The following is a 131,415-nucleotide window of genomic DNA, read 5'->3' on the forward strand; positions in this document are numbered from 1 at the left end:
AGCCCTTGGACTCACTGGGAATGCAGTACAACATGGACTTTATATCTGATAACATAAACCAGAATGAGGCAATCTGGGACCCAACAGAAGTTTTGAAGTTTTGCTGAGAAGATGAATTTGATTTGAGGAAAGCCAAGTTAATCTAGGCATACTCGCCTGAACCATAGGCTTCTGCAAACCACTTCTAGCTTTACTCTTTGCCTATGAAAACATTTAACACTGTAGCTACCTGTTCTTCAAAGCAGTCAAGGTTTGTTTTAAACCCTAAATTGTGTGGGTACTTGCATGTGTTCATGCGTGCATGTGTGTGTATATGTGTGTATCCACGGGCACTCGTTGATAGCTCAGCAAATAAGCCACTTGCAGAGAAAATTACTTTCTTGGATAGGCTTAAATGACCACACTTCAGTTAATTAGAATGGTGGGCAGGAATGAAGTGCTCGTAATGATTGGATTGTATACTTACCTATATTAAAGATGTCCAATGAAACGCTGTAACGTCAGACACTAACAGCCACCTGTTCCTTTTTAAACTCTCTTCTTGGGATTCATGCTATTTCTTTCTACTCATTCCTTCCCCTTGTATTGCTCATCTTCTGTCCATTACTTGTTTCTTACTCTTCACCGTCCTTTCAGTATTTGCCATACTGCTTTCTTCAGTAACTTTTCTCTGTATTCAAGTAATCAAGCATTCACATGCCTTCAACAACCAGCTCTGCAGGAATAGCCCTGTCTCTTAAGAATAGCCATCATGGTGGCTATACTGAAGAAGGAACAATGGAGGCGGAGAGACCATTTACTCCTAAAATCTTTTTCACCAGCTTTGCACCCCAGATCCAGAATCCCCTTTTCCAACCCCAAGTTGAAAATACAACCCTGAAAAACCCACCCACACATAAAATACTCAAACATGTTCAAACTATATCTTTTCTTTTTCACAGTTTTCTTGAATTGTGTTCTCTAGAAGAGTGAACAGTTTGTGCTTTTAAGCTCTAAGCTGTGCCTCCAACCCTGAGCTTCAGGGGTCCTGCTGTATTCTGCATCCAAGCCCTTTACAGTTGCTGATGACTGATCTACTCATGGTATTTTCTCACTACCCGACTCAGTTGTTTGTCTTGTGAGATAGGCTCTCACATAATCCAGGATAGCCTGGAAATCATTAAGTAGTCACTGGTGACCTTGAACTCCTAATCTTCCTACCAAAGCCTCCCAAGTGCCCAGACCACAGGTTCGAACCACTATTCCTGCTGCTTTTCTCTCTCTCATTTTAAAAGCATTTGTCTTTTGTAGGAGGGCATCCAAGTCTTGACACAAATATGTATGTCAGAGGACAACTCTGTAGAGTTAGCACTTTCCTTTCTACCCTTATGTGGGGTCCAGGATTGAACTCAGGCTGGCAGTCTTGTGTGGCAAGTGCCTTTATCCACCCTCCCACCAGTCCTCTCCTTCCCACCCTTCAGCCTCCCCTCCCCCCTCTTCCCCACATCTCTACCTCCCCTCCTCCCCACTCCTCTTTCCTTCCCTCCTCCCTACCTCCTCACCCCAGCTGTTTCCATGCTCTTAATGGTGTCTTTGAAGTCAAAATTTTTAAATTTTACCAATTTGGCCTTCTATTGATTATGTCAACATCTTATTTATGAACTAATTCTCTAACTCCCCAATATTTTTTCCCCTGATGTTTCTGCTAAGTTTTATACTTGAATATATGATCTACTCTTAGTTCCCAAATTCATCTTATATAGAGATGGCCAGGTGCTCCAGTACCACTAGTTTTAAAGTCCATCTTTCTCCACCTCAATGCCGCTGCACCATTGTAAAAAGCCAAATGTCCATATATGTACTGGTTTATTCCAAAACTCTCTGCTCTGTTCTCTTAATATAATTATCTCACCGTTTTGACAAATATAGCAGCAAGCGCCATATTTATATAGTTATATTTAACCATTAATAATAATGGTTAGAATCAGGTAGCAGAGCCTTCTAATTTACCTCCATTTAAAAGGGATCTTAAATTTGTTTTCTTTTGAGCTGTTCTATTATTCTGGGTATTTTTGGAAGTCTCATATGTTAGGATCACCTGGTTGGTCTCTCAACCACAGAAATGTCACTGAGAGCCAGGTGTGGCTCACAGCTAATTGCAGCACTCAGGAGGCAGAGACAGGAAAATCATAAAAGAGCTCCACTGCATAGCAAGAGTGAGGCCAGTGCAGACATGAGATGCCGTCTCTTCCTAAAAAAGGAAACAAAACGCCAAAAGACATATCTACTGGGCTTTTTATTGAGAGATTAAGTTGAATCTACAGATCAGTCTGGGGAGAAGTGGCGACCATGCTGAGTCTTCAAGGCCAGGCACAAGGCTATTTGTTCATTAGTAAAGCCTTCTTTAATTTCTGTGGACAATATCTTGCAATTCTGTCATTCCCTTATCTAAATGTGAAAGACAAGAGGCTAGAGAGATGGCTCAGCAGCTAAAGGCTGCTTGCTGCTTTCCCAGAGGAGTGGAGTTTCACTCCCAATGGCTCAAAACTGGCTGGAACTCCAGCTCCAGGGAATCAAACATCTTCTGGCCTCTGTGGGGACATGCACATGTGACATATACACAGAGAAACACACACACAAATAAAAAGAAAATAAATCTTGTAAAAATTTCTGAAGGCCACTGCAGCCAGCCTGCTGGCTCCCTTCAGCTCTTCCCTAAGGCTGCCCATCTTTTCAAATTCAGCAGCCCTCAAAGGGAGAATCCAATGGAGATGAAAGAGAAGGAGGCACTAGAGAAACTAATAAATGCACAGATCTAAACAGTGGGCATGTTTAAGGGATATAGGGCCCACTCACCTTCAAGAGAAAGACAGTAAGGATCAGAGAGAGAGCAAGGTAACAGTCCAGGTCACCCGGGAGGCTGACAGTGTGTTGGCTAGCTTCCTTTCTGCTTTTAGACATGACTCAGTAGGAAGCACATTTTATAATACGGCACTTTATGATATGTATATAGTAAGCAGTCATAGCTGTGAATTCTCTACATGTTAGTCCTTACAAAGGTCCCAGGAAAAGACACTTTATCTCCATTTGATAGATGAATAAACTAAGTACATAATAGTTTATCCAGAAATAAGTAAACAAAACAACTTGAATATAGGCCATGTAGCTCAGATTCCTGTCAGGAGCAGTCTTTGTGGAGCTGCAATCAGAGCCAGCCAAGCGGCCCCAAGTCTGTACCTGAGTGGGGGAGTGTGGATGAGGAAAAAGCTAGCTATAGACAATAAAGAAAGACAGAAACAGAATAAAGGTCAGGAGGGCAGTTCAGTCAATACTGAAATGCCACGAGTTTATTTTTCACCACTCTTATATACCTTAACCAAAAAGGGAAACACAATATCATGTGTATGGAACAAACAGACTTCTTCCTCACTTATTCTAAGGGTTCAGTAACCACACCTTAGCTCCAACTTCTTGTTCCCTAGCCTTGAGGTCAGGAGTAGTCACACCTCAGATTCAGGTCTGTTGTTATTTAGACTAAGACAGCCAAATGCATCCTTCTGTAGCCACACCTTTGACCTTTAGATCTTATGACTTGCTGATAGCCAAGATGTAGTGCAGCCATCTTTATGGGCACCCACAGTTTCCTAACTCATTCCATATGCTATGCTCAATTTGCATAGTAACATGTTCACAGTGATATATTTGCATCTATGCAAATTAATATACAGTGCTCCATAAAATACCAATCCTTTGTATAAGGGACTCTTGTTATTTTCTACTTCAATTTAAAGTCTTGACTGCAATTACCCATTACTACCTGTCATTTTAAAAAACTGAAAAGCATCACTAAACTCCCTAGGTCAGATTTCCTTTGGGGGGGGGCTTTGTTTTTAGAAAAGGAGGAAATCAACATCAAGGACAGGTATAAACTAGTCCTTAAATAAGAGGAAGAAAGCTTCCACTTTCTATTTCATGAGAAGACAATTATCCCACCACTCAGGGATGTTAAAAGAGATGGAGAAGATCCTGTCGTACTAATAGCAATTTAGATTGGAGAAACAGCCACTTGAACCCCAAGCCCTCATAATTGTACAACTACCACATTCAAAAGGACACATCCAAACTATTTTTAAATTAGACAGCATGTAAGAAATTAAATGCAGCATATCTGTCATGCTAATAAAAACTCTCTATTGTTTCTTTTTAATTTTTACTCTGTATCAATATTGTTCTAAACACTTTACATATATTTTAATTCATTTACTATGTTTCACAATTATATTAAATAGGGGCTGTTATCAAGTTCAATTTACAGGTGAGAATATGCTTAAGACTTGCCTACAATTACATGGGTAATGTCATACCTACATTGCCCGAATCCAGCAAGAGTCTGTTCTCTCGACTATCCTACTCAGTGTTCAAACCACAGTGCCAGTTACTATATGGCAACCTCCAAAACTAAGTACTTGGTAAACTTCAGCAATAACTGATTAAGTAGTTCTAGGTCTTCTAAAAGTATAAGAATGGAGGTAGCTCAATGCTCAATCTAAGCATTGTCAGTAACAGGCAACATTATTTCTCAGGAAAAGTGGATTCTTATCTATTATTATCAAAAAGTTTGAGTACATATGCATATATTTGTATATGATTATATGTGCACATTGCACATGTAGTCAGAAGAAAAAAAATCTCAGTTTCTATGTAGTTTAAAATTTCAACCCTACGCTTTTCTTCTGGTACCTCAGTATTAAAGGTCAAAATGAACTGAATGAAATCTTTGAATGGGGAGAATTTAAAACTACAAGTGGGAAGTAGTCTGCTCATGTCATAATCTGCATATCAGATATTTACATTATGATTCATAACAGTAGCAAAATTAGTTATGAAGTAGTAACAAAATAACCTTATGGTTGGGGTCAGCACAACACAAGAAACTGTATTAAAGGACTACAGCTTTAGGAAGGTTGAGAATGACCGCTCTGGACAGAGGTGAAATGGGCCTCTGGCTTGGCTTTGGGGGTTATCTTGATTGCATCAACTGAGGTAGAAAGACCCTCCCATTGTGGGTGGTACCATTATCTGAACTAAGATCCCGGGCTGCATAAACTGGAGAATATGAAGTGAGCACATTCATCACTTTTCTTTATTTATCTATTTTAATGTGTTATTGTTATGTGTGTGTGTCATATGTGTGTGAATGCAGGTATCCACATGTGCCCGCACACATATGGGGGTCAGAGGACAATTGTCAGAGGTCTAGACTTTCCTTTCACCATGGTTTCCAGGGATCAAACTCAGATCATCAGGCCTGTACAGCAAGCACTTTAACCAATGAGCTGCCTCAATGGCTCACTCTCTGATTCTTAATTATAGCAATGACTTCACTCTCTTGTTGCCTTGACCTCCCATGCTCTACCATGACCAACAGAACTTAAAACTATGAGGTGACACAACCCTTCCTTCCTTCCTTCCTTCCTTCCTTGTTCTGCTTTTGTCAAGGTGCAGATCGTAACAGAAAAGACACTAACCCAACTTAATGCAAATTAAAATTCTTTCTTTAAATGTTTATTTCCATCTTCAGTTACCCAGAAGCTCTGAGTTCCTCCAGCAAGCATATATTATAGAGTATCCACTATTGCAAGTAAAATGGTTTTGGAGTCAGGGGACAAGGGTTATACCCCAGCAGCTCAATAAATGTTACCCATGTCCGTTTGCCCCTCTCTTCTCCCTTTGTCTTTTCTCATTCCTGTACACACCACTGCAGCTGCCTTGCATGGTTCATTACTATTTGTGAACACACCAAGAAGCACTCCCTTAACTATTCCTCCTTTGAGGAACTGTGCTCAAATATCTGCACAAAGGGCTTGCCCTCAATTCTTCTGTATAAAATTACATTCACACACATTCTCCATATTCCCTACCTCCTTCACCTGCTTTTCTGTCTCTGTCTCCCCTTGTTTGTTTGCTTGTTTATTCGACCTGTATGTATTCTCAGTGTTGTCTTAGAACATGGCATTACAAAGTCTGTTGAGCTAGGCATGGTGGTACATGCCTTTAATCACCAGCACGGGAAACCAAGGCAGACTGATCTCTGAGTCTGAGGCCAGCCTGGTCTACAGAGCAAGTTCCAATCTATAGGCTAGCCGGGGTCAGGGCTACACAGAAAGACTCAGTCTCAAAAAAAAAAAAAAAAAAAAAAAAAAAAAAAAGTTTGTTGAATAAACACAATGAATTAATTAGTACTCCATTCACACCTTCCCATCTAGTTTGTAGAATCACAAAATTCAAATGACCACACAAAAGCTTTTTGTGGAGTGCTACATAAATCAAATATCATTTGTACTTTTAAAAAATATTTATATGAAGATGTATTATTTTCACAAAGACAAATAATGTCAACTCAAGAGAAATACCTATATTTTTCATATTGTATTCCTAGCAGAGGAACACTAAGACATGAGAAGCCCATAAAATACCAGAACTCAGAAGATAAAGGAAGGAGTCGGAATTTGAGTCATCTTGGCCTTCACTGTGAGAACCTATCTCAACAAAATAAAAAATAAGGAAATGAAAAATCAGTCACAATACCCCACCAAACTAAATATTTTAGAACACTTTCAAATTTCAAATATCAAGAATTAACTAGAGCCAGGCCTATTGGCCCATGCCTTTAGTCCCAGCACTCAGGAAGCAAAGCAGGTGGATCTTTGAGTTCACGGCCAGGCCAGTCTACAGAGCAAGTTCCAGGACCACACAGACAAGCCCTGTCTCAAAATAAAAAAACAAAAAAAAATTTTTTTTTAAATTAAAGAATAAAAGAATTAGCTATTTTTTTTTTCAGGACTTCAAGTTATTAATGTTTCAAATTTTTTTTTTGTCCTACTATAAAACAAATGCACAATAAAACTCATCCTTGAATTAGTAATTTCTTGCCAGGTGGTGGAGTCACACACCTTTAATCCCAGCACTTGGGAGGCAGAGGTAGGCAGATCTCTGTGAGTTTGAGGCCAGCCTAGTCTACAAAGTGAGTTCCAGGACAGCCAGGTCTATTACACAGAGAAACCCTGTCTTAAAAAAAAAAACAAAATAATAATGATGATGATAATGATAATAATTTCTTAGGATGGTAGAGAAGGCTCAATGGGTAAAGGCACTTCTCACAGAAGCATAGTGGCCTAAAGTCTAGGAACTCATGGTAAGGAGGGAGGAAGGGACTGACTTCACAAAATTGTCCTATGACCTGTATATTTGTGCTATGGTTTCTGCACACAAGCATTCACATACAAAAATTAGATAGTTTTTTTTTTTTTTTTTTTTTTTTTTTTGCCACGGCCTGCAGGATGAGTTGACGGGGGACCCTGAGGGAGGGAGAATGAGGAGACAAGAGACTCGAGAGATGGAGACAATACAGTATTCTGATCAAGTCTCATTTATTGAATTATCCACAGGGTTTTTAGTAGTGGATAAATGAGGGAATGGGCCAAAGGGAGGATGTGAGGGTGGCAGAATGTCCTTAAAAGCAGGATGCAGGTGTTCTGCTATAACTTGCTATACGATAAGCCTGCAGCTGGGACTCTTTCAGGGGCAGGCTTTGTCCTGTGCTTAACAGGAGAACAGTCATAGGGGAATGGAAAATTACCAGTATGTTAGTATCTAAGAGAGTAGTAGGAAAGATGGCTGTTAGGATGCTAACTTTGATCTGGGATTCTCCACAATTTTCTAATTAGCAATTTCTCATATCCCTCCCATCAAGGTTTGGAGATCTATCCAGAGGAGGGGCAAAAAGATGGTAAGAGTCTATGACACTTAACATAACAGTGGACTCTTACCATGACAGAGATGACATTAGGAAACACTCTTACTATGACAAAGAAGACATCAAGGAAACAGTGTTTTCCAGACACAACAGTGTTGTAGAATTTAATTTTAACAGGACAAAGATGTGTTACATTTGTTTGTGCCGTACTCTTCTAATTATGAAAAGCTGTTTTTACCTGGCTTGCCTAAGGCACCTGACTGGTCCAATAAAGAGCTGAATGGCCAATAGCTGGGTAGAGGAAGGATAGGTTAGCTGTTGGGCAGAGAGACTAAATAGAAGGGGAAATCTAAACTCGAGAGAGAAAGAAGGAAGGAGGAGAGATGGAGGGACATGACCAGGTTCAGAAACCAGGCAGCCATAAGCCAGCCAGACATAGAGATAGCAAGAGAGTAGAAAAGGCAAAAAGCCCTGAGGCAAAACATATATAAAGAGAAACAGGTTAATTTAAGTTAAATGAGCTAGCCAGAACCGTGCCTAAGCTAGGCCAAACATTCAAAACTATTAAGTCTCTGTGTCATGATTTGGGAGCTGGTTGGTGGCCTAAAAGAAAAAGCCTGGCACCCAACAGGGTACATGCACATACAAACTCACAGAGAGGCATAAGATTACACATGCTCAAGCCAGACAATTGCCCAGCATGAAGCTAACAACGGCCCAGCCCTAGCTAAGAAGCTGCTCCCCACTGACAGCTGCTGGGAGAGGGAAAATCCATTTTCTACAGTGGAGCGACATGGCCTGGAGCAGCTGAACAACACAAATCAGATCCCATGGTTTTGGATTTTGTTTGGTTGGCTGGTTGTATGGCTTGTTTTGTTTTTTTATGAACATGAAGTTAAGTGGGGAAGATCTGGGAGAAGTTGGGGGAGAGAAAAGAATCTAACTGAAATATATCATAGCAGGCACTAGAGAGATGGGTCAGTGGTTAAGAACACTGAGTGCTCTTTCAGAGGACCCAATTCATTTCCCAACATACATATATATGACAGCCAACAACCACCTGTAACTCCAGTCCCAGGGTATCTGACACCCTCTTCTGACCTCCTCAAGCATCAGACATGCACACAGTGCACAGACATACATGCAGACAAAACACTTATACACATAATTACACACACACACACACACACACACACACACACGTACATGTTATATAAACATTTATAAATTCTCAAAGAAAAAATTTAAAACTTTAATTCCTCGTTAAGATAGAAGTTATTTACCTGATTGGTATGTTTGAAGAGCCAAACCCCATGTTAATCTAATTCTTGTACTGGCAAATCATTTCTATCACTACTTGTCTTTAAGATTTACAGAAGTGGTGAACGTTCTGAACAGCATCATTTTCTCTTAGGTGACTTAACTTTAAACCTCACCTCTTGGTTTACTTCATCCAGACTTGTGCCAAGTACTGAGATGATCTAAGGAGCCTGCCTGCCTTTTTGTAGGACATGTTTCATTTCCTCTGAGGTTTGAGATCTCTGTCTGAGAGAAGAGTGTTGACAATGAGACTCAAGCCCTTGCAGTTGTTCCCAGTTCCTCTAGCTGCCGAAACCTATCTCAGAGTGAAAGGTTAAGGACAACTGAATGACATCTTTCAAGGGAAATATTTAAATGAGCAAATAAGTAGTAGTTAGTCTTGTCTATAAAGGCCTTGTCCTTACCCAAGAGGTTTTCATAAATACAACTCCCAAAGACAGCATGCAAGTTGAAAATCTGCTATTCTCAGTGCACATTTATAAAGCAAATATTACTATTCTCAGGGAGCAAAATTTGACTTCTTAGGCCAGTCTACAAAAGAACCTGTCAAAGTCTTACTGTGTAGCTCTAGCTGACTCCTGGGTGCTGGGACTAAGAGGATGTGCCACCATGCCTGATCCAATTGAGTCTTTTTCCCCAGTGTCTAGTATATAATGGACCCTCAGGGACTGGTATACACATGTTGGCTTTCTTCACATGCAAGTTGAGATCCACGAGTCTACATAAAAAGAATGCAATACTAAATATCAGTGCAGCTAGGCCAAGTACTCAACTTGATATTAATTGATTGGCAGTCTATGTTAAAAAATTTAAAGGTTGGGGATGGAGAGATGGCTCAGGGGCTAAGAGCTCTTGCTGCTCTTCCAGAGGACAGGGTTCAATTCTCAACACCAACATGGCTTCTGGAGTCTGTCCAGGGGATTCGACACCCTCACACATACATACATGAGGGCAGGCACGAATACACATAAAAATGAATAAACCATTAAAAAGAATTTAAAGGTGTTTTTTTTCTTTCATAATCACTCCATAGGCATTGTGAAATAGATGCACATTTACTAAACTGAAAATTAATCCTCTTGTGGGATAGGACCATACACAATGTTTAAATCATTTCAACCCATTCACTTTATTTTATTCCAGGGAAATTTTATTTTTAAAACTTGAGATTTAGGGCTAGGAGGTAGGTTCTGCCAGTCGCATGCTTGCTTCCCAAGCAGGAGGATCTGAGCCTGGCTCAGATACCCATGTGCTGGGCACCTGTACTCGCAACACTAGAGAGGCACACTCTCTGGGAAGCACTGGCCAGTAAGTCTGCTGATTGATGAGCTCCAGGCTCAGTAAGAGATCCTGTTCTAAAAACTAAGAGGAGAAGCAAACAAAGATACCCAACTGGATCCCACAGACATACCCAGAAAACATACACACATACTACACACACACACACACACACACACACACACACACACACACACACACACAAAGTTGACACTGCAGGGGAATATGGTGGTACATGCCTGTAATCTCGGCACTTAACTATGTAATGAGTTCAAGTTTTCAGAGCAACTAAATTCTAAGTCCAATCTTCTCCCTTTTTCTTTTTCAGGTATAATGTGTGTATGTGATGTGTGTGATGTGCATCCTTGTGAGAGCACAAGCACATGCACATGGAAACTCAAGGTTGCTATCAAGAGCCTTCAACTGCTCTCCCACCTTGATCTTTGAGGCCAGTCTCTCCATCAAGTTCAAAGCCCAGATACAGCTAGTCTAGACAGTGAATTTGCAGGGGCAGGAAGCAAAAGGGTTCCCAGTCTCAGCCCACCTGGCATTACATGAGTAAACACTTGAACCATCTCCCTAGCCCCTGCCTGTTTTTTCTTATTAATGTTTGATATATGTGGAATAGCATTTATTTCAGGAAGCCTTTTTTCAATTGTGTGTATGGTTTTTCAACTGACATTCTGATAAGGTGAACACTACCACTTATTTGAAGTAGTCAAGACATGATTTAAACAGTTCTCCCTAATGAATGATTGTAATACTCAAAATCTAAAGATGAGAAAAATGCTGGCACCCTAGATGAAGCTAAGATTGGTCTTAACTTCTGATGTGGGAGTGTCTAATGACAGCAGATGACAAATGGGGTAGGTTTATTTTCAATAAACAGCTAGTTTGGAAAACTAACTGGTGCTTAGTAGCCTAAACAGGACATTGCTGTGTCCTCTTTCCAAAGTTTTAGGTTTCTGATCTCCCAGCTCTATTTCATCTTGGATACCCTCAAAGCACGATTAGGCAATGAGCATTTTATCTGAAGCACAACGGTGACACCTAGTGTGATCACAGATTTCCTTCCCTTCCTGTCTTCTCCCTCCCACTTTCTTCCATCCTCCCTTGCTCTCCCGACCACTCCCCTTTTTCAAAGATCCTTGGGGTGTAGTTTAGTAATAGTAAGCAATTGTGGAGAATGTACTGGGATCACACTTTAAATGTATCAACTTATTTCTAACTCCAATACCACTTTATCACCTCATTCTTTGTCATGAATAATAGGAGTCTGAGAAAGTTTAACCAAACTTTATTTGGGAGGAAACTAGGACTTTGATCTACACAATCATTACTTTTTTAAAATTTATTATTTTACATGTCGATCCCAGTTCCTTCTCCCTCCCTCCCTCTTACCCTCTCTGACCCCTCACATGCCCCCCTGCCCCATGCCCACCCTCCCCTCCCATCCCCCTGCCCCCAATTCCACATGTAGGGCAATGCCATCGAGGTGGGGTCATATAAATCTGTCAAGTCATTTGAAGTAGGGACTAGGACTTCTCAAGTATTGGCTTAGGCAACATTACTGGATAGCTTAGTTTATATTTCTACAGACTTCAAGGTTTCCGATATGGCTTCAGGTAAATATCAAAGACCTGAGGCATATAGCTTTGAGCCATACTCCCTTCCCTCTCTAGACAGAATGTGAACCTTCAGAGTTCCCCAGGCTGTATGCTTCTCCTCCTCTCTCTGAAGGCAGAACAGTGTCCCTGGGAAGGTTCTGGGAACATTGTTATTAATATATGCCAGAAAGTAGTTCTTGGAAGGGTTGGACAGCCATCCCTGCCATTTTCTTGTTTGCTCTTTTAAATGCTTCAGGAGAGTAGAACTCAAGAAAAAGTACAGGGTATATCATGGGTTCTCAATCATGTATGAAGTGCATTGGGATAGGCTGGGAATATGCATTTATGTTATTGCTGTTGCACTCTACTTAAGATATGTGGATGTTTAAGTTCAGCTATTTACTCCCTAATGCTAAAAAGGCTGCTGCCCAATGCCCAAGTGGACTAATTAGCTTCTCTGTGAGAAAACAAGCCCTTCCCTGGGGCTTGGCATGTCTCCTTGTTACACTACCCACTCCACCCAAAGAGCTCTTTCAAGAGGCCCTTATTTCTTTTCTACAAAACACGTATTGAGATAGAAAAGGGGAGAGGAACAAGTTCACACCATGTTCGTAATGTGACCAAGTGGCTAAGATCCTTTGAAGGCCCCTCTGAACATCCTCGGGTGTCCTGTAAATAGATCCTTGTTCTCAAACCTTATGAACCTGTCAAAATCTCTCTAGCTTTTACTGTTCATATATAGTTTGTAGTATAAAATGGAGTCTTAATGATTGAGACTTATCTTAGAGAAATAGTAGAAAGTAATACTCAACAAACATTTGGCATATGCAAATTTCACAGACAGTACACACATTATCTCTTTTCAGAACACAAAGGAAGTGTAACATACTATGAAAAATTCGGAGAAAATACCTTATCCAAGGTGAAGGTTCACATTAATATCCAGCTCTAAACCAATACTCTTTACATCTATGAATCCAAAGTACCCACAGAAACCTTCTTCACTTTTCTTGGTTTGGAGAAGCAATTCTTTTCCAGGGGCCACCAGGACTGGACTACAGTTTGACACTGTTCTCTTAATAACCAAATGCTTAGGAAGACTTAAGTACATCACTATTCAATGAGGCTCAGGTATGACTTCCCCTTAGAATAGTGGTTTTCATCCCGTGGGTTGCAACTCCCCCAAAACATTGACATTACGATTCTTAACAGTAGCAAAATCACAGCTATAAAGTAACAACGAAAATAATTTTACAGTTGGGGTCATCACAACATTAGGAACTATATGAAAGGGCTGCAGAATTAAAAGGTTGAAACACTATCTATACAAAAGTCTCCCCTAAACTCAATATGGAGCATTTTGTGACTCCTCCTGAAAATATGTAATAGGTTAACTCAAATTAAAATGTGACAAATGTTGTTTAATATATGGACTTTTATGGAAAGTAAAGGACATTCAGAGTTTAAATTCTATACTATATCTGAAAAAGTTGGATGAATCAATATTTAGATGTTTCAGAGAGCTGTAAAATAGAGATGACTCAGTAGTTAAGAGTACACACTGCTCTTGCAGAAGATCAGAGCTCGATTCCCAGACCCCACATCAGTTTAGTCATAACTACCTATAACTCCAGCTCCCGAACCTCTGATACCCTCTTCTGGTAGTGGCAGGCATCTGCACACGTGCACATTGCCACAAACACCCATCCACACAAACATGGTGCATACACATTATTTTAGAATAATGTCTTTAAAGAAGAAATACTATAGAGGTCAGACCTGACTTTACATCAGGAATGTCTAAGTCTGTTCCAAGGAAGTAAACTCCATTGTCTGTTACTATCCATGTTAGACACTCCATCCTGCACCCAATTTGCAACTTCTATAGTTCTCAAACCTTAATGTGCAAATTCACACAGGAAGCTTACTGAAAGTTAGGATTTCAGACCAGTACAACCCAGTATCTGTACTTTTTGAGCTTAGAAATATAGCAGGTGTAAGTGCCAAATGGAATTCTGAAAATGGTCCTTGAGTCACATTCTGAAATTCTTGGAATAAAATTCAAGGTAACATTTGCGAAATATTTCTCAAAAGTTAAGAAATATGGCCAAGAAAATGTAATTTTAAAGAAAACTAGGTACATTATTACCCATAAAATGACAGTTTTAGTCACTTTATTCTGTCATTTAAAAGACTTGCCTACATAGCCTGGCATGACACAAGCCTTTCATCCCAGCAATTGGGAGGCAGAGGCAAGTTGATCTCTGTAAGTTTGAGATCAGCCTGGTCTACAGAGTGAGTTACAGGACTGTCAAGGCTATGTAGAGACTCTGTCTCAAAAAAAAAAAAAAAGTAAGGACTTGCCTATTTTTTTTCAAGGCCAAGACAAACAGCAGTTTATTATGTCCTCAAAAACTTCGCACAAATAGTGGCCAAATTAACGTGATTTATGTGAGCAAAACTTAGGACAAATATTCCTTACTCCCTGTCTCATTAACCCTTGGTATAGCCTACCTACCCTCTAACCACTACAAATCAGAACCATGTGTTACATGCTGTCCTGCTCCTACTCAGTATGCTGTCTGTATGCTCCTTAATACATAAAATCTATACATATATATATGCACATTGTATGAATGTGCCATAATTTAGTCTCTTCTCTGTTGTAGGTTTTTACCTTTCCTATGACCAATCCAGCAACAACCTTACAATGTACATTTTCTTGGTCTTATCAAACACGGTATATAATAAACATTATTAAAAATTTCTCTCAAATTGAAATCTTTCACTTTCATCTTGCTGCCTTCAAATAACATGACTCTTCTATTCAGAAAGCCCACTATTTATCTCTTCAAATATTTCACTCAGATATAAAGAGCTCTTAATGGGTCCAAACTACACATTTACTCATGTCAGGTCACATCTGTTCTAACTTTCAAATGGTCTCATATTACCTAAGCATATGATTAAAAAAAAAAAATCCATCTTCTATGTGCCATAACGCCGGCTAAATTATATGCTTTGGTACTTATTTTTCACCTGAAGGCCTTTTGTACAAATTCTTCTAAAACACGACAAACTTCATCGTCCTTTTGTCTGCCTCCTTCACACCTATTCACCTTCCTGCAAGAAAATTAAAAACAACAACAACAACAACAAAAAACCCTGACCTGACAGATTTCACCACCTTCCTTCAATTCACCACACAGGGAAGTCCTTACCTAACAATAAAGACACTAAGTTTTTCTTGCAAGTTTTTAGGTGTCTATGTTAGGTCTACACTTAATTTTAGTACATATGATATCTTGCACTCAAGATAGTTCTTTTCTTCTTTCTTTCATCACATTAATGTTCAACTGATGCAGAAACTGTAAGATAGGCAATGGCTCCAGGGAACATTGGCACATTTGCTGAAAATCTAAAGTGTAAGTCTATTTCTAGACTCACCACTCAGTCCCGTTATAATTTTACAATATATTGACTAGTCTGGAATCAGGTAGAATGCAATCATTTTAATAAATATTGTTTTGACTATCCTGTCATTTTGGTTTCAATGCTGTGGAACTGCCCTGCCAAATTCTATTTTTAATAGAAGGTATGAAGGTGTACACCCTTGTCTAGCGCAATCACAGGATGTTGGTTTTGAGACCCATGACTATAAAAGCAGCTGACCAAGAAATCCATCGTGCTAGGATACTAAGAGTGCATTGATAAATTTGGGTAGAGTTAAAATCTTAGTAATACCGTAATCTAACCCAGTATTTTCATGTGTGTGTGTGCATGTGTGCACACGCATGCGTGTACACGCACGTCTGTCTCAGAATCTCTACGAGTTAAAAACCATCTTTTCAGTGCAGACATTTTGCACTATAGACTTTACCACATTTTGTACAATAAAACATTTCATTTCAAACTGAGTTTGAGCTGTAAACATTTGGTAAACTGTTCATGGTAGTATTTTCCCAAAGATCTCTCCAGACTTTCCAGATGATTCCACTTACAGAGAAAGGCAATTTCCCTCTGACTTTGCAATCTGTATGTATTAACGCCTTACTGCATCATCAAAAACATTAAATACAAAGTGCTAAAGAGACGGTCTTTCCATGTAGCCTAGGCTGATCTTGACTTCAATTTTCTTCCAACAGCTTCACCATTGTTGGAAAGGAAGGTGAGCATCAGACCTGAGCTTATGAATGATTTGAGCAGTTTTCTGTTAAAGACTTGTCCCTTTCAATCTATCTTAACAACTTACTGCAATGAACTATTTACACACACACACACACACACACACACACACACACACACACACACAAATTAACTACCAATCTTAATTACATGTTAATATGGTGAAGTAACTAGTCTGAAAAGGCTGCATACTATACAACTCTGGCTGGCATAGGGCCATTTACTTCTAAACTTATATTGACTTTCTATGTGTGGGATCCTAAACTAAGCACAAAATTACTGACCATGATAAATGGGCACCTTAACAAAACACTGACAGCATAGCCATTATCCCAATATACATATACTGCTGTATGATTAGCTCATGGAGTGAAGGGCAATCAGCAAGGCTCCTCTGCAAAGAAGCAAACTCTCTTTGAAGGACTGCTTTAAAAGTACATCACAGAGTACATCAGTACAGTGAGAGCACATCACGGGCCATCACAGAGTACATCACAGGCAGAGAAAGCCAACTAGTCATCAGTTCCAGAGTTCCAACAAATAACCTTGGTGGTCGGTCAAAAGAAACATTTAAAAAGGACATTGTTATTTAAAGGGTAAGAGGACACAGTTATATCTCCTTGGATACAGAATAAAAGAAACCCGCAAAGAAATACTGTTTTAGGCTCGTAAAATTTGTTTTAGCATACACAAAGCAATCTCACTCAAAATAACTTTAAAATGATTTTATTAGTAATTATAGAAGCATACAACAGTTTACATGTTTATAAACATTTCTACAAAAAATATTCTTTAAAAAGTTTTTGACAAAACATTAAAACATGATTTACTGTAAGGAATGAAACCCTAAAAAAACTTTATTTCCTTGGGAGTCAGACATAGGTGGATCTCTGAGTTCAAGGCCAGCCTGAACTGTAGGGTGACAGCCAGGGCTACACAGAGAAACCAAACTAAATCAACCAAACAAAAAAGAAACCCACATTATTTCTTCTCTACCTTACAATACTCTATTGTATGGAGCTCTTATAAATAACAGTGATATATGGATGAACTTACACTGGAATGATGGGTGGTGCAGCTGCTCTGTCAGGAAAGAGTTGAAGTCATGAATGCTAACTAATAGCATAAAATTCAATTATATACTTGAGTTTTTCTCTCTGCTGTATTTCAAAGAAAGTAAAAGGAGAAACAGAAACAGGAGTGAGAAGAAAGTGGGGGCTGTTTATTTGGGTGGAACAGGAAGCACAAAGCATCCTACATCTCTACTACAGGGGAGAGCGTGCCATAGACCCCCTCCCACACACAAAGCCATGTGGGCATCTGACGTCCTTATTCACCGTGCCTTGTCAAGTTAGCCACTAAGGGTGGACACCAAACAATGAGTAAGTTACCTACTCTCAGAAACTAGACTTGGAGCTTCACAACTAACTTTACAGCTAGCTTTACAAGTAAAGACCCAGCTTCCTCAAGGGGCCTCACCAAGATCATAAAAGCAGATTTCTACGGCTGTCTCCATTGTCTTCGTATTCAAGGGGAAAATACAATAGAGAGGAAGGAGAATGGGAAGAGTTCACTGTTTTTATGTTTATACAGTGTTCTTTATGCTAAAGGAAAAGTCTTGTTTTAATGTTAACAGATAATATAATATTCTTCAAAGCATTTTAACCAGCAATACTACTACTGTTTATTATCTGTATAAATTAACTTAGGGGTGCTAAGATATATGTCTTGATATTTATTGCATTAAATATAAAATCACTCAAGGATGTGCAATTTAATTGATCCCACTTAAGAAACAACTGTTTCTATTAGGCTGACCTGGCCAATGAATATACAACTTGATAGAGGTTCATCACCCCCCCCTTTGGGAATAGTCAATGTCATGGGGAAAGTAAAATGTCTCATCATAGTACTATTCATTTTACACAGAATGACTTAAAAATCACTGTTAAAAAGAAACAGACCCCCTCACTTTCAAAACTCAGTCTGAACTTGTAGACATGTCAGTGGCAAGACAGCCAATAACAAACGGGGACAGGGCAGGGAGATAGAAGGGATGCAAGGAAGAACACGGTAGAGGCTGGGAGCAGAGGAGTTACTTATTTCAAACAGATAACAGCTCTGTGATCATGAAGTACTAAAAATAAAACTTGTTAAGAAAATTTGTTAAGACATATTTGTCTAAACCACTTTATTCTGTTACATACAGTTGGCTCTTCAGTTAAAGTTGAAAAAACATAATTTTACCATATAAAATCTGTTATGTATTGAACCAAGCAAAGTGCCCTTTGAATAAAAAAAATTAGTAATAGTTTAAATATTACATATTTGTCTGTATTTCTAGAACTGAAAATATTAAACATGCATTTAAAAATAGCATAAATTTTGAAAATTAAAAAAATTATAGTTGGGCATTACAGCACATGGCAGTAACTAACAACAGGAAACTAAGGCAGGAGATCACAAGTTTAAGATCAGCTTGAGTTTACAGAGTGAAAATACAGCCTCAAAAAAAAAAAAAAAAAAAAAAAAAAAAAAGCAGTGCAAGAAACCTACTTGTAAATTGGGTAAATACCTCATTACACTAAGTTTCAATTACAGTCGAGCAATGGTGTCCTTTAGATGCAAGTACTAACTCCACACACAATGCCTTCTTTTTCATATCTTAGTACTAACAAGTGCTCCAAACACTTAAAATTCACTTTTCCTAATCAGTAGCCTTCTTATATAACAAATAATAAACATTGTAAAAAAAAAAATCTGCAAAACACTACCATTCACTACTGCCTCAAAGCAAAATAAAAACTACTTTGTAATAAGCCTAAGGAAGCAAAAGAGTCCACAATGAAAACCCTTAACATGCTGAAGGAAGAAATCGAAGGACACACTAGGAGATGGAAAGGCCACAGGTTGTTCACAGGCTGGAAGGATTAATGTGAAAATAACTATACTACCAAAAACAATTTACAGATTCAGTTCAATTTCCATCAAAACTATAATGCTAGTCACAGAAATAGAAACACACATGCACACTCACACTGAATTACAAAGACCCCAGAGAGTAATCCTGAGAGTGATAGCAAAGACCCCAGAGAGTAATCCTGAAAGTGATAGCACATCTCACTTCAAGTATACTGCAAAACCTCAAGTACAGATAGATCAACAAGGCAGCTGCAAAAAGACAGGTAAATGACCAATGGAGTAGACCAGAAGCCTCAGGCACCTGACTTTTACAAAGGCAGCAGCATCTTCAACAATTGGTACCTAAACATTGGATGAAACGTTGGAGGCTGATAGGGAAACCCTGGGAAATGGAAGAACAAGTAAGTGTGCACTGAACAGGAGAATTGCATTTGCTCTGCAAATGATGAAAAGCAGCAACTGGGGTCTCACAACATGAAAAGGCTTCTTTATGGCAAAGGAAACAGTTAATTGAAAGAAGAGAGAGCTTTCCCTACACAACAGGAGAAAATCTTGGCTGGTTATACATTTGACTAAAGACTGACAGAATATTGCAAAGAACTAAAAACCTAAAGAACAAAAATAACACCTCAATCAATAAATGGTAAGTAAATGAGGGTGAGTAGATATCTCAACTAGTAAAGCACTTGCTTTGCAAACAGGTCCCCAGAAGTCACAGTTTAAAAATTAAAAGCCCAGGACAAAGAGAAGCAAAAATACAAATTCCTGGGGCTCACTGGACAGCCTAATTTATATGGCCTAGTGCCAGGCCAGTGAGAGACTCAGTCTTAAACAATGACCCCAAGGTCAGTCACTGGCCATCATGTGCATCTGCACAAAAGAAATGGGCTACTGAGCCGGGTGTGGTGGCACATGCCTTTAATCTTTAATCCCAGTATTCAGGAGGCAGGGATAGGCAGATCTCTTGGGAATCTGAGGCCAGTCCTAGAGAAGGGGGGAAGGATGGGCTATTGAAACAAAACAAACAAAACACAAAAAAAACAACAACAAAAAAATAAAAACAAAAGAATCTCACAAAAATGGGCAATAAAAATATGAAAAGGTCTTCAACCTCACTAGCCATCAAAGAAATAAAAATATAAAAATTAGAATTACATCGAGATTCTACCTCCCCTTTCAGAATGGCAGTCATGAGGAAAACAAGCAACAAGCCTGGAGTGGGATCCATGCCTACAATTAACTTTGGAGGACCTGCTGAAGGTTTAAGGTTACCCTGGTCTACATAGCAACTTCCAGGCCCGTTAGGGATACATATAGCAGGAAACTGTCTAAAAAGGCACAAAACAAAAACAATAACAACAACAAAAACAAAACAAACAAAAAAAAAAAAAAAACCAGAAAGACAAGAAACAAATCAACAACAAAAGTTGGAGAGGATGGGTATAAAAAGGAAGCCTCACATGGTGCATGGGGCAATGTAGTCTAGCCACTAAGGAAATCAGTTAAGTTCTTAAAAAAAACAAAACAAAAATAGATCCACTGTATGACCCAGCTACACCACTTTTGGGCATTTAACCAAAGGGCTCTAAATCTACATATTACAAAGACATTGTCACAGCAATGGTTATTGTAGCACTATTTACAAATGTTAAACTGCTACCTGTCCAAAATGAGTAAAAGAAATGTGGCGTAAAACACAATGGAATTTTTTCAAGTATAAAGAATGATTATCAGAGATAATCCTGCTAAGTGAATTAAGTCAGTCAAAAGAGAACAGAAAATTCTATATTCCCTTCACTTCATTCACAGATTTTAAATAGATGTATATGGCATGAAAGTGGACTCCCCTGTCTGAAGTAAAGGAGGCAGACACATCCCTGAAACACTATTATTTTGGGCTGCTTTTCAGAAGTCATCATCAGAATGGTCACATTTAAAACTTAACATTGTTAAAATTTACCACTTAAAACCTTAGCTTCCTGTTAAAAATTTAAAGGCCATTTCCTATTTTTAATGAACGTGTCTTATTATTTTCTTATAGAAAGAACTTAGTGTTCAGAAAATGGGCTAATTCTATATATAGGTTTTAAAATTCATGTGTGGCTAGGGCTGGAGAGATGGCTCAGTGGTACAGAGCACTGACTGCACTTCAGAGGAACCAGGTTCAATTCCCAGCACCCACATGACAGCTTACAACTGTCATACGCCAAGATCTGACACCCTCACACAGACATACAAGCAGGAAAAATCAGCAATGCAAATAAAATATTAAAAAAAAAATTCACGTGTGGATCTTATCAGATCTTTGGAATAGATCAAGTAGTTGCTTGGATTAAAAAAAAGCAATGACTTTACCAATGTGTCAATAAAGGACTGGGGGGGGTGCTTTTTCTTTTCCTTTCTTTTCTGTTTTTTTTTTTTTTTTTTTTTTTTTTAAATTTTATTTTTAGCAGTATGACATGTTCCAGGAGAAAAGCAGAATTCTTCCTTTAAAACTCATTTGTTGCCAGGTGGTGGAGGCAGATGGATCTCTGTGAGTTGGAGGCCAGTGTGGTCTACAGAGCTGAGTTCCAGGACAGCTAGAACAACACAGATAAACCAGGTCTGGAAAAAACAAAACAAAAACTCATTTGTTTTCTCCCAAGTTGTATTACCTAGCTCATCTTTGATCATTTCTGCCAAATATAACCTCAAAATTAAGAAACATTATGTCATATATTCACAAGTATAGGACAGAATCTCAAAAGGGTCAAAAGGCAAATTAACATCTAATCAATATTTTCTGGTATTTCTGATGAGAGATTGACAGATGAACAAACAACAGGTCTAACATACCAGATAAATTAGTTAAAATGTTATTTATCAATGCTCTTTTATAGCTAAATTTGTGTTCATACTCATCTTAGAGTGGTCTATAGATGGAACTAAATTATTTACTTAAATTTCATCTATATCCTAATCATAAAACAAAATCATAAAACAATATACTATATTGATAATATATATTTAAAACATCATAAATTTTATAGTAAGGACTTAACTATGTGTCTAACACAAGTACAAACTTTCTACATATTCTTTCAATCACTATAAAAATCAGCATTTTAACTTTCAAAAGATACTATCCAAGAACTGTAAATGATTCAGCAAACAGGCCTGTAACTGTAAATGATTCAGGAAACAGGCAAAGGCAGTAGTAATAAAACATTGACAGAATAGTAAATAAAAAACTTAGAATTGACTCTTTTTTGTACCTGAAATATTTCTTTAAAGTTTATTTGTATTTCATGTGCATAAATGTTTGTCTGCACGTCTATATGTGCCCCACATGCATGTCTAGTGTCAATGGAGGCCAGAAGAGGGCTCCAGATTCCCTAGAGCTAGAATTACAGACAGTTGTGAGCTGCCACATAGGTGCTGGAAACTGAGCCAAGTCCTCTCTGACAGCAGCTGGTGATATTATCATTTAAGTCCACATCCTTAAATAGCCTTTAAATTAAATATAGAGCTCACTAAATTTCTAAAATGCATATTCCTTTTCTTTAATAAGCCTACAGAAAGTCTCATTCTCACTAAGATCACAGAATAATCTTTATAAAAACTGTTTAGGTACTAAATTCACCATCACAGTCACCGCTACACAAGGCCAGGCCTTGGCCCCTGGTGGTGCATAAACAGCACTGAGAGATGTGGCAACTGGATCTGACTGCCACATACTGTCTGACTGGGGTCATACCAAGTTCCTTGTTCTACCTTCAATTTTTAATCAACTAAGCCACTTTTGTCCACATTTATATAACCACAATACCCTTTTAAAAGCACAAGTAAAATTTTTACTTTTGAGTTCTAAATTTGAGTCTTTCTCATTATAAAATGAAACTAAAGAAATTAAACTGAATATGTATGAGATAAACTAAGATGTTTTAGATTTTTGTCCAAAATAATTTTTAACATAATCCATATATAATACAAACACTTTAAGTAAGCCCCAGAAAATAAGACTCAGAAATACAAATTCAAAGATAAGAGGCTTGTTTGGGAGATAATCCCAGTAAATGTCCTTAAAGGAGGAGGAAAAAAAAAAAAATAAGAATTCACATTTGTTGTATTAAACAGTTTCTTGTTGCGAACAATGAGGACCAGTCTTCTGGGAACTCTAGGAGGTGGCATGAAACAAGCTTGCAGTCCACCCAGGGAGATCAAAGACTGGACTCATCACCCACCAATTCCCATCCACCTGTGGCTAAGAGCTGCTCATCTGGCATTAATTTCCCAGCACCCTACTGTGCTCAGTAGACAGCTGAGAAATTCCATAGAGTAGCAGGTGCTTGGAGAGCACTTTATAAAGGACCAGAATGGAAGGGTCAGACATCTATTGTCATCTCACTGTCACTAAACTAATACACACAATTTCTATCACTGTCCATTACAGAAAAGTGGCATGTAGCACATGACCACTACAGCACAATTCCAAAATTGTAAAATAATCCCCTAATAAGAAAATATAAATTTCTATACTTAAAGTAGATGAGCCCACAAAAGAAATCTACTTATAACAGGCATCTCTATAAATGATTTTCATTAAATCTGCAAAACCCCTTACCTTTCTAAATGCAATAGCTTACAATAAATAGCCAGTGATAAAACCAAAATATTGAGTGTGGTATAATATTCAAAATACACAGAACTAATGAACCAGAACCAAGTTCTTGTCCTAGCCATGTCCTGGGAAGTGGTACTTGTCGTCTAATTATTTGTTCTGGGAACAAAGCGAATCGACTGCAAAGCTGAAATGGACTCCAGTCCAGTGCTTCTCCAATGTCCTACGACAGACAAAGCCGGTGGCCCTGGGCAAGCCGACAAAGCTATCTTAACTAACTTTCAAAGTTTTCCAATATCTTGAGGTAAGGATAAACACCATGGGATACTGCGTAAAAGCAAAACAAACCAGGAATCACCAACAAATGGTTCTGAATACACCAGGTAAATTAATTACCACTCACTCCACTTGGCATTACATACATTTAACAAAATAAATTCTATCCTCCTTTGATTTAGTTAGAAACTTGATTTCCACATTTAAAATCAAATCATGGAAAAAGCTTCCAATTAAAAGGTTTGTTCTCCATATTGTAGGAAACACTTTATTGTATCCTTTTCTTCTCCATCCTTCAAAATTCAATTTACTAGAACTGAACACAAACTGAATGTCTATTTTATCCTATATTCAAATGAATAAATTCCAAATAAAAAAATTCTCAAAAAGAATTCCATTTATAAAAGTCAAGTTTAAAATACCTTTATTAAAACTGATTTTACAGTTTTTAAGTATTTAATTTTAAAACACAAAATTCAGTCAATATATTCTACTTTGTTTTCACCGTATTTTAGTTTTACTTAAATATATAACATCACACTGAGGAATTCAGAATATTAGTCAGCAAATTTTGAATATTTTCCAGAATTTTATGTTGGTAGATTCAAAGATCAGCACTCATGCCTGTTTATACGGTTGAATATAGTTGGGCTTCAACTGCTTTTTAGTAATGGCATTTATGTGTTCTTTGGTTTCATTATTTGTGATAACAGGGATAATATACATGATCATATCAAACACAAAATTAACTTTGCATTAAGAAAGGTATACTTGAATATAACTTAGCAATAACAACAACAACAAAAAACCTTAATTGTACTATATTATCTATGGCTTTCAAAAGTAGAAGAACTTGTTTTAATTTTCTCATTATTTTATAGGCTCATAGTCAAAACTTTGTGTTGAAATTTAAAACAGTCACCACCACACACACAGGAAGGAAAGGGAAATAGAAACACAATAGACCCTAGATATAAACCAGTCTGAAATCACCAGTGAACCCTTGAATAAATGCTATTGGAGACATTTGACCTCTTAACATAGTTCTAAGAACTCAGGAAGATAAGGCCAGGCAAACAGAATTTATCCACAACAATTTTAAGGAAGCCAAGGTATCAGGTACCAGCATTACTGAAGGGGCCATATATAAAACAGGATGGTCTCTAGTGACAATATGCCATGCAATGTGATCCTATTTGCAGGTATATGCTGGCCAGAATAGGAAATGACAGAAAAATGTATCTGCCTTCTGCTGTTGGATCCCCTAATATTTTGAGAGTGCTAAGTCTAAAAAAAGAACAGCCTCTCAGTCCAGTACACCACCCTCACATTGATATAGCTGTTCTTCAAACTGCCTGTTTGAGAAAGTAGCCATTTAAAAAACAAAACAACAGCTTCAATGTGTATTAGGGACTGGTAGAATTTGCTCTGTATTGACATCTTTACATTAAAGAATTAGCCAAAAGCTCTAAGCATCATTTTAATAATTCACAATCTGTTAAAAGTTAATGTTTAAAATATACACACTATTATTCACAAAACAGTTTCAGTTGGAATCCCTGCTACTTGGAGAATCACTGATCTAGTTTTTATTTGAATATTTCCAGTGATGTGATGAGAACAGAGCCAATTATCATCATCATAAATGTTCACACATCACGTTTAATGTGGTCCAAAACTTAAGCTTCCTACTTCTCTTCTTTTGGAGATAGGGTTTTACTACATTGTTGTCCTTGCTAGCCAAGAATGTGCTACATACACCAAACTGGCTCCTAATTTACAGAGATCCAGTTGCCTCTGCCCTTCATTTGATGTGCTGGAATTAAAGGAAAAAAAAAAAAAGTTTAACTTAGAGCAATACAGAACAATTTTAGTCCTCTTGAGTGGCAGTCACAGAAATATTTGAACCTATTCTTAAACTTAAACTTATTCTTCAAAAATAAATGCTACCTATTCCTTCAACTACATCATGTTCCACACAGGCCTTTCTGTTTCGTCAGATTTAATCCAATGATGTACAATTTCCAGTCTAAACAAGAGGATGTATGTGGTTTATTAAGTATCCTCAGTTATTTTGGCAACCATAAACAACATTTGGAAAATGCCTAGGTCTGCAGGGCTGACAGTACCACCTGACGAGGTGTTCTGTGATCCTTGATGAAATAGTAGTTCAACTAGAATTATTTGAATTAAATTTCTCTCCTTTATTCTGAATTTATTAGAGGTCACTGTTTCAATAAAATAAGAGTGATAGAAAAGGGTAATTTTTCAAGTCTTTACATGGCAAAAGTCAACAACATTTTTAAAGTATCTGTCTGATATACTGGAATACTCATGTGAAACAGTTTACTTGTGACAGGCCTAGGGATGCATACCTGTAATACCAGCTCTAAGGACATTTGGGGACAGACAGCCTTGGCTACACAGCAAGGCAGACAGCAGCAAAACAAACCCAATGTACGTCTGTAAATACAAGGATTTCAAGGTGCTCCTAATTTTCCCTACTTCTCACTTACCTTTGTTAACACTCAATAAGAAATCCAGCCCCTGACACTTCATCAAATTAAAAGAAGGCTCACATGGCAGAGACATATTACTACCTCTTGCAGACTACTGCTAGATTATTAGCCAATTATACCATATAGGATAAGAAATGCTAAATTATGATCTGCAGGCCAATTCCAGCATTCCATCTTAGTATAAATTAAATTTTTATTAAACATATATACATTTGTTTGGTTATATGTTGTCTATGGCTGCTTTTGTATTACAATGGCAGATCAGAGACCACTGTGACACATAAAGTAAAAAATAATTATCTGGTCCCTCACAGAAAACATTTGCCAACCTCTAATCTAGGGAAATGAGCTACATGCTTCCAAAGCAAACTATGACAGCTATAATCAAACCAATAACTAGCGCTCAGGAAATAACACCCAGACTGGAATACACAAATGTAAGCACTGGACTTTCACTGATTCTTTATTCTTTATGTTGGCCTGTTAATTTCCAGGGCAGAGTACTTACTTACCTGCTCAATTAGTTTATCTCTAGAGTAACATTTCTTAAGGACTGACAAGGGGACTCCACGAATACACTTTTCTGTATGATCTAAGGTAAATAAAAGGTTGCTGAAAATAATTCATAAGTTTTTAACAAAGGAACTATATTACAGAACTACATGATAATTTCACATTTTATATTTGAAGTACAAAACTTTTAAAGGCACTTAAAATAGGAAGGCTAAGTTCAATAATTTAGATGTTATCATTGTATTAATGGTCAATTAAATCCCGCTTTCTCTAAAATAACAAGATTTTCACTTTCATTTTCCTATGTAGAATTGAAATAAAAATATCTAAAGCAATCATATACCTATTTAACATGTTACACCAAAATCTATTAAAAACTAAAGCCGCAAAACCCAGCACTTAAAAGGAGAAGGTGCTTAAGAGGCCATCTGCACACTACACAGATAAGGAAGTTTCAGCAGGACAGGGAAAACAGTAACTAATTAGTTACTGGAAGAGAAAGATCTAGAACCGAACACATTATCAGTTCAGAACTGTTTCTACTCAAAAACAGGTAATAAAGGACAAACTGATGTTGGAATATTCTAGTTTTAAACAAGGTAGACACAGTACTACACTCCTACAATCCCAGCACTTTGGAGGCTGAGGAAAGAGGCTCATACATGAGTCTGAGGCCATCCTGGGCTACACAGAGTTCCAGGTCAGTATGATCTACACAGGCAAACCATGTCTCAAAACAAATAAATAAGTAAACAAAAAAGTACAGTATAAAACACTTCTAAGACAGACATCTCTCTTATGTTATTTCTCAACAACCATCCTCATTTTATAGAAAGAAAATAAATGGTTAGAAAGAAAGTATTAAAAAACAAACAAACAACCAATTACTTGTTTAACAATTTGTCAAAAATTAGAAGAAATGATGCTGATGAAGGGCACTGTTAATTTGGTGCAATTAGAAACATAATTTGGCATATTTTAAAGGGCCTAAGAAATTCTTACCATGTAAACCACTTATTTCATTTTCATGATTATATCCTAGAGAATGGGTCTAATATAGAGTTCAGATTTTACATAGAATGTCCATACCATTATAAAATTGTCGAAGAATAGAAACTGCCTAACATTAAAAGAGAGAACTGATTATCTTCATATAGTGTAATACATTAGGCAGCAATTTTTAAATTGCATTTTCAAAGACATAGGTAGTAGATACTTAGGGTAACAGGGCATAATGCAACTGTATGAGCACTATAATCCCAATTCTGTTATCGTGCACGCACAAACACATACACACTCATCAACAACACAAAGACTAAAAGTAAATACAGAAAAACATTTAACAGTGTATCTCTGGGTAGTGAGATTGTAGATAATTTTTTTTCTTCTGACTTTTCAGTATTTTCAAATTTTATACTCAGAAAACATACTTCAAAAATTCACTATTGTCAATTCAGAAATATTTATAATCTGTATTAAATAAAGGATATTTATAGTACTCAAAAGCATATCTAAATAATGGAAAATAAATCATTGATGTATAAGAGTATAATCCCTACATGTATAAGTAGGTAATTTAGAATCTAAAAGGTAGTATTTTCTCTCATTCTTGAGTATATAAAATTGGCATTTATTAAATAAGAAATGCAAATCTCCAAAGAAAATTGGTGCAAGGCATCTAAAAATTGTGCTACTTGGGTATAACACTGAAGATATAAACACTGTCCGATGTGATATAGACACCCAGCGTTATGTTAAAACAGGTATATAATGGAGAACATGCATGATGGCTTAATGAATTACACTTTTTTTTTTTTTTGCCAAAATGACTAGAATAAATCTATGATAAAAGAATACAACACCATACCATTATTTTAGTTGGAAGAGCCGCACCAAAAATCATGCCCCCACCCATAAAAACAAAAACAAATTTTGCAGGACTACCACAATCCAGTAGGCCTTGTTACTGTTATTGTCAATGATTTTTTTTTTTCCTAAAAATTCAAGTAAAAGAATCAAATTGCTTAAAGCAGTAAAAAAAAAAAAAAAACCATGGTGGTGTATAGTCTGCAATGACTTGAAAGACACTAGTAACACTCCTCAATGTTTCTACATTTGCAGACTATCAAACACAGTATCTGAAGTAAAGAACTAAATCTACTTGTTTTTAAAGCATCTTGAATTTATATTCTACTACAATATAATCATGACATGAGGGTATGTCAGACACAAAAAGGAAATGACTTTAATTTTGAAAGTTAACTTTAAAATTATATGACTATAATTTCTGTGATTTAAAAAAAATCACATAAATGTAAAAATATATTCTAATGTTCTTACATAGGAGCTGAGGCTTGCTATTTCAACAAAAAATCTGAAAAGGAATTAATAAAAAAAAAAACAAATTTCCATTTATACCACAAAGCAATAAGTTTAAATCAGACTATTTTGAGTTGTGTAGCCCTTTATTAGCAACTAAAATAGAAGGTATCTGTTGTACAACATGGGTAGTAATTGCCTATAACTGGAGATTTCTTATATTCTAATACAGGTCATTTATAAATGCAATTTCTTTTATTAAAAAGCTTCCACCCTTTTTTGTCTGTGTACATTCTGCAAAACTATTCTGAAAGCGGAATATATGTGCATGAGTCTGCAAAGAGTGCAAATTTCAGATATGCTAAATGCTTTACAAGTCATTTTCAAAAACTGTATGCCAATTGGGCCTTTACATTGTCATCTTTTCTTTTTTAATCAAAATATTCTGATTCCAGCCTTCCTTTCACTGCCCCTATAAAGCATTTTTTAAATGAGTTGAAATTAAGGAGGACTACACCTACTAGAAAAGAAGATAAGAGAGTTCTATTAGTCTGAGGTTTCAGAATCCCCCCACACCAGAACCAACATCTTGGTAAAGGCTAGGCTGAACCCCGGACAGAGTACAGAGTGTGAGTCTGTGCAGGTGGCGTCCCTGAGGGTCGGAGCTTCAGTGGACCGTGAGTGCTCCAGCTGCATAACTCACTGAACTGTCTTGCCAGCTTCTACACTGGCTTGACTGGGCATAATTCAAGAAGGAAAAACTCATGTTCATTCCATTCTTCTGGAGCTCTGTGATAGCCTAATAAAAGAAAAGGTTGATTATGACACACATCATATAAAAAATCAACACTGCAAATGTTGGGAGCTTGACTTTGCACATTTGACAACCAACTTATATGACCCTTTCTTGAATGTCTGCTGCCTCATACTAAATTGAGAAAAACCTCGTTATCTCATTCTCACAAATAATATGTCCCAACCTAGCTTCTAAATAATTGATGTATGCTTTTCTCTATATCTTGGCCACCCGTCTTAACATAATAAAGGCTTTTATTCATCTGACTTAGACTGAGTCTGAAATGTCTATTTAACTCACAGATATAAAAGTATGGTATAATTTTTACTTTAACTATGTACTGGTTTATAATTTCTTTCATACAAAAAACCAAACTAACTCTTGAGTAAATGCAGACTCTAAAAAACTAGTGTGGTATATACTAACCTAAGTTCCAGAAATTAATTTAGGTCCTTGACAGACTTTTTCTTCAATCAATATGAACAACTTCAACAAGATAAAAAAGCTTCCTAAAAGAACAGTTCCTTCAAACTTCTTGTTTCACCTGCTGGCTCCTCCTCTTCTATACCTTTCCAAACAAATTAAATGAGCTTACCGCATGTTCCTAAGAAGACATTTTCTCATTTTCCTTAAAGAGTGTTACATTTTCTTTAAGAGAATTCATATTTATCTTTCTAAAATCAAACTAAACCAAAACTTTTTTCTTGGAATTCTTTTTTTTCCCCCCCTGTTGTTTTGTTTGTTTATTTTGAGACAGCATCTCAACTATGTAGCTTGGCTGTTCTGGAACTCACTACCTATACCAGGCTGGCCTCAAACTTACAGAGATCCATCTGCCTCCTCTGCTTCCCCAATGCTGGAAATTAAAGGCATGTGCCATTATGCCTGGCTTCTCCTGACACTTTGTAAACAAAGTTAAGTTTTACCACTATTGTTTAGGAGAAAAATACACACACAACCTATTTTGCACTGTTAGATCATGAAGAGCATCCATTTAATTTCTCACAGTGTATAGAACAGTCATGTGTATATGCACCCACATGATTGCAGACACACAAACCTGAAACTCAATCTTCTGAAAAAGGAAAGCAAGCATATCAGCATTGACTGAGTCAAGAGAAGACATGACAGTCTTCAAAATAACTCTTAACAGAAATTATTGATCTGTATTCCTGTGATGAATTTACACAAATAAACAAATAATAAAAACCTATAATGCTGTTACTAGAAAAAAATGCACAGAGCCAATGATGTTACAAATGTACTGAAATGGTAACAGTTTAGGTATTTTGAAATAGGATAGCAATCAGATGTCAAGGCTTCTTAAGGATACTCACATTTAATAATACCCCAATGGGGTGTCTTCCACATATAGTATTATGATATTTCTTCAAATAATTACTAAAAGATACAGGATCTAATTGTTCTATAATACTCATACCCTAAAAAAGAAAAGGAAATAAAAGACAAAATTTATTATTTCTTAATTATATTTTAAATTTACTTATAAACTTCTCAATTAAAAATAGACAAAATACATAAAATAACCCTTGGAAATTATCAAAATCATTCATGAAATGTAATCTCATAATAATTAACAGTTTATAGAAAAAGTTCTAGATTATTTTCTAAGTTTAGATGCATATAAATCACCTTTACTAGTGGACATTTACTTCACAACACATATTACAATGTTGTATTTTCCCTACATAAAGGATAGTTACAAAAGCTTTCACACACAAAAAAATCTGAAACTAATTTTGACTGATAGCTGTTTAAAGCTGTAAGTTTGATTTATAGCTGTATAACATTTTAAACAGTCGGTGATTACCTAGGAATCAGATAAAATACAACAATGTAAGAAAATGCTGAACACATTTTATTCAACATTCCTAAAGCGATGGGGACTTTAGTAACAGGTTGGTGTGAATTAAGAAGGAAAGCTTTTCACTCCCTATTTTAAACCAGTGACTTTGAAGTTTGTAATTAGGAAATTTTAGATGACTGCTAAACAAACCACCATGAACAGAACACTTGCTTATACTCAATTTTGCAGTCTCCAAAAGTATTTACATCTTTTAGTTGTTTGACATTTTATTTGTGTATATGCACATATGCACAGGTTAAAAAAAAAAAAAAAAAAACTATAGCCATCCACTTGGCAAGGCATGAGTTAGACCCCAGGGGACAGTTTATGGAGTTGCTCTTTCCTCCCACCATGTGGGCTCCAGGGACTGCACTCAGGTGAGGAGACTTGGTTACAAGCATGTTTACCCACTGAGTCATTTCACCAGCTCATATAACATTTTCAATCCATTAAAACAGAGCAACTTTGTTCACTGAAACAGTAAATCACTGAATCTAATTTGTGCACCCAACCATACATTATTTTATCTAGATCAACCCCTCTCTGTATCTGTATTCAATATAATAGATTAATGTCTTTTGAGAAAAATATAAATGGTCATTTCAGTGGCCTTACCTGAAAAATTCTGTGATTGCTACAGTCTACTCATGCCTTAACAGTCTAAAAGCATAAAGAATACCAGGCAAATGACAAAATAAAGTCACCTGGAAATGGCTTTTGTTAATAAGTGACATAAAGCTTTATAGTAGAAACTTCAAAACCTTAACTGTACACAAAACTTTTTCAAAATACCCACATCTTCCATAATAACTATTCAAGAATAAGACTAAGAATATGAGTGTAGAACCACTGTGCGTATACACTAATAACTAACCAATCTTAACTAGTTTTTAATGCTATATTGATTTTCTCCTGACAAGTGGGGGACTTTTTTGGGTCAACAAAAACATTTGGTACAAGCTTAAAGAAATATTAAAAGTGAAACCTAAAATACACAATATGATGCAAAGAAACTGTAATTCTAAACCAGCAAGTAATAATACTATGATAGAATTCTAACTCTCTTCCAGAAATATGGCTAGTCAAGATATAACTTTCCTATGCATGAAAATGGGCATAAAAAGTCTCAATAATCACTGGTTTTATCACAGTATATCAAGAATTTTACTAGTGATTCTTCACACATTGATGTAACTGCAATCGATACACACATTATGAGAAGTTTAATGCTCCTGAATGAAGGTTTAGACAGCTAGTCATAAATAGAATCCACTTAGCTCTAGGATGAGAAGTTCCAACATACACTTTAGTACCAAAATCTCTGAGCATGTTTGGAACAAGCATCATACTTATATACTGCTATAAATTCTAAGAGAAGAAAATGAATTACATTTAAAGCAAGGAATCTAAATAACTGACCAAGAAATACTTAATGAAGAGATAAAATACTACAAATATAGAAGATACTACTAAATAAGAAGCTCAAAATAAAGATTAAACTGATTAAATTATAAAGATAAACTGGAAAATACAAAATAAAAAATGGAAATAAAGAGATAAAAATGTGTCAAAAATTTAAACTCTTTAAGTGTATTAAGTGCCTGCTAGATAGGAATTAATTCCATTCCATTCAAACCTATGAAAAACATGATGGTTTAATGGCATGTCTTTATAAAGATAGAGGAAATGGGAGCTTTTCTCATGAACCTCTCCAACCCAGAAAATTTATAAAGTACATAAATAAAAGTATGAGGATAAAATTATAAAATGGAACATCCAGTGAGTAATACAGAATACTGACAAACATATCACATATACTTGACAATAAGTATAGAATTAGTGGTACCAAAATTCAAAAAGACAAAAATGCTAATTCAATACTATTATCCAAATTCCAAGATGATGAAAAACCAAAATGCATCCCAAATATGTCTAGGTAACTTACCTATTCTTAACAAGCCTGGAGATGTGATTAGTGAGTTAAAGAGCAGGCAACAGAAAGCTCCCTAGGGCTTGACTATTTACATAAAACCCATATACAATGAAATTAGTCAACACATTTCAGTTTCAGATTAGAAAGCGATAGTAGAAACATCAAAGCCTCAAGAAACATCTATCCCTCAAGAGTATGGAAATACTTCATAATTTAACGTCTTAGCTAGAAATCTACAGAACACATGCTAAGGTCTTAACTTTGGGAGTGTATTATCAAATTTACCATTTTTCTGATTCTCCAAGCAATGGCTAAAAGCCCATGATGTCAAGGGTCAATCTGAAACTGAGCAGGTGATACTGAAAGAGCTGCAAATTCAGAGTTCTGTAAGTACCTCCCCACTTTTAAAGCAAAACAGAAATGTATCTACACTAAACAAAACAGCTATTATTATAAAACAAGAAACAGCCAACACAAGAGTAACATGCATTTTACATGCATTTATAAATAAGAAAAACCATGCCTGTTTAATAATGACCACATAGTTAATGAGAACATAAAGTATCAGAACTGTAATCCATTCATTTGAAGATAGATATATGTTAAAGAAAAGGAAATGTCCTTGTTTCCCGAAGAGGAATCAAGAGAAACTTTAACAGTATAAATAATTGTATGCCAAAAACAAAACAAAACCCTAGCCTAAGGCAGCAGTGTTAAGACCCAAGGCATTAGTAAGCGGCTACTTTACAGAGAAAGAATGCTGTTAAATAATGAAGGAGTTATGGTATAAATTCAAGAGAAAGAAGCATGACTTAGTAAATTGCAACTAACAATTTCTCCTTTCGAAATAGTAGGAAGAAAAGAAAGTAGCTGCTTTTCGAATTAAACAAAGTGATAAATAAATTAATAAAATGAATGGCTGCAATAACATTTTCAGAATCTACCTACCAAATAATTTGCCGATGTCAGTAATGAAACTCCCCCAAATTAGCATAGTAAAAAAGGTATACTCCCAAAAATTTGCATAGCAAAATGACACCACATACTATATATTGAAAATACATGTAAATATGGCTAATATTTCAAGAAATCAAAAATTTACAAGATCAGTGTCTTGAAATACATTCTGCTTGTTGGCATAAATACTGAAATTACAAAATACTATTTATCAAAAAAAGCCAAATAAAATCAGAGTTTCAAAGTTTACAATTCTATACTAGTTATTTTTTATACTATAGCATTTATAAGACACAATTTCCCTATACATATTTATCTTTCTGTCTATTTTCATAATTAGTTTCCCAGACATTCAAAGCTTATAGCTGGGAACATTTTTCAGAAAGAAAAGATATGTTCTTTTGCAACTTAAAAATAGCTTACTTTCTAACATTTTAAGAGCAATAGTAAGATTATTGTCCAATTAAAAAACAAAACCTACTACTGGGCGTTAGTGGAGCACGCCTTTAGTGCCAGCACTTGGGAGGCAGAGGCAGGCAGATCTCTGTGAGCTCTAGGCCAGCCTGGTCTACAGAGCTAATTCCAGGACAGGCTCCAAAGCTACACAGAGATACTCTGTCTCAAAAAACAAAACAAAACAAAAAACCACTTAAGTAACTCAATAATTATACATTTCAAACTCTTATAAACTAAAAGGCTTTCTAGCCTACTAACTTTGAAAATGGATAGCTCTTACAGGTTGAACATGCTCTATTCAATACTTGACAACAGAAGTGTTTCAGATTTGTTTCTGGTAAGTTTTTGTTTTTGTTTTTAGTATTTGTATGTAAATAAAATATTTTGGGCATGGAACCAAAGTCCTACATACAAAATTCATTAATACTTCATATATGCTTTACACATCTCATTGCTTCAGGCAACTTTACATGATTCTGTTAGTGCTCTTTTATCTGCCACCTGTCACATGAGTGCAGGTTTGCAATTTTCATTTGTGACATCAAAAAAGTTTTGGATTTTGGAGCATTTCAGATTAGATTTTCAGACCATCAACTTTTTAGTATATTCAGAAATACTAATGTTTTTATATTCTTAAACAAAAAGCCACTGGAGTTTATTGAGAGCCAACCAGTATTTATTTATATACTCTAAAAATTAGCTTATAAGTCAAACTAACAATATGCTAATAAGTAAGACAAATTTTTGAGATTTCAAAAATTCTACATGTAAATATATTTTGTAAGTGCTCCACAAAAATCAATCCAAGTCAAACATTACTACAAATACCAAGATCAGATACACCAACACACAACAACTATTTGTTTATTTTGAAGTCCAATCCCATGTTTTTTTAAATAAAAGTTTGAAGTAAGGTTTTAGTAATTGGTCATCTAGTGGAAGGAAATCTGAGGCAGACTTAGAAGTCAGCCTGGGCTTACTGGTTCTCTATATACAACCACTCATGTAATAAACATGACTCTCCTTTCTAAACTAAATAGGAAAAATTCTAAGAAGCCAGTCCATGATCTATGTCACCAGACGTAGGGAGTTAACACTAACACAAACGTAGGGAGTTAGTGAGGAAGATGCTGAGACTCTAATGTTATAGAAGGGACAGGGATGGACAGAGTCTATTCTCAAGAGTCTCATGGGTATATTCAGTGTAATGCCAGGTTGTTTAACTATTCCCACCACAGGCCATCTCTTCTTGGCTGCAGCCTTACTATCATTCCCAAACTCACATCTCCCTGAGCTGCAACCAGTAAAGAGTCTATTAGGACCTTTGCCTCCTGTTCAAAAATCTTCATTTGATCCATTTCTTTCCAACCCACTGCCACTATCTCCAAGTTATCATTTCTTCCCTAAAAATGCCATGCCTGACCTTGTAGAATCTGCTTTCTATACAACCAACAGAGAAATCTTCAAAACCATGTAAATTACACCAGTACATAAACTTATACTGTGAATTACAACACAGACATAGATGATTGATAGACATACAGAAAAGAGTCACCAAACCAAAAAAAAAAAAGGAATTAAGTCCCATAGTATTAAAGTAGAAATAAGCTGGGTAAGCTGACATTGCTGTTCACAGGAAGAGGAAGACCACAAGAAAATAGTACAAACATATTTTTGGTTGTCCTCAATACCAAGTAAGGTCTGATAGGATTTAAGGATGCTGATATAGGAAAATTCTATACACAAATAACTGTTTTGACATGTAACTTAGGTAAAACTCTTCATTACTTGTACCATTTCTACCTCATATAACAACAGGAAAACAGTTTTGCATTGTTTTAATAAAGAATGAATTTTCCAGGGATGGAATCATCATCTAAAGTGAGGAAATATTGTAGTTTCTTTTATTTAAAAGTTTTATTTATTTACTAAGAATTATTCACCCTTTGGTGGAAAAAAAAAATCAAGTCACCCAGCAATGCCAAATAGTAATGTGAGCAACAAAAGCATCAGCCATGTAATGTGTAATGCAGAAGTCTGTGTTTACTGCTGTTTTACTGATACTCTATATATACAAGAATCTAACTGCCTCATTGTGCCTTCTAACATAGTTGTGTCTGAACACTAACATTTAAGACATTAATTTATTTTAAGTCACCTTCCTTTTATTTCACTTTCATATTAGTGTGTTCATGTTTTTAATTGTGTATATAGGAAGATTATTATATTCATTCATTTTTAAAATATTTGAGTTTTTATGTTCTAATCACTATTCCAGGCCCTTTGGATACATCAGAGAAAAAAATGTTAAGTATTTGATTGAGAGAAATGTGGCTCTTACAAGTTAACAATGAAACACACTTGGGCAGTCAGGGAACAAATGCTGGAAGGATGAAGTGCAGCATGTAAAGTAAACAAGGTAGGCCAGCAGACCCCACTAGAAGGGTTAGGAGCTAGATAAGAAGCCAGGCATGGTAGGATGCCTTTAATCCCAGTACTGGGGATCAGAAACAGAAGCAAAAGCAGGCTGATCTTCTTGAGTTCAAGGTTAATCAAGGTTAGTCCTAGCTACATAGTTGGACCCTGTTTTTTAAAAGCAAAATCTAAGCAAAAACTTGAGTTATCCACATGAAATAGTTAAGTACAAAAAGAACAAAAGACAGAAGTTGGCAGTGTCAACCAGCAGTCTGTCCACAGCAGACTGAGAGAAGTGGAAAAGAGAAGAGAAAGTAGGCTTGCATATCATGCTGGTCCCTTTAGGTCATTTGATGTAAACACAGGGATTCTACTGAAATGGGACAATATTATAGATTTGGACCAGAAGAATAACACAGTATGATGTGAGTTTGCATGAATCTGTTTGGGGCCAGGAGGTGATGGTGCACCCCTTTAATCCCAGCACTTGGGAGGCAGAGGCAAAGGGATCTCTGTGAGTTCAGGGCCAGTCTGGTCTACAGAGCTAGTTCCAGGACAGCCAGGACTACATAGAGGAACCCTGGGGGGGGGGGGTTAATTTGTTTGGGCTTTACTTTCAGCTTTTTGAGATTGAAAATTAATTATAATAGCAGCCAAGAAAGTATAAGCTACCAACAAATGACTTTTAAAAGTCCATAAAAACAGACTTTTGTCAAGAGAAAATCAGAAGTTTTCATAGTTGCCATGTTGAGTTTGGAAATTGTTTACATGACATTCCAGTGAAAATACTAAGCTGGTAAATAAGAACTTTGAAAGAACTGTCGTGGATCAAGAGATTTTTACTGGTTTTGGTGCTAAAAGTACTGTTTCACAAAATGTTGTTAAACATACACACATTACACACCCTCCCTCCCTCCTGTGCTTTGGAATTTTTTTGGTGCTAAAGCAGCACCAAATGTTGAGGCAGGGTGTTCTGGCATATACCTACTAGGATAAGGTCAGGAGGTTTGCAAGTCTGAGATCAGCTTGGAAATGAACAAACGAAGACAATTCTAATGAAAAGGAAATTTCATGCATACCACTAACAAATAGTTCCTATTTCACACATACACAGTCATTCTTCCTTACAGTTATCTGTGGACAAAAGCACACACTAGAGTTTATGCAAACGAAGCATGTTGCTCTAATGCTGAGCTACCAAACCTCAGTCCCTAAATAGTCATTCCTAAATAAATAGAAGAAATGAAGAAGTGAGCCAGGTGGAGGAATGGGAACAAATGTGTGATAATATTTTGAGAGTCAAATCTCTGAAAAACAACTCTGAAATTTAGTGATTAATGCTACTGTGGATTTTGAAATGATCTCAACTTCCATCCTGATTTAGAAAGCAAAGTTAGGTATGAGTGGAAATAAAGTTTTATATCAGTGTTATATAAGGGTATGAAGTAGAAAAAAGGGGGGGAAGACAAAGTCCTCCTCTGACTATGCTCGGTGGATCAGCTCATTCCAGCCAAGTAACATTCAAACAATGCTCCTTCCTGTCACAGTCAAACGGACAGAGAACATTCTTGCCAACTGGATACCTCTTTGTTCCAACTGAGGTTCTAACTTAATTCTTCTATAACCACTCTTACAAAGTTAACTGGACACTCTCGTCCCTGTTGGTTAAAAAGTTTTCTCCTCCCATCACTCATTCTTAGTTCCCCTAGGCAGGGCTTTTACTGGCTTTTCTCTGACTCCCTCACCACTTACATCAGTGTGTCCTCTGACCTAACTACCCTTTCCTTAGCTCCATTCTCTCTGGACAATGGCACTGACCTCCCTCCTTTCTACCTGCCCTCCACACAGCAATGACTTCAAATATTTGTCTCCAGCCAAGTACTGTAACTCATGCCTAGAACCCCAACACAAGAGGAATGATGAGTTTGAAGACAACCTGGGTCGAATAGAAAGTTTCTAGTCAGACAAAGCTATATAGTAATACCCACCTCTCAAAAAAAAATTTTTAAAGAAAAATTTTTTAATGTTTAACACTTTATGCTCTAAACCAGAAATGCACAATTAAAATATAATGTAAACCGTATGTGTAATTTAAAAAAAATCACTGTTAAAGATAAAATGAAAGTAAAATTAATTGTAAAATATTTAATTCGATCTATTACAGTTTAATTTCATTAAACAATAAAGATCAAAAATCATTGTTGAGGAAGTTTTGTTTCATTCTAAGTGAAATCAATATATATTTTATACTGGCAGTAAATAGAAGTCACATTATTTTAATTTAAAGTATAACTATAAATAATTTAAGAAAAAATAAGAATTGTATTTTTTAATTTTACATTTAGAAAAACAGGGTAAAATAACACTGGAAAGCCCAGTGGCCAAAAAGAAGTAATCTAAATAGCTATAAAAATGAGCAAAAGACAAAAGGGGAGAAAAGCAAATGGTTTGTACTCATCAAGTAATCCAGTTTTCTTAAGGTATTTTCTGTAGTTTCCTTAATAGATATAAGCTAAAGACCACAGACAAGTTCAAACTGAATATGATAAATGAGAAATGAAAATACAAATTAATATATAACAATAGGACTTATAAGAGGTTTTATTGAAATAACCAAAACTCAAATTACAACATTTTTAAGTTATTAATTTCACTATGGTAAATTCACTTTAGGAGTTTTTTGAGAAAAATCTGGAATACACTATTAATTCCTAACTTAATATTTCTGGAGTTTTAAAAACTTAAGAACATTAAAATGATATAGTTGTAAAACTTCCTAAAGTTCAGCAGACAAAATTTAAGTTTGCTAAATTACTAAAAAACTGTCATAGTAAACATGCCATCAGACTTGGGAGTGCAGCTTAGCGGGACAGCAATTGCTCTGAGCTTAAGACACAGCACAGCAAAAACATAAAATAAAAGGGCTATAATGTCATTACTTCCAGAAGAAAAAGGGTGTTAACTGAAAAACTGGAGTTCCAATCAGACACAATTTTAGGTTATATATACTTTATCAAGTAGTTCATAAAATCTTTAGCATTACTCTGTAACGGGTATGGGTTTTTCCGCCCGCCACCTGGTCTGGTCTTGTCCCTCCGCAGCGCCAGCCCCAAATAATGCACAGAGACTCTGTATTTGATATAATCCTGTTGGCCAGTTACTAGCTTCTTATCAGCTAGCTCTATCTTAATTATTAACCCATTTCTATGTATTTCCACGTGGTCTTACCGAGAGCGGAGGAATGGCGGTTCTGTTCTCTCCAGACTCTCCATCTTGACTCCTCCTTACTACTTCCTCTTTCCTCCTTGTCTCCTAGTCCCTCCTATCTTGCTTTCCTATTGGCCAACAGTGCTTTATTCATTAACCAGTATGAGAAGCATATATACATAATGGCATCTCCCATCATTACTCAAGAATAAGTTTGGCCTATTAAGAAACCATATCTAAAAATTGAAACTAAATTATTTAATAAATTTCAAAGAACAGTAACAAAGTTCAGAAAGACTGAAAGTTATTATCTGAGATGGCCAGCAAGGAATTACAGCCATGTATCCCAACAGCATCTACTGCTGCAGCTTAACAGAAGAACTAGCATTAATATGCTGCAGCCCCTTAAACCAAATACTTCTCCAAAATATAAATAAAATCTCTATCTAATTGCCCTTAAATATTCTCACTAATCAAACAGAAGTATGATAAAGGAAAATTCTTAGAGGAATTATTCATTCAAGGACACATTGCAGTTTGTACTTTTAATTCAAAAAAGGGAACAACTGTTAAGCCATTGTATATGTTAACATATTGAGTCTCAATCACTAATCTGGAATAAAGAAAATATTTTAGAGCATTAACCCACACCTGAAAGACTTACCATTTTATCTAGATGTTCAATGGATCTATAAATCTCCCCCTGGGATTCATCATAGTAACTGTAACGGAACCTTTGACCTTGAAACAAATATCATGTACAAAATAAAATAGGGAAAAATTAGAAGCTAAAAAGAAAGCAAGCGCTTACCAAATCATTTCAGTTCTCACAAAAGGCAAAGCTCAGCTTAAGCCTCTGCAAGAATCAATTTCCAAGAGCCCTCAACACAAAGGTAAGAGGCATATTTGGGAAGGTAATAAATAAGGAAATGACACATCACCAGAATTTTAAGATGTTAAAAACTATTTAATACTGCAGAAAGTTTAAAATCACCAGCAATATAAGAATAAGGAAACAAAAGAGCTTTAAAGGTAGAAACATTGTTAAACATTCTATCAATCTATAATTGAGGGTAAACCCAAAGACTATGACTCAAGAAAATCTGACTTAAGTAAACTACCTGTGTAACAACTCAATGAGTTTATCACTGCCACTCTCCCTGACAAAAGCTTGTTCAATTTTTACAGCCATTACTTTTTTAAGCAAAAGGATTGATACATGGGCCTTGTGCAATGTGAACGGAATTCACAAAAGAATGAATAAATCAACTATCTACACTGACATAAAACTTCAGCTAAAAGTAAAAGCACAAAATAGTCAATGTTCAGCTCTTCTTCAAATGAAGAGGTTAAAAAGAAATTTAAAAAAGGGAAAAAAAAAAACCAAATTTTGGAAAATATATTACTTCCTACTGTAGTAATATGAAATCCAAATGTTAGTATCTATAACTAATTATAGACTATTTAACTATGGTGTAATCGTGTATTTGAGATACCTCTCATATAACTTTCAGCAGTATCATTCCTTACTTTTATGTTTCATTTTTATATTCTAATTATTTTATGTGTGTGGGTGTTTTTCCCCACATGTATGTCTGGTACTTGTAGAGAACAGAAGAAAATGTCAGATCTCCTAGAACTGGAGTTACATTTGGGTATCAGCCACCAACTGGGTGCTAAGAATTGAAGCTGGGTCCTCTGGAAGCGTAGCTACTGCTCTTAACAACTGAGCCACTTCAGCCCATATTTTCCTAATTTTTAAAGTTTTGCCAAAATGCATCTCTAATGATGTTCGATATATTCATCCAGTATACATAACTATGCCTTAGGCATCATATCTAGAACCAATAATAAGTCCAACTTCTAGCCTCACAACTGTGAAAGCAGATTTGGTTGGATTATTATATTTTTAAGTTTCCTGTTCATCTTATTGAAAACTGTATCTTACATATAATGATCAGTGCAAAATTATAAAATTCACTTTGATATCCTTTAAAAAACATATCACAGAATGCAGTATTTCATCTGTTGGTGTAATCTCTCAATCTCTCTCATACTTTCCTAAAACACACCATATTCTTTAATTTTCATATTTAACTGTTTATATTATCTTCTAATGCCACTGACTATATGATAACTGTTAACTTCCCACAGAGCTATTACTAAAGATCTCTTATAACTGGTATCCTAGAACTGAACAGGCTGTATATAAGGTAGAGTCTGCTCTCTGTATGTAATGACAAAGATGATGCATGCAGCCAGCCATTGTATGATATCTACTGTAGTCTCTGAACTAGAAGGGTTATTTCTTGGAGACAGCAATGATCACCTATCACTCAATGCCTCTATATTTTAATTTACTTTTATGTAAATGCATGTCCAAGTGGATACACATGCCACAGCGTGCAAGTGAAGGTCAGAGGACCACCTGCAATGCTGGTTCTCTCTATCTACCTTGTGGGCCCCAAGGATCAAATTCAGATTTCAGGTTTGTTGACAAGCACTTCTAGTCATAAGGTCACCTTGCTAGCCCTCAATGCCTTTATATTAAATAATGCATCAAGTTTCTCTTTCAAATTTTTAAGACGCAGTTTTAGCTTTGCTTTTCTTCAGAGAATGTGTATTACACACAGTAATGACTGTCTGACCATGAGGAATGTAAAATTGAACCCATTTTCCACACTTGCCAGATAGTTGTAAGAAGACTAAATAAAGCCAAATCTACATCTCATCTGTCTAATCTACTGACTCAATTTATTGTACTACATTTCTATCTATTTCAAACTTCTTTTGATAAAACTGCCCATCTCTTGTGGAAATTCTGCTTCCTTGCCACTATTCTAAAAATAATATTCTAGAAGAAATCAAAGTACTCTGTCTGGATTCTTTTAAACCCGAACTATTTCAGGTTTATACAACTGTAATCTCTTCCTTGCTCCTATCTGTAAATCTTGGTATCTATAAAAGACTGTTATTCCTGGATGCTTTATGACATTTATTTGCTACTCCAAAGTCCTTGCTCACTTCCAAGTGAGGAGCTATTTTCAAGTATCAACCCTGCCAGGAAAGCGAGAAAGGAGTCTAACAGTATGTTTATGTGATGTCATATCATATAGATGACCTTCCAGCTAACTTTAAAGTCATTTCTGAAGAAAGGCACAGATGTTTGAAATACTTTAAAATACTGAAATCATCAAGTAATTCAATGCAAATAAGAGTATACACAGGAAACCAATTGGAACAAATGTTTAGTATTTTGCTACCTGTTATTTTTTGTGACCAACTCACAGTAACATAAAAGTTAAACACAAAGATGAATAGCTCATATCAATAAAGAAACTAAATTTTCAGTACATGTAGCCACTGAATATTTTCCTCATAAAAATTCATAATATTGTCATGATAATTCTTAAAATTGTACAAGTATTTTCAAATTATTTGAACAACCCATCCTAGTCAATAGAGAGATACAGTATGTAATCTGAAGTAAATAGTTGCTTTCATCTTACTTAGCCTGAATGTGTGTGTGTGTATATATATATATATGTATATATATATGTATGTATGTATGCATGCACATGAGCATATACATGCATGTGCATACACACACAAATATACAAGTCAACTGCTGCTGGGAAACTGAGTCAAGATACTTATTTAAAAGTTAATTTCTCAAGAGTTCATTCATTTGTAAAGGAAATAACAGTACTAGGATAATACACTGATCAGAAATGCACCTTTACTTTTGAATTGTTCATTTAAAGTAAATTCTGATTGCATATATCTCAGGAGAAAATATATTTTATTCTATAAATATTTATATTTCTGACTTTCAGGGCAACTATGAAGCTGACTATAAAACAAATAGCTGTCTCCATAACTGAAGAACAGGAACTGTACATCCTTTTCTAAGTATGAATAAAGCATATCACATAGTAGAGAAAATTACTTACCTGAAACTTATCCTTTCAGAAGGTACACTAGGAAAATGGATTCTTTGAGCCCCTGTTTCAACTTCAAGTATGAGCTTTCTAGCTTTAGGAGCCATGGACACCGCCCTAGGGGCAGGACAAGCTCTGGAACTCCCTAGGGAGTAAGTCAGTGGGTTCTTCAGGTGCCTTCCCTCAGTTCTTTTCAAATTCAAAAGATGAGAGGAAAAATAACCCAAGGAAAAAAAAAATCCTGTAAAGCAGAAACCTTACTCTTTGAGGGAAGGAGGGTAGCTCATTTGTGAATCCATTCCAGAGCACGCTTTCTGAGAAAAAGAAATACAGGTAAGTAATTTTCCCATCTCCAAAGGTGACTGGTGATTAATGAGTGGATTCACAGAGTGTGGAGAGGAAGCTCCAAGGATGTCTGTTTAACACACAACAACCAACTAATGAGGACAAACAACAATGGATGTGTACAAGAACCAACACTATGTTTTAAGTATCTCAAAACAAAAAGAAAAAAATTAAATACCTCAACATTAAGCTATACTGAAACATTGCAGAAATAAGCAATGACCTAACAAATGTTAATCTACAAAACCCCCAAAATATCAATCAATAGGAAAGTCTTTCAGATATATGACCAACAGAAACTGTTCTGTGTATATTTACTCATCACTTCGCTAATGGTGAGCCATTTTTTCAAATGTTTGAACCCATACACAAATCCATTAGGGAGATTAGCAGGCCATTCTACAACAGAGTCCTAAACCTGGAACACCTATAACTGAAATCACAGTCAAAGAAAAAAATGTATTTCACAAAAAATACTATCTGTGTTCTATAAAAAAAGATCATCCTTTCTAACAATTAGATACTATCATCCATTCATCCTGAATTCTGTTACAATTCGAAAGTATCAGCCTCAAACCAATACTGCAAAAGATCAAAAGCCTAAATCTGTTACAAAGATGTACAGAGAGATTTGAGAAAACAAACGTACAGCCTTTGATAAGATACATTTTAGGAATAAGCTAACATACTCAAAACAATGTAAGCATTTAGAAAGTGGAAATATCCTTGCACTAAGAAACTTAACAGGAAAAAGAATATATATGAATCACTTAATGAACAGTACAGAAAATCTGAACAGGCAGATCTCTGTGAGTTCAAGGCCAGCCCGGTCTACAAAGCTAGTTCCAGGGTAGGCTCCAAGCAATAGAGAAAAACCCTATCTCGGAAGGAGGGGTGGGGGGACGAAATCTGAACATAGTATAAATTATATGCCTTTGGGTAAGATCACTTTGAATAAGTAGCTCAAGATGATTAAAAAAAAAAAAGAATTGATATAATTCTAAGCAAATTTTAAATTGCTGAAGAGCCTACAGTAGATTATATTCATATTTTCACAAAATAGTGTCATAAACACTTAGTAAATTTATTGGAACTGATTTGTAAAACCACCATGAAGGCAAATTAATGGAAGATTACTTCACTTCCAATTTTGTAGGTCTAATTTCCCTTAGAACTTTATTATAGCTTGCTAAAAAATTATGCTAATGAAATCTATCCATCTGAACTTGGAAACATAAATTTCTGTTTAGACATAAAACAAACAAGAATAGTATATATGGAGAATACCAGAATTGAAACTTGGGAAACAGAATAAAAATTTACTATTTAGATAACTGAAAGAAGTCCAGACTAGTTCCTCCTACATAGAACCATCCTCCAGGATGTACAATCTGGTAAGCATGCTATGCAGCAATAGAACTTGGTAAGTATATTAAGTATTAATAGAATTTGGTAAATATGTTAAGACAAAAAAAAAAATCAAAAGTAGCTATGGTGAAGGAGGATTATTATTATTTTATACCATAGTGCCAATGCATTTTTCTTATGTCTTAGATGATGACAAGATTCGGAGCACAGATTAGAACATTTTAGGGAACTCCACAGAGGAGACAGAAAGAACAAGATAGCAGAACATAGGTTCCTGCCCCTCACATGACATTTTTCTTTCTTAAAGAATACCAGAATATTTTAGTCTCTACTTTTATCCCTCTGTTATCTGTCTAAAGATAAAAATCTATTAAAGCATGGGAGGGAGAGGGAAACTGTGATTTATAATGTAAAATAAGATTGTTTCTAAATTAAATAAATTAAAAATAATCTATTAAAGCAAAATATATTTTTATAGGAAGAACTGACAACAAGGAGACTACGGCTTCCCAACAAGCATCTGTGTGAGCACGGCTGCCACTATTCCCACAGAGCCAGACAAGACACAAAGAGAACAAACACCAAGAAGAAAAAGGCGTCAGTAACAGCGGCCTAATTCAATTAAAAACAAAGACCCACTTTGTATATCTATCTGAATAACTTGTGAAGTACATCATAATCAATTAAGTAATTTTACTTCAAAAACCACCTACTTGGGATTACGAAGAACCTAAAGTATTGAAATGTTAAAGGCCTATGTACTGAGGAGTTGAATCATTCCTGTAAAATTATTGAGAATTCACCTATTATGATTGTTTTTATATGGTTTTAATTTTTAAAAACATCAACATGTACCCTATCTTTACAAGTAGAAAAAAAAAGAGCATGATACAGTGAGTGATACATGCCTGTGATTCCACTTAGGGGGACCTGAGGCAGAAGGATGCAAATTCAAGGTCAGCCTGAGATGGCAAGATTCAACAAGAGGGGGAGAAAGGAGAAAGAAAAATAAAACGTCAAACTTCATGAAGAGCTAACGCATTGACATGGAACATAAATTTGAAAAAAACATGAAATTTGATTCCTAAGATGGCTTAATTTATAGTTGGCTAATGATTCAGCTTATTAAGCATGATTAAGCATGTAAAAACAGAAAGTGTTTCTTTACAAAGTGACAATTACTATTTCCTGTAATAGCAATTTTCAAATATCATCCATGTCACACCTAACTGTCTGTCATACTGCAGGTCAAATTACCCAGAAAGATTTAGAGTCTCGTGTAAGTAAAGTGACTTAGTGATGATTATGAAAGCTAAATATGGAATTCTGGGAAAGGCTCCATCGCTTAACCACCAAATGTAAACGCAGGCCTGGATGGTCTTCACTGGTAATGTTTACCAGCCTTAGAAAACTTTGGGGGGGGGGGTTCTTTTTTCAATTATCACCTGGAAATCCTATATTACAACTCAGATATTAATTTTTTTAGACACTGAGGAAAAACAGCTTATAACTCTTTACGAATCTTAACTAGCTATAAAAACAAATTTATTTTTCTCTCTCAACTGTAGAATAAGGTATGTTTGCATTAAAAATTCCTTATTAGCCTGACAGTAGTGATAGACTCCTATAAGCCCCGCACTTAGGAGGCAGAGGCAAAGAGGCAGAGGCAGGTGGCTCTCTGTGAGTTTGTGGCCAGCTTGGTCCACAAAGTGAATTCCAGGCCAAAGTTACAAGGAAAGGCCCTGTTTGAAAACAAAAGCCAGGTGTTGGTGACAAATGCCTTTAATCCCAGTGCTCAGAGGCAGAGGAAGGCAGATTCTGAGTCTGAGGCCAGCCTGATCTACAGAGAGTTCCAGAACAGCCAGGGCTACACTGAAAAACCCATTTCAAAAGAGAAAATAATAGTAATAATAATTTATTGGTGAGGTCAGAGGGTCAATGACCCATATACATGTAAAGCAGGAATGTTAACATCTATTTACCAGGCTTGGTAGCTCATACCTGCAATTTCAGCACCTTAGAGACAGATACAGAAGTCTGCAAGTTTGGGTTAGCCTGGGTAATCACACTTGGTGGCTCATGCCTACAACCTCAGCACCTCAAAGGCAGATGCAGGAAGACTGAGTTTGGGTTAGACAGTGACAGCTTGTCATAAAACAAAACACCCCACATTTTATGCAGGTTTCTATGTTGTGGTTGCCTATGTTGCTAACTAGAAAGAGCAATCTGGAGAACAGCATCAAGAGAACAGTATCAAGTGATTCTTAAGAGTCTTCAAAAGGAAAAAATACTTGCTTCAAAATTTTTATTTCCAAAACATGAGCATGTCTTGTTCCTGAGAGAAACTCACAACACTGAGAAAAGCAGCTCTTTTTAATAACAGTACTCTTTACTTTTAAGATCAACTATGACTAAAGTTCTAATCATGAAACAGGAATTCCCTTCTAAGACTCTACCTGAGCCCTAGCATCTAAGTAATATGGTTACATGAATAAACAATTACTTCTGCCAGAAAGAATAATACAAACTAGACAGCTAAATGAGATACTCAAGAGCCCAGAGAAAGTCTTCAGAAGGAAACCCAGCTACCCTCACACCCTAAGGATAGGTTTCTGACCTCAGCACTATATAAACTTTGAACCAGACATTTTTTCATTGGGTGGAGGTAGGGGATTGTTCTGTACACTCTAAGATGTTTAACAACTTCTCTGAACTCTACTTGTTTGATTCCAGAAGTCTCTTCATCCTTCAAATTCCTTCCCAGTGTGACAATGAAATCTAAAGGGTATCCTGGTGTTTTCACACTTTCCCTAGGAGGAAAGTCACACTCAAGGAGAACTAGTGCAAACAGTGCTAAGGGTTCACACATCCTAACAACTGTGCAGTGGAAGACAGTCGAATTGCAAGGATATCTTAATAACTCTCTATTCCGACAAGGATGTAAGAGAGAACCCAAGAAACCAGGTAAAATACTGACTCAATTCCAGCAAGAGAAAGCAAAGGGTTCCCTAGATAACTAAGAAGGTTTTCTGGCATTCTAGTGCTTTACCTTAAAAAGTATGGTCTTGTTTCCTTATAATAAAAGCAGAAGAGATGAACAAATGGGTATGACTTAAAATAGTGAAGAAACGAGTCAAAGAGATAGCCTAAAATGAATGGAACTTAAGAAATATTCTGAGACAATTAAGATAAAGGAAAGCAAATAACATTCAAAGAATGCAAAATCAGTTTACTGGAAGAGGAAATCCGCAATGTATCACTTCATAATGATCTAGTCATTGTAAAATATACTTCCTCTTAATTTACAATAATAACAAAGCCCACTTATGAGTCCTTATTTTTATAAAGTATTACCAGTGAAGATCACAGTGCTAATAGCCTCTATGTTCTAGTAATAGAAGGCAACTCAAAAAACTGACTGAAATTGTGGACAAAAAATATTCACCAAAAAGAGAGAGAGATTAATTACAGAAAAGAAAGTCAGAGAAGGACCAGTACAGCACATAGTGAAGAATTTGTTCTATCTACCAAACCTGACCTCCAAGAACCTACACCTTATGTATGCAACACAAATATGGGGCTAATAGGCTTTCACTCCCACTATCAGAAGAGTTCAAAAGTAAGGATGCCCTCACAGTGTGAATCCAACTGTACCAGTCGCCTTTGGAAATGTGCCTATATCCTCTGCCAATCCTTTTAAATGACCGAAAGGCTGTTTTTATTCACTTTTAAACATAGCTACTACAAATACAACTTTGCAAAGAGTGATAAAGAATTGAGAATCAGAGCTTGAAACGAAAAGAACCCTTTAACCACAAATACATAGCATCCACCATATGTTAAAATCTAGGACTTACCCCAGTGGCAGAAATCAGAAGAGACCACAAAGAGATTACTAGGATCCGCTAGATATTTACTGAAGAGTTTTCCGAATTCCTGTTCTTTTGACTCACTCAGAGCTCCAACCAGTACAGGAATAATGGTAAACTCATCTTTATGGCTTAAAGAAAACAGAAAAAATAAAAATAAAAACAAAAGTCATTTAAGCTGTTTAAAATTTAAAAATTTTTCTAATTGTGTTGGCATTTAAAAGAGGAACATTTATTAACAGTGATAATGATAATAGATATAAAATCATATTGTTGAATCCTGAAAATCTACAAAAGAAATTTTGTAGCTGATTTAAAAACAAGTACAGAATATTAAAAGTATCTATTTAAGTTACCAAAATGTATACTACTTTAAGTAAACAAAGCTATTATACTATTAGGTATAAAATATATTCAAAAATAAGTTCATCATATTATTCCCAACTACTCACACAGGTTATAATCACCTGTCCAGTCCTGCCATTTTCAGAGCACTAAAGTCTTCCTTGTCTACTTTAATTTGATTCTGTAAACATGGGCCATTTCTCACATTTATTCTATAAACCTGCCAAGCACAACCTACAGAACTTGAATTTGGCTCCTGTGAGATTTGTCAACTGCACTCTCACAATTTAACCCTAATAGTCAGATACATGCCAACCTCAATACAACTCAAACTTCAATGACATCCAGGGCAACAAAAGAATTAAAGGATATATTCACTTCTAATATACCCCCAAAAGATACCCCCCCACCAATGTCATTTATGATATACCCAGTTCCATTTGACTGACAAATTTATCGAAAAGAAAAACGGATGAATAACTATGTTTTAAATGGCTATGATTTACTTCACTTTACAAAATATTCAAAATTGTTCATATAATGGAATTTTAATATTTGTCAATGGTCCTAGAGTCAGAGTTTTAGAAGCATAAATTATGTTTGTCTAACTTGTTTTAAATAGGACTTTATGAATTCAGAATTATAACTACTTTTTAATGTTAATTACCTGGCACGGGACAGACAGACTTCATAAAAGGGTTTGTTTTGTTTTAATACTAAGTTTAAGTAATCTCAAAATAAATGTTGGCTTAGCTACATACCACTACTTCAGGGTACCCAAACACCTCCCCTATAACAGCCCCCTTACCCTTGTCAACTGCGCAATTAACAGATCATACAGATCTCCAGCCCCTCTGCAATTCAGGGGCTTCTTGGGCAGAATCTGCATCTATGGTGTAAGAAAAAAAAAAAAGCTGGCAGAGGAAGCTGCCATGGGACATCTCATTTTTTGATTCTTACTAGTTTGCTAAGTAACAGAGCAAACAAGGGCTCTTTTAAAAATCTGGTTAATTATTAATTAAGAGAATTTTGGCTTCTAATAAAACTTTGGTAACTGCCATGAATTATTCTAACCTCAAAAACTACCTCCAAAAAAGAAATACACAAAGATCAAAGAGATTGCAAATAATTATGATATAGTAGGAAGCAGTTGCTGTGCAAATTATAAGGAGCAAAGGAAAGCAAGTGAGATGGGTTTAAGAACCATCCCCACAGCACTCAAAATGAGTACCCATATCTTTAGAGGGAGCATACTACAAGAGCTATTTGATGCAAGTTATCACATGGAGCACACGGTCATAAAGTATCAACTGCAGACAGCTTGCTCTGCAGAAACAATAAATCTATTCTCCAAAGACTCACCAAATTTTGAATAATCTCAATGAGCATATAAATCTATGTCTACAAAGAAAAAGTCCGTCCGCCAAAGAAACCAAGGGAGGGAATCATAGCTCTCCATTTCAGCCTCCTTTGCCATTTTTTAAAATTTTCTTTTCTGTCTCCATGAGCATGAATTGGGGGGAGGAGCAATTTGACTTTGAAACCTATGTACTAGGACTAGAGAGATGGCTCAACTGGTTGCTATTCCAGAGGAACTAGGTTCAATTCCCAACACCCATATGACAGCTCCCAACTTCAAAATCTGTAACTTCAAAATCTGACACCCTCATACAGGCATACATGCAGGCAAAACACCAATGCACATAAAATAAAAATAAATTATAAAAATAAAAAAATAAGTACTTTCAGATTTTAAAATACAAGTTTGAATCTAGGTTTTCCAAGAAAGTACAGAAAAAATTATAAAAGTGGATAAAGCTTTTAAACAATGATTTTTGTGCACACAAGTTGCCTAAAGAAAAGGAAAAAAAACAAAAAGTCTCTTCATGAAAGTTAACTTCCTGTTAGGAAGAGACACAGAGCCAGAGACACAGAAGACCAACCACAGCAGAACACTGTAGGTTGCCAAGTGAGAAACAGAGAATCCTACATGTTCCTTAGCCTGAAGTCAACGGAGCACACCAAAAGCCTCCGATTAGCCACAAACTTAACAGGGAGATCCTAGCAATGGGAGGACCACACACTTGACAAGTCATCAAGTCATCTTTAAATCCTAAGGGATGGGATTTTCACCCTCCAAGTAACACTGGCTGACTCAAAAGATCCCATGGTCACCAAGAGCCTTCCTAGTATGAGACAAGAAACTGGACAATTGAAGTTAATCACACAAGCCATGCTGCAAGGCTCGGGGAGTGGCTCAGGTATAAATTGCTCAGACAGGAAGACATAAGAAACCCCAAGAGAAAGTCAGAGGTGAACTAGAAATATACTGGGCTTGTAAGACTAGGTTCTCCAAAGTACACAACACTCCCTGGTAAACTGTGACAGCATTCTAGGCTCAGGATGTTTAGGTACAACCTAAATACTAGGCTAAAATCACTGGTGAAGTCCCTGAAAGCCAAGTGAAAACATAAGAATATTAATTTCTTAAAAGCTAAGAAATCTGACCAAAGGAAGTACATAGTGGGAAAACATCCTAGAGCTGGGACACATATAAAACGCTAAATATAAATAATAAAGCCTGGAGGGAAAAAATGAAAACCAGAATTACTACTAGACTTTATAAAATGTACAGTTCAAGGAAAAAAAATATAATCCACGTAAGAAAAGAGAAAAGCAAACTATGACACTCTAGTATAACACTCAATAAATGTTAGTAGATTTCAAAATTGTTATGAGAAATATACTCAGAGAATTAAAGGTTACCTAAAACACCACTTTAAAAATGTGCATGAGTGTGTGTTTGACAAATAAACCAATAAGGAATATCCTAACTGAATTAAAGAGCAGAATGAACATTTTAATAAGAATGAAGGTTTACAATTAAAAATGGAATCAAGAGGCCAGGTATGGTAGTGCCCCAACATGAGGAGGCTAAGAGAAGAGGATCAAAAGCCAAGACTAAGACTAGCCCAGGCCACATAAAAGACTTGTCCTCAACTAAGGGGTTAAGGAAAATACCAAAGAAATATGAAGAAAATTAGAGAATGTAAGACAATATGAAGCATCCAAACTAGCATTAGTCCCAAACAGACAAAAGAAAAAACAGTTGCTAAAAATGTCCTAAATCTCATGGAAAATGTTAACCAAACAAATCCAATGAAGCAGAATTTTAAAAATACCCTCACCTACTCGTCCAACTAAAGATGAGTTCCCCCCACCTGCAAGAAATTTACAACTTCTGCCTCACACCAGTCACAAAATCTAACACTGAATCCAAGAATTTAAAGAGCTAAAACGTAATTCAACTAATACATTGGATCAGGGAACATCTTTTTTTTCTTTTTGTTTGTTCTTCAAGAAACATGGTTTCTCAGTGTGGCCCTGGCTGTCCTGAACTCATAGAGCTCCACACCTACTTCTCCATCCCAAGTGATGAGATTAAAGGTATGGGCCACCACCGCCCTACTGCAAACTCTTTTTAAAGGGTTCACAAAACATTTAGGTTTTCTGGGTCACACATTATCCACAACAAAAACATTCAGTATTAATTACAGAAGGACAGTGACCAAAGACAATATATTAGTACCTGGGTGTGGCTAGTTTCCAATAAAATCCTACTTACAAAACAATGTATGTTGCCACAAGGACTTGTACAAGAAATGTTTATAACATCATACATAATAACCATAAATAACAGCCTTCATTATTTAAAAGGACCATGCAAAAATAGGGTTTTACAAGTATCTCCAAAAAGTTATCAAATCCTAACCATGAAGAACTTTTAAAATTGGAAAGAGTCAATCAAAGCAGAGGGATAAGGAGCTGGGAACACTCTCCAACTTTTCCTTGTCTAAAACATGGAATAGTAAAACTAAGACATGCTTAAGGAACCTGAATAATTGCTAACTTTTGTGTTTTGGGTTTGTTTGGAGACAAGTGCTGCTATGTCTTTGTCTTTCTAATATTAGGATATCAAGCACACACCACCCCATGCCCAGCTATAAATGGTTTTTTAAAGTATTTATTTATTCTTATTTTATGTGCATGATGGGTGTTTTGCCTGCATGAATGTCTGTATAGCTTGAACACATGCCCATGGAAGCCAGAATATGATGTTGGATCTCTAAACACTGGAGTCACAGACAGTTGTTTAGGCCCATATGGGTGCTGGGAGCTGAACCCACATCTTTTGTAAGAGCAACAAGTGCTCTTAACTGTAAGCCAATTCTCCAGCCCCAAAACACTACTGTTTTTCAATCAATACTTCCTTTTCTTTTTCTTTCTTTCTTTCTTTCTTTTTTTCTTTTTTCTTTTTTTTTTTTTTTTTCTCTTTTTTCTTTTTTCTTTTTTGGTTTGTTGAGATAGGGTTTCTCTGTGGCTTTGGAGACTGTCCTGGAACTCTCTGTAAACCAGGCCTCAAACACCCAGAGATCCAACTCCCTCTGCCTCCCAAGTGCTGGGACTAAAGACATGCGCCACCACCTCCCCGCTCTCTCAATCAAATACTTTCAATGCTATTTTTCTTACTATTTCTACACATTTTTTTAAATTAAAAATTTTAAGGTGTAAAAACCAAAATTTTAAAAAATAGTAAATATTGAAAAAAGTAGATCAAACTGTAAACTACAAACAAACAAACCACCAGCACCAACAAAACCACTCCCATAGGAATTATGATTTAATAATCTGTTCATTTTTTTCAAGATATAATTCTTACATATCCTACTTCTCAAAGTCAAATGTGTTTGGTAGTGAAATTTACTATGAATTGCACTACGAAAGAATGGGGAAAGGGAACAAAACAAAGCATATAACTTTATAACCATTAAAAACTGCAGGCTGAAGTTAAAGTGGACAAAAGTTATCCTGGGTTTGTTTGGTGACTATAATTTCAGGTCTTGTTACATTGTGTACATTCAAAAGGAAGATAATACATAATAATCATTTCCACTTAACTAATTTTTATTTCTAGCAGGTAAATTAAGAATCTGCAATACTGCCTTGGGAACAAGATCCAACACAAAACATTCCTTCTTTCACTGATGGATAATCTGACAATAAAATCATTCCTGGTTTTTGTCACAGCAATTACCAGTTTCTCAAAACATACTGTGAGCAGAATAGTGGCATAACACAAAATGTAAGTAACAATGCATGGTCATCTCCTCTTCCTGTACCTGGACATGCAAAAGGCTCTCCTAATACTCCACACTAAAACTGAAGAGGAAAATTGAAATCTCTAATGAAGCTGCTGTGTGTATTTATGAATATTAATGAATAAAAACTGCTTGGATGGAAATGCTGGCTGGGAAGTGGTCGTGGTGCACACCTTTGATTCCAGTATTCATGAGGCAGAGACAGGCAGATACTCCAAGTCCCAGGACAGTTAGGGCCATACAGAGAAACTTGTCTCAAAACACAAATAAAAGAAATAAATTCTATGTATATAAACTTATATTCACATGTTAATGTATTCTTAACAGTTTTCTCTAGTGATAAATGGGACCAGAGAGACTTCCACTGTTCATTTTATACAATTTCAAGTCATATATTTGTATTTTTTAAACAGAGGAATAAACTGAGTCATTTCATATTTTTCTTCTTTATAGTGTTTCTTTCTGGTCAGTGTAGGGTAGAGACTTGAACATAGCAGGCAGGCACAGACATTCAATGTCTCAAAAGGCTCCAGGAAGGGCTACGGAGACAGCTCGGTCAGTAGAGTACTTGATACAAAGCACAAAGACCTGAGTTTTATATATCAAGTAAAAAGCTAGACATGTGACACACATCTGCAACCTTGGTTCTGGGAAGACAAAGAGGACAAAATCCCTGGAGCTCACTGGCCAGCTAGTGTAGTCACACAGTGAATTCAAAAGTAAAATGAAAAACAATCAAGAAAGACATCAGCCTCTATCCTCCATACCACATACAAACACTTGCAGAACACATGTATAGACACACACTAAACATGTAAACAAAAGCTCTAATGAATTATATATATACATATATATACATAGACACACACATATATATACACATACATATATACATATATATACATACACATACATACATATACACACATACACATACATATATGTGTGTATATATACATACACACATACATATACACACACATATATACACACATACACATACATACATGTGTGTATACATATATACACATACATACATATACACACATATATACACACATACACATACATACATGTGTGTATATATACATACACACATACATATACACACATACACATACATACATGTGTGTATATACACAATAATATATACACACACATACACATACATACATATATATGTATGTATACATGTATATATGTATGTATATGTATATATATATATATATATATATTTTTTTTTTTTTTTTTAAATTTAAGATAACAGAGGCCAGCCATTGGTGACTCATGCCTTTGATCCTAGCACTTGGGAGGCATTGGGAGGTGGATGTCTGTGAGTTGCAGGCCAGCCTGGTATACAGAGTTCTAGGACAGCCAAGGCTATGAAAAGAGACCCTGTCTTGAAAAACCAAAACCAAAACAAACTATATGAGACACAGAATTACAAATAACAGAAAAATAAAATAAAATTGTAAGCAATACATAAAAATCATGTAACATTTGTAATAGTAAAAACTGTGGGGGATTGAGAGTTAAATGTTTAAAAGCTGACTTTGGGGCTGGAAAGATGGCTCAGCTGTTAAGAGCACTGGCGGCTCCTCCGGGGGGGCCTGGGTTCAATTCCCAGCACCCACATGGCAGCTCGTAACTATAACTCTAGTTCCAAGGGATCTGGCATCTTTACACAGCCATACATGCAGACAAAACACCAATGCACATAAATAATAAATGAATCTTTAAAAGACTGGTGTAACAAGCAAAGCAGGTGTGCTGGCTCACACCTACAATCCCAGACCTACAATCCCAGCAAGGGGCGGAGGACTTCCAAGTCATCCTTGCTACAAGAGATAAACCATGTCTTACAAAACAAAGACAAACAACAAAACTCACAAGCATTGTGGTCGTCCCTCCTCAGCCTCCCAAATGTTATGATCACAGGCATATGTTGCTGTTACCACAATTGGATACTAGTAACTCTTGTATGACCACATGGAGTAAGAAAAATAACATGAATATACCTCATAATATGAAAGTCATTTTCAAAGAGCATTTGATTCTATATTTAAAAGTTTTAAATCAAATTAGCAGGCACTGCATCATCACCAACAGTCTAAGAGTCTCATGTACCACTGGGCCGTGGCAGCACATGCCCTTAATACCAGCACTCCAGGAGGTGGAGACAGAGGCAGGTGGATCTCGTGAGTTCCAAACCAGCCTGGTCTACAAAGCGAGTCCAGGACAGGCTCCAAAGCAACACAGAGAAACCCTGTCTCAAATAAATAAATAAATAAATAAATAAATAAATAAATAAATAAATAAATAAATAGTCTCATGTACCTTTACAAAATTTCAAAGCAACACAGAGAAGCCCTGTCTCAAATAAATAAATAAATAAATAAATAAATAAATAGATAAGTAAGTAAGTAAGTAAATAGTCTCATGTACCTTTACAAAATTCTGAAGAGTGACTTTCAAAGATATTTCCAAATTTAAAGTTTTACAATTACAGCACAAAGTAATAAAAACCAAGACAAATCAACCCCAACCCACATAAGTGTAGTTGTTTTCCTTTGTACCTTTAAAAGAAAAAAATCATGTCAATTCTTATGTTCAACCTTAATAGACAAATAGTTAAAAATCAATTTTAGACCTTAAAATATAAGTGCAATATCCAATTTTTATTTCATTTTAAGTAAGAAATTTTCAATCTTTTTGCTTTGACAAATTATCCTAGGTTAAAATAATTCCAAAGACATTAAGATCTGTGATTTCTCTGGGATTTCTTATATTAAACAATATACCTTTCCATGGCTTTAGCTGTATAAGGCAAATGCATTTCAATACTGTGTTCATCTTCATCTGTCTGCAGAGACATGCGTTCAAACATTCCTGTCTTCCACAGCTCTCCATAAACTAAAAAGATTTCAAAATATATTAAAAATGAATATTAATGCACACATTTATTTCATGAGCTTCCACCCAACAACACAAAACTATAAGATATGGCTCTAATTTTTATTATAAGTGAAAGATGCAATGGCTAATTTTATTACATAAAATAATGCAAGTAAAGACTTACCATTTGGATAGTAACATAGCACACTGTTCATGAGTTCCTTTTAATATTTCTAAAATAAACTGAGTCTAGGCCATTCTTTGGATTTTAATCTAAATGTTCTAGCACAAACAGTTCATTAGAATCATTATTATAACAGGAAAAATAAATCATCATCTATTCACATATAAGCTTAATAATATCTTTTTTAGGTTTGATTTTATACAAAATTATGTAGTTTTATTATTTCACTTCATGTTTCTACCAAACCAACAACATAAAATTCTCACTTCCAATACTATTTTTCACAAACTTCAAACTTTAACTTATGGCAGAAATCATAAATCCAGCACAGTATCAAGCCAACTTAAAATGATCCAGCTATCTGGATACTTCTGATGAGCTATAACCTAAGAATGTAGAACAAGACATGAAATTTAGTATGCAAAAACACAATAGAAAAATAACTTTAGAGCCAAGTCTGGTGGCAAACACAAACAACCCCAGCTATGCAGAAAGCTGAAGCAGGAAGACCACAAACAAGAGCAACCTGGGTTCCAAAGGAGAATCAAGGTCTGCCTGAGTCACCTAGCAAAAAACTTTCTCCCCCACACCACAAAAAAGAAGAAAGAAAGGGAGGAAGGGAGGGAGGGAGAATAAAGAGAAAGAAACAAAAACCAAAGGGACAAAGGGTAGTTAAGACCTCATTTCTACAAAGTAACAAAATTACCCATGCATTTGCTTGCACCAAACAAGGTTTTTAAAAGTAAAGGGTGGGTGGGGCTTGACAGATGACTCAGTGATTGAAAGCACTGGTTCTTGCAGAGAACCAAGGTTAAATTCCCAACACCAACATAGTATCTCACAACCATGTACAGCTCCTGTTCCAGAGAATCCAAAACTCTCTTCCGACCTCCTCAGTTACTAGGCTGGCACACTGTGCATAGACATTTATGTGAGCAAAACACATATAACCATTAAATAAATCTAAAAATATGAAAAATAAGAAAAAAAGGAAAGTGGGTCCCTTAAGTCATCTCAATCAGGAAGGCAATATTCTATTTTGATTAATAACAAATAGCTGATAATCTTGAGACAACCTTAAATTACAAAAATCAAAGCTTAAATGAGACCTAAAATAACTAACCATTTCTTTTTACATTACTTGTCAGTCCATGTAAATTACTGCAAACTTTAACAAAACAACTGTATCCCTCATATACTTAAAATATAATTTAATGAGCTAAAGGATACACACCCAAGTTCATGAAAGGTGGTTATTTATCCAGAGAGGAAAATTCAGTGTAAACTGTAATATCAACTATGTACTGTTTGGTACTTTTTTAACATTACATATATTGTACAAGAAACAACTAAACAAAAACACAATATTTGGCAGCTGGGAAAATGACTGCTCAGTAGGTCAAATGTTTCTCAAGAAAGCATGAGAACTTGATTCCTAGAATCCACCCAAAAATGCCTGACACGGTGGTGCTCACTTAGGATCCCATAGGAAAGGAAGACAGGCTGAATCCTGGGGCTCATTGGCCAGCCAGCCTAGCCTTCTAGATAAGTTCCAGGCCACTGAGACATGGTCTCAAAAAGGAAAAAAAAAAAAAAAAAAAGTAGACAGCACAGAAAAAGGAGCATACAGAACACAAACACAAAATATGCAATCACTGAACACACACACACACACACACACACACACACACACACACACACACACACACACACACACACACACCCCTACCTCCCTCTGGAACCATAAGAGGAAATCCAAAATAACAAATAACAGACATGGGAGCTAGACAGATGCCATAGCAGGTAAAATGATTACCACACAATCTTGACAGCTGGAATTTGGAGCTGAGAATCCATGTAAAAAGCTGGGCAGGTGGGGCATTCCAACTGTAACCTCAGTGTACAGAGGCAGAATAGAATCCCCAGATACATACGTATACGTATGTATATGCAAGCAAGGTAAGCCAAAATAACAAGTTCTGAATTCAGCCAGAGACACTGCCTCAGTATATCAGGCGGAGTGATCAAGGAAGACAGACCCCTGACATTAACCTCAGGCCTCCACATAGCACACACACAAGCATTATTAGATACACATATGCAAGTACATATGCATGCCTACATACATACACAAAAAATAACACATGCTAAAACAAAATGTATCTAAATTATACCACGTTTCAGAGCTTCAAAACCCATAGAATAATTTTCCATAAAAAACAATGAGAGGAAAAGAAAGTACTATCACCACCATTTAAAGTGAAGAAAGTAATACACTTAAAAACAGTTAACCCTGCAGTCTTCATCAGGTCGTCATGTATACTAATTTCTTGCTTCATGGCACAACACAAAGTATTTCTCTAAATATAAATGTAACCACTATGGTTTGGAGCCAAGTGCCTTTAACAAATTTTTGTTGTTATGAGGAAAATACTTTTTTTGTGTCTGGTTTATACAGATTAGTTACAACAAAAACTTTAATTGAGATGCTATTTATGATATTGTGTCTAATTTTTTTAATGAGTTGCAATCTTTATTAGAGCTTTAGCTATTTAAAAACTACATTATTTCTATATACTTACTCTTTTGGTCAATACGAAGGTCATACAGAGGAGTCCTATATATATCCACACTGGAGAGTGCACATCGAGACAGGGGCACATGATGGGAAGGCCCAAGGATGAAAATTCTCCGGCTGGGAGATACACAACAGAAACACAGAACAAATGCACTTCTACACAAATCTTATTTAAGTAAGAGAAAAAATAACTTTAATTTTTACTTGCTTTTCCATGCTGACTACCTACTTTTACTACATTCTATGTTCTCACCAAAACTCATAGATTGAAGCTCCCATTTCTCACATCTGACTGCCAATTTGGAGATAAATTTTTCAAGAGCTAAAGAAGTTAGAATGGGGCCCTTATCAGTATGACTGATGGACTTCAGAGCCAGGAGTGGTGCCCCATATAATCCCAGAGAGCCCTGAGGCAAGGACTCCTGCAAGTTTGAAGGAAACCTGGGCTACATAGTGAGTTCTAGCCAACCAGGATTACATAGCTGGGTGAAAGATCCTAGGGTGGAAGAGGGGGAACACATGGCACATGACCACAACACATGATTCCAAGAACATGCCTAACAGTCATACATTACAGGAGGCCTAGCAGCCAAGAGACAAGCCTCAAAGAAAGCACTCCTACCTCACAGGCCACAACACCTACTCTCCTAGAGCAGTGAGGAAGTAAGACTTCTGCAAGCAACCACACGTCCTTGGAATTTCACAACAAAAATGATTTGATGGTTTGCTCCTCAGTTTTCATCTGAATTTATGTCCAATAATTGGAAATATCAGCAAGAAATTTTTATAATAAACATGCCCTACATAAATCTACATGTATAACCAGATATGTTTCAAAATGGCCTATCAGTTTAAATGTTTTAGCTATAAAAATTTTTAATTTTGTAATAAAACTAAGTATCTCTACGAATTTCCAACTATCTATGTCAAACAGCATTACAAAGAAGCATTCTGATAAAGCTATTTTGACATTATTTCTATGGTAGCAAAGAAATAAGACATCTTGTTGAAAAGAATTCTATGTAATCAACTTTCTCTACTTTCATTCAAATACAAATCATCCTCAAATAAAAAGAAACTTCATAATATATTATTTGCACTATAGACTAAAGAAAATAACTGGACTAAATCCTAGCTACAATCTTTGTAATACTTTTGTCTCAGCATCAAGAGTAAAAGTAGCTTTACTTTTATTTCATATCAAACATCCAAATTTGTTCCATAATCTAAAACTTTTTTCTAAATTTTCTAAATTTCTAAATTTTCTTTTCTAAATTTCAAATAAACCAATCTCACCATACCATATACAAACATTAATAAGTTACAGATCCAAAAAATGCAAAACTGTGAGAAAAAAGGAAAGAGGAAATGGGCTTATGTACCTAGGAAAAAGATACCTAGTTTTTCCCTGTCAGATATTTGGAGGACAAGGAACGTGTGCTGCAGCAATATACTGTACCAAGTGTGACAGCATTCACCTACATTCCAACACTTAAGGATCTAGGATGACTGGAAATTTAAAGTCAGCTTGATCTACAAAAATCAGACCCTACCTACTGCTAAAAGAAAAACACCACCAGATGTGGTGGACACATCTTAATCTTAGCACACAGAGGGCAAAGCAAAGGAAATTCTGCATGCACAGTGAGACAATGTCCATGATGAACAAAAGAACTAACAAACCAACCAAAATCTATTACTAAGGTCTTTTATAAGACATATCACTTAAAACTGGGCAAGGGAGGGAGGGAGCAGAGATGGGGGGGAGGGAGGGAGGGAAGGAGGGAAGGAAGGAGAGAGGGAAGGATATGGACAAGGAAGTTATGGCTTATTATGGCTCAGAGTACCCAAATTGGAAAAAAAAAAAAAAAATCACACAGGAAACTATTTTATCCTTAGGCCAAGGTGGGAGAGAAATAATGTCTTCTAACCTCTCTCCTCCATCTTATGTATTTTATGTATGAACACTATACCTAGATGCATGACTGCACAACACAACAGGGTAATGATTGTGGTGCTGGGAACTGATCTCAGGACCTTTGAAGAAGCAGCCAGTGATCTTAGCTGCTGAGCCCAAATATTAGTAAATTCTTTTACTAATGCCTAATATGAAGTATGTATAAAATGGTAACTTGGGAATCTTTAGGTCATCTGATTAATGCCAGGGATTGCATGAACTAAGAATCAATGACGTTTGGCCAGGCACAGCAGTACATGTCTGTTGTCTACATCTCAGAAAGCTGAAGCTAAAGCAGGGGACTCAGTTGAGAGCAGGAACATAAGGCTACCCAAAGCAACACAGTAAGACCTCACTTACAGAAGAAAAAGGGAAAGGGAGGGAAAGGGAAAATTCAACACAAAGGGTGTGTTTCTCACTAAAGAATCAGTTTCTATGAAAAAAAAAAAGCGTTTAGAAAATTCTAGGTATATAGTTAAAATATAAGTGATATTTTTAAAATGTCAGTCTCTGGCTTGGTGTGGCAGTGTATAAACCTTTAATCCCAGCACTCAGGAAGCAAGGCAAGTAGATCTTTGTAAGTTCCAGGCCAGAAAAGGCTACACAGAAAAACCTGTCTCAGACACCAACAAGAAGCCAATCTGAAGGCATATATTAATCTAATAAGTAACAATGAGGACTGCTCCAACAATGAAATGACAGTGGTCTTCTGGGAGCCTAACCATCTTCAATTGAGGCCTGGGTGCTTTCTTTGCTTACCTTTTATCAAGCCAGCCTATACAGAGGGGTCCCTACCAATTGGAATTAACCAGATGCTTTCCCAATAAATTCTTTCCAGTTTGGTAAAAAACTCACCCACAATCAGTCTACTGCAGTTCCAGAACTGATTTACAGAAACAAGAAAAACTGCATCATCAGTACAAAATCCTTAAAACAGACATATACAAAACACAGAAGGATAGATAGCTATTACTGAAACAGTGGAAAGAAGGCATATTAATAAGGCTATAGTGACCTCAAAATAGACCTTTGTGTTAGCTAAAGTGCTAACAGAAGATTAGTAAGGCATTGAAGTGATGGGAGATATCATTCTGTAAATATGTTTCTCATACTGGTTAATGAATAAAGCACTGTTGGCCAATAGGAAAGCAAGATAGGCGGGATTAGGAGACAAGGAGGAGAGAGGAAGTAGTAAGGAGGAGTCAACATGGAGAGTCTGGAGAGAGCAGGATGCCAGCCGGCTCTCCGTTAAGATGAGACCACATGGAAATACTTAGATTAATAGAAATAAGTTAATAATTAAGACAGAGCTAACCGATAGGAAAGGTTAAAAAGGGTATTATGGTATAGATATGAATACTTTGTTTTTGAATGGATTTTCATTTATTGATACAAATTTAAGGTCAATTTTCTGATAAGTAAATTTCTTCTCTTGGTTAGGTATTGTGTTTATATAGCTCATTTAGAAATGTAATGTATAATGTAGTACAGATAATAAATAATTACCTATGATAGTCAAAGTTTACTTCCAATATGGCAAGACCAGCCATTTGGACAAGATACTGCTCTTATCTGGACTGTTTGACTTTATGCTGTATAAAATGGACATGCAGAACCCACAGGAAAGTGACTGCTGATATAAGATGGACATTGCTACAGGGTTCCTGCTTCATGGAAGAGTCTGCCAGACAGTCTGCAGGACACAGAGAAAAGTGACTGACAAAATGCCAATACAAGAAGACAGTTTAAAGTTTCCTGCTTTGCTGAAGAGTCTGCCAGACACACTATGGCCTATGGGCTGAAGATAAAAGATTACAGAAGAACTTTGGGTGACTGACCAGGCAGTGAGTTGTCTCTGTCATATCTAGAGTTTATATACTATTCTTCTGTGGTCTTTGAAGGAGTTGAAGACAGATAGTTATGGTTATGGTTTTCCTTAGTTAGGATTAAAGATAAGTTACATATAGGACTTTAGACTCACAAAGATAAAATAGATGGAATATTTTCTTAAATCTTACTAAATGTTAATGGACTAAATATTGTTAACTGTGATTCTTATTTGATAACTGTTGTATGATATATTTTGCTATGTTAAAATTAAAACCCTTTTTTATTTAGACAGAAGAGAGGAGATGACGGGAGATGTCATTCTGTAAATATGTTTCTCATACTGGTTAATGAATAAAACACTGTTGGCCAATAGGAAAGGAAACCAGGAGGGACTAGGAGAGAAGGAGGAAAGGAGAAATAGTAAGGAGGAGTCAGCATGGGGAGACTGGGGAGAGAGGACGCCAACCCAACTCTCCGGTAAGATGAGACCACGTGGAAATACTTAGATTAATAGAAATGGGTTAATACTTAAGACAGAGCTAGCCGATAAGACTAGTAACTGGCCAACAGCGTTATATCAAATACAGCGTCTCAGAGTGTTATTTGGGGCTGGCACGGAGGTGGGACTGGCGGCGGGGGAAAAATGACTCGCAATATTGAAGTTCATGTATTTGCTTCTTGTTTCCTTGCTAGATCCATGAACTGCAGTCACTGCGTTAGTTTGGAGGGAAATAAGGAAGCAAGCCTATGTCCCTTCCCTTTAATTAACTGCAAGGTGTTTTGTCTTTGAAGAAGTAACCTCAGTATTAGTATTCTGGCTGTTACTAGAAACCTTTAATACTAAATATCAGAGTGATGGTAGAGAGTCACATTTTCCTAGAAACATGGTCCACACACTGCAGCTCCTGAGAATTCACCTCTGTGAAATTACTATAATGAATATGGTCTATGAGCACTTGTCCTATTTTTCCAACCACCTATTCCAACTAATGGAACATAAGTAACTTAAAAGGTTGTTTCACAGAGAGGAAAAATATTTTTAACTAAAGACTAAAACTGTCATGGTACTCTTTTTGTTCCTCGAAGCTTTTTGAAAAATACAAATTAATTTAAGTTTCTGCCTAACTGCTGGTAGAATTTCAGATTTTAGTTACTAGTTTTGTTAGCAGCCAGAAAAGCCTGCAACTTTCGACATGAAAAGAAATTTAATGAAATGCCCCATTTTTCAAATTTTCTTATAGTCTAAAATAATCTTTTGAAACACAAATCTAATCATTTCACTTTCTCTTGCCTTTTTTTCTTCCTCGTGGTTTTTTTGGAAGAGTTCCTCTGTCTTAGAACTCATAGACCAGGCTGTCCCTCAAACTCACTGCCTCCCACGTGTTGGGATTAGAGGTGTATACCACCTTACCCTTGCCCTTATTTAAAAGTCCACCCTGAGCTGGGGTATGGTAGTGCACTCTAATCCCAGCACTCACTAGGGAGGCAGAGGAAAGGGTCACTGAGTGTGAGGCTAGCTGTCCTACTTGACAGCCAGAGATACAGAGAGAAACAAAGAACAAACAAACAAAAAAGTCCTTCCTGGCTTTTCATGGTTATAAAATCAAGTAAAACCCTTAAAACTAAGTATGATTTTGTAGGCTGGAGAGATGGCTCAGAGGTTAAGAGCACTAGCTGCTCTTCCAGAGGATCTGGGTTAAATTCCCAGCACCACATGGTAGCTTAAAACTGTCTGTAACTATAGTTCCTGACATCTTTACACAGGTATACACACAATGGCAAAAAGTCAATGCACATAGAAAATAAACAAATATTTTTTTTAAAGTGGGATTTTGTGTGTGTGTTGGGGGAGGGGTGTTATATAGTGTATGTGTATAGCTTTTCTATGGGGGAGTGGGTCTAGAGGCATAGATACAGAATGTAGGTACGTGTGGAAGCCAGAGTTTGACCTCAGGTGTCTTCCACTTTATTTTTTGAGACAAGGTCTCCAGCAGAAACTAGAGTTCACTGTTTAAACTGGACTACCTAACTAATAGTCCAAACTTCCTGTCTCTGCCACTGCAACAAATACTAACCACTGAGCCATCTTCCTGTCCTTAAAATGGGTTTTAAAAGCTCAAATGAACTGCCAACTTCTTGTACACCTTTTGCCTCCCCTTGATAGTTATGATTTTATGAATACACTCATCTTACAGGTCCTGGATTAACTAGCAAGTTCAACTATACATTGTCATTCCCTTTGATTGGCTGGTTTAACTTAAAAACCAATTCCTCAGTGAGGCTTTCCCAATTCCTTTCCCATGCTTGAAATCAAATCACCCTTTCAGGTCTATCTTTCAGCTATCATACTGTGATCCGTACATTCAAGACCCTGTAAAGGCGCATACAATTCAAACTCATCCCCAAACAGTGAAAAGGGTGATCTCAGCCTTCTTCACTACTGATCTGCACCTAAGCTACATAATGAGGGTAAAACTGTAGGCACTATCTTCATGGCTGTCCATTGCTACTCTATTCTGTTTTGTGTTGTTTTAAGGCCAATTCCACCAGAATCTTGACTCTTGAGAATAAAATTAACCCTGCATGACAAAAGATATTCAAACATGGGGACAGATTCATAAAGCACTTCTGCAGACAAACATTATATCTCAGGGAAAATCACCCATGTGTTATGAGCTAAGAACTGAACTAGACACATTTTTCATGGAATACAATTTTCACTTGCAAAAAAATAACCATACAAAAAGGTATCTGGCAGAAATTTTCTCCAAAATAAACAAAATAAGCCTGCCATTTCAAGCAAAGCAATTGACATATCTGTTGTATAGAATAAAACTGAAGCTTTCAAGTGAAAATTAAGTCTAATGCATTTCAGATGGTGGTATGAACAAACCTAATTTTTAAAACTGTATAATGAAACATAAATTTGAAAGATTTCCACTGATCCCCAGGGAAATCTTTTTATTATGTTCTGGGTTAGGATTAAAGAAAACACTTCCAGTTAATGGGAAAGGTGGTGGGACACCTCCTGCTCTGAAACTACGTACCTGTGTGAGAACAGATCATAACCAACTGGATGCACAAACAGACATGAGCACAGAGCTACCTGCTATTAAATCAGACAGTAAGCCAAAGTCTGGCAAGGTGGCACACACCAGTAATCTCAGTACTTCAGAGGCTGAAGCAGAAAAATTGCTGCAAATTCAAGACCAGCTTAGACAACAAAGCCACATTTTTGTCCAATAATAATAATAATAATAATAATAATAATGATGATGAATATTTATATATAATGAACATAAATAACATATTAATATACTTTGTTATATAAGTAATAGAAAACTGTATACATACATATGTCTTGTTTTTCGAGACAGAGTTGTCTATGTAATCCTGGATGTTCTGGAGACCACGCTGCTCTGGAACTCACAGAGACCCTCCTGCCTCTGCCTTCCCAGTGCTAGGATTAAAAGCATGCCTCACCAAGCCTGGTTATATTTTGTAAATGAAATGTAAAAGTAAAGCCTCTTTCCCCAATATCTTCCACTATGCTATGTAGAAATGTGCTTGGTTCTCATTTCATGCTTCATTTAGTTCCTGAACTTGGAGACGATGGATACACTTCTATGGTAGAGGCATTCTTAGCATGTGTAAGGTCCTGGATTTGATTTGCATCACTACACAGAAAAAGTCACTTCCATTAATCCCAATGTTTTTATTATTTTGATAGTTTTAATTTTTTAATCTAATTTCTTTTTCTTAATTTTTATGTGTATGATTATTTTGTCTGCATGTATATATGTTTACCACCTGCATGCATGGTGCCCTTGGAGGTCAGAAGAGGGCATCAAATGCCTTGAGACTGGAGTTATATACAGTTGTGAGCTGCCAAGTGAGAAATGAACCTGTGTCCTCTGGAAAAGTAGCTAGTGCTCTAACTGCTGAGCCATCTTCTAGCCCATACAATTGCTTCTGCACCTGAAAATTTTTATTTTTCACCATGAAAATGATTTCACATTATTTTTAAATTAAATATTATAGTAAAGGGTTTACTTTTAACTCTAGCTCATTAAGATTTTTATTTTTAATTAAGTTTTTTTTCATACAGTATATTCTGATCATGCTCCTTCCTCTCTCCAATCCCTCCCATAAACTTCCTACCTCTCTACCCACCCACCTGTATGTTCTTCCTCTTGAGAAAAAAAAAAAAAAAAAAAAGGAAAAAAGAAAGGTACCAACAAAACACTGAAACAAAAATCAAACATGCAAGTGACTAATAGGATTTTTAAAAATGCCATGGTCATTATTTTTAATATTTTATAAAATTTGTTGAGAATGTCATACATTTTGATTACATTCACAACCCCCATTGCCCTCCCCATTTGTCCATTCTTTATATAAAATAAAATGCACAAACGTCCACTATCTGAGGAGTATTAAGATTATTATAGGTTGTTTGTTATTGGTCTCGGGGAAGAGACGGTCACCCTCAGTGACATGGTCACTATGAAGTTACCACACACCAGCAAGTAAAACTGCACGCAGGCTCACACAAGCACACCAGGTAAACTCAGTCAGTTAATAAAGAGAAGGGGCTTAGTGGGATGGAGGTAAGAGTACAAAAGAGGGAGTGAATATGACCACAAGACCTTATATACATGTATAAAATCATCAAAGAATAAAAATTCTAAAGGAAAACATATAATAGATCATCATCCATAAGTGACTTTTTGAAAAATATTCTTATGAAAATTTTTACTTAATATAGTATACACTTTCTTCTCAACTTCACACAAATTTATATCCTCCTTTTAGTCTATGATGTAATATTCCTAAAATTACTACAATGCCTCATAGTATATTTCATTATTTTATTTAATAATGGTCTCACAATGTAGCTCCAGCTGGCCCCAAACTTGTTATCTCTTAGGTCAGCCTCCTCACTGCTGGGATTACAGGTGTGCATCACCATGCCTGGCAATATTCATTTTCAATATCTATAAAATATTACATTAATTAAGCTGTCATATTTATTTAATTCACTATTCAATACTGGATATTAAAACATAATGCTATTGTTGCGATCTTAATGCACTTACCCTTTACATTTTAGGACTCATTAAGATAGTCTTAGAATTTACTTAAAATTCAAGGCAATAGTTATATATTTTATTATTATTCAGTGTATACTGATCACTAAAATGATCTAACTGATTGCTAAAATGCTAATATACAGTTTAATATCAATTAAACTTGTCTAAATGCTGTCACTTCCTCCTCTCTGCCCTTTACTCTCATGGTTCCCTTCCACTTCCCTTCCTGCTTTCCTTCACTCTGCCTTCCCATTAGTTTGCACTTCCCCCAGCATAGCCTCTACACTTATTTACATATTCCTAAACCAAACTGATTCTGAGGCATGCCTCTAGCATATAACACTATCAATAAAAATTCTACCACAGAAAAGTTCAGAACGAAGACCTATTTAAAATAATCTTGTTTATTGCTGACTTTCAGACCAAGGTCACATTAAAAAAAAATCTAGAATCTTCTCAATTTAATTTCTCTTTACTGTTAAAAGAATTTTTACTTTTAGTAATTACAAAGGAAACTTCATTTTTTCTTTAAATGTTCACATCTAGATTTTTAAATGAAAATTAAAACTCAAATATTTAACTCTGTCATAGTTTCAGAACGAAACATTTGACAACTAAAGACAAGGTAAAAAGTAAATGCTCAGACAAAGAAAAAGTATTCAGGTATTTCCTAACCAACACAAGCTATGACAGAATTCCTGAAAAGTGCAAGAAGAATGAATTATTACTTCTATGACAAAGCAACCATTGTGACATTACCAAGCTGTTCCCAATTAACTGCTTTACTTACGTAATAGCTGGATCCACTTGTTTGTAAGCATGGGCAGCACAAGAGCCACAGTATGTATATCCTGCATGGCTACAAACAAAACAGTTTTTAACTTAATCTCCAGGTTCAAAATCAAGGTAAACCTAAAGAAAATAAAACTTTTAGAAAGAATTGTAAAAACTATGATACATTTAATAGAATTGAGTAGATTAAAAAGCAATGTAAGTAATGATGCAATTTCTATAAGGCAATAGGAAACACTTAATTGTTTCATACTATATTCCAAAATATTTTTAGGTGTCAGTTGTGTAGCTCAATGTTAGAGTACCTACTTAACATGTTTATAACGTCTTGTGTTTAATCACAGCACCAATTTGGGGTGATAAGAAAGGAGATCAAAAAATAGTTTGGTTTTGGGTGGGGAAAGAAGATACCTGGAGATTGTCAAGGCTCACTTTAAGTTTCTAGTTTTTGATACTCTTCTGAAGTGAAATTAGCAGAGTATTATATACCAGCACCAAAGCAAATACCCTGCAATGATGGTCCTCCCCTCTGCCCTTAGCAGTAAAGAAACTGACTTGGCTTCTGTGTATTACACCTCTCATTTCATCTCCATTCTCTTTCTCCTTTCACCCTCTAGCTTCCACATTCAATCAATCCTCCCATCACCTATAGAAGAGCTTTGTTCTCTGACCATTTTTCTTTCTTAAATCATTCCTACTACATGAGTCTAGACTCACTTCTTTAGATAGTGGTACATAAGGGCAAGAGGGACTCTAGCTAGCCCAAGCATAGCAAACATGGCTCTGGCAGGCCTTGCCCTTCTCCCCTATAACCTCTGTCTTCCTAAAAACTGGTAGATTGCATTCCTAAAGCTAGCCACCAAGGTATATTCCATTATTTGGCCACTTCCTCCTCCTGAGGTCCAACTGTCAAAGTATTAAATCCAGCAATCAAAAGCCCCTTTTGGCTACCTTAATTAAGATGCCCAATTAAAATTCAACACTGCATCCTAACACCAGGTTTGCCTTGTGGCTTTATAAACTGCATTTTCCTAGGGAGCACATCTGTCTCCTCTCTACCCAGAGGCCTTTGTTTTCTCACTCCCACATCCCAAGACAAATGCCCCTTCCCCTTCTCCCTAATTCCATTGCCCTTCTCCCTTGTCCTCTGTCTCATGTCTTTGTCTCTTAGTCCCTGCCCTTTGTCCCTCTGGGGCAAATAAAGCTCTTTTGTGCTGAGAACTTGGTCTTGGAGTGTCCTGAGCCAATACCAGTCCTTTCAGGCCTATCACTGTTTACACAGGGTATGTTCATAACTAACTCTGAAAGAAATGAAAACTGTACATTCATATGTACATGAAATAGAAGTATCATAATTTATGAATGATAAAAATATGTAATAATCTATTATAAATACCATATAGCTTACTGATTGTATGATCTATGACATTATTTGCTGAACTCACATAAACAAGCTATGACTACAATAATAACGAATGGAGAACTGGGTGTGATGGCACATGCCATGAATCCAAGCAGAGACAGGCAGATCTTTGGATTAAAGGTCAGCCTGGTTACAAGTGAGTTGCAGGCTATGCAGGACTACACAGTGAGCTCCTGCCTCAAAAACAAAAGACTGGAACAAATCCAATAGTCCCACATACAGTGGTTCATATAAAAGATGAGAAACCAATATATCATAAGAAATGTCTTTGAAGGTGCACACCTTCAATCCCAGCTCTCAAGAGGCAGAGGCAGGCAAATCTCTGTGAGTTCAAGGTCAGTCTGGTATACAGAGCGAGTTCCAGGACAGACTCCAAAAACAATACAGAGAAACCCTGTCTCAAAAAAACAACAAAAAATATCTTCGAGTCCATTTTCACTGTACCACTCACTATTCACTATTATGGAATCAACCTGGGTGTCCAGCAACAGATGAATCTATAAAGAAAACATAATGCACAGAAATATTCTACCTTAAAAGAAAAAAGCCATACTTAGGAGATAGCTCAGCAAGTAAAGCTTAATGTGTCAAACTGTAAGGACTTGAACCCTGAGCCCAAAACCTGTGCAAACCCAGGACAGGAGCACACACAATCCCGGGAGTTCAAAGCAAGTTTGGAGGTGGACACAGGAGAATCCCTGGGAGCTCCAGAAGCAGTTGCTCAAGTATCAGCAGCAGCAAAAAAAGAAAAACCTATCTAAATGGACAGTCAAAGCAGTAGGTCTGTGACTGGCATGAGAGAGTCTCTAGGTTGTGTAAGAAAGCAAACTGGTAAACAGCATTCATGATTCACACTTCAGCTCCTGCCCTGATTTTGCTCAGTAATGGACTCTGATCTGGAAATGCAAGACAAAAGAAACCTTTCCCCACCGCCAAGTTGTTTTTTTTTGGGGGGAGGGAGGGCATTTTTTCTTATTTTACATATTGATCCCAGTTCCCTCTCCCTCCCACCTTCCCATATCCTCCACAAACACCCCCCCCCCATCCCACCCAAGTTGTTTTTGGTCACTGTTTTATCATAGCAACAGAAAAAAAAAAACCAAACTAGGGTACCATCCCACAACATACATGGATTTTTCTAATACCACAGAACTCACATACTATAGAAGCATAGCTATGGGGAAATAATAGAAGGATACCAAGGGTACTGATGCCTCAGTCAAAAAACTATATGATGAATACAGTTAACAGTTGAATATTTTATGTGTTTCAACTTCACTTAAGGATAGACAATAAATATTACCACTACAGATGTCAAATGTTTGAAGCGATGGGTGGACTGAGTGGCTTGGTCATCTCATGTTACATTCAAAACTGTAACATTACTTTGCATTCCACTCACAAATATGTATCATTTGTCAATTTCAAACTTAAAAGGGAATGGAACAATGAAGACATATGCATAAAGTTCAGTTGCTATGAACAATTCTGCTAATTTTGCAGATCAAATAATAGTTTTCCATACTATAAAAACTTTGCTGGTAACTAGAAATGTGGCTTGGTGGTTAAGAGAGCTTGTGCTTCTAAAGGATTGGAGTCTGGCTCCTACACATTGGCTCACAGCTACCTATAACTATACAGTTACAGAATTTCCAACACCCTCTTCTGACCTCCAAGAACATGCACTTGATCACAGTATCACAAAAGGGTTTCTCTATGTAGCCTCAGCTGTCCTGGAACTCACTCTATAGACCAGGTAGGCTGTCCTGGAACGCACAGAGCTCCTCCTGCTCTGCCTCCTGAATGTTGGAATTAAAGGCATGTGCCACTACTACCCAACCCCAACAACACATTTTTTTTTAAAAACATGAAATAAAATAAATTTAAAAAGCTTCAAGGAGGCATTAATTAGTATTGTATAAGGTGAAGAGCAAGAGATTAAGCAAGGATACAGCTCTTTAAGTGGTGGGGTCTGGCATCAACTCATAAATGTATACAATATTTGGCATATAAAGTGCTTATCAGTAAAATACTTACATCCAAACATTAATCTGGGTTCTTTGTGGGGGGGGGGGATGATATAGGTGCATTCTCATGTGGAGGCCAAGGGTTGTCTACCTCAATCACTACCCGTTTTTGATAAAGACAAACTTGTTCTTTTTTTTTTTTTTTAAATGTATATGTGCCTATTTGAGTGTGTGCAGATGCTCATAAAGGCCATAAAAAAGGTATTGAACCCCTCAAATTGAAGTCAGAGGCAAATGTAAGCTGCACAACACAGGTGCTGAGAACCAAACAGACCCTCTGCAAGAAAAGTAAGCAGTCTTAACATGGAGCCATCTCTCTAGCCCAACATCTGGTTTAACTTTTAGTCCAATATACACTCATTTTTATCAATTATAAACATGCTCAAGGTTTGGCAAAAGACCTCTAAAACTTACGGTGCAATAATGGCTCGAGCAGGTCTTTTCGTAGACTGTACTTGTGAAAGCCAACCTTCTAGCTGGGCATTCAGCTGAGGTCCTAGGAGAGGCAAGTGGAAAAAAAGAATCAGTGAAGCAATGTATTACAGATAACCACACATGTTGTAACATCTTCACTGAACCTCCACGGTATTAAAATAACTTACTAGGCAATAAGACCATCAATCCAAATGTTTAAAGTTTCAATTTATCAAGTCATAGGTCACTACTAAACCATATGATAGTGCTGAACACTAACAATGTATAATTTGCTTTTATCCATTTACTTCTTAGAAATACCTTTATATAGATCAACAATTTACTATCTGAGGTGACATGTAAACAAAATACAACAGTGAGTAGAATACTCTTAAGTAAATGGAAAAAGTGTAATTAAGCAAATTTGTTCTTTCACAACACAACCCCTGAATTTACTTGATCAATGAAGTGACATCCACGTAGTTGAAAACTCCCACACCCAATGATAAACCCCATGCATTCCACCCCTTACTCCCCTTATCAAAAACTAATGACTCCATCCCCTCCAAAGTTCAATTTCCAACAATTCTCTTCACTTCCTATCTTTCCAGTTTACTACATCAAGACTTTTTACACGCTCTGCTTCCTCTCTTTGTTCACTTCTTGCAAGGTGAAACAGCCCATCACTATAATCACCTCCTTTTATATGGGAGTAAAAATATAAATAATATAATATAAATGTATCAGTCAACATCACTTAACACAATTCTCTGTTTGCACAGCTGAGTGAAGTTGGAGACAAGTGCTTGCCACATTAGTGTGAGGAAGGACCTGAGCACCAACCCTAGAACCCCTGTGAGAAATCAGCGGTGCAGTGAGTGTTGTAATCCCAATGCTCCCACTGCTGCAAGCAGAGCTCTTTTTTCAGCAAACTGCCCTTGGTCCTCTCAAAGGCATTCCTACCGCACATGAAGACCCATTACAATCTTCTTACTCAAATATTCTGCTCTCACAACTGTTTCTAATCTCACCACTAAAAATCTAAGCATGCCACTGATTAATTTTTCCTTCCACTAAAACCCATTTCTCTGTGCCACCCTGTGACAATTATGAATAGAGATCCTATGTCCTTCCACTATCTATGCATGCTCTTTTGAAGAGCTTTTTCTTTTTTCTTACATCCATTTTCTTCAAGGTGTGTTTTGTTTGCACATATACATACATACATACATACATACATACATACATACATACATACATATCAATCACATGAATGTTTGGGGCCCACAGAGTGAGAAGAATGCATGGATTCCTTCAAACTAGAGCTACAGAAGGTCATGTGCCACCATGTAGATGCTGGGAATCAAACCCCTTAACCACCTCTCCAGTCTTGTTTTAAACATTTGAAAAGATCAGTCTTATATATGCTAGATCTGTATTCTTGATCAGGCAATAGCAACAAAATATTTGGGTTTTCTTGCCACACACAAGTTACTAATACTCACAGAACAATTATCATCATCTTTAAAAGGCAAATCAATTTCAACACCAACCCTATTACACTGCATTATGCTTCTGTTTTAAAGTATCTTGTTAAGAATGTTGGATGTTCTAACATTAAGCCTAGCAAATTTATCAGACATGGTTGGTTTTCCTTTTACAGAATATAGTCCAGAGATAGTCCACACACCAGAATCACCTGACTTGTTCACATCAGAAAAATCTATGGGTGTTGCCAGAGTTAAGTCGTCAGCATGACCTCTGGGGATGGTGCTAAAAAGTGCTAACAAACTCTCCAAGTGACACTTGGACATTTAAATATGAAGCATTCTGCCAACAGGGAGTTTATTTACACATGCTGTAATGATTTCATCTAAAATATCTGGATGGTTTATGGCTACAATTTTTCAGTGTAAATCATAAATTACAGCTCTTTAAATTAACAATAAATTAGCACACAACTTTACCTCCAAACTACATTGAAATCGGAATCTGAAGGGACCTACACTAGTTGTCAAGGTTTACATGTCCACTTTTTCTTTTTCTTTCTTTTTCTTTCTTTCTTTTTTTTCTTTCTGAGACAGGATCTCACTTTATAGCCCTGACTGGCCTATTTAAAAAAAAAAACAAGTAAAATAATAATTAATAATAATTACTAGAAGGAGGAAGAGTGGTCCAGGAATGGAGTGGTGTGAAAATTTCTAGTTCTTGTGAGCACACACCAAGAAAACAAGAGCCTTGTGCCCTCAGCTTCTTCACAGCATGGATCTGGTCTTGGAATGTGCTCTTGTGCTTCTCCCAGGTGTTGCAGAAAGGAGTGAGTTTACTTCAATTACCCATTATCACTTATGGTGTTACTGAATTAAATGTTTAAACTATCCTTTAGATGCACAGCTTGTCCTTGTGATTACACACAGCATTAACACTTGAGAACTTTACTCAGGTGATTTTGTTTCTTAGCCCCAGAGTATAAAATGTCTGATGCTCTGAATAAAGCTGGCTAGTTCATGAGACTCTAGTCTGCCTCATTTATTGGCCCAATTCTCCCAAGTCCCATGGTATCTAGAGTGCCGACAGAAGACTAGATGTAAACAATGATGTTTTAGACATTATACATGCTAAGTCTGTTCTAAAATGAAGACTTTGGGACTGGAGAGATGACTCAGTGGTTAAGAGCACAGGCTGCTCTTCCAGAGGACCTGGGTTTGGTACCCAACACCCACACAGAAGCTAAAAATGGTCTTCTAATACCAGCCCCAAGGGATCCGACACCTCTTCCAGTTTCCATGGCACTGCAATCACATGATCACATGATACACAGGCACACATGTAGGCAAAACATTGAAATCCATAATAAAATAAAAAATAAAATTTAAAAATTAAAATGAAGGTGGAATGTTAGTGGCACATACCTTTAATCCCAGCACTTGGGAGGCAAGAATCTTTGGGAAAGCAGAAGGAATTGAGAATGAATCATAGGCTTGAGAGTCATTTTGAGTGGTAAGGTCAAGAGAGTGGCTAAATTGTGGATGGACAGATGACAGCAGCACAAAGAAAACTGAGCATTATAGCATGTGTCTGCAACCCCAGCACCAAGAGAAAGTCAAACAGAAGAATTATGGATCCAAGTCCAGCTTAGAGTACATAGAGTGATCCTGCTTTGGAAAGGGAATGAGAAGAGGGGGAGGGAAGAAGGGAGTGAAGGAGAAAGGGACATGAAAGCATATAATAAGATCGACACCTGGGCACAGAACCAAGATGTGCCAATGAGGGAGGAAAATGATATAGGAGACTTAGGCAGAAGAAAGTAGGTCCAGAAATCCTTGTTCGAAGTCTTATAAAATTAGCATTTTTATAAAAAGGAAAAAACAAAACAAGTAGGCAAGCCTCAGACAAAGGATGACTAAAACTGCCCAGTGATACAGATGAGAGGCACTCCAGTTTGTTCAAGGATGACATTGACACAACTTTGAGTAGACAATAGTGAGACATGCATGAAATCATGTAGAGAATTACAGGTAATAGCATGCACAATAAAGTCTTCATGAACTAATGAGCCAAAACCCTGGCTAAGCTAGTATAAAAACACCAGCTCTGTACACTGGTGTCCTGTGAGCTGCTGAAATCTACCCTGGGTTTGGCACACTTCCTCCACCATAGTAGTGTAATATACCTTGATTAACTCTCTCTGCTCCAGCTACAAATGTGTGCCTGTGTTCTGTTCCTTGCTCAGGGACAAAAAAACCTGGAACTCCTCTAGAAAAGATATCTGAGATATCAGCTGATAATTAAAAAAAAAAAAAAGCAGCAATTCAAGAGATAAAGGAAAACACAGTACAAGCAGGGCAAATTAAGAGATCTTTAAAAGCATTCAAAACTTTGTAATAAACAGCAACAAAGCCAGATGGGGAGGGGGTCACTCATTACAGACTTTGTGATTACAGAAAATCGGTTAACTTTGCAGTGACTACTTTTAGGGATTAAAACTTCTGTGTACAAGTAGTTACAAATGGGTTGACAGAAAATAGAAAAATGCAAATGAAAACCAAAACCATTCCCAGAAGGAACTGAAAGCAGTTTTTCAACAATATATCTTAAGATACAACTTACCAAGCAGTGTGGTGGCAGCACACACCTTGAATCCCAGAAGGCAAAGGCAGGTGGATCTCTGTGAGTTCGAGGCCAGCCTGGTCTACAGAGTGAATTCCAGGACAGCCAGGGATACACAGAGAAACCCTGTCTCAAAAAAGCAAAAACAAACAAAAACCTCCATGACTGCAACACTTCAGGTAGGATAGATTGGCCTTATGAACATAACCTTGGGCATTAGCAATAACGTTTTCATACCTCACGGTGAAGAAAGCTAACAATAGAATGTAAAAACAAACATTCAGAGATTTAGTGTTTCTAAAACTGTATCCATACAGACAGCAAATAACCGAAATCTAATTTTTTTTTTTTTTTTTTAAACCAAGGTACAGAAAAGTGCTTTTGTGGTTTAAAGTCAAATCTAGGGCTAGAGAGATGGTTCAGCTGTTAAGAGCACCTGAGTTTGGTTCCTAGAACCCACATAGTAGTTCACTCTAGTTCCATGGAATCTGATGCCCTCTGCTGATCTCTGCAGGCATCAAGCTCACAGTTGGCAAAACACTCACACATAAAATAAAAATGAATAAATCAAATTTTAAAAAAGCAAGATTAAATATACAAAATAGTTTTTAATTTCTAACAGAAGCAAGTATCTGGAAAATAAAAATTTTAAAACTCATCTAAATATCCTCAAATAATAAAAATTTTAATTGTAACACACCACAATTATGTATGTGTATGTGGAGGTTTAAGAGACAACTTTGTAGAGTTGGTTTTCTCCTTCCATCTTTATATGGGTTCCAAGGACTGAATTCAGGTCACCAAGCTTATACAGAAAGTGCCTTTACTTGATAAGCCATCTCATCAGTTCCAAAATATAAAATCTTTAAAGATAAATTTTAGATATAATTATTAATCACTACATGTGGGGGTGTGCCAAGATCATTTAATAAAATTCAATACCCATTCCTACTTTGAAGAGAGGGGATGTCTTAAATAAGATACACACATCTATGACAAATATATAGCTACCACCATATTCAACAGTGAAAACCTAAATTCTATTATCCTAAGATCAAACAAGGTTATCTACTCAACACTTCAGCTCATCTACCCTTTTGTAAGCAAATGGATCTTGGATCTATGTTTAGAAATGAAAAAAGTGAATTTCTGAATGCTAAACAGTTTCTATAATTTTCTCTACATAATCACAGTAAGTATGTATTACACCCTAACAAGTCTATAGTTAGCTCTACAAAACTCAAGCCAGTATTTCATGTTAAGGAGAATATAATTACAAACACCACCATTTGGTTTTAGTATCATTTCCATCTATGGATATCAAAGCAACTTTTACACATATTAATTATGGCCTTTCTAAACGATCCTGTTTACTATTAACAGTATACAAGCATGAACATGATTCTACTATACCAAGACTAGACACAACATATAAAGTTAAATTATGAAAGCCCATAATTAACACTATTTTTTATGAAGTTCTGAGAGAGACCTAGCTTTTCTTGAGTACTGAGCAATTAGTAAGACAATACAAAAAAACTTAAAATCATTACAAGTAGGACTGGAGATGGAGCAACTGTTATGAGAACTCGTTTGCTTTTGCAGAGGACCCAGGCAAAACACCATACACATAAAATAAACCTTAAAAAAAAAAAGCACTACTAGTATTACTGTTCTTTATCTTCATACTATTAGTACAACGCTTTCTGATGTTCATTTTCCTACAAATAAACAATTATACTACGGATGGGCAACTGGGACTCCTTAATCAGCAGCTGCTGGATTCTCCCTTTCTGCCCTGACTGTCTTGAAAAAAAGACTATCAGTCTAACAGCCAGCTGGACTACTCTTTTGGCAGCACCAGCCATCCTGAACACTCCATGGATACCTTGACACAGCTATGAAAAGATTGCAGCTGGCTGCCCTGGCTCCTGAAGGCACAGCCCCAGCCAGAACTGTGAAACAGTTTGCACCAAATTTTTCCCTTCACAATCCTGAATGAAATCTCGATGACCTTGAAATCATTTCCACTTTGGCCAGATGGGAAACACTTCCCCCTCACAGAAGGCCTACAATTCAGTGACTATGATGGGTACTAAAAGCTAACAATTAGCTCAAACAAGTGGCTATGAATTGTCCAAAACAAATGGCTATGATCAGTCCAAATACCCCTTCTGGGGCTATTTTAGGCAGGTGAGGACAAGTGAGCTAGCTAGGAGACAGTCTCCTGTGCTGCTTCCCCTGAAACTGAAGCACTGGTTTAATAAAACGCTTCTCTACGTGGTCTTTTCTTGCCTACTTTCAGCAGTGTGTCTGAACTATTCACAAAGAGGGAGGTGGGGGCGGGAGGGGAGCAGCAGAAGGGCAGTGGTGGTGGGGCTGAAACCCTGACAAATGAAGATGCTTAAGCAGCTGAAGAAGCAACTGCACAGTGGCTGTCCCGGAGTTGTGCTCTTGGCCCCAGTCTCCCCCAAACAGCCCAGTTCACCCCACCCTAGTTCATAAGCAAATACTCCCAACTAGCCCAACTTGCATGGGTGGTTTGGTTTTGGGTGTTTGTTTGTTTGTTTTGGGGGGGCAGGGACAACTGAGGAAACAAATGAACAGTTCAAACAGACAGGAAAGGAAGAGAAGTAGAAAGAGACATAGTAACAAGAGAAAGTGGAGCATAAGGATAAAGGGGGGGACTCTAAAGAAGAAAAACTGCAGGTTATCCGTTTTCAGAATTCAGGGTCCAACTGAGGATTGCACCAATGACCACTGAAGGGTAAGGCCTACATGGGAACTGTAAGATTTACAGGCTAAGGCTTCTGATATCCCAAGACTGCACGATAACTGTAACCCTACAGGGTGCCTCTTGCTGCTGCTGCTTCCTTCCTTGCTGCCAAAGCTTGCAGATGAAAACCACCAATGCAAACACAATCTGCTTAGAGACCAGCATCTCAAGAGTTTCCCTTTGCCTATATACTTCTATCTGGATGCAGCAAAATACTGCTCTGCCAGTGACTGGTGACAGTACTTAACCCTGAAAAGGAAGAGTGGTGGTATAGACAACATCCTTGCTCAGCATACACAAGAGCATGGGTTCCCCAGCACCACAAAATTAAACAAATGGGTAACAAGAGTCTTCAAAAAAATACACTAGCCTGACAGCTCAAACTTGTAACAATGGGACTTTGAAAGCTGACAAAGGACGAGTGCCCCAAATTCAAGGTCAGCTTGGGGTATATAATGAGATGAAGACCAGCCCCGGGCATCAGCTAAGACTCAAAACTATGAAGGGGGTGAGAGGCAAAATCTTCTCAACTTAAAAGGGCTGGCTCAATGGTTATTAAGAATGCTTGCTGTCCCAGCATAGGACTGGGTTCTCAGCACCAGGTTAGATGGTTTACAACCACTAAAAACTCAAGCTATAGGGGAACAGGCACCCTATTCTGGCCTCAACAGGTACCAGCATTCACATTCAAATACCCTATGCAGACACGTATTTTTTAAAACCTTCTCAGTTCCCCCAAGACAGCGCCCCTTACCAGCAGGAAGTAGTTTGGAAAGAACGACACACAAATTCCCAAATATTGTGTATAAATGTTTGTTTTCATTTAATTGGACTGTTATATAAAATTAAATAAAATTAAAAAAAAATAAAACCTTCTCAGTTTAAACTTCAATCATCCAGAAAAAAATTCAGAAGAGGACCAATTTTCATAATTCTATTAGGTAAAAAAAATAGGCTAAACATATACTATGAACAAGGCATCAAATACAAAAACAAGCATAGTATTTTTTTTTTCTTTCAACTAATTTAGATCTGACATTCAAGAATGCTAAAAGCATGACAAGAAAAAAAATGCTAAGTGGGAGTGAATAGAATACAAAGGTACAGGGAACAAGAGGCAAAGCACAAGGTCTAGCTAGAGGCTGGTACAACCCAAAAACCACCCAAAAGTACCCAGGACCAGGCCAACAGAGATGACTAGCCTACTAAGACTGGCATTCCCACCATGAGCCTGATGTCATAGCATATCTGGAAAACTACACAGAAGGAGAGAGATGAGGGTAAACCCTGTTCTTGGGAAAATCCCTATCCTTTCCTAGAATTTCACACACCGCCTTCTACTAGCCCCGAGTAAAACACATATCCCCTGTGCATAAGTCTGTCCACAATGAGCTATACCAAATCCCAACTCTCTAGTCAAGGTATCTCACCAGCAAAAGAACAAGAATTTCAGCACAATTAACTGCTTAAGGCCTTTCTCTCTTTTAAGCTACAAAACTTCCACTTTTTAGTAATCTCACCAAATATCCAACTTACAGGTAAATGAATATGCAAACTCTGGTGCTTCCTCAGTGGCTTTTGGTTTCCCTTATGATTTCATTCATAGCATCTCCAGAGCCACCTTTTAAACTCATTTTAAAAAGGAAAAGGAGCTAGGTGGTGGTGGCGCACGCCTTTGATCCCAGCACTTGGGAGGCAGAGGCAGGCAGATCTCTTTGAAGCCAGCCTGGTCTACAGAGTGAGTTCCAGGACAGCCAGGGTTATGCAGAGAAGCCCTGTCTCAAAAAACAAAAGGAAAAAGAGGCCAGTGAGATGGCTCAGTAGGGAAAAGTAATTGTCACCAAATTTGACAACTTGAGTCTAATCCTCAAGTCCCACATGGTTAAAAGAGAGAATCAACTCCTACGAGAAGTCCTGGGATCTCCAAATACACCACTGGGCATGCATGCAACCACACACACACACACACACACATACACACACATACACGCATACACATACCCACATATATACAATTTTAAAGAGGAGGTAGAGAACAGATTATCATTTTTCTCCACTGAAGTTGGGCCCAGGCATTTGGACTCCTTACCAGCTAGGCCCACAACATGTTCAAAACTGACCAGTCTCAGGACTAGAAAATGGCTCAGTGATTCATTTGCTGTTCTTGCAGAGGATCAGGCTTCAGTTCCCAGCACCCATATCAAGTGGCTCACAGACATCTGTAAATCCAGTTCCAAGGGATCTGCTGTTCTCCCCTGGCCCCTTTAGGGACTGCACACGTGTGATGAACTTACATACATGCAAGCAAAATACACATACACAACATTTTTATGATTTAAAAAACAAAAAACTGGACTGAGAGATGGCTCAGAGGTTAAGAGCACTGGCTCCTCTTTTAGAGGACCCGGTTTCAATTCCCAGCACCACGTGGCAGCTCACAATTGTCTGTAACTCTAGTTCCAGGGGATCTGGCATGCTCACACACACATACATGTAAGCAAAGCACCAACACATATAAAATAAACAATAAATAAATTAAAAAAAAAAACTAACCAGTCTCAATAAACGGTACTTCAGTCTCCATCCAGTTCCTTCCTAAGATCCTTAAATGGCCGTTGGGGAGGGCAACATTGGTATTCCTCCTTTGGAACCTCTTCCATTTTGGTTTTTCTCCCTTTTCCTTAATAAATCCATCTGTTCATTCCTTGTCCAAATTCTTCTTGACCATGAGATAATGAGTTTGGAAGCCAATGGCTCAGGGTGGACTGGATGGCCACTGATCACCTAACACCCCAAGTTAAGCTCACCAAGAGCTGAGAAAGGTCTGTCATTCTTTAAAATAAACATAATTGGTATGTCATAACTTTTTGCTATTTTGTCTTAGGAAGCAAAGTCATATTTAGTACATCTTTCTTTCTGAGCACCTCTTTCTTCTTAGCCATCATACATGAGACCATATCATAGCTTTAATATAAATCTCTATTTCATTATGCTGGCTAGTTCTGAAATTCTTTTTAATTGTAGCCAAAATCCAGTTTTGTATAAACTAAGGTCTCAAAGGATTAAGGAACTCCTCAGGCAACAAAGGGTAACAGCATGAGTTATGTCTCTGTCCCTTGTCTTTAAAAAATTAACAAGAACACATGATTTCCTCGAGGTCATGTAGCTGGTAAATGACAACTATGCAATGTCAAGCAATGTCAGTGTGACTCTGAACTGTGGCACACCCATTACTAACAATGACTACCAGACAAGTGACCCGGTTCTAGTCCTTGCCCATTAATCAGATGGGTAATTCTATGCTATAATTTATTAAGAGGCAGAATTGTTTAGGGTGATATTGGGGGAGAGGGGACATGCTGCAAAGTTCAGCTAAGGGAAAACCAAGTCCTTCTGGTCAAGAGGATGAAATCTTTCTAGCCTGAAGGGAGACCTACCATTCCAAGCTATTAAAGATATCTGTGATAATCCAATGAGGTGAGCAATCACCTGACCAAAGAACCAGCTCTCAAGAAGGTGGGACCACACCTAAGAAGGTGGACTCATCTTAAGCCCTGATAAAAAAGATAAGCAGAATAATCACCCTTTAATGAGAAATTGTACTCTTCCTTTCCATAATTCTTACTCTGCATAGTACAGTCCCTGAAAGGTACCTAGACTAGATAGAGGCTTAGCTGGGTTTGTCCATCTTTCTCAACAGAAACATGCAACTCTTCCTTTTTAAAAAGTTTTTATTAGTTCCTTGACAATTTTATATAATGTGTTTGGATCACATTCAGCCCCTCTCCTACAACTCTTCAAACATTCATCTCCCTTACCTATGCCCACAACTATGGTGCGTGCGTGCGTGTGCGCGCGCGTGCGTGCGTGCGTGCGTGCGTGCGTGCGTGTGTGTGTGTGTGTGTATGTGTATGTGTGTGTGTGGACCATGTTTTTGCAGTGCCCACCAGAAGATGTCTGATCCCCTGGAAATGGAGTTACAGACAGTTGTGAGTCGTCATATGGGTGCTGGGAACCAAACATCAGGTGTTCTTAACTGCTGAGACCTTTCCAGACTATACTGTTTTTCTCTTTTGGATGCTGGCCAGACCCCTAGTATGCTTTTTTCCTGGTCCTTTGGGATTCCTTACTCTTTCTCTAACACTCCCTTCCCACCATGTGACTGATCTCCATGAGAGCTTACCTCAAATGGTAGGGCCTTTCCCTTCTCTTTTCCATTCTCCAGACAGTTGCAGAGATGTACAGCTTGCCTGCCCTGATGTTTCTCCTTTTAAACTCTTATTAAAAACTGTCCTTAAGTTTCCATTTGAATTTATGAAGATAGAGCCAGACAGTGGTGGTGAACACCATTAATCAACATTAATCCCAGCACTTGGGAAGCAGAGGCAGGCGGATCTCTGTGAGTTTCAGGCCAGTCTGATGTACAAAGCTATACAGAGAAATCCTGTCTCAAAGACAAAGAATCTAAAGGTAAGACTCTAATTTCCTTGGCATCATTGAGCAATACCTCTGGACCCCTTTGCACTGGGAGTCTGCCCCTCTACAGAGTACCAGATGAAAGCATAAGTATAATAATTACGTATGTACATACATATCTGTTCTAAATAACCAATCCCATGTCACAATTACTAAGAGAGCTGCCTAGGATGAGCTAGTTGGATTTTTACCACATCCTAATCTTATTTATCTTAGGTCAGAATGCCTGTAGGTCATTTCTTCTTCGGGTAGGTTTGTCACAACTATTTAAACTAAAATACCAGAGTGACTGCCAGACCACCTCTAACTTTATTATAACTCAATCTCCATGCTAAACAATGCAGCCACCCACTGTTCTGACAGTTGACAACTGCCAGGGCAACCACTGGAAAAAAAAGCAAGAAGAAAAAGGAGTTGGTACCCCTGGAAATTTTCAAACCATTTCCAGAAAAAAAAAAAAAAAAAAAATATATATATATATATATATATATATATATATATATATATATTCCTGCCATTTATTAACCTATCCCTCCCCTTCATTTTTCACCCAGCATTTATAGCTTCTCAACCCCCCTAGAACATAAAAATTGATTTGCAAATTTATCTCCCACTTTGTGGTCAAGAATAAAAATCTACTTGCCCATGCAATTGGTGCCCAGTTATGTTACTGATGCCACAATTTTGAGAGAGAAATAAAAGGGCTCAGCTTGAAGGCAAAATTGGTAACACATCGTTCCCTCAAGCTATATTAGAAACTAAGAGATAACAATGTGGCAGTAACATAGCAGGAAAAACTAACATAACAACATTACCACTTAATGACTTTCAAAAAAAAAAAAAAAAAAAGCAAAAACACCCTTAACCATTCTGACATAAAGCTTTGAAAATTGTTGGTTTCCAAGTGTTTTATCATGAAAAGACACCCAAGAGATACTTACTGATTTTCAAATTTGACACTTTGATTTTTTTTTTTTTTTTTTAATATTTGATGTTTTGCCACAGAACTAGAGTTCCCATGTTGTTGAGTTTCCATGTGAGTGCTGGGAATTGAACCTGGGTCCTCTGGAACAGCATTCAGAGCTCCTAATTGCTGAGCCATCTCTTCAGCCCAAGACTTTTGTTGTTGTTGTTGTTTTTAAGTAATAAAAATCTTTACTGATTTTCAAAATTATTTGAGACCTGGATTTTTTTTTAAAGTAGTAAAAATGAGAGTTGCTTGGAAAAAATGGTAGATTACATATCTGTGACAGAGAATATACAATATGAGGCCAGTACATTTAACTGGAAGTGACAGCTAATTTTATATATAAATTCTGTCTAGGCCACCCTATATCCAGTATTTGATCAAGCATTATACAGAATCTATCTTTAAAGGTGGTTCTGGCTGAGGTTATCATTGAAAATGCTCTTCCTAAAAAGTGAGTGACCCTCATCCAATTAGCTCTACACAGAACGGTGGTTATCAACCTGTGGATCACAGCCCCTGTGGGGACAAGTATCAGATATCCTGTATATCAGATATTTACATTACAACTCATAACAGTGACAAAATTACAGTTATGAAGTAGCAATGAAATGATCTTATGGTAGGGGGGTCTCCACAACATGAGGAACTGTATTAAATGGTCACAGCATTAGAAAAACTGAGGGACAGTGAAACACAACAAAGCATAAGTGGCAAAAAGCTGGAGCACCAGGTTTTCCTGTCTTCATACTCAACTGAAACCAGGATCTGCCGGCCTGAGTGAACCAGCTTTGGACTAGAACTACACGATGAGCATGGATTCTGACTCAGGCTAAAGCAACCATTGGCTATTCTGGGTATCCAGAATATTCTGGGAGGCAGATAATAGTTCTTTTCCTTTTGTTGATCTGTCTTATACAACTTCAATGTGATAACTTTTTGTTTTATCTTATATTTTATTTTGTTATATTTTAATATTTAAACACCATTCTTCCTCCAGAGGACACAGGTCCAGTTCCCAGCATCCATATTGACAGCTAACCACCTAGAACTCTGCAGGCACACAGTTATGCATACAGAAAACATACACAAGAGCATAAATTTAAAAACCACACAAGGAATTCTTAGTTGTGCCAAAAGAACTCAAACAACTTCAAAGTTTCCAGTTGGTTACAGATGACACAATCATCAATCTTAAATCTGTGAGTTTATAGAACAGGAGGAAAAGTGTTCTCAGTCACACATATTGGAACAAATCTTTAATACCAGGGATTAATTATACCAAGGAGACAGAGGCATGTGGCTCTCTACTAGTTTGAGGCTAGCCTAGTCTACTTAGCAAGTTCCAGGACAGCCAGAGCTATATAAGGAGACCCTCAGAGAGACTGACACATTTATTCAGACTGTCAATAAGGACATTTCTGGAAAAGATTAACATTTAAATTGTTCTCTCTAAATAGGTCTAAATAAAACAAGGTTAAACCTCTTCAAAGTATCTCACAGAGTGACAAATAAATTAAAAACCTACATAGCAAAACAATTAAATAACAAGATACTATTTAGAAAAATCTTCACTAGCTATACTTTTTCACAACTGTTTACTTATAAGGAAAAGCTCATGACACAGCAGGCAAAGAAATTACAACAAAAAGTTTTTAATTTTAAATGTCGACAAATTGATAAGTTTATCTTATTTATATGTTTATTTATTTATAATGTGATTTTAGATTAATTTTAAAGATAATTCAATTTTCCTAAAACTGCCATTCCCTTGTATCAGAAAAGTTACTAGACTCAATTAATCAATTAATAAAAACTATATTAGATACACAAACTTCCTGGCAATATTCCTAATCTCTAACATTTAAACTGCAAGTTGTATATCAGACTTACTGTTAAGTGAATAGGCAGGCTACCAAGCTATATAGAAAGAGAATGATCTCATGTTTATACACAGACAGGAAAAAAATGTTTAAAATTATAGGTAGTTTATTTCAGCTTCGTGTTTTACCTATATTCTATAAATCTATAATGTGAATTACTTTTTATATTTTAATTTTAATATTAATAAATTATAGGCAGTTGCTAAATAGTTAAGAATAGGTCAAATGTGCCCTTTGCCCAGTTTCTCCAGTGGCAACATCTTACATAGGTATACAACAGTAACGGCAGGAAACTGACATTGGCCCATGACTACGGGGATACGTGCCATCTATGCACGTGTCGGTCCAAATGACCACAGAAACTCCTTCATGAAGCCCCTTCAGGTTACACCTACTCTCCCTGCCCCCTTATCACTAATACCTACTAATCAGCTCTGTTCTCAGTCACTGTAACACACAAGTAAAATCATAGAAAACGTGGACCTGTTCATTTTGTTGTTGTTTGTTTTGGGGGGTTTTGTAGGGGGTGGGTTGAGACAGAGTTTCTCTGTGCAGCCCTGGTTGCCCTGGAACTCACTTTGTAAAACAGAGATCCACCTGCCTGTGCCTCCTAAGTGCTGGGATTAAAGGTGTGTGCCACCACTGCCACACACTCACACAACATTTTGTAAAAACACTTGACAATAATTCTTGAAAACATATTCAGGCAAGAGAGTACCCATACCCGAAATCCCAGCAGTGACATAGTTGGGACATTAGGAACATAGTTCAAGGCCAGTCTGAGGTACCTATAAAATTCCAGTCCAACCTTGTCTATAAAGTGAGATATACTGTCTTTCTACCTCTCTCTCTCTCTCTCTCTCTCTCTCTCTCTCTCTCACACACACACACACACACACACACACACACACACACACCTCCAAACTATCTTGGTCATGAACAAAAAAGACTAACAACCAGGTAAGAAGAGATTAAAAGACACATTTTTTTTTTTTTAATGCAATGTGGTATCCCGGGTCAGATTCTAGAACAAAATGACCGAGTATAAAAACTGGTGAGATCTCAACTTAAAATCAAGTTAATAGTACTATATTTTAAGATTTATTATTTTTTATGTATGCCTAGTGTGCATGAACGTCAGAAGAGGGCACCAGATTTCCTGGACTGAAGTTACAAGATGATTGTGAACTCCATGTGGTGCTGGGAATCAAACATGGATCCTCTGGAAGAGCAAGTACTCTCAATCGCTAAGCCAATTTTCCAGCCCCAAAATACAATTTTTTTAAGATTAGAAAATACTTCCCAGCAGTGGTGGCATATGTCTTTAATCCCAGTACTTAGGAGGCAGAGGCAAGTGGATCTCTGAGTTTGAGGCCAGCCTGATCTACAGAGGGAGTTCCAGGTCAGGCTCCAAAGCTACAGAAAAACCCTGTCTCAAAAACACCGGGGGGGGGGGGGGGGAGAATCAGGAAATATTAATAAAAATGACAAGCTCAAAATTAGAATGAGGACAAATATCACCAAACCAACATATCCTGTCAAACCAACATATCCTGTCGAATGCCCAAGCCCTCAAACATACACACACTAAATAAATTTTTAAAAAGTTAACAACAGAAGTTATAATTTATCTGAAATAATACTCAAAATATAACTTTGGACATGCATATAAACAAATAGCAACAGTCTTTATCTTGTTTATTTACATGTTTATTTTTCACCAGAAATTATTATGCCTCTTTTAAGAGAATAAAAGTTTATTCCCAGGCCATTGTGAGTGACCATAGCCTGGGAACAGAGATTTAGGTTATCCATATTCCAGTGTACCAATGTGAAAATCGTTTTATAGTTTTACAAAACACAGAAAGTAGCCGGGCAGTGGTGGTGCACTCCTTTAATCCCAGCACTCAGGAGGCAGACACAGGCAGATCTCTGTGAGTTTGAGACCAGCCTGGTCTACAAGAGCTAGTTTCAGGACAGCCTCCAAATCCATAGAGAAACCCTGTCTCAAAAAAACCAAAAACAAACAAACAAATAAAACACACACACACACACATACACACACACACAAAGTCATTAGTCAAAGCAAGTTTAAAATATATTGTTTAGGTACAAAGGCAGTTACAGCAAGGCAGAGAAAGCTTTTAATAGGCCTAAGATGCTGAGGACATTCTTAGCTTTTGGGTGATGGAAATGAATAGTCTCCTAAATTAATAGATTCTATATAAGACACAAAATGTTAGAAACCAGTATTCTTTATTATTACACTGCTTCCACCACACTCAGAATCACACTTACTCATATATAAATAGAAAGCTTCATATTCTAGAAGTAATTGTTTTGGATGAAAATCCCCAATGCACAAGTAATGTTTGAAATGGTAGCTTAGAAAAACAAAACTATCACTTTATTAGTAAATACAACTGTTGCCAAATACAGCTTCCCAAGTCAAAAAAAAAAAAAAAAAAAGTTCTAAAGAGAATGGTGATATTAAAAAGTGTGATTCTCTGACAACGAACAATGAAATGTGTATCCCTAACCTGGCTTCTTTCCTTTTATATAACTGCCAATGAAGAGGCAGGGGGTTTTTTTGTTTGTTTGTTTGTTTGTTTGTTTTTGGGGGGTGGGGGGAGATGGTTCAAGACAGTTTCTCAGTGTAACGAATATGTCTGTCCTGGAACTAACTCTGTAGACCAGGCTGGCCTCAAACACACAGAGATCAACCTGCTTCTGCCTCCTGAGTGCTGGAATCACAGGCATGCGCCACCACCACCCAGCTCAGAAGTTAGCATCTTTAAAGCTCAGAGGACATCTCATTTTACAAAGCACAACTTTCCTAACTATACTAAATGTCAAATTTTTCATAATACTGAAACATTGCTTGCTGCCTTCACTGGACTCGTATTTGCCCTGATGTTTTCTTGACAACCTTGGAGAACATCTAAACTTCAGATGTCTCATTAGCAGATGCAAAACTGTGGTTGCATTTGCTGCATCCTTCACCATTACACCTTCAACTAAACATTCATACAGGAAATGTCCTCAATAAAACTGTAACTATTACACAATAAATATCAATCCTTGGGTGCCCAACTTTTCATATTCTACACACTGAAATAGGAGATGGCTGGGAGGGAGGGAGGGAGGGAGGAAGGGAGGGAGGGAGGGGGAACTGGGATCGACATGTAAAATAGTAAATTAAAAAAAAAAAATGCTTTGACTCCAAAATTTAAGTTGAAGGACAAGTTACTGGGGAAAAGGATTTCTATTTTTGTTTCCACAGATAATGAAAAGATGTGGATTCCTTCCAGACTAATGTGGTTTGATCACGCCAGACCGCCTGAAACAGAGTACAAGCTGATCCTACATTCAAAACAGCTGGACAAAACAGCCCTACAGACTACAGCTAGGATATCTGAATCTTCTTCGAATCCCCCAAGACAGCGCCCCTTACCAGCAGGAAGTAGTTTGGAAAGAACGACGCCCAAATTCCCAAATATTGTGTATAAATGTTTGTTTTCATTTAATTGGACTTTGTTATATAAAATTAAATAAAAAAATAATCATACTAAAAAAAAATAGGAGATGGCTATGTCAAGGAAGGGCATGACTGAGCTGCAAGAGAACTAACCACTTACAAACACAATACTATTTTTCTTCAGAGAACAACTGACAAATGATGGTTACTTAATCTTGGGTATTTAGCAGACATTTCCTTGAAAATGAACAATGAACTTGTCACATCAAAGGGAAAGCTGACAATATTTATTGCTAAATTATACATTTCAGGCTTTGAATTTTGCAAAACTTGCTTCTACCACTATGGGTTTAACAGCTTCCCAAGTCAAAAAAAAAAAAAAAAAAAAATTTCTAAAGAGAATGGTGATATTAAAAAGTGTGATTCTCTGACAACGAACAATGAAATGTGTATATGTAAATGTGTAAACAATTAGTAGATCTTATAACTCAATGAATATTTTCCAAATGACTAATGCATAGTGTTTAAAAAAAATCCTGGATAGATGAAAGAACAATTAGTAGATCTTATAACTCAATGAATAAATATTTTCCAAATGACTAATGTATAGTGTTTAAAGAAAATCCTGGATAGATGAAAGACTAAATCAAATGGAAGGCACACCAACTGATCTTAATAAAAACTAAGTATTAAAGCTTCACTATTCTGGCTTCAAATTCTATACTGCAAATTAACCTTAAAGTAACCGCCCTTAGGGGTTCACCACCTTGACTGTGTTGACAGTTCCACACTTGTATTAAATGTTGTTTAATAGTATTGGCTGACAGGATGCTAATAATAACATTTTTAAAGGAAAACTGCCATTTGTTGAGTTTCAGGATGGCATCAAAAGGCACGTATAAGTATCTGAATGAAATCTTTGAAAATGCTTTGCCTTTTCAAAACACTTACCTACATGGGGCCAGATACTACTGACATGCCTCAAGAAAAACAATGTATCACCAGAGGGTCAAGACACAAGAATCCAGATGTTTTCCATTGAACAACACATTAATATAAATTAGGGTAAACTCCAATTATCACTGTTTTCAAGATCATTATTTGCATTTAAAATGTCATTTCAATTAACAGGTGTGCTGTCATTTTTTAAATGCATTAAAAGTAAGTATCTTTGCTGGGTGGTGGTGGCAGCGTGCACCTTTCATCCCAGCACTCAGGAGGCAGAGGCAGAAAGATTGCTGAGTTCAAGGCCAGCCTGATCTACAGAGTGAGTTCCAGAATAGCTAGAGATACACAGAGAAACCCTGTCTGGTGGGAGGGAGGGGGAGTAAAATGTCTTTAAGGTTTTTTCAGTTTTACTTTATAATTTGATAGCTAGTGATAAATGTAACTCAAAAAGCCAAAGGGAAAAAAAAAAAAAAAAAACAAAAACAAAAAAACTACTAGTAAAGATCAAATAGCATTTTGTCCAGCAATGCCAAACTAAAACTGTCTTCTCCTAAAGATTCCGAAGAGGAAGATATTCATGAGAGATTCCCTATTTATAATGTAAACAGATCTCAAATTATTAAAATTAGTATTTTACAAAAAGTTATGAAAAAGTTTACCAAAAAAGTTATGAAACAACTGCATGAGCTAGAGAAACAATGTGCTAGAGAGGAGGTATAATGACTTATGCTCACATACAGTTGAAAACACAAACACCAGACACAGACTTAATCCATAAAAGCGACCACCTACACAGAATGAGAACTCTGAAAGGGTATAAGAATGAGACGGGGCAGGGAGTGTGCTGTGAATATGGCTCAGTGAGTACAGTACAGTGCTCACTGTATACACAAACATGTATACATGTTCCATTTCTAGTGCCCAGGTAAAGGGCTAAGCTTGCTGGACATAGGCTTTGTAACCCTCTCACTGGAGAGGGAAATTCAAGTAGACTCTTGAGAGTGACTCATTTGCAAGTGTCCTCTAATCAGTAGCTTGGGGAGTAGGGGGATTGTTAAGACAAATCTTAAACAGTACTTGAGAGTGACCTCTTGACCAACATACACACCACAAAAACACATACATGTGCATATGCACGCACACACAGTGTCTTCTCAATGGACACCATAAAGCATATACACATCAATTCATTCATTTTATTTTATGGGTCTGGGTATTTTGCCTGTAAGTTTGTCTGTATACCACGTGCATGCTTGGTACTCACAGAGGACAAAAGAGGGTGTCAGAACTCCCAGAACTGTCAGTACAGATGACTATGAGTCATCATGTGGGTGCTGGGAATTGAACCTGGATCCTCTGGAAGAGCAGTCAGTTCTCTTAACTACTGAGCCAATACTCTAGCCCCTAGAATACATTTTTCAAAGTTTGTATCTTATTCTGGTTTCAGACAAGCAGAAGGTACAAATCTTCCACTTCTGTCAGATATGATGCAGAACCCCACTGCTATCAACTTAGTACAGAAGAAAAGAACCAATCAATCTGAGTTCTAAGGCAAAGGGGAGAATATTTTGTTCTGTTTTTGAGCCAGGGTCTCACGTATCAAAAGCCAGCCTCAAACTCTATGCTGAGAATTTCTGATTCTCTAGTTTCCACCTCCCAGGCCTTGGAAACCCAGGCCTTTACGTATGCTACACAAGCACTCTAAAAACTGAACAACTTTCCCCAGCCTCACAAACAAAAGAAAAACAAAAAAGAGAAAAAAATTAACTATATCATAAATCAGTCATGAAAAGCACAACACATTATAAATTAAGAAGTAACTGACAAAATAAGAACAGTGGTAAGACCAGAAGTTTATTTATTAACTCCTTTACTTTTTAAATTGTATTTTTAAAGTTGTAGCAAGCACTTGTCTAGCAAGAAGCAGGCCCTGTGTTCTATTCCTAAGCACCAGAAAGAGAGGAAGTTACACTGTGTTCTGTGCCTTCAGTCACAAATAACTTCATCTCTGACTACTTCACTTTCAGATGAAACTTGTATAATATGCAAGTTTTCACATCTTTTTCTCAAAGCTGCAGTTAATTTAACTCTTAAAATCTTGTCACCTTTTTTAGTAATCCAATATTAAAGGGTATTATTTCTTTCCAAATGATTAACATCTCATACTATCTAAAAGATACTGTTATTGCTATACCTTTTTTTGTAAATAAAGTTTTAATTGAAAAACTATTACCACCTACTCATTTACATAATAACGACTTTCATAATGTAAAGATAGAACTGAATAAGTGCAAAGGCATATATAATATAGCCTGCAAAACCAATTTACAGGCAATCTGAACTTTTAGAAAACAGTTAAAATTTTAATTTCAACTGAAGATGAAAACTCCTTGACAGGAGATCTTAACACTGCTTAGAATTCAGAACAGTAGTTTCTCTCAACCTTCCTAAATGCTGCAACCCTTTAATACAGTTCGTCACGTTGTAGTGACCCCCAAACATAAAATTATTTTCATTGCTACTGCTATGCATCATAATGTAAATATCTGTTTTCCCATGGTCTTAGGTGACCCAAGGGATCATGACCCACAGCTTGAGAATAGCTGGCTTAGAGTGACTCATTCTCACTCTAGAGGGAAATAGTAGGAAAATACAAAACAAAACAAAAAAAGTTAAGTTCCCTTAGAAAAACCTTAGGATCCACTCATAAGTTATTATCTCTGGGAAATTAAGAGAGAGAGAGTATAGAATCAAAAAGGGTATAGAATCAAAACAGGTTATATATAGGGCTGGTGACCTGCATTCAAACCAGAACTTCAATGGTTCTAGAAGGAGAGAATAAATTCCTGCAAGGTGTCCTCTGATCTCCACAAAGGCACTCTGACAAATGTACACACACCCATGAATACACACACGCAAATAAATACAATAAAATTTAAAAAGGATGGCTACATAATCTATGTAAGCAAAAGCCCTGTTACGATGAGTAACAGATGAACACAGAAGCAATTCCATTACTATCATTATCACTGTTAAACACTACTCTCCAGGTGGGTACCAACCAACACCATTAGAGAAGAAAAAACATTAAAAACTGAAGGCAAATACTTGGTAAATAGGTAAAATTATCACTGAATGCAAATATGACTATATTCCTAGAAAAGTAACAGAACCAAATGTAAATTATTATTAAAAACACCAGAAATCGGTAAAGTTTTGATACATACAAAAAGCTTATATGCATGCAACAATTCAGGAAACCTAAAAAGAAAACTGACCATGTAAATAAGCAGTACTGTAGGGCTGGCAATCTGGCCCAGTGATGGAGTACTTCCCTAGTATGGGTTTAATCCCCAGCACTGGAAAAAAAAAAAAAAAATTAGGAAATCAAATGTCTATGAACAAAAGAAAGAGAACTTTAAAAATATAATTTCTCTCAAAGTGTCTTTATAAGCTAAGTAAAATATGAGTAAAAGAAACCTTCAATGGGGCTGAAGAGATGGCTCTGTAGTTAAGAGCACTGGCTGCTCTTCTAGCTCTTTTAGAGAATCCAGGTTCAATTCTCAACAACGTGGTGGCTCACAATTGTTTGTAACTCCAGTTCCAGGAGATCTGACAGTCTCACACAGATACACAAGTAGGAAAAACACCAATGCCAATGCATATAAAATAAAAATAAATAAATAAAAAACACATTAACAGTGCTTTCATTTTGGTTTTAGTTCTAGAAGGTAGAAAGCCTAATTTTAAATTCGTACGTAAAATAAGCAACCAATAATTAAGGAAGACCCCGTGTGAAGTAAGTAAATAAATGGAAAGTATTAGGGAAATTCCTGAAACAAAAAAACTAAGAGTAACTCTAAAACTACTATAACAAAAATTGTATTAACAGACCCAAGAATGAGTCAATGAAATCAAACTGTCTGTCTGTCTAGAGAGAAACACAAATACCAGAATTCAATATAATCATAAAACTAAATTTTCATACTATGTTCAAAATAGAATTTAAAAGGAATATTATAGTAATGGTAATAAAGTAGGTTCATATCTCAAATTTAATTATCATAAACTCAAAATGGATACAAGATGGAAGTGTAAAAAAGTGAATTAATGAAACAATTAGAAGCACACACTGGGAAGAAAGCCAAAAGCACATAATGAGAGCAATTCACACCAAAGCAATGAAAACAATATTACTGAACATCACAAACTTCTTAGAGTCAGGCATCTCTGCCTATGTCTGTCCTAGAACTCGGGAGGCTGAGGCAAGAGGACCACTTCAAATACAAGGCCAGTCTATACAAAATACCAAGTTCCAGGTTAGCCAGCAACACAGTGAGAACTCACAAAAACCAAGAGGCTGGAAAGAGGGTTCTTCCTGCTCTTCCAGATGAACTGCATTCAGATCCCAGCACTCACTCAGGTGGTTCACAACCACCAGGGGATACAACAGCCTCTCCTGCCTTAAGTACTGAACTAAGGCACACAAATCCGTTTATACACACGCATATATACACATAAGTAAAACTTTTAAATGTTTTTAAATAAAAAGGGAAGCCAGCAATGGGGGCATGCCTACCATCCTAGTCTTCAGGAGGCAGGATCAGGGCTGGTGAGCTGACTCAGCAGGTAAAGACACTTGCTGCCAAGCATCGTAACTTGAAATCAATTCCAAGACCCATGTGGTAGAAGAAAACCAGTCTCCAAGTTGTCTCCTTAGTGTCATCACACACAGGCCACGGCAGACACAACAAACACCGATAGACACACATGCATCACATTTCTAAAATTTTTAGCAAATTTAAGGCCAGGATTGGTACTGTGCATTAATCCCAGCATTCAGAAGGCAAAGCAAGAGGCTCTCTCTGACCTCATAGCCAGTCTACACAGTACATGAGTTACAGGCCAGCCAAGGCTACATAGTGAGACCCTCCCTCCTCCTCACTCCCCCCAAAGCAACATATTTTCAAGAGACACTGTCAAGACCATTCCAGTGGCCATTGTGCCATACAGCTTTATACTCTAACACTCAGGAGGCAAAGGCAAGCGAACCTATGTGAGTTCAAGGCCAGCCTGATCTATATAGAAAGTTCCAGACCAGTTAGAGTTATGTGGTGAGACTGAAAAAGAACACTCCTGGTAACACCACCTGCATCAAAAAGGAAGATGAAGATGGACATTGAAGAAACTCGTGATGGAGTTTACTTCCAATATGGCAAGACTAGCCATTTGGACAAAGATACTGCTCTTGTCTGGAATGTTTGACTTTGTGCTGTATAAACTGGACATGCAGGACTCACAGAAAAGACTGCTGATTCAAGATGGACATTGCTACAGAGTTCCTGCTTCATGGAAGAGTCTGCGAGACAGTATGCAGGACACAGAGAAAAGTGACTGTCAAACTGCCAATACAAAAAGACAGTTTAAAGTTTCCTGCGTTGCTGAAGAGTCAGCTAGACACACTATGGCCTATGGGCTGAAGATGGAAGATTACAAAAAGAACTTCGGGTGACCAGGCAGTGAGTTGTTTCTGTCATTTCTAGAGTTTATATACTATCCTTCTGTGGTCTTTGATGGAGTTGAAGACAAATAGTTATGGTTATAGTTTTCCTTAGTTAGGTTTAAAGATAAGATACATATAGGACTTTAGATACACAAATATAGGATAGATGATAGAATAGTTTCCTTTAATCTTGCTAAATGTTAATGGACTAAATATTGTTAACTGTGATTCTTATTGGATAACCGTTGTGTTATATATTTTGCTGTGTTAAGGTTAAACCCCTTCTTTTTATTTAAACAGAAAAGAGGAGATGATGGGAGATGTCATTCTGTATATGTTTCTCATACTGGTTAATAATAAAGCACTGTTGGCCAATAGGAAAGGAAGATAGGAGGGACTAGGAGACAAGGAGGAAATAGGAAGCAGGAAGGAGGGTCGAGATGGAGAGTCTGGAGAGTGCTGGACGCCAGCCGCCTCCCCGGTAAGAGAAGGCCATGTGAAGATACATAGATCAGCAGAAATGGGTTCATAATTAAAGGCAGAGCTAGCCGATAAGAAACAAGTAACCGGGCCAACAGTATTGTACCAAATACAAAGTCTCTGTGTATTATTTGGGGCTGGCGGCATGGCGGCGGGACAAGACCAGCGGCAGCGGGCAGAAAAACCGTACTCGTTACAGCTGCACAAACCTTTAATCCCAGCTCTGAGGAGGCAGATGCAAGGGAATATGAGTTCAAGGCCAGCCTGGTAACAGCATGGCCAGGGCTACACAGAGAAACACCTGTCTTGAGGGGAGGGAGGAAAAAAAAAAACTCCAAGATGGAGGCCAGCCTACTGGTTTACATATTGAGTTCCAGACCAGAGACCCAAGTAAAAATAACATAAAATAAAAACACTGACTCGAAAAACAAAAATAAAACAAAATGGAGCTGATAGCACAAGCAAGGATTAAAAATTAAAATGTACTGTCTGGAGATGGCTCATCAGTTAAGCATGACACTTAAGAAACTTAAGCAGTTGAGACTGAAAGAGCTTGTAAGGCGGTGGTGGTTCACCTTTAATCCCAGGCAGAGGTAGGTGGATCTCTGAGTTCAAGGCCAGCCTGGTATACAGAGCAAGTTCTACGACAGCCAGGACTATATACACAGAGAAACCCTGTCTCAAAAAAAGAAACAAAGACTGAAAGAACGGTCAAGAGCTCTTGCAAAGAACCCAAATTTGGTTCCCAGCATCCACATAAGGTATTTCACAACTGCCTGTAATTTCAGTCCCAAGGGGATGCCATGCTTTGCCCTCTCCAGGCACCTGGACTCATTTTGGGTTCAGTCTCCAGCATCCCTGCCCAAAAATGCACATCAAGAAACAACTCCTCCTTGAGTTTTGTTCCCTTAAGTAGGCACAGAGTGTGACATCCAGGGGCTGGAACAGTACTGGTGGCTCTCCCAGAGGACCCAGATTCAATTCCAGTGTCCACATGATGGGTCACAATCATCTATAACTGCAGTTCAGTGGCCACCAGGCACACAGTTGTACACAAATATACATACAGACCAAACATCCATACATATAAATACATATATAACTTTTTAAAGTGTGACATTTCACAGAGCAAGACAAAGAACAACTTCTGTAAAAGAGTAACTTCCAGTCCTCAGAGTCTATAAACCACTGAAGCTACTATTCTTCGGGGCAGAAATACCTTACTCATATTATGAGCCATTCAAAACAAACCCCAAAAACGTTATTATTTGATAGAATTAAACAAGTGCAGAAAAATTCAAATAGGAAACCCAATGTAGGAGGTAGTACATCCCTAATCCCCAGCATTAGGGAGGTGGAGGCAGGGCAATTGGACTTCAAGGTCATCCTCACCCACAGAGCAAATTTTAGGTTAGTCTGGGATACATAAGACTTTCTATTTTTGCTTTTTATGTTTTTTTTTTTTTTTTTTTTTTTTTTTAATAGAGATGTGGAAGCAGTTAGTTCAGTGACAGGCCCTGGGTTCAAGCCCCATCACTATCTTGATAGAGAGAGACAGAGAGACAGAGAGAGAATGAGGAAGAATCATGACCCACAGAAAAAGAAAAATTATTATACCAAAGCTCAGAATAATAAAAATGGCAGTTAACTGATAAGGACACTTTTAAAAGGCATGATTAGGAGATGGAAACAAAAGAAAAGCAACTGGAAGGGCTGGAAAGGCAGCTCAGTTGGTAAAGGACTTGCAGCCCAAGCAGGAGGAGCAGAATTCAATCCCTAGAGCTGTCATTAACAGCCTGGCAGAGCGGCACAGCTCTGGGGAGGCAGACAGGTGGATCCTTGGGATTTACTGGCCAGCCATTAAGTGTACTCAGCAAGTACCAAGCACTGAGAGGCTCTCAAAAATACAAAGTAGATAGCCTCTGAGGAATGGCACCAAGGCTGACTTTCTAAACACCATGTATGTGTGTACGTGTGTACACACACACACACACACACACACACACACACACACACACACACACACACACACACACGGGTGGGGGGGTGGTGTTGCAGACCTGGAGAGACAGTGCTTTGGTTAAGAGACTGCTGCTCTTGCAGAAAAATTGAGTTAAGTACCACACAGCTACTTTTAACTCCAGCTCCAGGAGATCCATTTCCTCTGGCCTGCATAGGCACCTACACTCACAAATACACATACATGTAATTAAAAATAATTTAAATAACCTGGGTGGTGGTGGCACATACCCAGCACTCAGGAGGCAGAGACGGGCGATCTCTGTGAGTTTGAAGCCAGCCTGGACTACAAAGCTAATTCTGGGACAGGCTCCAAAGGTATAGAGAAATCCTGTGGGGGGGGGGGATTAAAATAGCACACTTAACCACAGCACTAGAAATAGATCTATTTGAGTTTGACGCCAATCTAGTCTACAAAGTGAGTACCAGGCCAGCAAGGACTACAAAGAAGGTCCTGTCTCTAATAACAACAATTATTATCATTATTATTAATTAAATCTTCCAAGGCAAGATGTGCTCACTGGTGCAATAATATGACTTGTTATGGAAGTAAAAACAACCCCTTTCTAACTAAATGAGGAAATTGGTGCCTGAGGTATATTATCCCTGGCCAAACACTCATGACTGGGAAAGTTACAGACTTTAAGAGGAGAACCTACAACTTCTGTCAGTGTGCAAATAAATGAAAAAAAAAAAGTTATTTAAATAAAATGGAGGAGGGAGGGAAGGAGGGAAAGAGGGAGGGATGGAGGGAGGGAGGCTGAGGAATGACACACCAAGGTTAACCATTGGTTTCTCTATCTCTCCCACACACACACACACACACACACACACACACACACACACACACACACACACGTCTGTACTTCAATTTCTCCTTACATGGGAAAATCACCATCCTCAGTACCTCTCATGGAGGTTACATTTATTTCCCTTGGCAACTTTAACACCTCTAGCTTTGACTTCTTCCCTCCCCTAAATCCTTCTCTTTCTCGAATCAACCCTCCTAAGGATGGTCTTATTCTTTCAGCCATTTGTTTGGGCAAGCTCAGAGCAGAGGGTTCTTGTCCTTCCGGACTTCCTGCCCCACCCCACTAAACACACCTGTTGCTCAACCTTCAAACTTTCCTAAATAAAAGCAAGGCACCCAGACCAGAACTTTGAAAAAAAAAAAAAAAAAGGAGACCCTACTACTGTTGTCTGGCCAAACTACATTGGTGCCATCTGTCCCCTCCATTTCCATTTTTACAGTCATGAATCAGCACTGTTCTCAGCCCCGAATAGGGCACCTATATCACCCTCATAAGGCTCGGTGAACATGACAAAAGGGGGTGGGGCAGAAAGAATTAGGCAAAAGATAGTAGAAGTGATAAGAAACTCTAGATTCTAGACATGACATGGCCACTGTCCTCATGAAGTTACAGCAACTGTGGTTATCTGCACTCAGTGGGACCAGTCAGCCTCCCATCATGGATGGGGAGAGACTTGTTGGCAATTATCAGCTGCTAGTACAGAGCAGTCATTTTCTTCTATGATAAAGTCATCAACTCCAGTACATAATATCCCACCCACACTCCTTCAAGGCACTCCAATTAAACTCAGTAGATCACAAAACAAACAAAATAGCAGGCATGAAAATAGGAGAGGTGGGAGCTGTAGAAGAGGGTCACTGGGAGCACTGACTGCTCTTCCAGAGGACCTGGGTTCAATTCCCAGCACCCACACAACAGCTCACAACTGTCTTTAACTCCAGTTTCAGAGGATCTGACACCTTCACACAGACATACATGCAGGCAAAACACCAATCCACATGAAATAAATAAATTTATTTATTAAAAAAAAAAAGCAACAGCATTTGTTGGGAATGGGCTCAGTGTGAGTGAGATGAGAGAAGGTAATGGGAGATGAAAATTACCATAATACACGATATACATGTATGCTGTTGTTAAAATATTTAAGTGGATGAGTTTCTAGATGTGCTACAATATAGGTAGATTTGAAAGAACTGTACTAAATGAAATAAAACAAACAAAACAGTTGCTGGGCTGGGGAGAATGGGAAGTCTTTATTAACGGACAGTGTCTTTCACTTAAGGAAGGAAAACACATGTGAAGATGGATGACGGCAATGGCTACAAACACTGTGCATATATTAAACAGCACATTCGGGTACTTTTACAATGGTAAAAGTTAGATTACATATACTTTCCCAAATTAAAAAAAAAAAAAAGTATCTTTTTATACCTAGGACCTTAACAAATAATTTTTGCTATCAATGTGATTTTCAGTGAACTTGTTTTTATTTTAAAGGTATCTTGAGCCACAATGTATCACCCTCTGAGGGGTGGAAGGGAGTGGGCAAATGAGACCCATCTGAGTAAAGTGCAGTAAACATTTTAAACACCAACATCTAGATGTGTTTCCCTGGATTTGATTCTTCATACATGTCACACACCACAGGAAAGGACGGGAGACACATCGGTTTCTCCTGGGTACCAGGATTTTTTCCCTCTCCTATTTTTAATCTTTATCTTTTCTCTATAATCAATTATAACCTTAAGTATAACCACTTTTCTGAATTCTTTGGTCCATCTACCCAATCATCACATCCTAGGCTAATCTTAGTGACCCTACAGACAGCAAGACATGTGTCATTGTCCTGACTTGCCTTACCTGTACCTGACAGCCTCAAGTCACCTGAAAGGAGAAGCCTAACTGAGGGCCTATCTAGCTCAAACTGGCCTATGGGCATGTCTTCAAGAGATTGATTACTAATTGATACAGGCAGGAAGGTGCAGACCATGATGGGTCATGCCACCCCACTAGTCCTTGGTTCTACAAGCAAGCTGAGCAAACCCATGGAATGCAAACCAGCATTCCTCATGTCTGAGTCCCTGCCCTGCCTCCACTCAGTCATGACAGTTACCTGAAAATGTGAAATGAAACAAACCTTAGGCAAGGGTCCCGGGATGAGTAAGAAAAAAATAAATCAATGAGAAACCAGAGAATGAGCCAGCAAACAGCATTTCCCCATGGTTTCTGCTTCAGGTTACTTTATGAGTTCCTGCCCTGACTTGTTTCAATAATGTACTTGAAATATAAGCCAAATAACATCTTTGTTCTCCTAAACTGCTTCTGGTCAAAGTGTTTTGTCACAGCAACAGAAGAAACTTAGAATAACTATAAGTATTAACCATAAGAATGCTGAACTGCTAACAGGCCATACCACTCAGAGCACACCCACTCCCATCTGATCTCAGAAGCTATACAGGGGTGCAGCATGCCTCAGGGATAGAACACGCACATTCCGGAAAACAATGAGTGAAACCAAGGGGGGGGGGGCGGCGCAACCAAGTATACTTGGAAATTTCAACAGAGCTTCAGAAATACTTAGAAATTGTAAAGAAAATCAATACAGATGTACACTCCAACTTTATCTAATTACAATTAGAGAGCATCTAACCACACAATTAAAGAAAAGATACACTATTTCCAAAAGAGCATGAAAGACTCACTGAAACAGACTATACAATGATCATAAATAAGTCTACTGCAAGTTATCAGGTACCAAAAAAGAAAACAGATGCAATGTACTTGACTACAGATCTTTCAAGCAAAAGGCATCTCAACTCCTACAGTTCTCAGAACACTGAGGGAAGCTACTTTCATTGATTCTGAAATTCTTTCCTGCTTTTCTTTCAAACTATAACAAAATTCAGGAATCAAAAAAAAAAAAAAAAAAAAAAAACTTCCTTTAATGATCATTAGCCAGAATTAGTCAATCTCCTGAAGTACAAGCAAAAGCCCTAAAATGAGAAGAAGCTTAATATATTTAGAAAATGGAGGCCAGAATGGCAGAAACAATACAAAAGAAGAAAAAGTGGTAGGATACAAAAATCACAAGGTTAAGCAGAGATCACAGCACAAAGAGAGTCCTTGCACCTTGTAAATTTTAATGTGATTTTAAGAAAATATTATCTGATTATTCTTAATTTTTTTAAAGGTTAAATACATTAATGTATTTCTTACATGTAGAGTGCTTTGCCTGCAATTATGTATGTATGTATTTCACATGCTTGCCTGGTACTCATGAAAGTGATTTCCTTTTTTTGTTGTTTTGTTTGTTTGGTTTTTCTGGACAGGGTTTCTTTGTGTAGCCTCTGTCCTGAAATTCACTCTGCAAAACAGCTGGCCTTGAATTCACAGAGATCCACCTGCCTCTGCCTCCCAGTAATGTACCACCACTGCCCAGCATGTGATTTACATTTTTTTAAAGATCTCTCTACTTCATTCATCTATGTGAAGAAAATAGAAACTAAGCACCCAGTAAGAAACTCTGCCAGTGATTTTAAGGAAAAAAACTAAGCCCAAAGTAGCCTAGACTAGAATTATGTATGCATTTGCTAAGAAAAGTGCCCAGGTAATTCTATATGATTGGTTTTGATCTTTATATATATTTTATTTATTTTTATTTTATGTGTTTGCCTGAGTGTATGCACCACATTTGTACAGTGCCTGTGGAGGTTAGAAGTTGGCATCAGACCCATGGGGTTAGAATAACAGATAGTTGAGAGCTGCCACATGAATGCTGGGAATTGAAACCAGGCCCTCTGGAAGAACAGCCATGGTTCCTGACCCTTGGTTTGTATTTTAATGGTGCTTAGGATTGAATCCAAGCCCTTACACAAGCTACATACAGTATATCCATTAATTGTGTTAAAAAGACAGAGCACTTTCTTTGCTTGGCTCCAGGACATCTTATTCTTACAGACAATCTGCCTCTTTACAAGTGTCTTCCATACTTCCCTTATCACAGCCTCTTCATGTTAGAAATGACTCTTCATCCAGTGGTGACTTTATCCTTAAACACTCAACTTTATTATCAATAATTCCCAATTGTATTTAGTGGTGATTGTGGCATATGCCATTAATTCCAGAGGCAGAAGCAGAAAGATCTATGTGAGTTTTTAGGCCAATCTACAGAGTTAGTTCCAGGACAGCCAGACCAACACAGAGAAACCATGTCTCAAAAGACAATCAAAAAAAGAAAAAAAACCAACCAAAAAAAAAAAAAAACAAAAAACAAAAATACAATTGTACACCTTCCCCTAAATTTAGATCCATTATATTACTGGACTGGATAGGAAATATCTCAAACAAAATTGAGTTCCTAACCTTCTTTCTCCCAACTTGTGCCTCTTAAATGTCTTCCCTATTTGAGATGCTACCAGCTCCATCACTGAAACTGATCAGTTATAAATGTTAAGATGCCCATGACCTCTCTTTTTCTCAAAAGCATTCTCTTCAAGTATGTCAACCAATCCCAGTCCTTCCTTCAAATTATATCCACACACCTGGGGCTAGCTTTAGTGGCACAAACTCCCCTTGGGGGTGGGGGGAAGACATACAAAATGTAACAGGGGAGCTGAGGATATAACAGTTGGTAGTCTGGTTGTCTAGCAAGAAAAAACCTTGGGCAAGATCCCAAGCACCATCTAAACGGTAAACTGGCAGAGGTGGTACAAGCCTGCAATCATAGCATGTGAAGGAAGGCGGTATTCCAAGGTCATCTTCTGCTACGTAAGACCCTATTTTAAAATAATAATAATATATATAGACACTTTTTGTTCATATTTTTAAAGATGAGTATAGAATTCATCTTTAAAAACCAATTACATGTTTAGCTCAACTGATAGAACTGCTTGTCAATGACATACTCAGCACCACATAACCAAGTGTGGTGATCCATCCATGCCTGTGGTTCCTGTACCCAGAATGTGGACATGGGAGGATCAGAAAGTCAGTCACCCTCAGCTACACAGTCAGATGAAGGCTTTTCTGAGCTAAATGAGACCCTGTCTCAAAAAGCAGGGAGTTGGAGGATCAAATAGCTCAGGTGGTAAAGGTACTTACTGCAAACCTGACAGCCAGAGTTCAAACCCCAAGATTCAGAGTGGAAGGAGAGAACCAACTCCTCCTTCAAGTTGCCATCTGACCCCAACAAATTTTCTGTGGTACTAAAGTAAGGTTTTTTAATTTTTGTCAATATTTATATGAATAACATTCAGCAAATATGGTATGCATTCATATTCTCTCTCATCTTTGGTACTTTGTTAATTCACGATATTTGATTTACAACTATAAAAATACTTTAAAAAAAAAACACTTACTTTATAATTATAAAGATGCCTATTAGCCAGGCAATGGTGGAGCACAACTTTAATCCCAGCACTCAGGAGGCAGAGGCAGAGGCAGATCTCTGAGTTCAAGGCCAGCCTGGTCTACAAAGTGAGTTCCAGGACAGCCAGGGCTGTTACACAGAGAAACTCTGTCTTGGGGGGGGGGACATTAATTATAATGATAATAGGTAGGGAGATAGGTATAGATAAAGATGCTTACTGATTCCAAATAGTTCAAATTTCTAAGCTCATATTTCTCTAAGTGTGACTCAAAAAAATGAAGTCTTCTCCAGTTTCTCAGCTATAAAATGGCAGGATGGGAATGATCAAAGGCCTGACTGTCTCAACTGTCCTATGTCTAATAACAAGATTAGTTAAAATTAACATGTAAGCAAGCATGTTTTATAAACCATAAATAAGTGTAAGTTAGGTACCCACAATACACTGTGGAACTATCTGAAATGGAATAGAGAATTTCCAGCTGGGGGAACCTAGCTCAGCAAAGCTCTCTGGCCCTAACATTAAATTCTACTTTTACAGTCAAACCGGCTCTTCTACTTAATTACACCCTAAACAAGTTACTCAATCTCTCTGAGTCATATCTATAAATGAAAATAGCAACTTAATGTCATAGGTTAGAGACTATACACATACACATGTAGTGTACCTGTGAAATAAATCTAATGAAGGATTTTTAAAGATTTTTTTTCATTGACTTTAATTTTCCTGTGAAGGCCAGGAGTGGACACCCCTAGATCTAGAGTTACAGGTGATTGTGAGCCACCCAGTGTGGATGCTGGGAATCAGAATCTGGTCTTCTGAAAGAGCAATACACATTTTTTACCCTGAACCATCACTCCAGTATTTATTTTTAATGTATATATGTATGTGCCTGTGTGAGTTTAAGCACACTCTTGGAACTGGAGTTGTGAACCACCCAACACAGGACCTAACTCAGTCTTCTTCAAGAGCAGTATGTGATGCCAGGCTTTCAGTGATGGAGCACACCTTTGATCCTAGGAGGCAGGGCTGCCATAATTTAAGAAAAGTGGCTCTTGAGAGGAACCATGGGACAAGGTTCAAGTAGAGGGGCTTTCTATTAGGAAAAGGGATCATAAAAGGAGGAAAAGGAAGAAGGAAGGAGACTGACCTCTGGGGACAGGAGCAACAGGAGAGAGGAGGGGAGAGGGAGGAAAGAAGGAAGGAGGGGTGGGAGGTGGGCAGGGCCTTTTAAAGGGAACACAGTGAATGTGCACAAGTGGTGCTCTTAGTGGCTGCAACTGAGGGTGTATCCTATCAGAACCACCACCACCACCACCCCTCCAAGAAAAGTCCAATACAGATGCCTGAATACTAACAAGGGCTACAGAGAGAAACCCTGCATCAAGAAAAAACAACAAAAAAAGCAGTAGTGTGTGGTCTTAACTGCTGAACCATTTCCCCAGTCCCATGAAGACTTCATTTTAAAGATTTGTTTTTATCTTATGTGTATGAATGTTTTAATTGCATGTATACATGCAGGTACATGCCTAATGCCTGCAGGGCCAGAAGAGGGTGTATTAGATCCCCTGGAACTATAATTATAGACGATTGTAAGCCACCAAGTGGGTGCCAGAAACCAAACCAAAGTCCTCTACAATACTCTTAACCACTGAGCCTTCACTCCAGTCCCAAGGATATTTTTGATTACTTTTATTTTTATTTTGTGTATGGGTCTTTTGCTTACATGTATAGCTATGCAAACCATGTGCATGCTGGTATCCACAGAGGCCAGAAGAAGACATTGGATCACCAGGAACTAAAGTTTCAAATGGCTATACGCCATCATGTAGGTGTTATGGCTCAAATCCAGGCCCTCTGGAAAAGCAACAAATATTTTTACCTGTCAATCCCTCTCTCCAACCCCAAGGACACTTTGTTTGTTTGTTTGTTTGTTTGTTTGTTTGTTTTTTGAGACAGGGCTTCTACACCCTTGCTGTCCTGGCACTCACTCTGTAGACCAGGCCTGGCTCTGCATCCTGAGTGCTGGAATTAAATATGTGGGCAACCATAGCCCAGTGAACTTTTTTATTTTGTCATCATTTACATCTTCAAACTGACAAAAGTGCAGAAGCAGATAAAAACAAACTACACCACTGAGGTAGAAATGACTATGTCCACCTAGAAACTGCAAGCGAAAGGATAGGAAGGAAAAGGAGAAATATCTGGCAGTAACAGGATAACGTTTGCCTATTAAATGTGTTCTTGTTTGCCTGCTTTTCTCTAAAGTAAAATAATAGGACGAAATGCAAAAAAAAAAAAAAAAAAAAAAAAAAAACCACAAGAGTTCACTCTGGGACTCTGGGGCTGGGAAGATGCCTCAGCAGTTAAAAGCACTAATTGGTCTTCTAGAGGACATGGGTTTGATTCCCAGCACCCACAAGGGAATCAAACCATCTGTTAACTCCAGTTTCAGGAAATCCAATGCCCTCTTCTGAATTCTGTGGGCCCTGGGCACAAAGTGCATACACACATATAGATAAAATACCTATACACATAAAATAAGAAAAGATTGTCTGCCAGGCATGGTGGCACACATCTTTAATCCTAGCACTTGGGAAAAAACAAATATTAAAAAAAAAAATACAAAGAGTTTTTGTTTTGTTTTGTTTAATTTTAGAAGTTTACTTTAAAACTGAACATTTAGCCATGTGGTGGCGCACACCTTTGATCCCAGCACTTAGGAGGTAGAAGCAGGCTGATCTCTGTGAGTTCAAGCCCAACCTGGTCTACAGTGCTAGTTCCAAGAAAGCCAGAGACCCTGTCTCTGGGGAGGAAAAACGAATAATTGTCCTTCCAAAGAAAAAATATAACTAAGTCAGGCATGTCGTATATGTCTTAATTCCAACATTAGAATTTGAGAGAAGTGGCCTACAAAGTCAGTTCAAGACTAGTCTAGCCTACCAAGTGAATCACTGTCTTAAAAAAAAAAAAAAAAAAAGACCTAAAACCCAACCAACAAAAACGATATTTTAGGAAGTGAAGTCATGGCTCAGCAATTAAGAGCACTTGCTACCTAATCAGGACTGAAAGTCTGATCCCAGTACCCACAAAACAAGTCTTGTGCTTCTAGGAGGGTAGGGACAGTAAGACTGCTAGGCTGGTTAGCTTCCAGCCTAGCTGAGAAAGCAAACCCTGGGCTTCAAAGAAACAGGGAGAAAGTGATAGAGAAGGTCACCATGCCTTACTCTGGCTTCTGTGAGCATAACAAACACGTGTGCCTGCACCCACACACACTAGACACATGTGCCTACACACACACGTATACACACACTGGACACTGCACAAACACATCTTTTTTTAAAATATATTGTGGGAGGGCCTGGAGAGTTAGCCCATAGTTTAAGAACATCAGGTCTTGCACTTCCAGATGGCCCAAGTTCAAGTCCCAGCACCCAAACTAAGCAGTTCACAACCACCTGTAACTCTATAGAGAGCCAAAATCTCTATGGGCACCTGCAGTCACCTGGGCAGACACACAAAATTAAAAATAATAAAAGTAATATATTGCAAAAACACACAATTGTGATACTCTACAATGAAAGGGAAATGCCCCAAAGAACTTGTGATTTTACAACTATAGAATCCTGATATAATTTTATTTTTAAATTATTTCATTTCGTGTGTATGACTTTTTTGAATCAAAGATCTCTGCAAGATCAAAGGGTGCTCTTAACCCCTAATATAATTTTATTATATCTATCTAGCCCCTGGGACAGTTTTATTAAAATATGTTTAAAAGCATAGCAGAAAGAATGAACTTAAAATTTAAACCTAGCCAAGCATGGTGGCGAACACCTTTAATCCCAACACTTGGGAGTCAGAGGCAGGGGGATCTCCGAGGCCAGCCTAATCTACAAAGTTTCAGGCTATACAGAGAAACCCTGCTCGAAAAAATGAAAATAATAATAATAATAATAACCTCATTCAAAACATGAATCATAGGCCAGGCATGGTAATTCAGCCTGTGATCCAGTGTTCAGGAAGCTGAGACCGTAAGATAGCTATGAATTTGGGATTACACAGTGAGTTTCCAAGTCAGCCTGGCCTACATAAAACACTATCTAAAAAGACAATCCTGCTTCTACCTCAGGTGCTCAGATTGTAGGGACATGCCATTGCTGCCAATTTTGACCAAACTCAGGGCTTCCCCACCAAAATCAGCATCAAAACTTGTTTAATGTAATAATACACTGCACACATACATAGACAGTGACCAATCACATAAGTCAGAGATCTGAATATGACACATAAAAAGGCTCTTAGAAAAGGGGAAAAGGAGAAGTCGTGTAACATTGAGGTAAGTGGAGATAAACTAAAAACAAATGGACTTCTGAAAAAACAAATGGACAAATGGACTTTTGTAACATTAAGAACTCTGATTAACCTAGATGCAGAGCCTCCAACCCAAGAGAAGATACTTGCAACACATACACTGCTACTAATAAGAAACTGACTATATTTACAACAAAGATACAAAATCAACATGGAAAAAATAACCCACAAGGAAAAGGGGGGGCAAAAGACTGACATTTCAAAACATCAGAAAGCCAAGGGACTGTCAAGTGGGGGGTCCCTAACCTGATAAAAAGGTATCCAACCTGATTAGTCAATGGAGAAACACAATTGAAACTACAATGCAATGTCACTACACACCCTTCTATAATTGAAAATAAGCTGGACAGTGGTGGTGCACACCTTTAATCCCACCACTCGGGGAAGCAAAGACAGGTGGATCTGTGAGTTCGAGGACAGTCAAAGCTATAGAGAAACTGTCTTGGAAAAAAACAAACAAACAAAAAACCCACTGGGGGGGAAAAAACAAATGATACTATCTTAAGTTAAGGGTACGGTTGCTATGCTGGAACTGGGAGTCTATTGGCGTACATATCCTAAATTGTGACTGTGGTCCACTAGAGAAGCCAAGGCAGGAACTCAATCAAGCAGGGCAAGAACCTGGTGGCAGGAGCTGATACGAAGCCATGGAGGGTACTTGCTTCCCATGGCTGGCTCAGCCTGCTTTCTTGTAGAATTCAGAACTACCAGCCCAGGGAGGGCACCACCCACAATGGTCTTCCATCAATCACTAATTTTAAAACCGCTCTACAGGCTTGCCTACAGCCAAATCTTATGGAGGCATTTCTCAATTGATGTTCCCATCTCTCCAGGGACTCCAGCCTGTGTTAAGTTAACATCAAACCAGCCAGCACTGTAGCAGGCTTTCTTGGATGCCAGCCTCCACCCAAATCATGAGACTTTTCCAGACAAGGTTCTCTGTGTAACTGCCCTAGCTGTCAGGGAACTAGCTATGTAGACCAGGCTGGCCTCGAACTCACAAGAGATCCTCTTGCCTCTGCCTCCCAAGTGCTGGGATTAAAGGCGTGCAGCACCACTGGTAACTATGAATGCTTGGCCTCAGCTTAGGCTTATTTGTAGCTAACCTTTTTAAAACTTAAATTAACCCCTTTCTATTCATCCACGTGCTACACGGGAGCTCATTTACCTCATCTAGGTACTGCGCATCCTGCTTGCCTGCTTCCTCAGTGTCTGGATGGCTGCCCCCTTTTTCTCTCTGACTGCTCTCCCCACCTATCCCTCCTCTACCTAGCTATTGGCAATTCAGCTTTTTATTAGACCAATCAGGTGCCTTAAGCAGGCAAAGTGAAACAGCAAAACATCTTTACATAGTTAAACAAATGAAGTATAAACAAAAGCAACACACCTTTACATAATTAAACAAATGCAGCACATCTTTACATAGTTAAATATTCTATTCCACAACACAACACAAATACAAGCATCTAGAACAACAAACTTTCACTCAATACTGACAAGAGTGCAAATTTGCTTCAGAAGGAACTACTAAAACACTATGTACACACCATAGCCTAGTAATGCACATACACATCCAGTCAAAGCAAATATAAAAGTATAAATGCATATATAGCAGAAAAACTATTTAAAAATGCAACTAGCATCAGTAATAGAATGGATAAAACAAGGCATATTCACATAATGCAGTAATAAGAATGAATTATCTCTCAAATGCAAAGTAAAAGAATTTCAATGAATTACATCAGTGTTAGAGCCTTCATCAAACCCCAGCAGTCCTTTTGTCCTTCTCCAGGGTATTACCCTGACTTTAGTCTTCAACATGTGATGGCTTTCTGACAGGCCAAGCCCACCAGGGCCCCAAGCAGGCCCGATACCTCTTTTGTCCCAGGCTCTTCATCCCCACCTTCAAAAGCAGAGTTAGCCTCCTGGGTTGAAGTAGACTCAACTTGGGATGGAAGTGTTTAGCCTGAGTATGAAATGAGGCTGTCTGCTCGTGACTCACTAACCACTTAGAGCCTCCCTGTCCTCTCTCCCTGGACTTGTGACCTCACCCTTGTGGCATCCTCACTGCCGTCCTGAGAAGGCCTTCCCTCCCGTAGAACACCAACTGCCACTGCTACTGGGCTGCTTCTGCCATGCCCAGGGCACAGAGAGGACAAGGAGCCACTAGGGAAGCAATGTCCAAAACTGGATTTGAAGCTGCTTTTCTGGCTGATAGTCATGTCTCAAAGAGGGGTGTGGCATTCTGAGAAGTGCTGTGAGCCAAGAGACCAGAATGAACTGGAAGGACAGGCCATGTTCTTCCCATGTCTGCTAGAGCTGCATTAGCATACTGTGTACCCCACTGCCAAGCTGGGCCCTGGCCAGCAAAGTCAATGGTGTATACCTACAGAACAGGCTCCCTGTACAAGTTCACAGTAAGGTGAACCCTACTTGTTTCCAACCTAGGGAGTCCTTGTGCTAGTGACAGACCCCTTAGATACAAAGTATGAGGAACCCATCAGAGCAGCGGTGTTAGCACAGAGCAGATGGCTCTATTTCAGATTACTGGAATGGGCCCTTTGCAGCCTGCCTCACCCCCTGGTCTATTCACAAGTCCACCCCCTGCCTCACCCCCTGGTCCACAGTCTCCTTGGTAAGGGGCTCCCTGGTAGGAAATAAAGCTTCAAGGAAAAAACAAACAAAAAAAAAAAAATTAAAGAAACTCAATGAACATGCTACAAGAATGTAAAAAACATGGGTAAACTAATGTTCCCTGCGGTACGTGCAGGTTAGAGAACTATGTCTGTTTTCAGAAAGCTCACCTAGCTGTACACTATTCTACTTTTCTTCACATGTCACACATTTTGGGGAGGTGTTTGAGACAGGGTCTCACTATGTAGTTCCAATTGTTCTGGAACTCCCTCTGTAGACCAGGCTGACCTCAAACACTGAAATCCACCTGCCTCTGCCCCGCAAATTGCTGAAACTAAAGATGTGCAACACCATGCCCAGCCATCATTTTTGTTACATATAACATTAAATGGGTCCACAACTGATATCAATATTTCTAATTCTTTCCTACTGCCTATACCATGCTCAAACACCTGGCTACTCCTATATCAAGTTCAGTGATTTTCATTTTCGTCAGTATCTGTATGAATGCATCAAATGCCAATACTCACTACTTGCTAATTTACTCACCATATTAGTTCCTTCTCTCACTGCTGTAACAAAACATCTGGCAAGCACCAACTTAAAGAGGGGTTTATTTCCGCTCACAGTTGAAGGGTACATTTTACCAGAGCCAGGAAAGCTGGTGACAGGAGCAAGAAGCAGCTGGTCACATTACATCCCCCATCAGGAAGCAGAGAACAATAAACAGGCACTCAGCCCTCTCCTTTTCATGTTCTACAGAACCCTAGCAAAGCATGGCAAAGCCCATTCAGAGTGGGTCATCCCACTTCAAGGAACCCAACCTCGATAATCCTTCAAGAATATGCCCAAAGGCTTGTCTCTAGGTCTCTAGATCCTGTCAAGCTGACTGACAATCAACATTAAATATCACATCTAATGTACACCAAGCACTTTTAACAACCATTTATGTAAAGGTTTACTGAGAATCTATGACAATTTTGTCACCTTGAGTTTGGTTCCCAGGACACACATGGTAGAAAGAATGAACTCCCACAAGCTGTCCTCTATCCTCCCCACACCCTTTGTGGCATGCATGCCTACACAAATGCACACAAGCTGCATACAAACTAAATAAAATGTAATGTACGTCTGTCTGTTGGAGGTGTAAACAGCCCCTAAAGGATGACTAGGGACTATCCAGTTAAGGCCATTTCCACAGAGGAACAAGCTGAGCAAAAGGCATGGAGCTAAGAAACAGCATGCTGTATTTCAGGAAACAATGAACAGCTGCTAAATGTTGCTTGAGGCTAGTAACACCAAGATGGGCCAGAATGGGGTGAGCTGTCAAGACAGGGAAAGAAGACAGTAACCAAAGGACTTCAGCCTCATTCAAAGGACATGGATCAGTGAGGAAATAATCAAAGGAAATGATTTGGTCAAAAGTTTATTCAGGAAGCAATGTAGCAGGTAGAATTAAAGGGTAAGACTAGAAAAAAAAGAAGTCTAGCTAGCAGACAATGTCTAGACAGACTAATACAAAAGCTATATCCAGATGGGTGTGGATTCCAGTGCTCAAGAGGCAGAAGCGGGAAGATCTCTGTTAGTTTCCAGACCAGCCTGGTCTACATAGCCAAGTTCCAGAACAGCCAGTACTACATAAAGTCTCTATCTCAAATGGGGAGCAGGGAGACCACATACTTAACCTGGAAGAATACTGTATATATAAAATACTGCTGCCTTCAATCCCAGCACTCAGGAGGAAGAGAGAGGTGGATCTCTGAGTTTGAGGCCAGCCTGGTCTACAGGGCAGTCAGAGATACCCTAGAATAAGCAGATTTTCTTTTTATAAAGGCCAAACAGTAAATATTTCAGCTTTATGTTCCACATACACTCTCACTCTTGTTTGTTTTGTTTTAAGCCCTGGCTTTCTAGGAACTCAGTATGTAAACCAGGCTGGCCTAGAACTCACAGCTGCCTCTGCCACACCTGGCTCTCTTCTTTTTGTTTTTTAAGCAATCACTTAAATATTAAAGCATCCAGCTTCACAGGGGACTCAATCCTTCTGGTTTCAGAGGGCACCTGCATGCACATGCACACAGACACACAATTAAAAGTAATAAAAATCGATCTTTTTGAAAATAATATTTAACTAATGAACTCTTTTTCTTTAAGGTTTACAGGGTGCCCTTGGGGTGTGAGCCAGCTAGTTTGTTGATCCTTATTACACACTGGTAAAGAAATGAGAATTAACCTTCCTATGAGATTAGTCTTCCTAAAAAGACACTTGCAACACATTAATGCCCAACTCTAAAACCTCCATCCCTGCTTGCTATCATGCCTAGCATTCATAGACATAATCAGCTCCTATCTACTGTCCCAGACTTCCAACTGTACCCTAAGATCTGCCCATTCCTATTAAACTGAACTACTTACACTTACCTGCTTCTGTGTGTGTGCTGTTTCCCAGCCCAGTGTTCTTTCCTTCTGCTCCAGAGAACAATTCATATCCTATTTCTGCATGACTCCGCCCTCCTCAGAACTTCTAAATGCACTATCTCAACAGAAATTTAATTGCTGATCTGAAGTTGTAATTTACTTCAAATAAACACTACATCTCTTGAGGGCAGGCAGTTTACACCACCCTCAGTTAATGGATCTAACAACATAAACAATGGGTAAATAAGATAAAGACATATGGGTATGAATGTATGTAATAAATGTACAACAACTTTCTGAAATAGCTAGTTAACTAAAGACAATGTGGTTTTACCCTTATTTCTCTCAATGACTGAATACTTTTCCAGTGTATACAACCTAAATACTAAACAAGACACAAAATGACAAGCAACAAACACATATTTCCTCAGTTTTGTTTTTTGAGACAAAGTTTCTCTTTGTAGCCTTGGCTGTCCTGGAACTTATTCTATAGACCAGGCTGGCCTGGAACTCACAGAGATCCACCTGCCTCTGCCTCCCAAGTGCTGGGATTAAAGGCACTGCCACCTGGACTAGTTGACTAGAGAAACAATAGCAGAATATAAATAAAAACTCCCCAACAGTAGATCAGTATTTCATCATAGTACAGTGTCTTTACACTACAGGTACAAGTGATCAGAACAACTCTACATTACATTCCTATAATTTTTCTTCATTTGTTTTTAGGATACAAATTAAGCTTCTAAAACTAAACTGCTTTCAATTTTCCCTTAATTTCCCCAAGATTAGTCAAATTTTAAAAAAGTCTCACATACCCCAAAAAAGTCATACATCTGAATTCCAGAAAGGTATTATGTAGTCCACCCAGATTTTAGAGGAAAATATAATTACTACTACTAAATCAAGATTTTTTGAACCAGGTTAAAGGATATAACCTGTGTTTGAACTCTAAGGATTTTTTTAAATTTTAACTATTTACATTGTGTTTTGCCTTCATGTATGTCTACGTGAGGGTATCAGATATTGGAATTATAGAGGGTAGTGAGCTGTCATTTGGGTGTGTTGGGAATTGAACCCTAGTCCTCTGGAAGAGCAGTCAGTGCTCTTAACCACTGAGCCATCTCTCCAGTCCCTGAACTCTAAGAAATTCTAAAACCAAAAGTATCAACTGTGTCCAATTTTACTACCTGTATAAATATTTAGCAATCTAAACTATTCTCTCCAAGATATTTGCCCACATTTCACTGTAAACTATAACAAAGAGTTAAAACATCCATAACAAATGTAAACTGGGTGGTGGTAGCACTGGCCTTTGATCCCAGGCATTGGGAGGCAGGGGCAGGCAGATCTCTATGAGTTTGAGGCCAGCCTGGTCTACAGAGCTCAACTACGGCTACACAGAAAAATCCTGTCTGGAAAAACAAAACATATAGAAATACCACAATGAAGCCGGGTGTTGGTGGCCCATGCCTTTAGTCCCAGCACAGCACTCGGGAAGCAGAGACAGGCTGATCTCTGAGTTCCAGGTCAGCCTGGTCTACAGAGTGATGAGTGCCAGCACAAGTTAGAAAACAATACAGAGAAACCCTGTCTCGAAAAACCAAAAAAAAAAAAAAAAAAAAAAAAAAAAAACAAAACAACAAAAAAGAAATACCACAATGAATAAATGCCAAAAGAATGCCATGATATGAAAAAAATGTGACTGTCTAATTCTCCAAAACATACTGGGGGTGGGGGGGACACTTATTTACAAACCTGCTGTTTAACAAAGAGTAATATTAATAGTACATTAATTTAAAAAGGGAAAGTCAGGAGCTAGAGATCAGCTTGTTCAATTCCTATTTCACCGCTGGCCTAGTCTTGGGTGCAGCACTAAAATCCTCTGTTTCCCCATATACTGACACAAGAATATCAACATTTTCAGGTTTTGAGAACTGATTAAAAGTCTGTAAGTACTTCAGGACCACAAAGGAACCACACTGTAGGCATAAAACGTCATACTTATCTAAGGCAAAAAACTACAGCTACCTGTTAGCAGTAGACCCAAAACCCAATCGTAATCCCTTTGTGTCTTAGTAGGGCAAATCCACTGTGAGCCCTGTAAGGTGCATGTATTTCTGGAGCTGGCGGGACAATCTCAGAGAAGGCACTAACTGCCTTCCAAATTTTGTTTTCTCAAAAAAAAAAAAAAAAAATCGTGTCACTATCCAACCCTAGTACTTGCAAAGGAACACATGAAGTTTAGGACTAGAATAGAGACCAGCAGGAATCACGGAGGAACTTTTTCTTCTTCTTTGTTACCATACCAGAAATGTGACCCCTGAAAATCTCAAAAAGGAATCCTTGTCTCGAGAGTTGAACTAAAGGGAAACGGCCCTAGCCTTTCTTACCTAAAGAACACCACCACATGGTTTTTAAGAGTGCAGACAAGAAGGCAGAATTCTCTCCAAGGTAAGCTAACTGGACAGGTAGTCCAGCACTCGGTGCTGAGCGCTGGGTACTGAAGAGATTGCTCGGGAAAAGTGCTGATACCATCTCCAGCTGCCCCTGGGTGACAGTAACAATGCAAACACTGACAAAAGAGCTAGGAGGCCACCCAGAGCCCCCGCCTGGCAGCACCTCTGCCTGAGCCTCCACATACAAAGCGACAAATCCCCGAGAGGCCATCCGCTGACAGATCTTCTAAGCGAGACCGAGAGTGGCAACATGAAGTGAGGGACAAAAGTACGGCTTGTCACTCCTTCCAGGGGCGCGAGATGCCTCGAAGGTGAGGGCAAAGGCTGCGGTGCTCTCGGCCAGTCCCTGGAACGAGGACCGCACCGACTCGTCCTTCCCCGCGGCAGCGGCCGTCCGCGAAGCCCCGCAGCCCGCGCTCGGCCCGACCCGGCCGGCAACTCCTCGGCCAACTCCGCGGGCGCCAGGCGGCCGGCCCAGAGCCGGGGTGGGGGAGGCGACACGGCCCGGCCCGGCCCGCTCCCTCGGCACGCGGTCCGCGCCCGCCGCCCGCGTCCCCGCCCGCCGGGCCCCGGCTGCTCAGCTCGACCGCTCGGCGGCCTGGCTCCCTACCTGAGGCGGTGTACCAGCTCCCGGCGTGGCTGGCTTCCCGGCAGACCACTCGGTTGGACATCTTGGAGCCTGTGCCGCCTATGGTGCACGAGGATGAATGAGGAGGCGGCGGCGGCGGCTCCGCGAGGGGACGAGACGCCGCGGGCCCAGCCCAGGAGGAGGCGGCCGCGGGGAGGGGACCGGCCCGGCCCAGGAGGAGGAGGAAGAGGAGGAGATGGCAGCCGGGGTGGGCGGCGGTAACAATCACCACAAACTCCGCCGGCCGCCGGAAGATGGGGCCCACGGCGGCTTCGCCCGAGCCGCGCGGCCGCGGAGTCGCCGCCGCTGCCCAGACCGGGCTGCTTCCGCGAGCCGCCCCCGGCCCCGCCGCGCGCGGCCTGCCGAGCCTCGCGCTGACCCCACCCCCGTGACTCCGCGCCGGCCCTCCCCCACCCGCCCCGGGCGCCCCGCCCCGCCCCCACCGCCGGGCCCTCCCTCCCTCCTGCCGCGCGCCCGCCGGCCCCGCCCCGCGCCCCCGCTCTCCGTGCGGTGTGCTCAACGGCGGAAGCGGGGCGGGGCCCGCGCCATCCGGGGTCGGGCGGCCGCGGGCTGGGTGGTGGTGGTCGGTGCCTCCTCTCTCACCCCTCCATTCCCCCCACACACACTACACCCCGGGGCCGGGGCCGGGGCCTGAACCCGGGAAGCCCACGCGTCCTTACTCTCCGCTGTACCGGGGCCGGCACACTGAGCATGCCCAGCGCCGCGGCTCGGCCCGCCGAGGAGGCTCAGCGTGCAGGCTCCGCTCTCCGGGGTTTAGCGCCAGCAGAGGCTGGGGGCAGGGCGCAGGACGCAGCCGCGAGGCGGGGAGAGCCCCTTCCCTCCCCCCCTCCAGCCGCCTGGCGTGTCCTCGCGCGCCGCCGGCTCCGCACGCACACGCGGTCGCTGCTCGCCAAGCCCGGCCGGGGTTCCCCCTGCCACCGCGTCCCTGGTGGATCCCCACCCCCGGGGTTTCGCCCAGGAATGCAAGTCTGGGGCCGTGCCGGGAAGTTTCATTTGTAGAATCGCGAGTGCGGCTAAGCTTACCGGGGATGGAGGGGAGAGCGCTGTAGCGGTCGCTTCCCAGACTAATCCCTAACTTCTAGTAGTGTGGCTTTGACACAGTTATATTAACTAATTGTATCTTAGCTGTAACTGCAGTGTGTCAAAGATTGTCTCGTTTATTTCCTACTGTGTAAAATGGGGATGGGGGGGGATGACATTCCGACGGAAGGGCTACCTAGGATTATGAGTTAGTGCTTGCAAGGAGCCGAACAGAGTAAGGTATACTACAAATGTCACCCTTCACACTTGCCTTATTAAATCTCAAGTATCAGCAGAAAAGAATTCCTTTACAAGTTGAGTAGAATCACAAAGAAAGTGGGTTTGGCTTTGAAGCCAAACTATTCCAAAACTATGAAGTGTAACAGCGGTGCATCTCCTAGAAAAATATTTGGGACCAAAGTCATACAAGTATATCTTAGTTTCACATTAAACTAGATCCAAAGTAGATGTCTAATAGTGAAATGTTCCTTAATGTCATAACAATATACTTTTTGTTTGGTTAGGTTTTGCCAAGTTCTCAAATGTTATGAAGCTCTGTAGTTACTGTTAATGACAAGAAGGTAAATTGTTTCTCCCAAGAGCTTGTGTCACATACCCAACTTAGCAAAGATCACAATGATGAATAAAATATGGGCTCTTGGGCTAAAGAAATGGCTCAGAGGTTAAAAATATGTACTGCTCTTACAGAGGACCCGAGTTGAGTAACAGCACCCACATTGGACAGCTCCCAAACATGTCAGCCCAGGTCCAGGGTACCTGACGCCCTCTTCTGGCCCCTACAGGCACCTACGATTACATACACATACCCCAATACAAATAAACAATTAAATCTGTTTTTAAAGATGTCTAGGATGCTTTCAAGTATAGACTTTTCCTTTTTATGACTAAGTCTCGCTATGTAGCCCCGACCTGGTTGGAACATCCAATGTAAACGTAGCTGACTTCGAACTCAGAGAACCACCTGACCCTGCCTCTGGAGGGATAAGTGGAAGTCAGGTGCCACAACAGCAGCAGTTTGAAACAGGATCTTATATATCCTTGTCTGGCCTAGGACAGAGTATGTAGACCAGGCTGACCTTCAGCTTGCCAGGAATCCACCCATAGCCTCTTGAAAGAAGTCAATTGACTCTATTCACTTACACCGCCTATAAATGCTAACTTTCGCCTTGCGATGATGACGTGGCATACTCCTTTAATCCCAGCACTTGGAAGGCAGAGGCAGGCAGATCTTTGAGAGTTCCAGGCCAGCCTTTCAGTTACATGAGAAACCATGTCTCAAAAAAAAAAAAAAAAAAAAACAAAAAAACCTAACTTCTTACTCTAGAAGTTTATTAGAAAATTTTCATTTTCATTTATTAATTTTACAAACTGTTGGAGTGAATTGTGTGAGGATCAAACCTTGGTCCTCTGAAAGAGCAACAAATAGTCTCACCTCTCCAGGCCCCTCTTGTTATTGCAGAGATACAATACTAATTAGCTAAAATACTTGTTGCTTAGCTCTGAGAACATAGGTGGAACTGGGTTGAATGCCCATTTCAGCATTTACCAGCAGTGTTGTCTTAGGCAGGCATTTTAACACCTCCAGTCTGTCTGTCTGCTTGTCTGCAAAATGGGAAAAAGAGTTCCTCAACAGAGTTCAATTTCAGAGATCATTTAAGGAAAATACTGCAGATTTGGTGGCTATTATAAGTGATTACTACAAGGCCAACACATTCAAAGCCGCAAGCAGTTCATGGAAACAAAACCTAAAAAGTAATGGTGTTTTAACAGTTTATTTTGAAGGTCTTTTTAAAAACGAAGTAAAAGACAATCTGAGAAAAAAAATTGCACAGATGATACTCATTAAATAAGTATGGTTGATTAAATCAGACAGGGATGTGTTCTCTTCTGCAATTCGAGGAGTGAAGGTTCCAGAGGGGGAGGGGAATCACGGCAATTAGAGCTGCCTCGTAATCGTGTAAATCTACAGTAGCAACCAAGTGTTTCTTTTCTTCCAGAGTAATCAATTTCTATCTTCAAACTGTGCCTTATTTTTTAAAAGATAAGATGCTAGAAACTCAATGGGATTTGGCGGTCTGTAAAGGAAAAAGAAACACAAAGGTTAGATGTTCTGCACATATGCTAATTTAAACATTATACCATTTTTTAAAATGCATCTGTTTGATTTTCATTTCACAATGAAAGGCTATTTATAATAATATTTGTAAATGAGACAGGCAAGCTAAGGGGCCAAAACTAAAGTTTAAAAGGACTTACATTGTTTTATAGCTTAAAACCAAATACAAACTCAATTCTAAAACACAAGGGTTTTTGTTTCCTCTTTACTATTATTGCATGTATGCATGGGGGGAACAGACGCCTCACCTGTATGGAGGCCAGAAAAAAACTCTGGAGCCCTTCTCTTCTAGCACTTTCATGTGGGTTCTAGGTACTGAACTCAGGTAACCAGGTTTGCTCTGCTCTGCAAATGCCTTTACATACTAAGCCCAAAAACACAAGCTGAGGAAATGAAATCCTGCATGCCTACAGGAAATTTCTAGGTAGGATACAAGCAGTGGTCAACTTTATGACCTTAGTGCATGTAGCACGAGTGTTTAGTTTCAAACCCGCCCATTGTGGAAATGGCTTTAACTCCCAGCACTCTGGAGGCTTAGCCTATATGGCCAATTCCAGGCCAGCCAGAGCTACGTAGTGAGAACCTTTATAAAAACAAAACCAAACTCATCAAGCTGTATGCCTACAGCAGGTTAAGTTTCCAAGCATTAGCCTTCAGCAAAAAGAAATAATGAGCATGCTGTTAGCAACATTAGCACACAAAGGCATCAACGTTCATTTAGACAACCTGCTTCTTTTTAAACAAACACTTCAAATTTTCTTTGAATCTCTCATTACATTTATTTTGTGGGAGGTATGGCAGTTATGTGGAAGTCAGAAGGCAATTCACTCTACTATGTAGGTCATGGGGAATCAAACGCAGGTCCTCAGGCTTGGTGGCAAGCCTCTATCTCACCAGCCCAAATTTTTTAAATTAGTATTTATGCTACAACAATGAATTCACACCTGAGAAAACCACTGATATATTTTAAAGGTATAACTGCATATTTATCACTTTTATGCAAGTTATTTCTGGGAGAAATCTGTCTAAGTGCTAAAAATTGGGGAAATTTCTCAATTCTTCGTCAAAAGGCACACTAAAAACTGAACATAGTGACATGTCTGTAATCCTACTCCAAACCAGCCAGGTTTATGTATCAAGTTCAAAACCACTACAAAACAGCGAATTTTTTCCTCCCAAACCCTCCCACACACAGCATACTGAGTGGGGAGTAATCCCAGGATTTGGGAGACAAAAGCAAAAAGGGTTACATCAAGGGCAGAACCAGCCTTCACAGAGAAGGAGCTGTGGCTCACATGTATAATCCCAGCACCCAGCACTCCCAAACAGTTGCCTGGAGTTCACACTCACTTTATATAGAAAATCTGAGGCCAGCCTGAACTACACAAAGACAAACTCTTGAAAAAACGACAAGTAAAGAGATGGGAAGTAAACAGAGAGCATGCCTAGCATGAACACGTACAAGGGTCAAGCCCTGGCACTGCATAAATTGGACAAGGTGGCACTCACAAGTAATCCCATTTCATATGGGAAGCAAAGGCCAGCCAGGGATAACACAGTAAGGAAAAGAGGAAAGGTAACAAGAGAAGGAAGGGTAGAAGGGAAGAAGGAAAAGACAGAATGGGGCCAGACACAGTGGCATATTCCTGTAATCTCAGAACTTGGAAGACAGAGGCAAGCAGATCTCTTGAGTTCTACACCAGTCTGGCCTACATAGCAAATTCCAGGCCAGCCAAGGGGACATGGTGAGACCCTACTCCAAAAGGTGGGGTGCAGGATGAGAGAAAAGGAAGACAGGCAAGTGAGCATACAGAAAAATAATTTACTATGATTTAAAAAAAAAATCTCCTGTTCTAGGCATGTCAGCAGCACATGCCTGGGGGATGGGGGTAAAGTTAAACAGCCAGATGATGGTAGTACTGGCCTTTTGCCTATATCACTGGGGAGGCAGAAGCAGGAGTCTTGAGTTTGAGGCCAGCCTGGTCTATAGAATGAATTCTGCAGCCAGGGCTACACAGAGAAACCCTATCAAAAAAAAGAGGCAGTTGTGGTATATGCCTTTAATCCCAGCACTCAGGAGGGAGAGGCAGAAGGGTCTCTTATGAGTTTGAAGCCAGCCTTGTCTACAGAGTGAGTTCTGGGACAGGTTGCAAAGCTAGACAGAAACACTGTCTCAAAAAAAGATTGATTTATTGATATATATATATGTGTGTGTGTGTGTTACGCGCACGCGCGCATGCAAGCACATATATGGTCTGCATGTACATATGCATGCCTGAAGAGGGCATCAGATCCCCTTACAGATGGTATTAAGATACCATGTGGTTCCTGGAAATATAACCAGAACTTCTGAAAGGGCAGCTGGTACTATTTTTTTTGGACTTGATTTTTTTTGTTTGTTTTGTTTTTTCAGCTGGTACTCTCAACTGCTGAGCCATTTCTCTACGATTTGCCTTTTTGCTTGCTTTTTGAGACAGGGTAGCCACTGACTATCTTGGAACTTGCTCTGTAGACCAGGCTGCATACACATACACATACCCCAGGATACACATATGCATATGCATACATACCTGCGAACACACACAATCAAATATAACAAAATCTAACTAATCTATGTTATTAACTTATGTCTATTTACTACAGAGATTATTATTGTCCTAGGTTTCAAACATAACACACACAGATAAGAAACTGACTAGTTTACAAAACAAATTTGCTTATTTGTTTACCCAAAAATTAAATTAGAAGCTGGATATGATAGCTCACATCTGTAATCCCAGTACTTGGGATAGAGTATGCAAAAATGAGGAGTTCATAGCCTTCCTTCTTCAGCTACATAACTAATTCAGAGTCAGCATGAGCTAATTATGACCCTCCTTGAAAAAAAAAAAAAAATAGGGCTAGAGAGATGGCTCAGTGGTTAAGAACACTGACTGTTCTTTCAGAGGAACCAGGATCAATTCCTACCACCTATTGTTGCTTAAACAACCAAGTATAACTCCAGTTGCAAGGGATCCCACACCATCTTCTGGCCTCTGTGGGTAGGATTCAGGCATCAACATGGTACACAGATATACGTGCAGGTGAAAACACACACATTTAAAAAAAAAAAAAAAAAAAAACTCCAAAGCAATATAGAGAACCCCTGTCTTGAAATAAATAAAAATGAATAAAACACAAAAAAAATTCATATAAGGATTATGGAATTATGGAGACACATGGAGAAATAAGAAAATTGTTTCCAAAGAACAAATAACTGCTAATAAACCAATGTACTGGCAAGAAGAGCTGGGAGCATAGCTTAGCAATGAAATGCTTGCCTGTCATGAGCAGGGTGCAGGCACTATCAAAGAGTTTATAATAATCCTGTACTTGAGACTACAATGACACTAGGAAAATTTAAGGAACAAATTATTGACAGAAATACAAATTACAGCAAATACCACAATATGCCAAATACTATATAAAGTCAAATTACATTAAACTAGAAACTAATCCTTGATAATTTGTCATTAAAAAAATAAGCAAGTACAGGCAAAAAGGCATGAAATACATAAGTTATAGTAACAAAGGAAAATGGACCTAAGTGTTCAAAAATATGGAAAATGGATCTAGGTGAAACCTAACTGTAATCCTAGCAGTTAGGAGTTAGAAGCAAAAGGATCAGAGTTCAAGGTCAGCCTGAGCTCTTTGAGACTGTCTCAATAACAACAAAAAAGGTTATAACTCAGCAGGCAGAGTGACATACTAAAGGCCCCAGACTCAATCCCAAAACCACATAAAACCAGATATAGTATCATACTTCCCATAAACCAAGCACTGGATTGGAAGTTCAAGGTCATCCTTGGATACATAGTGAGTTCAAAGCCAGCCTAGGCTACAAGTCTAAAAAAGAGCAATGGTAAATGGCCAAGTTTACTGTGGAATTATTATAATTTTAATTATAATTATTAGCTGAGCAGTGGTACCACATGCATTTAATCCCAACACTTAGGAGGCACAGGTTGTGGGTCTCTGAGATACATATGTATCATTTAAGACTACCCAGAACAATGTTATCCTTAAGTAAAAACTTTACACTATTACCTGCAGACCAGGATTCCAAGTCTGTATACAGGAGTTCAAATCCCAGCATTCCATCACATGATGGCTCACAAACATCTGTGTTACTGCTATCTTGATACAATACCCTCTTCTGGCCCATGTGGTACACACACATACACCCAGATAATACCCACATACATAAAATGAATAAATAAGTAATGTTTAAAAAGTAAAAATTTTGGGGAGGCAGAGCCAGGTGGATCTCTTCAATTCGAGGCCAGTCTGGTCTACAGAGCGAGTACCAGGACAGGCTCCAAAGCTACACAGAGAAACCCTGTCTCAAAAAAAACAAAAAAAAGAAAAAAAGTAAATAAAATGAAAGTTTAATAGCAATGGAGTCAGTAACATAACTTAGCAGGTAAAAGTGCTTGACACTAAGTCTAATGACCTGAGTTCAATCCTCAACACCCACACAGTAGAGGGACAGAATTGGACTCCCAAAACATGACCTCCATGTGTCTACCACAGAATATACACACACATGCATGCACACCATATATAAATGTAACTCTAACATAAAATGACAAGTATAACATCATTTAACACAAAAATTACAGCAAAGAACCACCACACACAACTAATGTTATTTTGAGCGTGGAGGGCCCACTGTCTACCTCCACTCACAGACAGCATTAGCTCACCTTTCCTTTGCAAGCACAGCAAGACCCTGTAGTAAGATAGGCACAACTGTCTGATCCAGGTAGGCACGGGTTGGCAAAGACTGCAGATCCACCTTCTGTTTTGAAGATTTTTCTGCATTAATCTTCTCATTTTCAACTATCCGCTAGTGATGTCAAAAAAAGAGAAAAAAAGCATGAATATCCCAAAGTACAAGATTATTTTGAAAGTAAAACAAAAACTAATACAAAAAGAACACTAAGAGGAAAACAAATCAGGACTACAATGACACCAGACAGCAAACCTCTCCACAAAAAGAAATCCAAGCCAATCCCAAAATTCCTTTTGTTTTTAATTTTTTTATATTTTATTATTTCTTAGACATGAGTATTTTGCCTACATAGATTTACGTAAGCCATGTGCCCAAGAAGGCCACAGGAGAGCTTCTGATCCCATGAAAATGGAATGACAGACAGCTGTAAACTGCTATGAAGGTGCTGGAAATCCAACCCCAGTCCTCTGCAAAAACAAGTGCTCATAACACTTGCCAATCCCTAATGTTATGGTTTTTCAGGCTAGGGTTTCTCCTTGTAATCCTGGCTGTCCTGGAACTCACTCCATAGACCACACCTGCCTCTGCCTCCTGAATGATGGGATTAAAGGTGTGGGCCAACAATATCCAGCAACAAATTATTTTTTTAAAATAATTTCTTTTTATTTCATGTGCATTCATGTTTTGCCTGAATGTACATGTTTGAAAATGTCAGATCACCTAAAACTGAAGTTATAGACTGTTATGAGCTACCCTTGGGTGTTGGGAATTGAACCTGGGTCCTCTGGAAGAGCAGCCACCCAGTGCTCTTAATCATTGAGCCATCTCTCCAGCCTAACAAATCCTTAATTATAGTAAAGAGCACAGTCTTAACTTACCAGAGTTTGTATATTTAAAAAAAAAAAAAAAAAAAAAAAGACTGCTAGTTTCCTTGGTATTACAATACCTCCAATAAGAATCAGCAAGTCCAGGGAGAATGAAGTGGGCACTTATCTAGGATGCTTGAAGTCCTGTGTTCAGCCCCAGCATTAACTGGCTATGGTAGTGCATACTCGTGATACCAGCACTTGGAAGGGAGTAGTACAAGGATCAGGAATTCAAGATCATTCTCAGCTACACAGTGAGTTCAAACCCAGCCTGTGCTATAAGTAACTATCTTTTAAAGGGAGAGGACTGAGCTAGGCTCCCTTCAACACCAACACTCAGCAGGCAGAGGCAAGCACATCTCTATGAATTCCAGGATAGAGAGGGATACATAAGAAGACTATCTCAAAAAGAAAAAAATTAATAAACATTTAAGAGGGCTGGAGAAATGACCTGGTGATTAAGAGTAAGTACTCCTATCGGGCGGTGGTGTCCAACATCTTTAATCCCATCATTTGGGAAGCAGAGGCAGGTGGATCTCTGTAAATCTGAGGCCAGCCTGGTCTACAAATTGAGTTCCAGGACCACCAGGGCTACCCAGACACCCTGTCTCAACAAACAAACAGTGACTAGAAGACTAGAATTCAATCCCAGCACCCACAGAAGGTGGCTCACAAATATTTGTTATTCCAGCCCCTGGAGGGCCTGACACCTCTACAGGCACCTATACTCCACACACATACACATGTATACAATTTAAATGTTTTAAATAAATCATCACCAAAAGAAAGAATTCCTCTAATACCCTCCTTAACTAATCTCACTCAAGAATTTACTGAGAGCACTTAGGATGTGCCAACTGCTAGCCATTTTAGTGCAGTTAATGTGCCAGTTAATACTGGTTATCAAGTTGGCACAATCTAGAATCCTATAGGAATAAGACTCCAAGCACACCTATAAAGGATTATCTGATTAAGCTATCCTCTAGGCATGCCTGTGAGGGATTATCTTTCTTAGGTTAATTTAGGAAGGAAAAGTCCACCATAAAAGACAAGGCAGCATCCTTCACATAGCTTCTGTCCTGGACCAATGAAAACTGGCTGGCTGGGAGTATTCATTGGTTGCGCTCTTCTGACTGTTGACATAGGTGACCAGCAGCTTCATATCCCCCACTTTGACTCTCCCTACACACAGTGACAGCAAAAGGGAGAGAGCTGAGGTGATGTTTATATTAAAAACAAAAAGAACTATTAAAGTGGAGGCACCGCCTTTGACCCCAGCACTTGGAAGGCAGAGGCAGGTGGAACTCTGGGTTTAAGGCCAGCTTGGTCTACAGTTAACTCCAGGATACAGATACAGCCAAGGGTACACAGAGAAAACCTACCTTAGGATGGGGGTGGGGGATATGTTATTACAATGTACTACTTACAACAAAATGGGAAATATCTGAGGTGAACCCTATGATTGCTCCCTGCTTGCCACCCAGAAAACTCAAAGGGTACAGCCTCAAATTGAATTGAGAAGACAGGTGTTTAGAAAATTGTGAAAAACCAGAACAGCTCCAATTTACAAGGAGAAAGTTGTGCAGGCAGGAGGGATACACAGAAAGCAACTGGTGAGGCTGCTTTCAGGTCTAGATGAATACAGCTGTGAGGGACCATTAGGAAAACTACCTGACAGCCACAGGGACACACACAAACAGGGGACACTTGGTATTCCCATGATCCAGAGCAGCAAGACACTCAAAAATACATGGAATGTTGGATAGAATATTCAAATACTCTAAACTAAAGGCTGTTGATCTGGCCTCTCCTCACAAAGGCTGAAGCAAGCCTTGAAAATTCAGTCAAACTGTAGGTTAATATCAAGAACGTGTGAAGAAATACCAAAGTATCTAATATCTTACAAAGTAAAATTCACAGCACCCAGCATAGTATTAAGAACTCACTAGGCAGTGAGAGCAGGCATGGTGGCACACACACCTTTTCTCCCAGCACTCAGGAAGCAAAGGCAGGCAGATCTCTGTGAGCTCAAGGCCAGTCTGCTCTGCATAGCAATTTGAAGGACAGTCAAAGAAAGAAAAAGAAAAGTGATTAGGCAAGACCAATGAGACGGCTCAGTAGGTATAGATACTACTAAACATTTT

General features: G+C 38.1%; 2 protein-coding genes across 5 annotated transcripts in view; both read right to left on the reverse strand.

Moving 5' to 3' along the window:
• Positions 1-29,401: 29,401 nt before the first annotated feature.
• On the reverse strand, positions 29,402-121,244 carry Memo1 (mediator of cell motility 1). 2 transcript variants are annotated; one of them, XM_051181856.1, is made up of 10 exons: positions 121,134-121,244; positions 120,436-120,513; positions 75,126-75,207; positions 71,260-71,328; positions 61,594-61,706; positions 58,734-58,845; positions 50,417-50,559; positions 41,570-41,646; positions 31,408-31,512; positions 29,402-30,073 (listed from the first exon to the last, which is right to left on the reverse strand). In XM_051181856.1, the coding sequence occupies exons 2-10, from the start codon at positions 120,494-120,496 to the stop codon at positions 29,942-29,944; spliced, it is 894 nt and encodes a 297-aa protein (XP_051037813.1). In that variant the 5' UTR covers positions 120,497-120,513; positions 121,134-121,244; the 3' UTR covers positions 29,402-29,941. The 2 variants fall into 2 exon arrangements, with proteins under 2 accessions (XP_051037813.1, XP_051037814.1); XM_051181857.1 differs by lacking the exon at positions 121,134-121,244 and having other exon boundaries at positions 120,436-120,573.
• A 2,027-nt stretch (positions 121,245-123,271) lies between these two features.
• Positions 123,272-131,415, reverse strand: part of Dpy30 (dpy-30 histone methyltransferase complex regulatory subunit) — a 15,591-nt gene continuing 7,447 nt past the window's right edge. For all 3 annotated transcript variants that reach the window (XM_051181861.1, XM_051181858.1, XM_051181859.1), the window contains exons 4-5: positions 128,377-128,519; positions 123,272-123,590 (exon numbers count right to left, since the gene is read on the reverse strand). In XM_051181861.1, the coding sequence (XP_051037818.1) occupies positions 123,518-123,590; positions 128,377-128,519 (216 nt within the window). In that variant the 3' untranslated portion in view covers positions 123,272-123,517. The remainder of the gene's footprint in view (positions 123,591-128,376; positions 128,520-131,415) is intronic.

The sequence above is a fragment of the Phodopus roborovskii genome, unplaced genomic scaffold (genome assembly GCF_943737965.1).
Source record: "Phodopus roborovskii unplaced genomic scaffold, PHOROB, whole genome shotgun sequence".
Lineage (NCBI taxonomy): Eukaryota > Metazoa > Chordata > Mammalia > Rodentia > Cricetidae > Phodopus > Phodopus roborovskii.

Bases quoted from the DNA above. Each gene is read 5' to 3' on its own strand.
- Memo1 (XM_051181856.1), bottom strand. From the start codon at position 120,496: ATGTCCAACCGAGTGGTCTGCCGGGAAGCCAGCCACGCCGGGAGCTGG. The intron at 71,329-75,125 runs GTAAGTTTTAGA...TTTTGTTTGTAG, and splicing joins GCTCGAGCCATTATTGCACC to CCATGCAGGATATACATACT. The intron at 58,846-61,593 runs GTAAGTATATAG...AAATCTTTTTAG, and splicing joins CCTTCGTATTGACCAAAAGA to TTTATGGAGAGCTGTGGAAG.